We start from the raw sequence: 121,896 nt of genomic DNA, 5'->3' as shown, positions 1-121,896 counted from the left end.
CATCCTTATACTCTCAAAAGATGGGACATTGATATTCCCAGAAAACTGAGATTTGGGGAGGCTAAGTAAATTTGCCTAAGGTTATGGAACAAATACATTGTACAGCTGTTACTTGATCATAGATCTGACTGGCTCCAACCATTGGACACTTACTGTTGTCACATAAGGGGATTCAGACAGATATCTAGCTTATTTTATAACTGTTCTCATTTGGCGAGAGATTGTCTACAAAGATATTTGGTTTTTGTGAGCCTTAATGGCTGATGTAAAACAATTTGGTAATTATTTTTAATTTAAAAAAACCTTATAATCAATCTAAACATACTCCTATGTCATATACTGAGACTCTTAGAAAATATTTTAGAGTAGAGGTGAGCAGTCTTCAGATACTGAATTATAATGCCATCCACTTTTAAAGAATGATATGACACTTTCAAGAATCTAGACTTCAGATGGCTTGCAAAAGTACACCTATATCTAGAGCAATACTTGGATATAATATTTCCTGAAATACAGTCTTTCTCTTAAAGAAAAAAAATAATAATATTAGTTCAGGTCCTTGAGATATGAGGCAAGGATTAGAGATTTGTTAAGTAAATGTTGACCCAGACTATATAAATCTAATGATCAAAATCCCTTTAAAATTTTTTAGGAGATTGGAGAACAGTAAATAATATTTATTGAAAGCCTGTTTTATGTTATGTGCTACTAGGAGCTTAGACAACATAACCTCACGTGGACCTTACAACTGCTCTGGAGGTCAGTCATTGTTCTTGAGTCAGGCTTTTTTTTTCTGGTATAAGAAACAGAGTTGCCCCCTCATGCTGTCTCAAAAGGCATGAATTATTTTAAGGGAGAGTGGGTGGAGGGTTTGTATAGTAAGGGAACCAGGAAGCTCATGGAATTGTCATATAATCTGGCCTTACAAGCACTTCAGTTACAACTCTGTCAAAATGGGAAGTGGCTCAAGAAACTTGCTCTTCCCATCTAAGGAAAGGATGGTATTTTTCAGCTTTTGGTGAGACCATTTATCTTCAGAATGGGTCTAATCTGAAAACAGACCCCACTGGGCAGAAACATGAAATCCATGTTCATAATTCTGTAAATGATATGAAAATTACTTGCATTCTTGTAACACCTATATAAAAATTATAATTTTCTGTTTATTTTCCCACAATTGTTGCTGTAGTTACATTTTTTTGGTTACATTACTTTTTTTTTTTTTTTTTTGAGACGGAGTCTCGCTCTGCCGCCCAGGCTGGAGTGCAGTGGCCGGATCTCAGCTCACTGCAAGCTCCGCCTCCCGGGTTCACGCCATTCTCCTGCCTCAGCCTCCCGAGTAGTTGGGACTACAGGCGCCTGCCACCGCGCCCGGCTAGTTTTTTGTATTTTTTAGTAGAGACGGGGTTTCACCGTGTTAGCCAGGATGGTCTCGATCTCCTGGCCTCGTGATCCGCCCGTCTCGGCCTCCCAAAGTGCTGGGATTACAGGCTTGAGCCACCGCACCCGGCCGGTTACATTACTTTTTATAATAAAATAGTGACAGGTTTTATATAATAATCTGTAATTGGCTTTTTAATGAAATATGCTTTCCATGGAAATACTCCAAACTTGACACTGGTGTCAATTCCATTGTACTTGTTCACAAATATAACACACACTACACATTTTTACATATACACATACATATATAAAGGCACACATACCTATGTGCATAATTCATTTAAGCATGTTTATTATTGGACACTTGAGTTGTTTTCAGTATTTTGCTAATTTAAACAATACCATGTTGAACAACTTTGCATACATACAGTTTCACACATATGTGCATATATTCTAAGGAGTGGAATTGCTGGATGCAAATTTACATACCTTTTAAAGATTTGTTACTCCAAATCCTGTATTTGTCCTCCAAATCCTCTCTCAAAGGAATGTGCCAATTTATACTTCCACCAGCATTGTATGAGACTCACTATTTCTGTGTACCTTCCTCAAACCTTCACATTTTTCTAATTTGAACACTTTAGGTATGACCAGACTGTAGAGCCTCAGGTTACTACTTATTTACCAACTGTTTTTCAGCTGATACTTTTAAGCCTTCTGCTCCAGTTAGGCCACAGACTCCTATTTCCTTTCCTTTTAGGATAATGCTGGCTAGGGCTCATTTAGCCTAATTTCTGTTTTCTGCCCTAGTACAGTAGCCTCCTTGGTCCATGCTTAAACGATTTCAGAAATCTAAAAGGGAATTTTCCAATACATATACCCGCTTCTTTCATGTCAGTAAAATAAAAGCATTATAGGACTCCTCAATTTGATATGTGATCTCAACTAGTCTGTTAATACTAAATTGCAGACACTCAAAGGTGAGAATCAGTCCTAGGAAGATTATGCGCAACCAGTCTACAATGCAAATATTAAGCAGGCTCAAAAGTAGATCTGTAACTACAGCTGCAGCTCCATCAAGGCAACAAGTGGACATATCCTGGCAAAGTGCAATCTGACCTCCTTTGTTTTACATTAGCTCATTGTTCTTTAATACATTTTAACTTGAAAAAGTTAAATAGCCTTCAATAACAAGACAATTATGGTGTCATAGAATTAGTGTTGAAATCTTCCAACTCACATACTAGACAAAACATAGTTCTCCCAATAACTATCTGGAGGATCCCTGAAGAGGATGCTAACCACATGACTATTGCTTCCCTGATTCAACCCACCCCTGAATGGCATGAAGGCTGTTAGCTCAGCAAAGAGGCTTTGAAACGCTGTCCTGTAGACTGGTATGGACAGGCTGCACTTCAGATTTGTCTGGAGAGATATAAGACATGATCCATGGCCAAGGAATCGGGGGGGGGGGCTCAGACATTTTTAAGATCCTCTAGTAATTTTGGTGAATAGTTCTAGTCTTTGGAACTATGGCTCAGAGCATCAAAGAGAAATGTATCCTGTGAACTTTACACAACTGGCTAGAGCTATGTTATCTAATATGGTAGACAGAGCCACTAGGCACATGTGTCTATTGGCCACTTGAAGTATGCATAGCTAGTCAAGATTTCAAAGACTTACATTAAAATGATAATGTTTTGGACATAGGGTGTTACATAAAAGTATTGTAAGACCTAATTTCACCTTTTTAAAAACATATTTTAATGTGGCAATAAAGCATTTAAAGTTACAAAAATGGCTTACATTATATTTCTACTAGACAATTTTGATCTAGAAGGCATAGTTCCATAGCTCAGGAACTTTGAGTCATAGAATTTTAAAGTTAAAGGAATCTTGTAGATGAAACAATTCTCTCACTTTGAGAATGACTAAACAGGTACCCCATTGGTAAAGTGACTTATTCTGGTAACCTGAGTTGTTGGTAGAGCCAGGATGTTCCCGAATCCCACAACTCTGGATTTCCATCCAATGCTAGCTTCTCCCTCCCATGCTGCTCATCTTGAGCGATAGTAGCCACACCGAGTGTTTTACGATTCCTACAATTCTGAGGCATAGAAAGCCTCACCACTCATAGCCCCTGCTGTAGTCTCTGCTCACCAGATTCTGTCTGAATAACTAAGGCGTCCAAATTCATTACTACAGATCCATAGTCACACCCTTAAGCAGATGCCTCCTCTTTTCACCATCTCACATTATTAGTTTTGCCTAAACCACATGGAGCTATGGTTTTAGTGAGGCCTTAGTATCTTTCTAACATGTTTCCAAAAAATAAATTCTACTCATTTGAGTGGTGTGACATTCACTAATAATATTTCTCCCACCTTCACGTTTACTAACATTCTGGTTTTCTCTGCATCCAGGGAACAATGTTTCTTCTTCTCCAGTACTAGTTAGAAGGATCAAGTGTTGATGAGTGATGAGCCCCTCCCTGGCTCCTGCCCTTTAGCCATAAAAACAAGTTATCTTTTTGCATGCCGTCAACAGAGCCTTGCTTATATAACAGTTTTTTTAAGCCAAAAAATAGTTTTTCTTCTCTCTCATCTTTTAATAAAATATGTGAGAACTTTAATAGTGTTATTGGTAAGCATCCAAAATATTTAGAAACTACTTCCCCTGCCACAGAAATATTTGCTGCTCTGAAGGGTGCATTCAAAGGATCTACTTTCCCCAATGATTCCCAGCCTGTTGAGATTCATGCACGTATGTCCCAAAATGTGTTAAAATCCACGTGCACATGTGTGTGTTTTTCAAAGTCAGTGCAGATGCATAGAAATGCCCCCCACCCATGTCTGTTGCATTTTGATGTATTTCCTTCTGAATGCCTCAGGTTTAAGCTGAGCTGTCAAGTGTAGAATTTAGAGGGAATAATTAACCCAAGTCACTGATCAATTAAAATGTCCCCAGGCAAATAAGAGTATGTGAATAAATCTGATTTTTTAATGATTTCTTAGAACAGGTCACAAAAATACTTTCCAATTTCAGTCCTTTACTGTCTAGTTGAATCCTTGCTGCTGGAAGAAGGCAGGCAAGTCTTTGCCTTTCTTCAAAGCCCGATATCCAATGCAGCAAAAATTCCTGATCATGACTCTGTTTCCTACATCACTTGTAGGTGATTTTTTGTTTGTTTGTTTGTTTTTTGTTTCTTTCTGCTATTGACTGTTTCTGATCATAGAGATCTAGGGCAATGACATTCACTTTGTGAATAGTAATAAATGAAAATGTCATGTTTGGAGATGTAATATCAGTACCATCTGTAATAGCAGACTGCAGCCTACATTGGCATAAATACTAGTGCCATACAATTATTTATAAATGGAGCCTTGTTGAGGGGAAGAGTTATTCTTTAATTAATAAAAATCTAAGACAAGGTGGTGACAGAATATGCCAGGTGTAGGGTAGAAAATGCAGTTCTTGGAAGTATCCTTCCCAGTGGCAGGAACTGAAGACTCTAGATCAACCAGGTGGACCTTTTCATTGATGAGCTGATAGCTTCTAGGCTGTGGGGAACCTCTGGTGCCTTACAACTCTAACTACTGCAAAATTTCTTGTTGTACCTCATAAACATGTGATCTTCCTATTGGAAGAGCTACGTGGTCCTTGGACAAACAGAGATAGTGTCTTGCTTTAAACCTTATCTACTTGCTACAGTTTCCTTCTGCCAATATGAGCATGCCTCTAAATGCCACAAAGTGTTTCAATTTAATCAAAGTTGGCTCTACTTTTGCCTTTTGTTTGGCTAAAGCATCAAGCCATCTTCTTGATGCTTTATTGTGTTTATCAGTCAGATTTATGTAGGTTAGAAAGCATTCAGAAGTCATTATTTCAGTTTCATAGTTCTTAGAGGTCTATACCCTTAAACTTTGAAAGTAAACATGAACAGTATCTCTCTACACATACACAGTAACCTCACTGCAATGTTTTTAAGTTTCAAGTCGCAATCTATTAGTGGGGTCTTGAAATCTATTTAGTTGATCAAATTCTTTCTTTTTTAATGAAATAGACTAAAATAAAAAATAGAAACATTGATTTGTGAAACTTTTATATTTCTATATCTTTATCATCTAGCTTTCTATTTGTCATCTGCCTATCCATATTAGTTTTAGTTTAAAGAAAAGGTTTGAAGAACATTTGCCTTAAGGGAACTATCAGAAATAGATTATTAGAGTACATGACAATTCTTATGATTTCATGCTAGACTAAATAGGGAACACTTACTATACAAGCATTTGTAGGTTTGCATATATGATATCTTTCACAACTTCCTCCTTCTAAATCTCCATATTATTATATTTTAACTTTGGAGAGATTAGAAAAGGGAGTCATCATAAGTCTTAAGGATTTGAGTAACTGTCAACCATCTATGATCAAATTTAAATATACTTTTCTTCCTATTTATAATTTTAGTTCAGTTACTGTAGTTATATAGCTTTTGTTTCCTATATATGGCAAATACTGTTTTAATATTAGTAAAATTTAGAAGCTTCTTGTCCAGGTTTAAATTTCAGAGAACAACAGCTGATAGATCAGGGACAAAGAAAATTTAGTATTATTCTTTCACACTCAGAATAAAAACTGTAATAGAGATCATTAATTTCAGTACAGTGTATAGGACAGGTGATGTGGTTAAGTGGAAACAGATAGGCTTCGCATTATTATTACAAACTGGGAATCTATAATACTTCCTTTACTTTTCAAGCACATGTTAGCTCATCTGTCATTCTAAGTGTTGATATAGCTCATTTTACTCACAAAATGGCATCTGTTGACTTGTGAGGCAAGATCTCTTAGGTTAGCTTCATCCATAGTCATTCTTAGTAGCATCTAAAGAAAGCACAGTTCATATGGCAACATTCTTTTCAAATGATTCCCCACAAAATTATGTTTGACTTAAAAACTTGCTTAAAGAGAAGGAATATTACACCATGGAATACTATGCAGCCATAAAAAGGAACGAGATCATGTCCTTTGCAGAGACATGGGTGGAGTCATTATCCTCAGCAAACTGACGCAGGAACAGAAAACCAAACACCGCATGTTCTCACTTATAAGTGGGAGCTGAATGATAAGAACACAGGGAGGAGAACAACACAAACTGGGGCCTGTGGGTGACAGGGAAGGGAGAACATCAGGAAAAATAGCTAATGCATGCTGGGCTTAATACCTAGGTGATGGGTTGATAGGTGCAGCAAACCACCATGGTACATGTTTACCTATGTCACAAAACACATACTGCATGTGTACCCTGGAACTTAAAATTTAAAAAAAATTTTAAAGGGAAGGAATATTTCTCTGCATCTGCATCTGGAAAAAAAAAGTCATATCTTGACATATATTTTAATATTTCGTTTGTAATTTCCTGGTAATTTTACTTATTGAAACATGGGGAAAATATTCAAAAGCTAGTTTTTGAAAGATTTGAAAATAAAGGTGACACCATTATCCCTCTTTAAATAGAGCATGAATATTTGGGTGAATGTAACAATTTAGTGTTAACTCTCTCAGTCCCTTTGTGACATTAGTATGGACACTTAATATGTACATAAATTTGGAAAAGGTTGCCACCTTGGCTGCATCATAAAAGAATTCTAAGGAAGTCGAATGCTCAAATACCACTTTTAATAACTTTCCTATTAAGCCCCAGCACTTCAAATACCACTTTTAATAACTTTCCTATTAAGCCCCAGCACTTTAAAGATGATAGTTAATTTTGATTCTTCAGTTACTTATTCCTGTGATGAATTTGACATTAAAAAAAATTTTTTTTAATGGCTTGTGTGCTTTCGGGAGAAAAGAAAAACTATGAGTTGAGTTTTCTGCTTTTATGTACTAATATTTTTGCTGATTGCATCACAAGTAAATTCACTGGTCAGAGTTCTGATGATTTGGGATACATTTTTTAAGATGCCATTTTTTACAACTATTATTGTAAAATTTGAGGAAAACGACATCTATAATTTTTATCATAGAGCCATTTATATTCTAATATCAAAATAGATTTTAAAATTATATAACTGATTTTTTATTGTTTTGTTTTTGTTTTCTTTGAGATGGAGTCTCATTCTGTTGCCCAGACTGGAGTGCAGTGGCGTGATCTCGACTTACCACAACCTCTGCTTCCTGGGTTCAAGTGATTCTCCTGCCTTGGCCTCCCCAGTAGCTGGGATTACAAGGTGTGCACCACCACACCTGGCTAATTTTTCTACTTTTAGTAGAGGTGGGCTTTCACCATGTTGGGCAGGCTGGTGTCAAACTCCTGACCTCATGATCTGCCTGCCTCGGCCTCCCAAAGTGCTGGGATTACAGGTTTGGGTCACTGCACCCGGCTGAATATAAGTTTTAACATCAAGAAATACCCATAACTTCTTAGTTTATATGGCTTAATGAACTTGAGATTTACAAAATAATTAGATTGTTTTTCAGAATTATTCCTGGACTCACAATTTGTAAGATTCTTTTAAAATATCTCAAGAGAGCTGGGTGTGATGGTGCACATCTACAGTCCCAGCTACTCAGGAGGCTGAGGTGGGAGGATCACTTGAGCCCAGGAGTTTGAGGTTGTAGTGAGCTATGATCCTGCCACTGTACTCCAGCCTGGGCAACAGAGCAAGACCCCATCTCTGGAAAAAAAGAAATGTGTGTGTGTGTGTGTTATGTGTGTGTATGTCTCATAAGCCTCTGGCTGCTCTCCAAACCCTTATTTAGTCTTATCCAGTAGAAACACATTAATCATCAAATAAATCCTTGATTTTTACTGAAAAATAAAGAAGCTTATATTTAGCAAATATACTATCACAATAGTACTTCTCAAAAAGTTCCTGCTTAATGCATTATGTCATCAAGTGATTAATGAAAAGGGACTGACAACAAATGTGAGTCATAGCTGAAGCTACAAAACAGAAAGAGCTACTCTATCATCCTCCTTCTGATGAAAATTATCTAGACTATGTATTGTATATATACATATTTTGTATATATTATTATATTAAAATATATACCATTTTAGACTGCAAAGACCCTCAGAGATATTCTACACCAGTGGTTCTCAGATGAGATTCACTTTCAGGAGCTGTAAAACTTGTTTAGACTATGCATCCTGCAACAGGTAAATTGGAATCTCTGTGATAGGGCCCCAGGTATCAAAGTTTTATAAATTCCCTAAGTGATTCCAATATACAGTCTAAGTGTTAAGAACTATTGGCTTAGGCCAGTGGTCTTCAAACTCAAATGTACATAAGAATCACCTGCAGTTTGTTAAAACATGGATTTCTGGCCCTCACCCCTAGAGAATCTAATTAAGTAGATCTGGGATTGGTCTGAAAATTTTCAAGATCTCAAGTGCTATGGACTGAATTTTGTTCCCCAAAATTCATACGTAAGTCCCAACCCCCAATGTGACCATACTTGGAAATAGAGCTTTTAGGATTAAAGAAAGGTAAAATGAGGTCATAAGGATGATGTCTTATAAGAAGAGGGAGAAAGAGAGATCACTCTGTTTCCATGTGCAGGCCACGTGAGAACACAGGCTACTGTCTGCAAGCAAGCAAGAGAACCCTCATCAGAAACAGAATTGGCTAGCACCTTGATCTTGAACTTCCTAGCCTCCAGAACTGTGAGAAATAAATTTCTATACTTTTAGCCATCCAGTCTATGGTATTTTGTCATGGCATCCCAGGCTGACTAATGAATCAGTGATGCTAATAGCAGTGGTCCATGGACCATATTTTTGAGCACCTCTAGCCTAGACCACATACCCCAGAAATTTCATTTTAATTTGTCTGGAGGTAGTACAGAGCATCATTTTTTCCCCAAAGTTTCCTGGGTGGTCCTAAAGTATAACCATACTTGAGAACAAATGAAGTAGGATGGTTTCTTCTATTTATAGCTAAGGACACTAAGACTCAAAAGAAGTTGTGATTTGCCTAAGTTATCATGTTTATGCTACTGCTGATTTTTCCAAATTTATAGGGGAAGTAAAAACAGAAAGAATTTCTTCTAGGGTCAATTTAGTCCCAGAACCTGTAACTTTCAGTTTCCAGAATTAACCCATTAATTTTCCCATAGACAACATTAAAATTTGTCAATTTCAGGCAGATTCATTTAAAGTAACTTTTCCATTATACTACAATCCAAGATTGTTGTAGCCTATGTCTATTTTTACTTTGTAACAGTTGCTTTTTTTTGCCACATTTAATGACTGATCAGAAGTGAGATTTTTAAATATATATATATGCACACATATATATATACACATATATGTGTGTGCTTCTGTGTGTGTGTATATGTGATAGATACTTGCCACATGTTTAATGACTGATCAGAAAGTGAGATTTTAAAATATACATATATATACACACACATATATGTATGTGCTTGTGTGTGTATACATACATGATATTTAGCTGAGCTGCACACCACAACATTAATCTGCCCACCATGAACAGAAGCACTGCTATCTTGTATAATAACAGGAAATTCAGAAAATTGATTCATGCAATAAAAAGATGCAATTTATTAGAATTTTTAAATACCTTAATTCCCAGGTATAATGAGAGGAAAAATAACTCAAGATGGGTGAAAGTTTATTAAAGATTTCACCTCAAGGACAGGCATTTAGTTAGTGATTTCACATATGTAGTGATGTGAACTTACATTGTTCATATATTGGAGAAATTACATCGTAAGTAAAACATAACACATTAAGCTTAACGCTGCTAAATGAAAGGTGCCATCCCCTGCACATTCTGAGTAGGCACTTGATTTCCTCCAAAAATAAACCTTATTTCTTCTTAGGCACTGACATTTTGTTAATGGAGGAAGTGAATCTACATTTTTTCATAAATTGCCAGAGTTAATATGAAATATGCGCTTCCCAAAAGGAGAAATTAGTTGTACATTTTTGGCCAATGATTCAGCAAAGAGAAGTGAGAAAAAGAAAATCTGGCTAGTAATCAGGAGGCTCGACTTCTCCTTCCACTTCTAACTAATTAGCAGCAAAAACTGGTAACAGTTCCACATCTATGTTAACCTTAGTTTCTTAGCCATAAGTAGAAAGCTGAAACTGGATCCTTTCCTTACTCCTTATATGAAAATTAATTCAAGATGGATTAGAGACTTAAATGATAGACCTAAAACCATAAAAACCCTAGAAGAAAACCTAGGCAATACCATTCAGGACATAGGCATGGGCAAGGACTTCATGTCTAAAACACAAAAAGCAATGGCAACAAAAGCCAAAATTGACAAATGGGATCTAATGAAACTAAAGAGCTTCTGCACAGCAAAATAAACTACCATCAGAGTGAACAGGCAACCTACAGAATGCGAGAAAATTTTTGCAATCTACTCATCTGACAAAGGGCTAATATCCAGAACCTACAAAGAACTCAAACAAATTTACAAGAAAAAAACAAACAACCCCATCAAAAAAGTGGGCAAAGGATATGAACAGACACTTCTCAAAAGAAGACATTCATACAGCCAACAGACACATGAAAAAATGCTCATCATCACTCGCCATCAGAGAAATGCAAATCAAAACCACTATGAGATACCATCTCACACCAGTTAGAATGACAATCATTAAAAAATCAGGAAACAACAGTTGCTGGAGAGGATGTGGAGAAATAGGAACACTTTTACACTGTTGGTGGGATGGTAAACTAGTTCAACCATTGTGGAAGACAGTGTGGCGATTCCTCAAAGATCTAGAACTAGAAATACCATTTGACCCAGCCATCCCATTACTGGGTATATACCCAAAGGATTATAAGACATGCTGCTATAAAGACACATGCACACGTATGTTTATTGCGGCACTATTCACAATAGCAAAGACTTGGAATCAACCCAAATGTCCATCAGTGACAGACTGGATTAAGAAAATGTGGCACATATACACCATGGAATACTATGCAGCCATAAAAAAGAATGAGTTCATGTCCTTTGTAGGACATGGATGCAGCTGGAAACCATCATTCTCAGCAAACTATCGCAAGAACAGAAAACCAAATACCACATGTTCTCACTCATAGGTGGGAACTGAACAATGAGATCACTTGGACATAGGAAGGGGAACATCATACACCGGGGCCTATTGTGGGGAGGGGGGAGTGGAGAGGGATAGCATTAGGAGATATACCTAATGTAAATGATGAGTTAATGGGTGCAGCACACCAACATGGCACATGTATACATATATAACAAACCTGCACATGTACCCTAGAACTTAAAGTATAATAAAATAAAAAAAGAATAGATATTAAAAAAAAACCTTAGTTTCTTCATAAAATGAAATGGTTAGAATGTAATTATTCCAAGTTTCCTTCTACTTTTCTCACTTAGATGACAAATACTTCTAAGGAATGCTGTGTTTTTTGTTTATTTGTTTAATTGTTGTTGGGTTTTAAAATTGTGTTATGTTAGCATTTTTAAAAAATGGAAGTGTTTTCCATTTAGCCAAGATGAGTAAAAATGGCAAACTCAAAATGGCACTTTTAAAAAATCAAAAAAATGAAAGAAAACAGCGCAAAAGAACCACAGTGTATGGAGTTTGGTGAGAAAGGATATAGAAACATGCCACTGGACTACATACTTTAGTTTAACATCAGCAAACTGTTGAACATTTCCCATCTAAAAGATACTATAAATGCACAATAGCCCAGATTTTCTTTGCCTGACACAGGTGATCTCATCAGCAGAAGAAAACGCCTGAGCAGAAGAAGTCTGAATGGCCTGGCTGTTAAAATGTTTTCTTGGAATTCATTATGTGTAACACTCAGGCAGCAGAAACTTGAAGTGAAACATTAACTGCAATATGAAGTCCACTTCAATAGTTCAGCCAGTATTGACATCAAATATTTTTCCCAAACTGCATACCCAACAAAAGTATTTAGAAAGAAATACATTAGTGAGCTTGGGTTAATAAAAACGAATCTTCACAATATTTTATATAATAATAAACCAGAACAAATGTGACAAATATATTCTCTAAGTCTACTTCATTTGGTTCAAGTACCTGCTTAGTAACATGCTTTTTTTTTCTTTTTTTTTTTTTGACACCAAGTTTCACTCTTGTTGCCCAGGCTGGAGTGCAGTGGTGTGATCTTGGTCACTGCAACCTCTGCCTCTTGGGTTCAAGCGATTCTCGTGTCTTAGCCTCCTGAGTAGCTGAGATTACAGGTATGCGCCACCACGCCCGGCTAATTTTTTTGTGTGTGTTTTTAGTAGAGATGGAGTTTTGCCATGTTGCCCAGGCTGATCTCGAACTCTTGGGGTCAAGCACTTTGCCTGCCTCGGTCTCCGAAAGTGCTAGGATTACAGGTATAAGCCACCTCACCCAGCCTATTTAGTAACACTCTAATAGTGAGTGGTTCCCAAACTTTTGGTACATTGGAATCACAGAGTTTCAAACACCTCAAACTTTCTAATTTGATTGGTACAGACTATAACTGGGGAATCAGAAGTTCTTAAATCTCTCCAAATGGTTCTAATGTGCAGCAAAGTTTGGGAAGCACCACTATGTAGCACTGGTTCTGACTCTGGCTACACATTAGAACTATCTGGTACCTTTAAAAGCATATAGGACATCTGGACTTCATCCTAGAAGGAATTAAATCAGAATTTCTAAGAGTACGACTAGGCGTTGGTGTGTTTTTGGTTCTCCCAAGTGATGCTAATATGCACCCAGGGGTTAGAATTACTATTATAGAATATTGCCAGGACAATCCTTATCTCCTCCTGAAGAGCACAGAAGGCTTGATTTCCAAACCATTGCAAAAATTGGCATGACCTCAACTACTTTTAGCAGGGTTGTGAGAGGCAGGGTATCACTCACCTTAATTGGTTCAGATCCTGCCTGAAAAATGCCCAGGCATGTTACAGTCCACCCAAGACTGATTGCAAAGGGTGTATCTCTCATTGATAGCCCCTAGAACCATTCTAAGTTATGACAATAAACACCTGTTTATTGAGTTCTCATTCCTTGGCAGGTATTATATACAATGTTTGGTTTGCTCCTTCCAGAAACTGCATGAGAAAAGTATGCATATCAAAATGCTACTGATGAGAAAGTGGAACTTAATGATGTTAAATGACTCGCCTGCCTAAGGTCACACAGTTAGTGACAGACAGTCTAGATTTCAGCCTAGTTTTGTTCAACTTTAAAGTCCATGCTCTCATTTGATGGACACATTAAATTATCCACCACTGTATCTAGCCTGGGACACAGCCACAATCTGAAAATTGAATTCTAATTCTAATTTAATAAACGTGCCCTCTGCCAGGAAATATGAGGAATGGCTATAGAAATGAAGAATAGAGTCTCTACCGTGAAGGAAACTTATAATATTAAATGTTACACTCCTTTTGGTCTATTCAGTAAGTCTGAGGAAAAGAATAAACATCTAATTTCATTCACTCATATAGCAAATATCAAAAATTTTTGTAATTTCAGAGAACAATATTATAATTTGGAAGGTGTTTGGGACACCTTAGGTAGTTTATAATAAGAGGTGATATAAAATCATCCATTTCAAGTCAATTGTCAATGAATGAAGAATAGCCTTCAACGGAGGCCAGGATACTCAAACTGTAAATGAGGCTTTAGACATACAAAGTTAGTCTAGGCCAAGTGGTTTAGTGGAAGGATTCTAGATTTTATATCAGAAAACATAATCATATGTGATGTGAACCATTTATGGCTTGGGAAATTCACTTTAAATTTCAGAGCCTCTGTTTCCTCATCAGTCAGTGCCTGTGAGGATAAAAGGAGACACATATGGACGTGCCTGGTACACTTCATGACCTATTAGAAGATTGTGAGGCCAGGAAGTATGTACCTGCAGAAATCTCAAATTGTTACTTGCAGTAGAGGTAGTTCTCAATTCTGATTGAGAATGTAGGTAAATGTTTCATTTTGCTTTAAAGATGAAAACTAAGCCCAGGAAGCTAGAGTCATGTGGAGATGAAGCAGTCGCAGCAGAGCATTCTTGGTAATGGAGAAGAGCATGTCAGCGCGAGAAAGGCAGGGAGGGAGGCCTGAGCAAGGAAGGTTGGAGAAGCCTCTGGAGGATGCCTGGCCAGGGCTGAATGCTCAGAAATGGAAGGGAAAGCTCAGGAGATTACCACTGAATCAGTAAGTACAAGTAGAGGGCAGTATGGCTTGAGCAAACCAAAATGATCTTCTGTGATCTGAAGATGAGGGAATCTATAGCTGCAGGTTAAGGCAGTTTTACAAATGGAATAATTTTGACCTGAGGAAGGAAAAGGAAAAGCATTTCAAGAATGGAAGCAGATGTATAGTCAAGGACCAGACTGGTTAGTAAAACATAAAAGGCAGATTAAAATTTAGTTTAATGAATTAAACTCAACAGGAGAACAGCAGCTGCATACCTGTAACAGCCCTGTAATATTGTTATTCTGTTATTTTAGGCTAAAGCCAGGAATAAACTAAGGACGACAACAACAAAAAATACATTTTGTTTTGTTCAGACAAGAACATGGAAGGGATGTCTCTGCTTGAGATAAAATGGATGACTAAACAAAACTAATTCCCTTTTTTTGTCTTCTCTATTATGTAAAAATAAACCATTAAATGTAAGGGATAAAATAAACTTTCAAAGAGTTAACTGAAAAGATAGGTGGAGAAGCTTGTAGGAAAATATGTCCTAGCTGTCTAAAGCTTAACTTCTTGCTTAGTAAATTTCCATCTCAGCAAGGAGAGTTTACCAACAAGGACTCTCAGCTAGCATCAGCACAGAGGGAGATGAACACTAAAAAACTGGAGGTGGACAAATGGAGTTCCAGTTTTTGCCTTAGTCTGAAACCAAGGCAAGAAACTTTTCACGATAGGGAACAAAATGAATAAACCTATTATTAGAATGACATCTGGGTACTTAGAAAAGGAAGACACAATTTTGTAGACATGAACCAGAATTCAGTAAGTAGTCATTTCCTTTGTTTTTTGACAATATTACAGTAGAGCAAAGACATCCAATAGACAAAGCTCATCTGCTGTTTGGGGCTGCATCTAGGAGTAAGGGGTCACTTTTTCCTAATCCTTCAGCTAAGGTGAGAGTGGGGGTACCTTTTTCTAAATCCTGCAAAAGTGCCATATACCCATATACACAGGGTGCTACCCTGGGACAACAGACAAAAACAGGACAAGGTAATATCTGGGTCCTCAACTGATAAGAATGTTCATCAGTAGCATTCAAATCCAGTGTCAGCTGGCAGAGGAGGGTACCTGAGAATGAGAACTTAAATGATGGTATGGCACAGACCGGATTTACAGAGGTCATGAAATTGAGAGGTAGAATTACTCAGTTATATCAGTGATACCCAACATGTCAACAAGCTCAACAAGCTAAGAGGCCTAATTTAACACAATAAAATTCAGTAAAATCACAGGTTAAGTGCTGAACACTGCATTAAGTGTAGTTGTCTAGTTCAGTGAGTCTCCAACTAAACTTTTAACACTTTAAGGTTTTATTTCGTAGATTGTAATATGGAGTCAGCTGGGTAATATTGCTGCCATAGAAGCTCCAAGGATATACTTAGGGAAAAACAGTAATTACAACAAAGCCATTAAACATCTTTCTACTTTGTCACTTGGGTGAAACCTTGAATTCAATTATTGGCATCAAGGTTTGAGAGAGATGTTGGCAAAGTAAATCTCCTCCTGAGAGCTTTCTTAATGGATGAAGAAAAGCTGATGGAGTGAATATGTACCCAGGTAAATTGAAGTATTCTCCCGTGGAATCAAGGCTAGATTCCAGAAAGCAGAACAGATCTGTTGAGACTTACTGTAATGGAGTGAGCGGGGCGGGGGAGGGGTGTGCTTTGCACAAAATGAATGTCATCCAGAGGCCAATTCACAGGTCACTCAAAAGCAAAATTGTGGGGGTGTGAGGGTAAAGGGGAGCAAATGACAGTGAGTACTGCCTCCTTTGAAGAATTCTCAATCCTGGTTGTACACTGTCATCATCTGGGAAGAGATTTTAAAATGCGGATGCTGATGCTCAGACCCTAACCTCAGAGATTCTGATTTGTTGTTCTTGGGTGGGGGTTCCCATTAGAAAGAATTTATTATAGCTCCCCTGCTGATTCTAAAGTTCCAGGTTGGAGAATCACTGAACTAGACTACTACTTGCTGAGAGGTTAAGTAAATTAAACCAGATGTTTTTTCTAAAGTCTCTTTCAAATTTGAGAAGATAAATGGAAATTAACACGGATTACATAGTATAGTTAGACACTTTCACAATTTGTTCTAATAATTGCATTAGTATATGTAAATCTCTTAGCACAGTGACCGTCTGATATGGTGTAGTAAACTCTCAATAAACATTAGCTATTTTTATTGTATCCTCTCCATAACTGTTCAAACGAGTATTATATCGTTACACTATAGATGAGGAAACTGAGGCTCTGATGTTAGTTTTCCAAGGCCCACAGTAGTAAAAGCAAAGTTTGGATTTGAACCAAAAATTAATTCCAGTTTCCAGAGTCCTCTTCTCTCCTCCACAGACCTTCCCTAAAGCATCTAGTTTATGCAAATTAGTGATTTACCTGAGCGAACATTTAAAAAATTTAATAGTATCACTTCCTCTTGGCCTGTTTGTAAGGAGTTCCTCTTAAATGCAATTTCTGAAAAAGAGAAGCATAAACTGAGACATCCACATTTTTTCTGTATTTGGCCAAATAGAAGTGAGAACCTCTGAGGTCAGGGGAATTGGATGGAGGTACCCTTCAGAATTCATGGAGGAAAGCACTGCTCCCAGTAAAATATCTCCCATTCTAATGAATGGGTAAGTAGCCTACAAATCTTTCACTTCGGTACAATCTAGGTCTGGTAGGTTACATGAACACACTGGGTGGAGGTGGAGGGTGGGGGAAGTATTCCTGAGGTAATGGCCCTGATCATACCTGTCATCTCCTTGGGGCCTGATTGGACCTGGCTGAGTGTGTTTGAGCCCAGTGGCTGATTTTTGGAAAACAGGAGGACTCTTCTCCAAGAGGCTGTGACTACCAAGGTTGCAAATGCTCCACCTGAACTTGGTGCATGAGCGATCTCTCTCTCTCTCTCTCTCACACCCCCCACTGCGTAAGATAAATTTCCGTTTGTGAGCTGCCTACATTAAGTGCTTTGCTCCTGACCTTCTATGATTAAAATCTGTTCCGTTTGCAGGGTTCGGTGCGCTTGGATTTAGTGTATTTTGTTGGTAAAGTAAAAAAGAGAACTGCTTCTCTATAGGCGATCCCCCTCCAAACCCTGCTCCCCCCCCCCCCCCAACTAACTTCTCTTTGGGAAGAGAGTAAACTCAAATTCGAGAGAAAAGAGGCAGTAACTAACTATTCGGGAGGAGCAGACTGCAGTGGGCACCAGCCCGGGTAGTAAGATTCTTAACGTCTTCCTCGCTTTCCTCTCCCAGAGTTGTGTGTAAGCATCAGCTCCTCCCCCTGGGCCTCCAAAAGTTACCTTTCCTTTGGGTGTGATTCTCAAACCTGAAGCGTTTGAGTCCTAAGAAACTAGAACAAGTTAGAGCCAAAGAGGCCTGGCGGGCAGGGGTGCGGGTGGAGTCCGGGCCGGGTGGCGTGGAAGGCCGAGCACAGCTGCGAGCCGTGAGTCCCGGGAGAGGAGGAGCGGGAGAAAGCGGGGCGGGCCTGCGGTCGGGGTTCGGCCGGGAGAGGGGGTCCCCGTTTCCCCCTCCTCATCCTCGCCTCCTCGGGCTCTGGTGACGTTGCGGTTTCCTCCCCCCTCCAGCGGAGCCTCAGCGCCCGCCGCGTCCCTCCCTCCGCCCCTTTCGCCCACACCTACCCGCCCGCGCCGGCCCGGCTCTCAGTAGCGCCGCCCGAGGCTACAGCAGCGCATCCCGGGGCGCGGCGCCCACCAGCACCCATGGCGCGGCGGTGGCGCGGAAGGCTCGGTTCGGAAAGGGCCGGGAGCCCGGGCGCCCTGGTGTGAGGAGGGCCAGGAGCTGCCTCTGGAGGCTGCGGAGGCGACGCCGGAAAGAACGAAGCCTCGGCGGGGAGCGGTAAGCGGAGGGGCGCGCAAGGGGCGAGCTGGGGCGCGCGGCGCAACTTTCTTCTGGAGTTTCGGGCGGGTACCTGTGGGGCTGGCCCGGCACGGGCAGGAGACGGAGAGCCACGTCCCCGGCTGAGAGCGGAGCGCCGCGGGCTGCGCGCCCGGGCCCGGCTCGGCTGGGCTCCGAGAGAGCGCCTGACGCGTGAAGACTGAGCCACGGACTTCCCCAGCGGCTGAGCAGCCTCGAGGGGCAGCTTTTCGCCCCTCCCCACCCCCTTGAACGCCGAGCACTGAGCCGGGAACACGATGAGAACCTGGAGATCGCATTCCGTGTGTCGGATCAGGGCGGCCCAGCCGCGATTTCCTCGACGGTCCACGGGGCCTCGACTTCACTCTGCGGGGTTGGGTGGCACACCCTCGCGTCCTCCTTTCCCTCCGTACCCCAGCCATTTGGAGGTTGGGGGAGGTGGCGGTGGCGTGTGTGCCGATCCTGGCGCTGGCAGCCCTACTTTGCGGCCGCGGAAGCCGAGGAAGAGCTTCCCAAGCCTCTCCAGACGCTGGATTCCAGCGCTCCTTGGCTTCGCCGGTTCTCGGAGAAATTGTTAGTAAACCTCAGCCCCCGAGGCAGTCCCGGGGAGAGGAGGGGGCGGGGGCTTGACTCACGGACTGGGAAGCTCTGAAAGTGATACCACATGGGCTCAAGATCTGTCGGGGCTGGAATCTGAGCTAAGTTTGTGACCTGAGAACTTCTTCGTTTTCATCGCTCCTTTAAGGCAGCAGCCTCCTCTTAAGCTGGCTGGCATTCAGATGGAAACCGAAGCCTTTGGTTAAAATCAGGATGGTGAACCTCACTTACCTGAAATTCTTTAGGTCAGGCAATGACGCGTTTAGTTCTAGGAATCTTCGTGTAATAAAGTTTTTTTTTTTTTTTTAAGTTTTCACTGGTCATGGTTTAGAAAGTCATGGTTTAGCCTTGTTAAATGTGTGAAAGATCTTCTCACTTATACATATTTTTCAGTATTTTTCACATTATGGAATTTAAACTTTCAGTAATTCTCTCAAGTTTTAAAAAAAATTCTCAATGATAATCTCTATGTGAAAGTGATATACAATATTGTATAGTGTATTCTAACTATATTGCTAAATGGGATCACAAAAACCCTAATGTGCATGGAAGAAAATATAGGATTATCTGAGTATTTGTTTCATGCAAATACTTAGATTTCCGTATCGTGACCTCTTCCTTTGACGGTCAGGATACAGATACAAGTTCTTTTTTGAAGTATGTTGGTAAGGACTGTTCTAGTAAAAATGGAGAAGATAACAGATTGAATTTGATGTCTCCATCACCTAGTGACCCCTCTGGGTTCAGCAAAATGTGCAAGATAGTGCTTACATACAGAGGTATATGAGATCAGCCTTAGCTCTCTTGGAGCTACTAATACAGAACCTGAGAAACATCAATAAGCAGCACTTCCCAAGTTTGAACTTGGGAAGAGTTATTTTTCATTGACATGTATATGATGTCAGTATCAGTTTTTATGAAGTTTTTGTTAAATAAAAACACTGGCCTACAAAGTACATTTTGACAAATTAAAAAATACTGAAAGTACAGTCACCAAGTAAAGGGGAATTCTAAAAAAAAAAAAAAAAAAAAGGCCGGGCGCGGTGGCTCACGCCTGTAATCCCAGCACTTTGGGAGGCCCAGGGCAGATCACGAGGTCAGGAGTTAGAGACCAGCCTGGCCCATATGGGGAAACCTGTCTCTACTAAAAATACAAAAAAAAAAAAAAAAAAAAAAAAAAAAAACTTAGCTGGGCATCGTGGCACGCGCCTGTAGTACCAGTTACTTGGGAGGCTGAGGCAGAAGAATCTTTTGAACCCGGGAGGCAGAGGTTGCAGTGAGTCGAGATTGTGCCACTTCTCTCCAGCCTGAGTGACAGAACGAGACTCCGTCTCAAAAAAAAGAATGAATGAATGAAAACAAAAGAAAAGAAACTTTGACCAAGAGATACTTTGATAACAGTATAGGCAGTTGCCATGATGGGTTTATTAGGTTCCATTCTCGATCCTGCTAGATAGAGGCTGTCCCTCCTTCTGATCTTGGGGACCTATTGAAAAAGCACTGGGTAAGACATCAGCTAGGTTTGCTATATGAGATCAGGACCATCTTAGTGACTAATGTTTGTGTGTACATCTGTAAATTAGTACAACTAATTTACGAAATTAGTTCAGAAACAAGCTAATACAGTTCCTTTCAATGAGATTTTATGGGCTCTCCAGTTCAATATCTGGCAGAATTGCCCTGAGAGGACCCGGTGGTCATCCATGAAATGAAGCTCTTAACTTCACAGATGCTTCCCAGTGCCTCGTTGTAAAGAGTCTCTTTAATTTCTGAAAAAGTGCTTTAAGATTATTGATGAAAGTACATTTTGAAGTTAATAAAATATTTATATATTTCTTAATGTTATTTGTGATAGAATATTTTGGTATTTATTTATACTTGGATCACACTGTGTTGCATGAAAGAAATTGCATAATTTTCACTCAATAGTATGATTTCAATAAATAATTGTAGAGAAAAAAAGAAAAAATATTTTAATTTGGGTGTTAGTATATTGGTAGTCTTTGTTTTCAAAAAGGAACTCCCAAAAGACTAGCATTTTGTGGGTTGTAGCGTATATTAAATATTATATAACCTGAAACTTTTAAAGGATTTTTACGTTTACCGATTGTGTTGCTTACTTCTGCCATGTGTAGGCAAGCTCCAGCCTGTTGAGGGTGTGGATTCCAGATCCTCTTTCAGAAGAAATTCCCAAAAGACTAGCATTTTGTGGTTGTAGCATATAGTAAATATTACGCAACCATTAGCATACTGGAATCCTAAATATAGTAAATATTATTCTTTTTCACCACCCACTGCCCCTTCCCCAAATAAAAAAAGAGAAATACTGTTATTGACTTGGGATGTGTTTGTGGCAGGCCTTTGAGGAGAGCCAGAATCTATGGTAGAGGGAACTTCATTATAGTGGATATTATTATTCTGTTTTCTGAGTGGGGCTGGATCTTTACTATTCTGAAGGAGTGGGTAGGGTACCTGAAGAGATTCAGTGACATAACCCTACTAAAAGAATGTGTCTAAGAAAAGATAAGACAGTTCTTAAATGCTTACTCCATATTCTATTGTTTATAACAGAATACTTGAATCTGGATAGCTTATAAAGAAAAGGAATTTATTTCTTACAGTTATGGAGCCTAAGTCCAAGGTTGAGGGGCTGCATCTGGGGAGGGCTTTCTTGCTGGTGGGGACTCTATAGAGTTCCGAGGTGATGCAAGGCATCACATGGTGGGAAGGTTGTTCATGCTATTTCAGGTTTCTCTTCCTATGAAACTATCAGTCTCATTCCCGTGATTACCTATGAATCCATTAACCTATTAATCCATGAATGGATTAATCATTCATGAGGGCAGAGGCTCATGACCCAATTGCCTCTAGCTCCTACCTTTCAATACTGCCGCATCCACATTGGAGGTGAAGTTTCAACATGAGTTTTAGAGGTGGCAATTATCCAAACCACAGCAAATATGTTAAGGTTTTCTCATGGGATTATGTTATCTTCCCCTATAGTGATTGCTAGAATAAAACTCTCTGGGAGCACCAAATTACCAGCAAATGTTTGGGTGACACAGCAAAATTCTTTATACCTCAAGTTGGTGCCCACATGGCAATGAGGCAAGTTATATATAAGCCCAGGTACTGAAAAGAAAAATTATTTTCCTATGAAATTCATATGGCGAATTAGAATGGGAAGTAGAGATTAAAATCCCAAACTCTTGAGATGTACTGATTGATGCTACCATTTGATGATAACAATAATTAAGGATGTATGTTTCACAAAGTCTTCTCAACTCTAATGCCCCATTCTAATAGGAAATGTGCTTTTAAAAATTAAACTGTTCATTAAGTGGATAGTATTTTTAATTGAAATAATTTCTCTTCAAAGAGAAATCTTTCTTTCTATCTACTTGGGAGTCTGAGATGGGAGGATCACTTGAGCCCAGGAGTTTGAGGCTGCAGTGAGCTATGGTCACACCACTGCACTCCAGCCTGGGCGGCGAGCAAGATTCTGCCTAAGGTCTTTTTTATGTGTATGGTAAATAAATGTATCCCAAATTCTTATCATCTCATTTTAGTGTTTCACAACTTCTAGTTATGCATAGAAGAGTGGCTTGATTAGTTGGTGGTGAAGTCTTGCAGAAAAGAATCAAATTAGAAAGAGAAATAGAAGGTATTGTGCATAGGATAGAGTGACCATTACTATTATAAACTCTTGCTTATAAATTCATATGCATTTAGATAATTGCAGTAAAGGAAAATCCCGCAACATACAGCTACATAAATACTTGCATTTTGAAATTGCCTAGTACTTTTAACTTTTTTTTTCAAAGAATTCAAATATTTTAATATTTTAGCCTGGTAGAAATGGACAGGGATATAGAGCTACTGTCTTACCCTCATTTTAGGGGTGTGGAAATGGAGATACTAAAGGTAAAAGACTTGTCATTCATTTTCAGATCATTAGTGGTATACCTTAAATAGAAGATTAACTTAAATTACACATTTAATTCTACTTTTATCCTTTGTGACTTCAAATTCATATTATTAAAGACTCTAACATTTTATTTTCCTATTGTCTACTTTATTATCCCTTTTACTACTCACTACTCCCCATGAACCATTAGCTCCCTAAAATGCTTGTGTGCTTCCTAGACTAATGTAACTGGCTATTTACAGAGCCCCTTTCCGCAGCCCCCTTCTCTTCCACTTCTCTCTATCTCTTCTCATGCCTGCTAAGGATTCCACTGTGGGGCCACTTCTAATTCCTGCAGAGCCCTGGGCTGATTGCTCAGTTCTCATTAGCTAGCTTCAGGATTTTTACCTTTACCGATTGTGTTGCTTACTTCTGCCATGTGTAGGCAAGCTCCAGCCTGTTGAGGGTGTGGATTCCAGATCCTCTTTCAGATGCCCAGAAGAGTGTAAACCTGCTGGAGGAAAAGTGTTCAGAGAGCCTGTTAGAGATTACAAAGAAGGGAATTATTTTAATTTGGAAAGAAAAGAAAAGATTATTGAGGCGATCTGTTTATTTCTTGAATGGAGTAGTTCAGTCTTTAATTCGGAATAACATATGAATTTTAATGTGTATTGATTACCACTGGATTTCCTTCTGTTTGCTTCAACTCCCTTGGAATATTTTGTAAAGATGATTTTGGTAGTGTTGTCATCAAATGTTAGTAAACAAGTCCTGAAGGAACAGAATTTGCCTTTCAGTAATATGTAGAAGCTATGAACAATACTGACAAATAAGCATAATTTGCTTTGGCATTTTATATTTGGGAATAGTTATACCTATTAGGTAAGTGTAGTTTTGTTAGAGAAAATATAACAAAAGACATATAGGCAGTTGGTTTTCAATTACATATATGTAACATATCCATTGTAGATTATTTATGCTCATCTGCTTTGTCCAAGACAGAGTCAGAAAGAGTTTGCAACTGAATATATGTGTCTGCATGCCAACCCCCACCTTTTGAGTTTTATTTCTAGACTTAATAGTTTCTCTTGTCTCTTGTTAGTGTGAACGATAGCAGAATAATCATATCGAAATCCCCAGTGTGTGTTTAAATTAGCATTCGTGCTCTTTTAGTAGAAATTGAAAAGGTATACAGTCAGTTTAAGAAGCTGTCCTTTAAATCTTTCCATTTGAAATATTAATAGAGTTGTAAAGTTGTGTTTGTTGCTTAAATCAGGGCTTTTGCATTTTTTCTCATATGTAACAATAACAAACTTAGCTACTAAATAATAGGCATTTAATGCATGCAAACATTATACGGCAACAAAGTTGAATCAGCATTTCCTAACTCTTAAAAAGGAATTTGTAAAGGAAATAGGCTCACCAAGCTTGTGGGTCTGTAATGTTTTTATTGATGAAGTACGAAGGCAGTATATCAGCCTTATTGTTGTTGTCAAATGGCTGTTGCAAGAAAAATGTTTGTTAGCAATTCCTGAAGCAGGTAGCAACATTCGTGTTGTGTAAGTTTTTTTTGGTAAAATGTGGTAATCTGCAGATGAAGTCATGAATCCATATATGTTGCTCATTTAAAGCAATAACTGACTAGAAATGGACACTTGTTTACAGATTAGTCCTTTAGACTGGGGTACTGAAAGGGATTTCTAGAATTTTTCAGTTTTAGAAATGAGAAATGACAGTTTCTGTCACTGAGAAAATTGCCCCAGTGACAAATGCTCAGGAATTTCATGATAGAAATCAGTAAGTCATTTAAAAATACATTATGCCAAGGTACACTCAATATCCGATATGGTGTAGAGCAGTAGTGAAGACCAAGGTACCCAGCTGCAATACAACCTTGTTTACCTTCTAGACAATCTGACTAAACTTTTATTCTTGAAGCTGTGCTATTTTTGTCATTTTAATACATTTGAGGACAGACTATATCCAATGGATTTGTAGAATTTCACAAATTTTGGGGAAAAATCTTCTCTTGGGGCCTTTGCAGTTTGATGATATCATTCCAGGTGGTATGAACGGGGGCAGGCTCACCAACCCCATGGATAATCAGGCTTGGGCCAGCTGGATTTTGGAATCACCTGCAGTGGTTACATTTCTCCCAAGGAGGGTAGGGACCTGTCAGGAAGGAAAAAAGTAGCCTGAAAGGGAATGTTGAACAGCTGTTTTCCATCTTCCCTGAAGAAAAGAAGGGGGAAATTAACTTAAGGCAAGCATCAAGAAGGATTTATGGTAAATACAGAGAAGTTTTTCTGAATGCTTTTATCCTTTAGGATGGATTTCTGAAGAAGACCTTTGAATTCTTCTCTGTTTAGAAAGGTTTAAATGGGGTTGTCTTGAAGGGATGTTAAATTTATTTCTGGGGTTCTGATTTATGACTTCTACTCATTTGAAGTTGAAAATCTTCGCAATTAGAAATGATTTAAATATGTGAATATAGAAGAAAACATTTTCATGTTTTACATAAAAGATGCCTTTACATTTTCTACTTGGTATTTTTATAGGAACAAAGTATTTATTGACTGGTTAAATATTGATCATATATAAGATCAATCTTTCATTCAGGTAAACATTGCAAAACTCCTCCATTCCCTGCTTAATCTGTTTTCTCCCAAACAGGTCATTTTTCCTCTATATTTCTCTTTTTTATTTTTAAAATTTTTAAAGAAACAATGAACAGTAAACATTATCTACATTCCAGGTATACAACCTGATTATTTGATATTCATATGCATAATGTAATGATTGTCACAATCAAATTAATTAACACATCCATCACCACCTTACTGTACCTTAAGTCCCCATCCACATTTCTTTTTTATTCTAGATAACCTTATTTTTTTTAAGTCTTGTCTTTTACCTTTCTCTACAGCATTTTCTGTGGTTGAAACCAGACTGGTAGTGAGAGGGAAAGGATCTCAGTGGCTGCATGAATGTAGGGGGCATCCATCAGTCATGTGATTAAAATATGGATGTTGCCCATGTCAGAAAGAACCTGGAAACTTCTGTCATACCATGCTTCTTATTGCAGTGTTTATGGTTAAAAACAATAATGGTGTTTTTATAAATAGAATGCTAACTTTATTTTATTTTGTTAGGAAGATACAATCTCCAGCAGAATTGATCCCATGGTTTTAGGCCTGTGGTTCTGTTTTTTTCTCAATATTAAAATTAGGCTTATTGAAATTAAGATAGAAGTATCTTAACAACAAGTTCATGTTGATACAGCATAAGGTGTTGGAAAATGCACTCTAAGCTGATAATGGGTCAGTGGCTTGAAGAATGCCAAGAAATGGAGCTCAGCAAAGTTAATGTCTTAGGCATTTGGAGTTCTGTTTCAGGTTAGTCTTATATACTGTAGTTTTAAAGTAATTTCAAAATACTTTTCAAAATTACCTTTCTCAAAAGAAACTGATTCTTGGGAGCACTGAAAACCTCCAAAGTTACCTTAGGTAAGAATGTCTTTGCTGGCCCATTCAGTTTCCAGATTACTTCTTGTTCTCTTCCTCCTCTATCTGTACCTTAATTCTTCCATAAGTTAGAGCTTTTGGTTTTAATGAGAACCCAGGAGAAATAGGGAGCAAAATAGGAATTGATCTATTGCTTTTGTGTAAGTTCAGTTTATTCCTTTAAACTATTGCGTGAAAATTTAAGATCCACCTTTTTTTCTAAGGAAACAAGGATTGTTCAGGGTGGATTCATCCCATTATCTATGTGCTTTGTTACAGTCCCAAGATATTCACCATTAAAATTTCTAGACTTCATGTGGCTTGCATAGAATTATTCTGTATAAAATTTAAATTAAGAAATGTCATTTGAGTGTCTGCTATGGTAACTTTAAAAGGTGAATTTCACCTCAACTTGTTAAATTTCATCTTGCAAATTTCAGATTGTTGGACCACTTCCAATATCTCTTTCTTAAGAAAGGTTATGTATGGCAGTGTTTAGACTACAAGTTGCCATAAAATGATAAACCCTGCACATAAGGAAGTGGAGTTAGTGGTGTTAGGGTGGTTATATTACAGATCCTTCTTTGTGTGCTTACACCTTTTTTTCTTGTTGGTGAAGCCACTGATGTTTGGTTTAGTGATTGAAAGTTTTAGAAAAGATAAATCTGTGTTACTTGAGAATGAATGCTTTGATATATAACTTTTCCCAATGTACTTTTGAACTTGGAGAGTCAGATGAAAGGACATTTTACTTTAGTGATAGAAATACCGAAAGGATTTAGTCATTGAGTAATTCTGTGCCAGGTACTTCTGTGTTTGAGGGGATGTCTAGGTGGAGGGAAGAGGGGAAGGCATGCAAAATAAATATAACATAGTTTCCAGCCTTGAGGAGCTATAGAATCTGGTTGGAGAAGAATAACTGAATATGAAACTTTGTGAAATTAGGTGCCGAATGGACATAAATGCAGTAGGATTGCAGGAAGGAAGAGGTTCCAAGGGCAAAAGAAGGGGAATGAATTGGGTCTCCGAGGATTTTATACAAAAAAGAGGAAAGGAGAAAGCGCTACAAGCAGATCAGTCAGCAGAGCAAAGGCACAAGAAGAGGAGCAAGCAGATATGGAGCGGCTGCCAGGTCAAGGAGAACTTCAGGGAAAAGTCATGGGAATTCACTTATCTCCGTCGATGACATTCTCTTTTTCTCCTTCCTTTCTTTGTATATTCTTTATTATTTTCCACAAGGGTGTTTGACACTACAAGAAAGACAAAGAAGTCTCAGACCCTGCCTCCCAGCAGCTTGTATCTGAGTTGGTAATCAAATCCCTCTTGGATCCAGAGAGGACTGAAACAATAGATGTGAGACAGGAAGAAAACGTGTATATTCACATAACTCAGTATGCACATAGTTAGTACTAAGTGTATAGTAGAGACAGTGAAATCTGTACACATTCTTACCGACCCCTTTTTAATGCCCAATTCAGATACTACCTCCTCAGTGCATCCTTCCTTCTTCACCTCTGCCAGGAGTGTCAGCTCTTCTGTAAATTTCAAGTGTACTTTGTCATTCTTATGCAAATTTCATTTTATTTTCGTGTTTGTATAAATATTTCTTCTATCACTTTATAAGATGATATAAGCACCTTCATGGCTGGCACCGTCCCTGAATTCTCAAAAGAATATTGAACAATGCATACATGGGTTCCCAGGGGAGCTTGCTTATGGATGGAGTTGCCAAGAAGGCTTCATTAAAGAGTATTGTGTTCTTTGAATGAGAAAAGTACCACATTGGGTGTGAAGCAGATAAGAGAAAGTAACATAGGGAATAAAGGAACGAAATCTGAGTGATGCTCAAGCAAAGATGTGCAGGTAAGTCTGAAGGGGGAGTTTATGTAGAGAGAAAATGAGGGATGAGATTGAGAAGATAGGCCAGAGCTAGATTATGAAAGCTCTTGAACAAGAGTGTTGCTCATTTTGCTGAGGGAAATACAGGCTCTTGAGTAGGGAAATGATATGACAGTGGTGACTTTATGATTTGTAAAGATAGTTATTTCCTGGGTAATTTGATCAGACTGCCTGCATTTATGTCTTGGCTTCTTCACATTCTATGGGACCTTGGGTAGTTTAATTATTCTGTGCCTCAGGTTCCATCACCTCAAAAGGTGAAGATACAAATTATACAAGTAACTGCATTATGGGGCTGTGGTAAGGATTAAATTAGTCAATCTACGTGAAATATGTAGCATAGTTCTTGGCACTTGGCAAGCACAATAAAGGCACTGTAATGTTCATTGGTATAGATACTATAAGAATTACAGTGCTTACTTTAGAAATGAGAAAATTCTAGAGCTAGTACTCTATTAGTTATCTGCTGTAACAAAGTACTGCAAACAAGGTGGCTTAAACAATAAGAGTTTATTGTCTCACAGTGGTGGAGGCTAGACATCTAAAATCTAAAATCTGTCAGCAGACTGTTTCCTTCTGAGGCTATGAAGGAGAACCTGTACTAAGCCTTGTACCAAGTTTCTGGTGACTTCTCACAATCTTTGGCATGCCCATCTTGTAGATGCTTCACTCCAGTCTCTATTTTCATCTTCACATGGCTTTCTGTGTGTGTGTGTGTGTGTGTGTGTGTGTGTGTGTGTGTGTGTGTGTGTGTCCAAATTTCCACTCTTTTTAAAGACACTGGTCATATTGGAGTAGGGGTCTGCCCTATTCCAATATGACCTCATCTTAACTAATTAAATCTGCATGACCCTCTTTCCAAATAAGGTCCCATTTAGAGGTTTGGGGGTTAGGACTTCAACATACGAATTTTTTTGGAACGAAATTTAACCTATAACAGAATGTAAGTCAGATCTTTCAAGCCTACCATAACATGGCCATGGTATGCCAAAAGGATTGTAGAAAAGAGGAAGAATCTGTAGGTTTATATGATAATCAGTTAATGAGCTTGTTTTCTCTTCTGTCTCCTTTCTGCCTGGGCTTACACATTCCCTACGTAGCCACATTAATGGACATGCCATAAAGGACTTTGGGATTTGTGTGCCCCTGTTTCCTGAAAGGATATTTTGTTTTCTTCCTTCTTTCCAGCAAGACATTCGCTGTGACTTATTTCTGTCTAGGAATAGAGATAAGGGTATTAAGATAAATGAGACATTATACTTACAACACATACTTTCTGTCTTCTCTCTAAATTTGGATATGTCACTGTCCAAATGTATAGGTGACAAAGGAAGAACTGAATGCTTGTGGAAAGGGGCAAAACTCTTGAAGTATCAATGGTAAGGATTTTACTGAGGAATCAGTTGCAGATGATAAGTGAGTAGGTATGCAGCTGTGTGGCAAGAGATAAATTGATGCCCCCGCTACCCCCAGGCTTATGGTAGGAATTAAGGTAAGTGAACAAATAGGATCAAGGTTCCTTAAGTCACTGAGAAAGTTAGAAATACCCCAGAGCAATAGAAATTACTGGTGAAGGTTTAAAAGAGTACATGGACAAATGGTGATTTCAAATGATAAAAGTGCCGGGAGGGTCACACCTAGAGTCATTTAGAGAACTAGGCTGTCTCAGGAATTGAAGAGACTGTCTACGTGTTGCTTGTGAATTGGTAGGATGTGAGATTTGGCCTGCATGGGAGAGCACAACTGGAGACAAGTTGTTGTTGAAAGACTCAGTTATTTCATAAAATCTGTAATTTGGAAGGATCTTAAGTGTTCCCCAACCCCACCCTATTTAAATTCTGAATCACCTGACACCCTATTTAAATTCTGAACCACCTGACACCCTATTTAAATTCTGAATCACCTGACAGGTGATCATCTAGTTTTCACATCCATTTAGGGCTAGGCAGAAGAAGAGAGTTTGAAAAATAAGCTTAGTACAAAAGGGAGATTTTTTTTCCAGCATGGACAAAGAGGAATTCCATTAGGTTTGATCAGAAGAGAAGTAGCTAGGGGGAATCTGGCTGTGAATAGATATGGGGTAAAAATGGGTAGGGTGGGTATGAAAGTTTGGGTAGAGAAGTATGCAAGCAAGAGAGAAGTATATGCCTAGATTAGGAGATGCCAAGAATGAGGCTAACACTCTCAGAGCAGGATGCTAAGACAGAATGAAATAAGGACAACTTATTCACCCAGATGAGGATATAGATGCCACACTAAATGTTCATGAACTTGTACGTGCACACAGACATGGACATTAAATACCTGGCCATATTTCAGGCCCTCAGTTGGAGTTTTTAATTTTTTTAAATAATCATACCTATTAAGCACCGTTCATATGACAGTCATTGCTCTGGGCACCTTGCTTATATTATCATTCATCTTTCTTACAGTCCTGGGACATAGATATTTCTATCCCCAATTTACAGATGTGGAACTGAGTTGGAATATTTCTGCAGGAGCATGTTATTTGTCCTGTGTATCCATGGCCATCAATTCAGAAATTATTATCTTGCTCTACATAGTATATGTAGTCTCCAGCAGTCTACTAGAGCTTTGCTTTTCCTCAAAAATTATTTCCTGACTAGTAACATTTCATAAACTTAAATATACGCCATAGTAAGTTTTTTTTAGCAGAAAATAATAGCAATGGTATAGATGTAGAAGAAATAATAATTTGAGAGTATTCTTTTGAATTCTCTAGAGAAAAGTTAATAGTACAGAAAGATTTTTTAAATTTGCAGACAGTAACACTAATCAAGTCCTTATACCAAACCATTAAATAATAATTACAATCCTTGGGAATGTGATTAGACATGGGGACATGAGGGAATCACTTTAAATTTCAAAACAGAGCAACCTAAATGAAAGTCAGCACAGAAACCGTCATTCAGCAGAAAGGAAGGTTTGGCTGGTCTGGACATGGATAGACTAGGGAGAGTGTAAGGTGCCTAAACCCATGCAAGATGGGCCGAAAATTTTGAGGTGGCATTTAGAAAAAGACCCAGAGAGGACTCATGAAAACTATCCTTGGAATGTCAGGAAATAACAAGAGACATTCAGGCAGTGGACTGCGATTAGAGGCATATTAGTTAGGCATGCTAATAATGGGATGGCAAGAAAGTTGGGGGTAAAGCAAGCCACCTAGCAGCCTGAGGTGGACTTAATGGGAGCTTTGCACCTTGGGGGAGGCTGGGAAGGCACTGGCCATGATCACAGCTCTCAGTAAACTCTGTGATAATCACTCAGAGTAACCTTCAGAGTTTAAACATTGTAATATATTTATCTCCGTATGATTTGTCTTCCTACACAAATTTTTATTGTTTCTTTTCATGTAATTATATTTATGTAGCTGTATAACTATATGTTTAGTTATCTCTGAGGATTTGAAAGTTTACATCTTGACACAGTTAAATTTATCCAATTAATATATATTTTTTAAGTGTTTACTAAATGCTAGGTACACTTTTAGGTGCTGGAGATGTAGCAGAAAGCAAAGTGCCTTCCTGAAGCTCACATTCTAGATAGGAGAGCCAAGCACACAAAATAAATAAGTAAATTATATAGTAGATTAGAAGGTCATAAGTGCCATGAAGAAAAATAAAACCCAGGAGGGAATTAGAGAATGGTGATGGTTGGACGTGGTAATGATGTCATTTAAATAAGGTAGTCATTGCAGACCTCACTGAGAAAGTGATATTTGAGCAAAAACTTAAGGGAGGTGAGGGAGCAAGCCACATGGATATCCTAGGGTAAGCATTCGAGGCAGAGGGAACAGATGTACAGGCGCTGGGGAGGGAGCACACCTCGTGTGTGCAGGAATAATAAAGAGGCCAGTGTGACTGGAGCAGAGAGAGAGACTGGACAGTCAGACGTGAAAGCAGAGAGGCAGTATGGCCAGACTGCTTAGTGCCTTGAGAGCAATGCTTAGGACTTTGATGCTTATCTGAATGAGGTGGGAAGCCATTAGAGTGTTTTAAACAGAGCAGTGACATACTCTGAATTAGGATTGAACAGGATCACTCTGGCTCCTATGTGGAGAATGACTTTAGGGAGGTAAGAGTGAAGGCAGGCAGACAAATTTGGAGACTGTTGCAGGCAAGACATGGTGTGGCTGTATGGTGGTGGTGAAAGTGTCTGGATTCTGGACGGATTTGGAGTAGAGCCAACATAATATGCTGATAGTTTGGATATGGAGAGTGAAATAGGGAAGGGAGAAAAGGAGGGGGTGGGGTTGAGTCCCAATTACTGGCAGGATTGGTTGCCAGTAACTGAGATGGGGAAGTCTAAGAAGGCAGTGCCTACGTCTTTGGGTTCACTACATTTATGTATCATTGTTTTACAAACCAAGTCTGTGGTATTCTGAGTTATGATTCATGGGAGGACGTTTGAAAAGTATGCCGGAATTTTAATGGCAAAGAACTCACAGGTTTTCATCTGTGAGACCAAAGTGAGAATCAAAATAAGTACATACAAAAATGTTTAGAAATGTTAAAGACAGCAAAAAAAAAAAAAAAAAAAGTAAATTTTATCACTGATGAGTAGTTGAAGTCTGGAAAAATGAGGAATGCTTGTATATAAGTAAAGAATGTAAAAGAACTTCATGTGTAGTAATAAAAGCACCACTCCATATATACTCATCCAGTGTATACAATTTTTATTTTAATCAGATATACTGCAGTTACAGGTTTAATGCCCATAAATTACTTTCCCATGGACTTCCTTTTAGCCCTTTGCTTACCATCCATATATTTCATTTTTGGAATATTCCCAAAGCCTTTTAAAAAAAGTGTCAGTCCAGTATATGCTGCTTTGTCCTTTATTTCAACAGCAATATTCTTAGTCATTTTTCTGGGTGTAAGTCAGAGAAAAATAGCAAAAGTTGACTAAAGAGAAAGATGTGGTGAAAGTATCACATTTTCTTTTATAATGGGACAAAGTATTATGGCAAGCCACTCATAATTCTAACAGGAACTTAGATGATTTAACTAAAAAGAAGAAAAAGGGCATATGGATGGGGAAGCAGTCCCCAAGACCACTGTCAGCCTTGGCAATTCACTAGAAGGACTTACAACATTTGTTATCATCTGGTTATGTTTTAACACAGCCAAAGGATACAGATTAAACTTACCAAAGGGCAAAGGTACATGGGACAAAGCTCAGGAGAAAACGGGCATAAGCTTCCAGGTGTCCACTCCTACTGGAGTTGTACTCACAGCAACAATGTGTGCCAACACATGCAAAGCATTGCTAGCCAGGGAAGTTCACCTGAACCTTGGTGTCCTGGGCTTTTATTGTAGTTCAACTGTGTGACTGACTTCAGCTACTCAAGACTCCAGCCTCTCCAGAGCAAAGATAGGAGTTTATCATAAATCACCTAGGTAACTAAACTGTTAGTGCCATGTAACCCAAGGCCTCGAGTGTATAAAAAACTCTATCAGGCAGAATATTCCAAGGGCTCGTCTCTCATGAGCTGGTAAAGGGCCAGTCCTGAAGACTTCTCTTGGGAATGTGTATGGTTTGAGCAACTCAGGTCTGCTAATATAACCCTTTCCCGTATAACATAGTAGATCCTTGAACATTGTATTAGTGCTTCTTAGAAGCATTATTATTATTAGAGAGTAAACTTACAGTACCTTATGCTAGAAGATATGATATAAGGACATACCAAAAATACACATAATGTCAAGAAGGGTTTAGCTAAATTCATAAATGAGTGAACCAGATTAGATTACATAAGTGAGGTTAGTAGTACTTTTTTTGTGGGGCATTTCCCCTGAAAATCTGTAATCGATGTCATGACTTATCCATAGGAGTTTGCAGACAAAGGGCTAGAGGAATGGAGAAACTAACCCACAAGTGTATGTGATATTTATTGGATTCAGGAAAGAAGTCAAAGGGAGGAAAGTTACCCTGGAGGTTGATGTTGAATTCTGGGACAGTCTCAGGAATCTGTTGAAAAACTGCAGAGTAATGAAACAGTACTTAGGAAAAAAAGCATGACTTTGGTGAGAAAATTGGAAGTGGAAGGAAAAGGACAAGGAAGAAATGAAGATGATTTCCAAATAATTGGTTTGACAAAATGTAGTGAAGAAGTTAAGAAAGTTCTGATTGGAAGAATTTAGTTTTAGATGTATAAATGAGCACCTTAGCAGGTTACGAGGAAGGAGGGGGGAGTGAGCAAACGACCACGTGTGGCCATGCGGCCATATTCTTGCGGGAAGTCCCAGGATTGAGACACTGCAGGCAGCCCCCAGGGAGAAAGGAAGTGAGGCATAATGGCTAAAATCTTGACTGTGATTCAGACACACCTGAAGTCAAAAAGAAACCTGACCACTCATTGAACAACACTGGGTAAGTTATTTCACTATTCTAAATCTCAGTTTCCCCATCTATTTCCAACAAAATTACCCATAAAATAATTTTGAGGATTAAATATGATAGTGAAATACACATTCTTTGTACAGTAAAAGCAGTAAAAATTTTCTTTTTTTTTTTTTTAAGCAGTAAAAATTTTCTGGGAAAAAAGCATAAGAAGGATTTCCCACAGAGGTATTAAGAGAAGCAGGAGAATGAATATGGTATCCCAGAAACTAACTTCCCAAAGTGTCAGGGAAGAGGAAGAGTGTGGTGTATTATCCTAGGTGGTGAGATTCTGGAGAGTGAGCACTAGGAAAGGGATACTTGGTTTTTCTAACGGGAATTTGAAAAAGGGCTTGGCCTAAGCAGCTTTAATTAGTGTATTAGGGTTCTCCAGAGAAACAGAACCAGTAGATTCATGTCTACACCTACATCTGTTTATCTATATCTAGAATTGGCTAGATTATGGGAACTGACTCATGCAATTATGGAGGCTGAGAGGTCCCACAATCTGCCATCTGCAGTCTGGAGATCCAAGAAAGCACATGGAATAGGTCCAGCCCGAATGTAAAGGCCTGAGAACTAGGAACACTGTTGGTGTAAATCCCAGCCGAAGGACAGGAGAAGACCAATGTTCCAGCCCCAGCAATTAGGCAGACAGAAATTTTTCCCTCTCTTTTTGTTCTATTTCGGCCCACCCACATTGGGAGGGTAGTCTGCTTTACTCAGTTTAGTCTCCTCTGGAAATACCCTCATAGACACATCCAGAAATGATGTTTGACCAAATATTTGTGTACCCTATGATTCTGTCAAGTTGATACATAAAATTAACCATCACAACTGGTAAGAAAAAAAGTCACATATGTACAAATCAAAGGGGGATAATTGGTGGTACAGAATTAAAGATATTTAATCTACAGATTCAAGGAGTTACATTGCCAGTTGAAAGATAATACACATTAGGATTTGTGGAAAGTGGAAAATGTATTTTGATTAAATATCAAAATTTTAAAAAATTATATTTAAGTTTTATAAGTAATTTTTTTCATCTGTTACATTTCATCAGTACTTATATTTCTGCATTTAGAATTTTTCATGACTGTATAAACATGTTTTTATCAGCATGGTGAATCAGTTAGCTTTATCTATACATAGACTTTGCTTGATGAAGAAGTAGATTGGTAATTGTTTTTTTCCTCAGATCTGTTTGGTTACTTGGGATATTTAGCCTGAGTGTTACAAATGTGCAGTTGAGCAGGAAGAAGAAGAAACCTTTTGGCATCAAATACTCTATATTTCTCAAAGTATTTGATATTTTTAGTCTCCTGAAGAGACTGCAAGGTTGAGAATAAACAATGCATCGTACATATTTTTAAAATAGCATTCTCTGAATGATAGTTTTGTGAGTGTTTCCTCCTGGGGTCATGGTGCACTTCCTTTCAGTTGGACTGACCTCGATGTTCTCATTGAGAAGATGATGATGGCTGCTACTATTTATTGAGCACTTTCTAAATCCTAGGCACCATTTTAATGCTTTAAGTATATCAGCTAATTTAAGCTTCACAGAAACCCTATGAGGGGGGTACTATTATTTTATCCATTTTACAGAGGAGGAAACAGGAACGTAGGTAAGGATGTGATGATGCTAGGATTCAAACCCAGGAAGTCTGGCTTCAGCTTGCACTCTCAACCACTGATAGTGTTTTGAGATGAATGATAACTAGCGTTTTTTTTTGTTTTTGTTTTTGTTTTTTTTAACACTCACTATGAAGTGGTGAGGGCTTTATAGGTACTACCTCATTTAATATCTCCCAACCAGTCAGTGAGACAAATAGCATTTTATTGTAAATGAAGAAATAGGTTTAGATAGCTTGTCCAAAGTCATACAGTGACAAACAACTGTGACCTCATGCCAGCCCTCTTAACCATCTCGCCAGTCTGCCTTCAGGAATCTACTGCAGGAAGAAAAATTTTACTTTGGTTTTCAGGAGCATTTTGTGGTTTAGTTTAACTGTTATTTGAAACTGTATAGGGTTGGGATTTAGCTGTTGGCTTCATTATTTTTATTCATCCTCTTTTCTATACTTTATTTTTTAGTTAGTAATGCCACAAAAGTGTTTTCATGGTTAAAGCTATTGCCGAGAGAGCCATAGATTGTCCTTCAGACTCTTACAGAAAATCTTTTACTCTTCAGAGAAACTTTTTAAAAAAAACATTGCAAATTTTCTTCAGTGGCCAAGTTCAGTAGGTTAAATAAATTGCTTTGGACTAAGGGAGACTGACTATTCATGTTTATTTTCAGGCAGAGTAATACAGTACTACAGTTTTAAAAAAAAAAAAACCTCAGAGACATAATTTTCTTATATTTTTATTCTATAGTTATTTAGGGAAGGCATAGATTTTCTTGCCCACTTTGTATGTTCAATGCCTAACATAGTTCTGGGATTTAATTTTTTTTTTTTTTTTTTGAGACAGGGTCTAACCCTGTCACCCAGACTGGAGTGCAGTGGGGCGATCTCGGCTCACTGCAACTTCTGCCTCCCAGCCTCGAGCTATCCTCCCACCTCAGCCTCCCAAGTAGCTGGGACCCCAGGTACACGCCAAAATGCCCAAATAATTTTTGTATTTTTTTGTAGAGACAGGGTTTCACCATGTTGCCCAGGCTGGTCTCTAACTCCTGGGCTCAAACACTCCAGTTGCCCCAGCCTCCCAACTGCTGGGATAACAGGCATGAGTCACTGTGCCTGGCCCATAATTCCTGGATTTAATAGCTTTTCAATACATAGTAGAATTGATTGGTATTTATAAGAAATTCTTATCCCCAACTTGGGTAAGGAGTTGATATTCTAATACTGGATCACAATGCACTGCAAAGCATAACAGGCAAAAATTACAATTTTTTAAGTGATTCAGCTTAAAAATATATACTTAATTATGCTCAATATTAACTTTTTCTGAAAATAATATCAAAATAAAAAATTCTGAAAATACTTTGATAGCGTATTCTAAAACCATCATTAAAAGCAACTAAAATTGTAATAAAGGAATATTAATCAGAAGATTTTTAATTGTTAGACTGCTAGATAAACTAGAATTTATTTATAGCTTATCTTAGAAAGTATAACCATTTCATTGTTTCTTTTGGCCTTTCTGTAAGCAAAATTGGATGCCCCAGTAGTCTCATAAGTGACTTTTGCACACTCATATCTCTACCCTAGTTTCCCTTTTCTCCATGAAAATAATACAGATTTTACTTTTTTTCTACATATAAAATGATAGCCACGCTCTGAAATGCTAGATACTAATGGTTTGCAGTTTAGTAGTAACATGCACCAGGCTAACCTCTACCACTAAATTATGAATTTAGTTTGATAGCCACTACATTTCTCACTCAGGTGGTCTCTGGTGGATGGAGGAGAAGCCTTCAGACTTGACATCAGAAAATGTTTGTGAGCCTTTTAAACATATTTTACATGAATTATTCTAATATAAGGAAGTTATACAATTCTCATCCACTGGTATAACAAATAAAGTGGGCTTCACATTAATGAAAAAATGTAGTATCTTCATGAAAACCTTTCAGGGGACAATGATAGAAATATTCCTTGACTGTACAGAGCTGAAGTTAATAAAAGCCTGACCTAAAGTTTTTTTTAATGTTGTATTTGAAGGCAGTGAACACCGTTATTATACATGGTGTGGTTTTGCTGTGTGGCCTCAGGTTTCTAATTACTCCTTCAGCAGCGTGTGCAAATTCTTGGAGGGTCCATATACTATCATTTCATATTATGGATTTTTGTTTGGACATTACCTTTTAGGGAGCAAAAGTATTCTTGATTTTGATTAAGAGCTTTCACTTTTGGCCGGGCACGGTGGCTCACGCCTGTAATCCCAGTATTTTGGGAGGCTGAGGCGGGTGGATCACAAGGTCAGGAGATCAAGACCATCCTGGCTAACACAGTGAAACCCCATCTCTACTAAAAATATAAAATATTAGCTGGGCGTGGTGGCGGGCACCTGTAGTCCCAGCTACTCAGGAGGCTGAGGCAGGAGAATGGCCTGAACCCGGGAGGCGGAGCTTGCCGTGAGCTGGGATTGCTCCACTGCACTCCAGCCTAGGCAACAGAGCAAGACTCCGTATCAAAAAAAAACAGGGCTCTCGGTTTTAAGATTTTTTCCTTTTTGTCTGAGTCCACAGGCTTTACACATCAGGGAGTATAATTTTAGGGAATGATTGTGCAGTACCAAAGCCATAGATTTCTTAGGATTTGACATATTTAAGAATAAGGTTAGATTTATTTCACTACAGAAATTTACCAAGAAAATGTAAGATTTTATTTTGGTATTGAGGAAACATTCTTCAAAAAATTATTTTAATTATGCATTTAATAAAACTGAAATAGAAAAGTAAGGAGACCTTTTAAAATATATGCATTTTATTACTATAGTTAAAATATGTGGCAACAGTGAAGTAGTATGTGAGACCACCGCAAGATGTTTCCCAAGGCACTTGGAAATAAGTTTCTCTGAGAGTTAAATCCTAAAATGGATCAGAGAAGGCAATGCAGTCCTGTCTAGTATATCCTAATGTTCTCAGGCAATCAGGTTTTCCTAAAACTTCACTGGAGGCCTGAAGGAGGGGGGAACTTGGACTTAAACGGAAGCATGAGCAAGCGAGTCACAGTGCCTAACCTCGGCAACGTCTGCCTGTTTTCCACAGGAGAGGGTGCAACATCAGGAACATTCATTTGTCGGGTCTGCCTCTTCAAATATATGGGCACACTGGTTCTAGTGTGGGGGTTATTCCTAATCATGTAACTAACTATGAGGCCCATCCATTAAGTTGAGCAAACTGGAGCAGCTGCTCTTTGGCTGAGCTTGGCAGGTGTGGTGGCAGGAGTTATAGGGGATGTACATTTCACTCTTGTTTTCTAAATATGATTACAATTCAGTTTTTAAAATTTTGTCTTTAATGATATCCCAAGGGCATCTGTGACGGCTGCTGGCAATTTCAGCAGCCTCCTTCAAATGAAGTTATGGTAGCGATCTTAACTGGTCGACTTGCCCCCAAGCTCAGGGCCTTTCCCATCGCCTTTGTTCTGATTCTTTGCTTGTTCACCAGGCAATTATCTAATAATTCACTTCCTGTGTTGGTTTCCTGTGAAGCCAGAAAATATTTCCCAATCTGCTTGATGGTAAACGAATATGCTGACATTCTGGTTTTACATACGTGAGAGTAGCATCTCATCTCCAGGATGATCAGCTGAGATACTGATGGCAGTGATGGAGCCAGGAACAGATCCTGGACTGAGGTTAACCCATCCGCCTTGCAGTGGCAGCAAGTGTCCCCTAAATTTTCATGTACTCCTTCCATAATATAAGTGTGTTACTAAGAAACAGCTTTCCAGTCAGAGACTGTGTTTCCCAGCCACTGTTAGATCGGCAGGCCTTTCTCCCGACAGAATATAGTAAGAAGTGGTCGCCTTTAGTGTATGAAGAATTAAATTACTGACCTTGGGAAGAAAATTTAGATAATAGCTCATTTAATCTATTATTATTTTCTTTGGGGCAAAACCTCTAACAAATACTTGAAAAATTTAAAGGGTCATATGCTTTCCTTTCCTGTGAGTGATGAGCTTACTATGAGTGATGTGTTGAAGAGTCAGAAGCATTGTGTTCCAATTTCAGCTAAGTCTCTAATAAGCAGTATGATCTGGCCCTAGTCAGTTAACATCTGTGGTTCTTATATTTTGCCTGTAAAGTGTGAAGATTTAGTTTCTTTCAAATAAAATATTTTATCAATAGGTTAATATAATCTTGCAGGTCTGAAACATCTTCCTTTTTATAAATATTATTGAGCTCTTCATGTCAGGTTCTAGGCTAAGTGCATCACACATATCTGATCACCCCATGAAGCATATTTCATTTTATGGATGACAGAAGGGAGGTTTTGAGAGGGGATGTCAGTTGATCAAAGCTAGGAGGCCGCAGAGTTGAGATTTATGCTCTTGTCTGCCCAACTCCATGCCCCATACTGTTAATCATTATGTTGTGTTCCTCAGATTTGGCACATATTATAAAAGGGTTTTTTAATCCCTCTTGATTTGGAGCATGTTTTACTTTCTACAGGGTGATTTCTTTCTTCCATCCTTGTAATTTCTCTGTTTTCTAAAACCTGTGGAATTGAAAGAACTTTTGTACTACCATTTGTTTCATTCTATAAACAGTCCCAGATCATTTGAAACCCACATCTTTTTGAAACTCGATGTACTAGTTTAATGTTCAGTTTTTTCTTCTCGGCGTACTCGTCTGTGCTTTCTTTGTGTAAAGATGGCAAAAAAAATGGAACTTTTAATGTTATTGAACATTCTCACAAATTAGTTTGGTTAAAGGAAAGAATCTTGGCTTAGGATTTAGGAGGTGCAAGTTCTAGTTCTTTCTCTGAAATTTATTGTGGAACAAATAATACTATTTTGCTATATTAAGTTATTGAAGAGTAAAAGATCAAATATGTGAAAAGCATTTAGGATCACAGAAACAAAGTTTTTCTGTGTGACTGCTGAATCATAATAGCTGCAGTGGATTATTGGAACCAGAATTAAAGCAAAATAATTTGGGGCCTATTGTTGCTTTACGAAGATCTGCTTAAGGTAATTATAATTCATAATTCATGTGGCTTGGCCTACACGTAATGCTAAACTTGGACTGCTGAATATATATAGGCAGAGAGATGATCAAATTGCTAACTGAATTATAGCAGTAACAGCGTGATTTTTTTTTTTTTAAAGACAAGGTCTCACTGTGTCACCCAGGCTGAAGTGCAGTGGCACAATTATAGCTCACTGCAGCCTTGAACTTCTGGGCTCAAGCAATCCTCCTGCTTCAGCCTCCCGAGTAGCTGGAACTACAGGCACATGCCACCACATCTGGCTAATTTTTTTATTATTTTATTTTATTTTATTTTTGTGGGTATGGAGTCTCACTATGTTGACCAGGCTGGTCTCAAACTCCTGACCTCAACTGATCCTCCTACCTCATAGATTTAGGACTGTTTTACTATCCAAGTTGTGTGGCATAAGACAAATGAATGGGAAGAAAAGGTGGATCATGAAAGTTGTAGAGTTAGAAGAGGAAAAAGAGAATTTCAGAGGACATGATGCTCAATAGAATTATTCAGAAATAGCCTGAGAATTGAATTGTAGATAAGCTACTTATTAGTAGCATCAGCTGCTGAGAGTCACTGGTAATTTTTCCATGTTGAAAATGCTATGCCCTTGAACTGGGCCAAGTGAAACTTAAAGATTTAAAGGGGCTAGAAGTGCTCTGCTGTCTCTGAAACATAATGAAATAGAGGGTGAATAGCTTGAGAGATCATCCACAAACATCTCAAAGTTCAGACTTATTTCTCCAGGACAGAAGGCACGTTTCAAGATAGTGTGTGTGTTTGTGTTTGTGTTTGTGTTTGTTTCATAGTGTTGAAAGTGGGAGAGTTGAGGCTGATCATCTCTGTAAACTCATTAGCCTTTAATGCCCTTTGTTTCAGTAAGCATTTTTGGCATTTCTCAAACTATAGTTATTTGGGTAGTACTTTCAACAATTTTTGCCATATTCATTTGCTTTTTTTTAACTTTTAAATTTAAATATATTTTAAACAGGAGTTTTGCGTATCTGTTGAAATCTCAGGTTTGATGTGGTATAGTTTTTCATAATGTACATGAAAATAAGTACATAAAATTAACATAAAGCCTGTCCATTTTTGGTCCACCTAAAATTATCTTGAAATATTCCTTTCCTTTAATTTTGGCACTTTGTACAGTGAGCACACACAATGTCTAGAGTGGAAGGTCAAAGAGAAAACTCAATGACTGGAAATAGAGATTTTTCAGTGAAATTTTCTAGACAGATTTAAAATGATGGATGGGTATTACTTCCTCTTTTAGGTTACCAGCCTAAAACAAGTTTGGGTTAGAGTTTAGTTAGGTTTAATTTCTTTTCTTTTTAAACTAGTGGATAGTTTTTAGGCTACATAAGTTTCTAGACTTCATACGTGTTTTCTCCCATTAGTTTCCTAGAGGGACTTTTTTCTGGAAAGTTCTAAACTTGCCTTGGCTTTAAATAAGGGGGAACAAAGTTTCTCCATGCTTATTTAATGATGAGGTCTGCTCTACCAACTCCTAAGTCCAGGGGTTTAGTTCAGCGCAGCCAGCATGCTGCCTTTTAAATGCCAGATTCAGTGCTAAGCTCCATGATACATAGAGGAAGAAGGTTCCCACCTTCTGTGAGGCATTGCATGTAAACAACCGAAATAGTCCAGTGTGATATAGGTATGTGTCAGATACAGGAGAGATCAACTCTTTGGGTGAATCAACAAAAGCCTTAATAGCTGGGAGAGCATTGGGGGCTGGGCACACTGAGTGGGGCATGGGGAAGGTAGTACACCATTTGTGGTATTGAGAATGCCACGGTTCTTTCTCCTCAGTCTTCACAGATGATTGTTCTGCAGAATCTCTGTGGGTTCTGCATTGGCTAACGTGGTATTCTGACCGAAATTAATATTTTAAATGTACAGTAATGCACAACTTTGCTGCTCTGACTCCCTTGCACGAGTTCGAAGTAATAGCTACAGAACCTTCAATAACAGTTGGCATGTTGAGATGGCATCCTTCCCAAAACAACATCTTAATGAGGTTCTATGCTTCAGGATCAGCTTTTCTGGTTTAAATATATTCAGGCATATCCTACGTAACTGGAAGCACTGTGGCAGAAGTGGCAGGGGTCATATTGTGAGTTTTGCTGAGTTAGGCATGTAGGCCCCGCAGTGTGAGGGACTCTTTGGAGCAGTCCTGAATATACAGTGATTCTGTGCCTGGGTGGGAGTGTGGTTGCACAGGGGAGGAGAAAGAACATGATGAATTAACCTTACCCACGTTTGAGGAAGTTTGTACAGAATGTGAGATGGAAAATTTCTAGTTTCCATATATTAATACCTACTTACCCATATGCTCATAGCCGGAGCCACTCCGCTATCCACCTGAGCTCCCACACATTCAAAAGCCAGTAGTTGAGGGATCTTTCATTGCATGTATGTTGGGTGTGTGGGGGGGTTCAATTAAAGGAGAAAGTGTCTAAAACCCCCACAGTGCTGATTGCATTGATGAAAGCATTCAGACTTAGAATTTTAGGGACTTAATATATACAGGATTTTTTTTTTTTTTAATTGTTAGCAGTATATTATTCTCTTTCTTTTTTTTTTGAGATAGAGTTTTGCTCTGTCACCCAGCCTGGAGTGCAGTGGCGGATCTCGGCTCACTGCAACCTCCGCCTCCCGGGTTCAAGTGATTCCTGCATCAACCTCCAGTGTAGCTGGGATTACAGGTACCCCCCACTCACGCCCGGCTAATTTTTGTATTTTCAGTAGAGACGGGGTTTCGCCATGTTGGCCAGGATGGTCTTCAACTCCTGACCTCAAGTGATCTGCCCGCCTCCGCCTCCCAAAGTCCTGGGATTACAGACATGAGCCACCGTGCCTGTCCAGTATATTGTTCTCTAAATGGAGCAAGGAATAAGCCCCTGGGGGGAACTGAGCATTACCTCAGACCCAGCCATTTCTCTGTGCTGCCAGAGACCACACCCCTCCTCAGGCATAACCACAGAGGACTATTTCTTTTGGCTGGATCTCTGACCTTGAAGGATCCAGCCTGCCAGCCGCCTTGAGACTTTGGGTGCTAGACATAATACTGGCAGAGTCCAAGAGTTATTTCTATTTCATATGTTTTATTTAGTATGGCTATATTAATTTTTTACTCATCAGAAGTTCTGCTCTTGAAATAAATGTAAAACGTTTTACAAAACCACTGCCATTGAGTTTCACATATATGTAGAAATATGAAAAACTCCAGAATAAGGTAGCACCCTCAAATGATGCCTCATTGCCTTTTTCATGGAAACACACACAGCAAGTTGAAAATGTAGATTGATCTTCCGTATCTGTTAAATTACTAGTTTTTCTCCTTCTGAATATGATGAGGCAGTTTTTCCTTGGAAAAACAGTTTGTGTTCAGCTTGGGAGGTTGATTTTCCACCATCAGTTTCTCCCTTTAATAATTGAAAACCACTGTTCATTATTTACATAAAACTGTCTTTTTCTGGTCTGCTTTCTATAACCTTTCCCCTCTTAAGAATTTTAGGAATTCCCTGACTCTCCTCTGGGGGATTTTCTGCCTGCTTTATCCCAGATGTGGGACATTGACTAGGCTGAGGTTTTGGGGATTTTTTTTTTTTTTTTTTTTTTTTTTTTTTAGTGTTTCTACATTTGAAAGACGTTCTTTTAACCAGTGCACAAATCTGCCACTGAAAAAAGGGCTTTGAAGAAAAATCAAGTAGTTAAGAAAATATGTGAACTTTGTTTACATTTCTCACTTATTGAATGACACCAAAATCCCATATGCCAAATGAAAAAGTAGACAGTAGTTTCAGATAATAAGGGGAAAATGCACCCATGTTATTTCAGCCTTTTAATTCTGGGATTTTATTCTCTGAATGAAGGCATGTCAGTTGCTGGTCCCAGTGGCGCTGTGTTTGGTCTTTAATACGTGCTTGCTGATGTCAGCTGAGGAAATACAGGGGCTTGGTAGATGGTTACATGGCCTTTGTCTTCTCTCTTTCTACCTTCTGCTCACATAAAGAGGATATTTAACCTTATTCATAGTATTTTGTCTGCTTACAGTTTTACAGATGTATTGATCCTAATCCCTGGTTCAGAAATGTTAGGAAAAGGAGATAAGTTACAGTGAAAGAGGCTGTAGTAAGAAATACAGGATTTTCTGGTTTTTTGTAATGTCTACTCAGATTCCCAGATGATTGTTCATTACCAGCTTTTGGTTATTGTGGTTTATGGATTAATGTCTAAAAAAAAATACAGTCTAATTTGTTTTCATGATACTATGTGAGAAGAATACCAAGAATAATTTTTTCCTTACTTGAACAAATATTATACATTTTCCCTAAGTCCAAAATTCTGTTTTCCATAATGAACACAATTCTGAGGTAGTATGTTTAACTCTATAAAATCAGAACTTGTTTTAGTTATTTTCTTCCTAATTACATTTTTTTGCTGTATTTTTAAAAATCTGAATTCATAAGCTTTATTTTCAAATATGGTTTCTACCTCTCATATGTTTCCACACCTGTGCCATGTTCCCTTGGCTGACAGACGCTTTTTTCCTTTTTATCTCGTGTAGGATCTTTCGAAGATGGTTTGGCTGCCTTGGAGATTTGGAGATCTGATGCCACGATGAGGACTCACACACGGGGGGCTCCCAGTGTGTTTTTCATATATTTGCTTCGCTTTGTGTCAGCCTACATCACCGACGAGAACCCAGAAGTCATGATTCCCTTCACCAATGCCAACTATGACAGCCATCCCATGCTGTACTTCTCCAGGGCAGAAGTGGCGGAGCTGCAGCGCAGGGCTGCCAGCTCGCACGAGCACATTGCAGCCCGCCTCACGGAGGCTGTGCACACAATGCTGTCCAGCCCCTTGGAATACCTCCCTCCCTGGGATCCAAAGGACTACAGTGCCCGCTGGAATGAAATTTATGGAAACAACTTAGGTGCCTTGGCAATGTTTTGTGTGCTGTATCCTGAGAACATTGAAGCCCGAGACATGGCCAAAGACTACATGGAGAGGATGGCAGCGCAGCCTAGTTGGTAGATTTTTGTCTTTTTCTTCTTACTGTAGTAACTCTGCATTAGAAAGAAACAAATCCATATGAAATCTCAGAGGCCAGATCTTCATATACCTCTTTGTGTATGTGTGTGGAGGAAGGTGTTATTTGTGTTGCCAGTCTTATGAATGGCCCTTAGTTTCAAAAGATGTAGTAACTTCCATGTTTAAAGTTAGAGGGAAAATATTTAGATGCAGCCTAATCTAAAGAAAAACTAATTTGCGGAATTGATTAAAGAGTATCATTTTGATTGTTGAGAGTTCTTTCCTCCATATTCAACATGCATATATTACTATCATCTGGTGTTAGGTTTGATTGACCCCAAGTGGTTAAAACTTTTTTCAGCAAGACATTTCTAGTAATTAAGACTTACTTGCATTTTATGATCGTAAGGAACTAAAGGTGAATGGGGTGGGACTGACTGGCAATTTATAAACACATCCCCTCCAATAACCAGCAGATTTCTGAGACCTGTAGGAAAACCAACATTATTGTGTAATTGTGTGAGGAATTCTAATTACATAATAATTTAGTTTCAGAAGTTTTAAGATTTGAGAACAAATTCCTGTCTTTTTGATAAGCTTAATTTTATTTTATTAATTTATAGTTAATGCTTCATATGCTTCCAAACAGATATGTGATGAGTTGATTAAACAAGGGATTCTACAGATGTTTTTACTCATGCAGTTTTTAATTATATATTTATGGTTCAGTTGCAATAAAAGAATTTATAGATTGTATGAAATATGCTTTTAAAAATTATGTAAGCTGCCTCTTGTCATAGGACTAGAGAGAGCTCATTTTAAATGCTTAGAAAAATCTGTGAATGCACCTAATACTTTGATGAATTACATCTTAACATATCACAAGGGTGAAGGATGGTGGTTTGCAAGCTTTCCGATAAATTTCTGGAATTTTGTAATGAAAAGTATTAGGCAAGAGTTGGCATTAGATCCATATCGGAGCTGATATTTTAGGCCTGTTGCTAAGTATATGTAGTTATTTTGAAGTTTACAATATTGTAGGTTGAAAAGAATTTTTTATTTGATTTATTTCAAAGCTTAGCCACGTATGTAGTTGTTTCTGACTTTGACTGATATTAACTGATCTTATTCTATTCTTGACGGCAAGAAAGAAAAGATGTATGAAAACTTTTCTGATATTTGAATTACCAGATTACATTATCAAATGCTACAGTAACCCACTAATTGATTTGTTCAATTACTTAGTTTAAAATGGCAACCATATTGACATTATTTAGAAAGAAACCTTTGTCATCTAGAAGGGTACTTTCTCTTTAAAGTCCTTCTTGTTTTAGATAAGTGGATTTTGGCAAATTAAGAAATCGATGTAAATATTCCAGAGATAGTACCTATAGAGAACCATGTATTTAATCTCACAAGAAAGTAATGGATGGTGAAATACCATTTTTGATGGAGATTGTTTAGCACAATATAGTAACATTATGAGAATTGTACAAGACTAGTATAATTTCCTCATTATAATGTAAAATATTCAGGTATATAAATACCAATGAATGAATGCTGCCATTAGGATGAGACTCCTTCTATGATAAGAGAAATAAATAACTTAAAAGAAATATAATTTTTACATAATTTCCACAAGTGCAGATTTATTGATCCCTGGAGGTGTATAGAAATTTACTAGGAGTCTAGCACTTTATTCATGGCAATATTGATAGAAATAGGTATAACTCTAGGCCATTATCTAGTAAACTAAAAGCCAATTTTTGACTTAATAGAGCTGAACAGTTGACTTCTTTCTCTTGACCTTCAAGGTAAAATCTTGAGAATTTACGCTTACATCTGGTTTCTAGTTCCAAAAGTGATCTTGAATTAGAAAGTTGAGCTACTTGAGCATTTTGTTTTGGCAGGTACTATTATTAAGTTGTGTTGTGTAATGACTTCACAGAAATTTTAACTTCTTAAAAACTACCACACCCAACCCTTAGACTTTTAAACTTTAATTTAGATTTGTGATTGAGCACAATTACAACACAATTATGTGTTGTAATAATTTAAAACAATGTTCAGTGATTTTATAGTTCAGCTACCTCTGTTTTAATTGCTCCATTAAATCATGTCCTCACTACGTACCAAGAAGTATACAATGAGTGTTATCATTATCTTAGGATGTAGTTCACCTATATTTGATTTCAGAAAAAAACCCAAAAAACTAGCTGTTATTTACAGAAGAGATCAATAATTAATATTATGAAAGTAAAAAAAAAAAAAAAAAAAAAAAAACAACAACTTTCTACAATAGTTTCATCAGGCTGCATGCATTTGCCATTTTCTTTGAAGAGCATTTCTACTCTTTTGAAAGCCGGTTACTAAATTATGTTCATTCACTGATTCATTTGATCAACAAACATTTATTGAGCATCTACTGTGTATCATGCGCTGTGCTAAGGTGCTGGGGATTCAAAGATGAAGAAATAGCCCAGTAATTTTATAATGTTTACCTAGGGCAAAGGTTGCAAACATTGGGTTCTTAAAGCCTCAGCTAGGAGTATTTTCTCTGCTTAGAATTGAGTGTGTGGATCATTTCCACACACTAAGGAGTTTTCATTCATGACTTAGTTTTCATTCATGACTTAAACATTTGTATCATGCTGCACTCTAGTGTGGTAGAAAAGCACCAACTCTGGAGTCACACTGCCTTTGAATCCCAGCTCCCTCACTCTTCAGCTGTGTTAATTCTCTTAGTTAATTAACTTTTCAGATTAATTTTCTTAATTTGTGTGAGCATTAGTGTCCTGATGTATAATGTGGCAGTAACAACTCTATCTACCTTATAGGGTTGCTAGGAGGATTAAGTGCAATAATCAATGTAAAGTACTTAGCACAGTTCTTGTCACATAGTAAGCCCTCGGTAAATGAGAATAATGACAATAATGGTAATTATTGATGCTGTTATTTTATCTACCTAGTACTTAGACCCTATTTGGTTGTAATTTGGTATATGTAGGCTCCAAGGAAATAGTATCCTTTGGGATTTTACTAATCTTAATTGCTCTCAAAACTAGAACATCTGTTTAACTCATAAAATTTTCCCCTTGGGTTTGTTCCATTAAAACTTTCATTGATGCTCCCCTGGGCCCTTTTTAAAATGTATACAAGAATCTAATGTTAACACCAATGAGGAAGGTTTAGGGGAAAGTAACAATGATATGTCATTTGTCTGGTATTAAAAAGAAGTACCTATGAGATATACATGCATACAGATTTATTAATGGGGTTCATATTATTTGACTATCTAGTAAATAAAGAGGTTAAAGTTCACATCTATAGATTCACTTAAGCATCCTGAAGAAGAAAGGTTAAATGGAAAATATTCAATTGTACTCTGTCCGTCTAATATCCTACAAAGTAAAACAGGAATCTCATAGATTTATAATGATACTGGTGGTTGAAAAATAACAGCATGCATTTTTATTGTGTGTGTCTCTGAGTATCCAGACGATTGGGCACCGCAGAATGATGAGACTAATCTATGTGCTATATCTGCTTTTTCAGAGGTGCTTGCATCCTCTCTCAGAAGCCCTCCCCCGTTTCTCTCCCTTTTGCTAGGGAACATACATTCTTCATTACAGTAAAAGTAACAGAGTAATTTAAGCTTGTGCTGAACTTAGTTTTAAAAATAAAATATAGGCCGGGCGCGGTGGCTCAAGCCTGTAATCCCAGCACTTTGGGAGGCCGAGACGGGCGGATCACGAGGTCAGGAGATCGAGACCATGCTGGCTAACACGGTGAAACCCCGTCTCTACTAAAAAATACAAAAAATTAGCCGGGCGAGGTGGCGGGCGCCTGTAGTCCCAGCTACTCGGGAGGCTGAGGCAGGAGAATGGCGTGAACCCAGGAGGCGGAGCTCGCAGTGAGCTGAGATCTGGCCACTGCACTCCAGCCTGGGCGACAGAGCGAGACTCCGTCTCAAAAAAATAAAAAATAAAATAAAATATAAAAATACATTATTTTAATCCAATATATAATGGCAAAATATCATTAATTTAAAAATTACAATGCCAAAGATATCACCAATAATGTCTTTGTTTTTACCCTTTTAATTAAGTCTTTTTCCCTCTATAAATCTTGCCTTCCAAATGAAAGCTAGAATTTAAGTTGCAGTTGGCTCTGTGTTATATAAAAGCTTTATTAGAACTTAACATGCACTACTTTTAGAAAGCTTTAATGAACTAAGATCATAAATCTAGGGCTGGAAACAATGGAAATATTTTCTCATACTTAAAGTGAGTTCACTATTTTTGAAATAGTATCACCTCGATATAAAACATACAAGTTCTGTATATGCCAATTGGCATAGGGGGCTATCCTCATTATTAATGGTTGCTTTCTGCATTCAATCCTTAGATAGTTGAAAAAAAAAAAAACAGCAGAATTTTAAATAACTGAAAATCATCCATCAGTTTTTCTTTTCTCAAGAGCCTAAATGATAAGGTAGGAAAATAATGAAAACAGTGCTTAGTAGAGATTTAAAATGGATTTTTTAAAAATCAGTTTTCAGGATTTTGGGGGGTCAGCACATATTATTCTACTTTTCTAAAATTCTCATAACTTATTTCTACTATAACTTTTCCCCTAGAAGGTTAAGGAAGCATAAAATACTATGCTTCAAATTAGAAGTAGCTGAGAGAGAAAAGAGGGGGGAAAGACTGGAGACATTGACTAGACAAGGAATGCGACAATTGCTAAAAGGCATCTGAAACGCACCATGAGTGGGCCACAAGTGGACACTGAGAGGTTTTATTTGTTTGTTGGTTGGTTGGTTTTAGCAGCACAGAAAGTAGGCTTAGTCAGTTTTGAAGTTTACAGTGACCATGGGATCAGTTACTCTGTAGAACTAACTACTCTTGGCCCAAGGATCAGAAGGAAGTTTCCCATAGGGCTTTTATGAAGAACCCTCGCAGCCTTCTCATCCTTGCAGTGCATGTATGATGAATTGCACAGTGTTATTTCTTTACACCAGACTGACCTGAGAGTGGGACCATGCCTCTTTTGCTCATGTGTGTATCCCTCGATAGAGGATCTCCAAAGCAAAGTTTACTAAAACCTTGATCAGGGAGGGAGTGGGGGTGATGAAAAGGATGGATATATGGGTTAGCCCAGGCCACTTTTTTCCTAATCTAGCTTAATCCTTTGGTAGATTTTGCATGTGTAGAAAAATGAAATGGCTGCATGTCCACCAGGCAGCATCCGTATACATTGTCTTAGCCAAGCTCTTGGTAGATGGGTTGCTATGAGCTTAAGATTACACTCCTCAGCAAATTCTTAGTGATTTTCCAGAGCTAAAAACAAAACAAAATGTACTCAAATAATTATTGGAAAACACTACAGATCCTGAATCACTTAAGAAAGGTGCAGTTAAGTTTACCATATTTCACTTAATAATATGGGAAGATGAATGAATGCATTTAAAAGAGATTTAGGATAGGATTGTAACTGAGAGCACTTACTGTTCAAGCCCTGGTTGATAACATAGAATTATCCAGCATCCATTTCCAAGCAGCAGGCTTTTTGCGGCTCCTTGTCTTAATTTGTAAACCCTGAGGAACAGATCTGCCCCAGTGGCCTTTGGATCTGTCCTTGCATCTTGGCTCTGCCATTGTGTTAGCCACATGTCCTTTGACAGGTTCCTTACACTCTGTAAACTTGTTTCTTCGTCTGTAAAATATGGATTATTCCTCCCACACAAGGTCATCCCAAGGATTGAATGAAGTAATGCATATAAAGCTCGTAGCATTATGTGCCTGCCACATAGTTTTACTAAAAAGTTTGTTATTATTACACAGAAATAGGTACGAATATATAACTTTATTCTTGCTAAGTTTCTTGGCACACAGTACTCCATTTTACCTATGTTGTCACTCTGGAGTTGTGTTTTTGAAAAGTATTTGTTGTGACTCATTAGTTCTCTCTTTCTTTATAGTATTTTTCCTTGCTTATCGTCAGACAGAAAATAAATCACAGAGGGAAGAAATTACTTCACTCTTGCATTGGAGCCAGTTAGCTACAGGAAATCAGGAGAACTGGTGAGGGAAACAAAGAAAGTTGAACTTTTGGACAGAGAAGTAATTGTGTTTTTACTGAGTATTAAATTCTTGCCTGTGATTGCAAACTTCTGGATGGTGTCATCTGAGGGTGCATTTGCAAAAATAAAATATAATTATAAAATATAAAGAGAGAAAAAAGAAAAATCTCCAGCATATTGAAATTAACCAGTTTCATTGCTGTACGTATGAAAATGAGGAGTGTGCCTGCCTTGCTCAGCGTTGCCTGCTGGGCTTCAAATGCAGTCCTCTGCAGCTGTTTCTCGGGTTTTTTACTTCTCAAAATTGCAATTTAAGACTGAGAATCAAAAGCCGGGAGGATGTAGCTGGGCCTCAACATGTGGAGCCACAGCCCTGTGAGTAAAAAGATCAGGTTTTCTTCTCATGACCTTACAGTGAGGAAGGCTGGCCGGCTTAGCCCAGAACGCACCTGGAACCCATTAAAGTGGACTCATGGAGACAAATGCTGGGCTGTCAGAAAACCCAGCCCCTAATTCCCCTGGCTTTTTCTCATTCATGTTTTTTCCTTTCTCTTACCCTTCCCCCTCACTCTTTCTGCCTGTCTTTTTCTCTGTTCTTTTCATTCTGTGACGTAAGGGAAGCTATTCCCTTTTATCCTGCTGCAGAGACTTAAAAATATTATAGAAGGGTAAAATAACTTATGAGGCTTTTTACAACGATCAGATTCTTTAAAATTTACAGAAACACACAGCCATTGGGAATTCACTTCTTGAATGCCATTTATTAAACAGGTTGTTGCCATCATTGTTACAGATGGATTCTTGGGCAGGAATCAAGGTCAGGTGCTCTGTGGTGGGAGGAAGCAGATGAAGAGGAGCCGAGGGAGAGGCATAGGCAGGTGTGCAGATTAGCTGAGCAGCCCGGTTAGAGTGCCATTGGACAGTGGTGTGGTGCACAATCACACCCTAAATAGGATGTTCTGCTCACCTAAACTGTTAGCGCTTAACTAATTTCGACTCTTCCCCATCTATTTCAAATGCAGGTGAAGATAAAGTTATTCTAATAATGCTTCTCTCTAACAATAACTTTAAAAATGTTATGACAGTTATAAATCATACATGATTGAAAGGAAATCTGCAGTTAATTTTCTTTATAGGATTTGTTTATTGACTCTAAGATTCAGTATTGGTATGACCCTCAAGTCATCTCTGTGATGAGTGATTCACTTGCTCGCCTCCCTCCCACCCTTTCAGTGTCATTTGATACCTTTTTAAATGGAACATGGGCAGGCTTTCAGAGTTGTCAGAGGGAACGGTGCTCAAGGCCAGAGGAGTTCTCATCCCTCTTTAATTGGGGCGTAAATCAGTGTCCCTCACCCCATATGAACAAAGGCGACATGAATATATTAAGTTCCATGTAGTCTTTACAATCTGGTCTTAAATTTTTCTAATATAAAAATCTGGCAAGCATGATGTTTGAATTTTGTGCGTGTCTTGCCTCATATCATAAGGAAAAATGTTAGTTGGCAAGCGCCGCATATATGTCTATATTCTTCATTGATACTTCATAATCACTTTTTAAAAAGTTGGCTTTATCTTTTGGATAAAATATTCATGCCTAACACCACTTAAGATGTAGGGTCTTGCTGACATTAACTTCTTGCTAATGCTCTATAGGTATATAGTAACTTGAGAGTAATAATGACACATATATGCTCATGCAGCCCTTTATAAAGCCGGGTAGTTCCTTTTACCTTAGGTATCTTAAGAATGGCTTTTTTACTGCTTCGTCTCCTTCTGCCATGTCCATTAAGGGAACACATTTCAGCCACGCTTACCACAGTGTCTCTCATCCATCTTTCCTTTTCCTTTCCAGTGTTAACATGCTAGTTCTGGAGGAGATACCATAGTCGGGGCCAGATCATTGCTTATCCCACATAAGCCTGTGGTTTAGAAAGCTTTGTGTTTAGGATGGCTTGGAAGGGATGACTCAGGAAAAAAGAAACTGGTTAGAAGCTTATAATATTAGTGTAGGAGAGAAATGAAGACCACAGTTAAAACAGTGAGAGTGGGGAGAAGAAAGCATAAATTTAAGAGACATGTAAGACTGAAAAATCTACACAGAGATTGATTAGATATAGGACACTCTTTCTCAAAGTGTGAGTCTTTCAGCATATTGAGTATCCTTAAAAAGACAGATTCCTGGGTTTCACCCAGACTCACTGAATCGTGTCTTCTTGGAGTAGGCCACAGAACCTGTATTTTTAACAAGTCCCCCAAATGATTCTTAGATGTACTAAAACTTAAATTGTAAGAGAGAGGGAGGCATAATGAGTGCCCTGGGTGACGGGTTGCATCTTGATACCCAAATGAGATGGAGAATATGGGGAGGAGAGAGTGGTTTGTGGGAGGGAAAAGATGGTTCACTTTTTTACATATCCTTTTGTGTCACTCTATTTCTTCTGTCTACTTTATTTGTCTCACTTTGTTGATATTGCCAACTATGTGGACAGATGACTTTCAAAGTTCTCTGTCCCTGTTACATTGCAAGGGCTCATAGATACCCTTAGCAGGTATCTTGGTGTATAGTTATTACTGTAACTTTTAGGACCTCCTGGCCATGTCTGCTCATTCTTACAAATTCACCATCTCCCACTTCTGCTTGTTCTGTGGCTTCTGCACTGCTGCTCCTATGCTCGTTATTTACCCATAGTCATTTTTCTCTTCCCTCCCCTTGCTCCGTTCTTCACTCTTGCTACTCTATGAATGCATTTTGCTGTTGGTGATTCTGTCATTTTTGAATGTAAGTGAGCTCTTCAGGAAAAAGTACCTTTGATAATCAAAAAAGATCAGTCTATTGTCACCCATCCAGAGCTTAGAGATTTTTTACTTTTTTTTCTAGAATTTTGTGATTTTTATTGTTTTAAAGCTTTTAACTGATAGGTATTTATGTGTGGTCTTCCCAGTGGTCCAGTGGACCATGTGGCACTGGTATTTTCAACTCTGCCTTGAGTTTAGGCAGTAATGAGTTTACAGACCAGCCCTGAGCTGGCCTTTCTGCCTACAAGTATGCCAGACTCATTTATACCTTGTCTTCCACCTTTCTCTCTAACCCCATCCAGACAGTATGATCCACCTTAACTTCTTCCACCATTACATGTTCTCTAGCCCCTCATCCATCTCAATTCCTATAGTTACTTTTTATTTAATTCATTGGTTTGCAGTCATAACTGGGTTGCCTGGTTTTCTGACCAGCAGTGTACATCTTCTAGATTCAGCTCCAAAGAAACTTCTTTCTAGAAACCTTCCAGACTCCATGTTCTATACCTGCCCTCCAGTGTGATTCATATGTTCCAAGGAACCCATGCAAAACTGTTATAGGTTGTTTTGCCTGCACTGCAATTCTTGGTTTGTTAGTCTTCCTTACTGGCACGTGAGCTTAGTGAGGGTAGCCCCAGCATTTTTGGTGGTTCTAGGAGCCACATATAGTATACCTGCCACAAAGACACTAATTAATTATCTTGAATGAATGGATGGATGAATGAATGAATGATCTGTCTTATTTTTATTGAGAGTCTAAGCTTACTGAGAGCAGAAATCCTGGATCTGTATACAACTTTGAAATTGATTTGGTGCCCTGTGTACTGTGGCTGATCATATTTATCTGATCTCACTTTCACTCTGAAGACCCACCTGTCATCAGTCGTTTGTCTGTCAGCCTGTAATCACAGAGACACTTTACCTTTGACCTACTTGCAGGCCAGTAGGAAGAATGTCAGGATTTGACATCTTGGTGCATAGCTCAGCAGAGAATCTCAGATTACCTGGTCTTTGAAGTATTCCTCCTGCACCTGGCCTTCTCTCCTCCCTGATCCCTTGAATTTTGATGTTCATCTTCTTACACGCATGTAATGTCCATGTGTGCTCCTTCTCAGGTAACTACAACAGAGTTTTGTTTTTATTCACTTTAAAGCTACGTGCTTCAGTCTTTGAAATGAATGGTGGTGCTGTTAAGCAAGGGGAGGCGATAGTTTGTAGAGCAAGGACTGTGGAGCCAGTCTGCCAGTGTTCCAGTCACATTTAAGACCTGTGTGACCTTGAGAATGTTACTTAGCTTCTCTGTGGTTCAGTTTCCTCATCTGTAACTTGGGGATATATATGATACATACTTCATACTATAGAGGATTGGTTAATGAAACAGTACATAGCATAATGTGTTAACTATTATTGTTATCTTTATTACTTCGCTTATATTTTGTGTTCTTATAAATTGATGCCAAAGGCAATTTTCACTTATCGATAAATGTATGCACATATTCACTTTATATAAGTTTATTGTATACTTACTCTGTTCTTGGTATTTTATTAGGCATTGGAGATACAAGGATTTCAAGACATGTTATGTATCTGTTTTGCCTAGAGTTGTTGGTCTATGGAAGATATAAATACTAGTACTGTTAGCATATTAATACTAGTAGTGGGATAAATGCTATGACTAGGAAAGTACAGTGTGTAGTGGGAAGATATAGTAGTACTTTGCCCAACATTGGAGCATCAGGGAAGGCTTTCCTGCTGAGGCCTGAAGGACGGATAGGAACCAGCCACGTCAAGGGGAAAAAGGAGCTGTGCTTGACTGTTCAAGCACAAGTAGCTGCGCAAAGGCCTGGAGATAAAAGAAAGCAGAGTGCTTTTGAGGAACTGAAAATTCAGTGTAGGGAGGAAACTAGCAAGTGTTGAGGCTTCGGGTAGAGAGCCAGATGCTGCCGGGCCTTGTCTACCATTTAAAGGAAATTGGACCTTTTTTTAACAACTACTGTGAAACCACTGAAAGGTGTAACAGGGCAGTGATGTGATCAGATTTATGTATGTATGTTAATCTTTTCATTGAAAAAGTAGAATATTATATGACTAAAATGTGTAGCTTAATAAAGTATTTTAAAGCAAACACCCTGGTAAGTACAACACAGTTCAAGAAATAAAATTTTGCCAGTCACTCCCCGAAGCCCCTTCACGGGCCCCATCCCAGTCCCAGTTCCCTCCCTTCCCACAAAGACTACCCTGATGCCATGATACCTACAGTAGTTGTGTCCTTGTGTTCCCTTATAGTTCATCCAAGTGTGCATCTCTCGGCATCATCATTTAATCTTGCTCATTTTTTAAAAGTCTTTTAAGGTTTTTTAAAAAGTCTGCAGGCCGGCGCGGTGACTTACGCCTGTAATCCCAGCACTTTGGGAGGCAGAGGCAGGCTGATCACAAGGTCAGGAGATCGAGACCATCCTGGCTAATACGGTGAAACCCTGTCTCTACTAAAAATACAAAAAAATTAGCCAGGCGTGGTGGCATGCACCTGTAGTCCCAGCTACTGGGGAGGCTGAGGCAGGAGAATGGCGTGAACCCAGAAAGCAGAGCTTGCAGTGAGCCGAGATCGCTCTACTGTACTCCAGCCTGGGCGACAGAGCAAGACTCCATCTCAAAAAAAAAAAAAAGGAAGAAGAATCTCGTTGTGGGAGTAGATTGCTGATGTGAAACCAGGAAGTCAAGTAGGCCTTTTGTGTTTATCTAAATGAAAGCCTAGAATTGGAAATAATTGCTAGGTTCCAGTGATAAATAATTAGCATTCATAAGACTTGACAATTGTATTTGAGGGCCAAAGGAGACAAAGAATTTTCTTTATGGGATGGTGGGATCTCTCAGTGGGCTTCTAACACTTGGAGCTATTGAGGAATGCTAATGAAGGTTTGGATTTGGAGATACAGAATTGAAGTGCCTTTGGGCCCAAGAGGAGATGTCCAATTTATCTCTCTCAAGCTTTATTTTTAGCTGCTTCCTGTTTGCCAGTGGTACATTGTAACTTAAGACTGTGTGTGTGTGTGTGTGTGTTGTGTGTGTGTCTCAGTCTTAAGGAAAAAAAATGTATCCAATATGAAATATGCTTTCAGGTACAATATATATCCTTTCTGTTGATGATAGAAAAATGTAGAAAGAAAATCCAAAGAAGATCATATTTAGTTCAAGTTGTCCTACTACAATAAATAAATGAAGAATAGCTGGAAGAATGAGAAGTTGAGGTGCTGATACAGCACTAAAGCCACGTGAGTGTCCTCAAATCACTTTCTGGAGCTGAATCCAAAGAAACATTGTGCAGGCTGCACTCTGGGAGAAGGGCATCAGCTTGAGTGAGTCGTGCTGCTGCTTCTCAAGCTGAAAAAGAAAAAAGGTTCCTGAAGAAGTGTAGATAGCTATTAGGGCTTGTAACAACTTAGTGAGCAATTTTTAGTTCATATCTGTGATTCATTTACAGTGAATTTACTATTACAAGAAAATAATTGGAAATGAGATAAGAATAAATCAAATATGTATGTACTGCTAATATTTTATATTAACTTCAGCATCTTCCCATTCTAAATCCTAATTTCTAGAAACCACATGAAGTTTACTGTTTTACTTTCTTCCAAGAGTCTGTTGATGTGAGAAATATTTTAAAGTATTACTGAATCCAGTTTGAGTCTTTTGCCCTCTGCTTTTCTACTATAACCTGTCACTTGGTCAGAGAAGTTGGGACAATATGATTACATTCAGCATCTGGGGTTAACTTTTATTTTCAGTATGGCAGTAACTCTAGATCTAAAACTGGGGAATGTGTTTAATGTCTGGGGCATATCGAAGACAGCTCACAAGTTTGGCTCATAATTTAAATTTATTTATTCTGTTTTTTGGCAACGTAGGAGATAACTATACCCCAGAACAATTTTTATGATTCACAAAGAAAAGTTCTAAATTGACTTTTGTCCACTCTACTGCCCAATTACTTTTTAAAGACATATTCTTTGAAACTGTATTCCCAGGACAAAAAAAATAAATATTATGGGTTCAGAGTGTTGTCACAGGCATTATTTCATTATTTCTCTTGAATGTAAATGGCTTCAAAGCCAAACAAAATTGTTTTGGAGGGCAAGGGATGTTTTTCTTGTTTTTTTTTTTTTTTTTTCCACACCATGACAAATTATGTTTTCCTTCCTGAATTGAGTGAGCCGGTTTAGTGTCTCCATGCCTGCTCCCTTCGTAGAGCACCATTTGCCCTCTACTTTGAACATTCCGAACTTCTCTGGTCTCCTGGGTTCCTTCCTGATGATCTCACGGTGAGAATTTTGTCTTAGTCCTGGCTCCCTACCCTCTGCTGGGAAGTGCCTGGGCAGCCTGGATTTCAACACAGTTCCTCCCACTGAAGCAGCCCTCCATGCCAGCAGTATGCCTCTGATGGGTGGCTTATTTTGGATCACATTTACCCTCTAAGACAGTGGCTTTGAAACTTTTTCACTGTGACCTACAGTAAGAAACAACCCAATACAGACATAACTTTTTTAGTTTATTTGTTTCTAGTTTTCAATTTTATTTTTCTTTCTAATTTTATTATTTATTTTTATTTCATCTTTTAGATTTAGTGGGTACATGTGCAGTTACATAGTATGTATGCTGCGTGATGCTGCGATTTGGGGCTCAGTTGATCCTGACACTCAGGTAGTAAGCATAGTACTCAATTGGAAGTTTCTTAACCCTTGTTCCCCTCCCTCCCTCCCCCATGTAGTAGTCCCCACTCTCTTGTTCCTGTATGTCCATGTGTACCCAATGTTTAGCTCCCACTTACTAGTGAGAACATGCGGTATTGTGGTATTTGGTTTTCTGTTTCTGCATTACTTTGCTTAGGATAATGGCCTCTAGCTCCATGTTGCTGCAAAGGATGTGATTTCATTCTTTTCTATGCCTGCCTAGTATTTCATAATGTATATGTACCACATGTTCTTTTCTTTTTTTTTTTTTTTTTTTTTGAGACGGAGTCTCACTCTGTCGCCCAAGCTGGAGTGCAGTGGCGCCATATACACTCACTGCAAGCTCCGCCTCCCGGATTTCCGCCATTCTCCTGCCTCAGCCTCCCGAGTAGCTGGGACTACAGGCGCCCGCCACCGCGGCCGGCTAATTTTTGTATTTTTAGTAGAGACGGGGTTTCACCGTGTTAACCGGGGTGGTCTCGATCTCCTGACCTCGTGATACGCCCGTCTCAGCCTCCCAAAGTGCTGGGATTACAGGCGTGAGCCACCGCTCCCGGCCTCACATTTTCTTTATCACCGTTGATGGGCACCTAGGTTGATTCTGTGTTTCTGCTGTTGTAAATAGTAGTGCAGTGGACACACAAGCTGATGCACACATAACTTCAACTTTACATATATAAGTATATAAATAAATGTTTCATGAAATAGCCCTTGCATTTAAATTATGCCTTGTCCTCTATTTTCTATTTCATTCCATTAAAAATACACTGATTACAACCCATTTTATTCATTTCACAGTATATTTGTAGTTTGAAAGCCCTGCTTAACATTGTGATAAATACAAATTTTTTTCCAGAGAATCCCTTCTCAATATCCTTTCTTGGATATCTCCACTGAGGAGACCATTCCACTCTTTGAGATGGCCTCTTTATTCTATAATTCTAGTGTTTAGAATGCTTATTCTCAAAATATATTGGGAAGCATCTTTATTTCATTAAGAAACAGTACAGGCCTGTGATTAATGATTACATGTTGGGTTTCCAGGGCTGAATGGAATAAACTGTGCAGAGCATTATTGCCTACTGCACCCAGAGTAAAATCAGCCACAGTTCATTCACTGTTTTAAAAAGGCCTCTAGATTTTATGAAGCTCTGCATAATTTCAGCAAAACCTTTAAAAAGCAAATTATCAAAGAAAAATTTTGATAAAACATTAAAAGCAGGAGCAGTGGGTAAATATATTAACCTTACTCTAAGAGATGGCAAAATATCATTTCACGTATGCTAGTCCTCCAGGCCTACCTCACTTTGGATTTGACATTTTCCCATGAGGGCAGCAAAAATTGGCAATTTGACTACAGTTTTTGCCATTGTGAAAAAGTGTCCCTCATATTTTGAAACTTCATTCCTCAAGTAATTCTTTGCCCTTTTGCGTGTCATGTTCTCAGAATGTGAGGCAAGTGCTCTTTCAAGTAAACAGGAGTAACTGAGCGTTCGAGCGGCAGCAGGAAGATGATGGGGAGGGTACGAGATGGCAGCAATGGCCAATCAGATTTTTTAGTGTCGGTGTATTTGTTGCCAGGGCTGCTGTAACAAAATACCATAGACTAGTAGCTTAAACCAACAGAAATTTATTCTCTCTCAGTTCTGGAGGCTGGAAGTCTGAAATCAAGATATCAATAGGCTTCATTCCTTCTGGAGGCTCTCTGAAGGAGAGACTTTCCCAAGCTGCTCTCCTAGCTTCTGGTGGTTGTAGGCAATCTTTGGTGTTCTTGGCTTGTAGTTGCATCATCTCTCCCTCTCACTCTGACACAGATAAGTTATTTGCATTATAATATAGATCTGTCATATTTTATAAATATGCCATAATTTTAATGAGAGGAATATCGTGTTTGCATATATATGTATATATGTGTGTATATGTGTGTGTGTGTGTATGTATATGTGTATATATGTGTATATATGTGTGTGTGTGTGTGTGTATATATTTTTTTTTTAGACAGAGTTTAGGCACGATCTCAGCTCACCACAACCTCTACCTCCTGGGTTCAAGCGATTTTCCGGCTTCAGCCTCCCAAGTAGCTGGGATTACAGGCATGTGGCACCACACCCAGCTAATGTTGTATTTTTAGTAGAGATGGGGTTTCTACATGTTGGTCAGGCTGGTCTTGAGCTCCTGACCTCGGGTGATCTGCCCACCTTGGCCTCCCAAAGTGCTGGGATTATAGGCGTGAGCCACTGCGCCCGGCCTGTTTGCATATTTTAACAAGGCAAAAGTTATTGACAACTGAACTATATTGTATACTGTAATGACCTTTCAATGTGTGTACAACTCTGTTTTCTCTTGGATTCATAATAGCTTTTTGTTTTATTTATCTCTAATGACTAGCCAGACTCTCAGCCAGTTGTGTAAGTTTTCTATCTATTCAAACAAGACATTCTTAATAAGACATTTTTAAAAAATAATTCATCTTTTTGAAGAAGTAATGCTACAGCTTTTTGACTTGCTAGGATGCAGATTGCTTGCGGCCAGGTCCGCTCTACAGCCATCTTTGTTCTTTTTTCTCTTGTATTGGATTCCTTGTGCCATGTCTTCTTTTTGATATACATCCTAATTTAGGTGGAGATATTTTCCACTGGCTTCCAGAGAAAGCATTTATGAGAGGTAAATTTTGAGACCTTGGATGTCTGTGTGTGTTTTTTCTTCCCTCATGTTTAAAGGGTAGCTTGGCTAGATATGAAATTATAGTCTGGAAATTGTCTCTCCGAGTTTTCGAGTCATCGTTTTATTGTATACTGGTGTCTAGTGTTGCTGTTGAGATGTCTGACCCCAACTCTTCCTGATGCTTTGAATGAAACCTGATATTCCACTCTGAAGCATTTAGGATCTTTTTATGTTACCAGTGTTTTGAAATTACGAGATGATGTATCTTGTTTTGAGATGAGTCTGTGTTCATCCACGTACTGTGTACTTCATGGATTCTTTCAATATGGAAACCCATGCCCTTTAGTTCTAATGACTTTCCTTGATATATTTGGATCTCTTTTTCTTTCCTTTTTTTCTTTTTTCTTTTTTTTCCCCTCTTTTTCACATGTTTAACCTCTTGGGCCAGTCTTCTTTTTTTTCCCCTCTCCTGTTTTCTATTTCATTTTCTTACTTTTTTTTTTTTTTGCATTTTCAAGGTTTCTTCAACTTTCGCCCCAGCCCTTTTATTGCACTTACCTTCCTGCTATTTTGTTTTCCATTTCAAGAACTTCTTTTGTCTTGAAATTTCTTTCTACCTGCATGATTTAATTTCTCCCAAGCTGTATTAATCACTTTGTTCGTTTGGGTCTCTTTTGTCCTATTATGGGATTTCCTCAAGTCTCTGGTAGTCCTTGACTGCCTAAAAATGCATACAAAGGTTGTAACAAATTACCATGTACTCTGTGGCTTAAAACAGCACAGATTGATCTTACAGTGTTGTAAAAGTATAACACAAGGCTAAAATCAAGCTGTTAGCAGGGCTACATTTTATTCTGGAAGCTCTAGGGCAGAATACTTTTCTTTGCCTTTTTCTAGCTTTTGGAGTTAACATATATTCCTTTGCTTGTGGCTCCCTGCCTTCACCTTCAAAGCTAGCAACCTTGCATCTCTTTGATTCTTCCTCCATGGTCACATCTCTCTCCGACCACGGCCAAGAAAGGTTCTTTGCTTTTAAGGACCCATATGACTACATTGGGACCACCTGGGTAATCTAGAATAATCTCCCACCCCAAGGTTTTTAATCATATCTACAAAAGTCCCTTTGCCCCAATGGAAGGTAATGTATGCATAGATTCTTGGGGGACTGATATTTTGCCTGTCACAGGTTCTAAACAGCTAATTGGCCTCTGTGTGTGTGTGTGTGTGTGTGTGTGTGTGTGTAGCTTTTTGACTGCACTGTAAGGTTGATAGTTTGATTAAATCTTTTTCATTGGGAAGGACTTAGTGTTCAGAACCTTTAGATTTTTATTCTTCATTATAGACTTCTTGCCCTTCGGAGTCATGTTATATTTAAAATAGATGGTATATTTTTGATGTGTCTTATAAAATTTATATTAAACTTTTATAAGGTAAATAAATGTGTCAACTACATACAGTTATTATAACTGCTCAGTTCTTGCCCAAGCCAACATTTATATATTATGTTTTCTTCTCTGACAGGGCTGGCCACTGTCCATCATCCTGGCTGTTCTTGCATGTTTATTTTTTTTTCTTAAAATCATACTGACTACTGTCAGTTGTTAACTGGCAATTGTCTGTATGGCTTCTCACATGATCACTGGATGCTTGCATAGACATTGACCGAGTGATAACATCAATAAGTTGTCCAACTGAACTTTTTGAAACATATTTTACACATATAGTTGTAAAACACGTTAGATATTTAAAATATGAAGCTCCTTTTTAAAATGGGTAAATATCATTAAATCATGCTTTTTGTGAACAATATAGGCAGACCTGACCTGGTTATTCCCTCCTATTGCCTTTCCAGGTTTTAAAATTTCTCCATTATAATAGATTCTTTCAGAATTTGTCATTAGAATTTGATATGTAAGTGTATTTTTAACTGTAGTCCTTTGAGCTCTGCCATTCTACCAAAATAGAGGTCTTGTTCCTAAATTTGAATAATTTTTACTTATATGTTTCTTCCTCTCACCTCTTGTAGGTTGAATATTAGGGCAAAGCATACTTATTCAGTTAAAAGGGGTTACAATTATAAATGTTGTTTGATTCCATTTAAATATATTATGTTTGGGTGGCATGCTTGGATATTTGGGTAATAATACTTCATGTCATTGAAGTAAACATTGAGATAATGACATGGAAATGCCTTTTCCCATTTAACAGCACTACTCTACATTTTATTTTCATTAACTTGGTATATTCCGACACTTCAATTCTTTTTATTTACAAATCATCTAGAATACTTTTCATTTGAGTAAAATATGTTTCTTTTAGTTTCTGCTCTGGCATAATTGACTCCTCAGTATTCTGGTTGAGTGGGGCCAAGTTGACTTAAATTTTATATTTTAGAATTTAATATTTGGAATATCGAATTCATAGCATTAAAATGAAATTAAGTGGTAATATGCTGCTATATTAAATCCAGTGATTTAATTAATATAGAAATACAGACTGTGAGAGGAAATGGTTTTTTACATTTCAGGGCGCATAAGTTATTTTCCCTGAAAATGTCTTAACATACAATGAGTTCCCATTCTGTCATACTGTTCACCCTTCTAGCAATTGTTTCCAGAAACGGAAAGTAGTTTTGTTCCCAAAGTAGATATTGAAAAAGGAAAGCTCATTGTCCATTTCTGTGTACTCTAGCCCTGGCCAGTGTCAAAGGTAAACAATACCAGACACTAAAGTGGCAAGGATAAGTTTTAATCAGTAGTAACTATTTCAATAAGGGAAAGAGTTCAGCATAAACTGAACTGAACTTCAATTTGTACAGAGGTGAATAGGTATTTTAAAGGGAGGAGGGCAAGCAGGGGCTTAGTAGAGCCAGGAAAGAGAAAAATGACAAAGGGTAGTCAATGTACATGTGATTAGGCTAACTAATCACATGTCTGCTAAGTGGCAGTTATCGAAGGTAGAATTCTATCCTCCCACAGAGACTGGGAGACAGAGACCCTATCCTCAAATGTTGACTGGAACAAACACATTTTTTGGAAGCCCTGAGTTTCTTAGGCAGACACTTTCAACAGGGAGAGGGTCATCTCAGGGATATAACCTTGAGCTATTAGAAACATGTTGGTGTTTACTCTTCATAGAATGAGGTTGAGGCCTAGCCAAGAAGAAGGCACAGAGGAGCCTGGCTAGGGTTTGATCAAGAAGATAGTGTTTGTTACTACCTTAAGGGGCCCAAGGTTCTGAATTGCAAACCAGAACCACCATCCCCTGGACCAACTCTACCTTAGAGTAGTACATTAGGTGCACAGGCTCATGAGGGAGGGAAAGAGTTGCTCAGGAATTCTAGATGATTGGTGTCTCATGTTCCTTGGGTGGGCCCTGAGCAAACACATGAGCACAGCATTGTAGTATCTTTTCTTCTACTGTGTGCCCCTTTTCTCAGATCTCATGCCTTGTTCTCTGTCTTGGTGTCATGAAAATGGCAACGCTTAGAACCCTGTGTTGTGTTTCAGCATATAGACCCTTCTGCCTAGCTGTTGGTAGAGCCACTGACTCTGGCATGTTCTGACTCAGTTCTTATTGCAAACTTGGTGACTTTCTTTGAAAGCACTGTTCTTCCCCCTCACTAAGAAGTAAAACCTATTCTAGATTCAGATAATTCTGGTTTCCATTCTCAGCTTCACCATTTTAACTATGTGGCCTTGAACAAGTAATCTCCTATCCAAATTGCCTTTTCACAATCTATAAAATGGGGATGGAATACCTAATGTTGACTTGAGAAGATGAAATGACATAATGTATGTAGAGGCTTGGGCACATAATATGTGCTTAATTAATATGAAGTGCACCCTCCTCTCCTTTCCCTCCCTGTGCATTTTGTTTCACAATGCCAGGGCTAACCTTTAGCCACCTGATCAAACACTTAGAATATGGATGCCAAGCCAGGCCAGAGATTAGCTGAACATTCCCCTTGGATTGCTGACTACCCACTCAGAGCCTCCTAGATCAAGTCTCTATCTTCTAGGCTTACTCTGATCCTCTTGGCAAATGTCTGCCAAGGCCCAATGTGCTTTACAGATGAGGCCACAGAGGTGAGAAATCCACTTCCCTTTAGCTACACTTTATAGGAATTCCATACCAAATTTAACAAGTTACTAACATTTAACATTCGTGGTTAGTTTTTGCATTTAAAATGGAGGGAAAAAAAAGATGAATCATTGCTGCATTAGTCATGTTTTTAAAAGGAGTGGTAATACATGACTGTCTTAACTTACTGGAGGTTGTTTCCAAACACACAAAGGCGTTTGGTTGAATATTAAATGGTTTTCTATCAAGTTACTGTGTTCAGGAGACTTTTAGAATGAATAGACTAATTTACATTTTTAAAATAGAGTTGACCTAATTCTGGCCTATTTTGATGGTGTGGCCAAGTGCACGTGGACAGAGGTGTGGCATATGTACAGCAGACACAGCTGCAGCAAAGCTGGCAAATGGGAAGCTGATGGTGCACTACCCTGGTAATTTTAGAGTTTGCAATTTCTAAGGAGTTCACCGTTGTGTTCTGAATGTAAATTTATAATTTTTGTAAAGCTTGTTTCATTTTAACTTAAATTTGTAGTTCCATAACTATCTACTGTATAAAATCAGATTTTAAACGTGAATCTTCTACTTTATGGATTTACTAAGTAAATATTTTATAGGTTGGTAAAACTATAGTTATTCTGAAAATGAGAAAAAGAACATGGATCATTTTAATGGAGTTCTCCTCCTTTGTTGGAAAGGTCTGACAAATCATAAAGTCTCATTTAAATACACTTTCAAAAAATATGTAGATTTGCCTATACTGTGGATCAAATCGTGACCTTTGGAACATAGCTACATATGGAACAGCCCGCTATAAAATTGTTAGATTCTGAAAAGTACTAGGAAATAGGATTAATTATAAGGGGAATTATGAGTTCTGCTATTGTTCCTAGTTATTTGTTTCTTGTATACTGTTGATTAATTTAAATAAGTATGAGTGATCTCTTGGCACATCTTTGGTTTCAAAGACCTAATTTATTTTTATTCCAAGTGTTTATTTTAGCAATATTTGTGTAAATGAAATAGACAGTTGCTGTGGACTGAATGGGACCCTCCTCAAAATTCATATTGAAGCCCTAACCCCTTGTGTGGAAGTATTTAGAGAATAAGGCCTAAAGGAGAGAATTAGATTTAGATGAAGGTCCTAAATGCAGGGCTCTCATGACAGGATAAGTGCCCTGATAAGAGGAGGTGCCGGAGAGCTTGTACTCCTGTGCAGTCTCTCTCACACTTGCCCTATCCCCACACCATACACCTAGGAAAGGCCAGGTGAGCACACAGAAATATGGTGGCCTTCTAAAAGCCAGGAACAGAGCTCTCACCAAAATCTGACCATGCTGGCACCCTGATATCAGATATCCAGCTTCCAGAACTTGTAAAAAATAAATTTCTGTTGTTTAAGCTACCCAGCCTATGGCATTTTGTTATGGTAGCCTGGGCTAAGACAACAGTATACAAATTTAAATAATATTCTGTGAACCTTGTAATATTAAATTTTAATCTTTTCACAGGTAATTATTTTCTATAGACTGTCTATATCAAAACTATATGAAAATTTTAAAAATGGAAGCATTTAATCACTTGTAGTTCAAATCTATACCAATAAAAATAGATACCAACATTGTTTTTAGAGTTCCTTTTAATGGTTATTTAATCAAATAAAGAGTCACATTTTTAGTGATACAGACTTCTTAGATTTCCTACTATTATATTCCTTACATAATCGTTTAAAAAGCATTTATGATAATAGAAGCAGACTATCCATTTAAAATTGGTACAAAAATTTGGATTAATGAGACTGCTCAACTTTGGAAAAACAGTTATGGCTCATTCCTCCTTTCAGAGTCACAGCTTCATTCATAGACACAGCACATCATGACCAACTCTATGCCTTTCCACACCAACGTTCCACCCTTACCCTCAGAAAATCAATAGCTCTCTCCTGTATTCAGATTAATTTATTTCACATAAATTCACCTTTGCAAATATTCAAAGCATCATTTTTTAAACTTTTTGGACTTGGAAGTACTTTGTACTCTTAAAAATTAACAAGGCCTTCAAACAGCTTTGTTTATTCGGGCTGTGTCTATCAAAGTTTACCATATTAGAAATTAAAACTGAGAAGTTTGAAACATTTGTTTGTTCAGCTCATTTCATATTAAAATAACCATTTTTAGGAAAAAATAACTATATATAGACACACACACACATACATATATATATATATATATATATATTTTTTTTTTTTTTTTTTTTTTTTTTTTTTTGGTACAGAGTCTCACTGTGTCACCCAGGCTGGAGTGCAGTGGTGCAATCATAGCTCACTGCAGCTTTGAACTTGTGGGCTCCAGCAATCCTCCTGCCTCAGCCTCCTAAGTTGGGACTTCAGGTGCATGCCATCATGCCCAGCTAGTTTTTAAAAAGTTATTTTGTGTAGAGACAGTTTTGCTATGTGGAACTCCTGGGCTCAAGCAATCCTCCTGCCTTGGCTTCTTAAAGCACTAGGATTACAGGCATAAGCCACTGTACCCAGCCAAACTATGTTTTTTAAAACAAAAAATAGAAGGAAGGTGTTGTTTTACGTTTTTGCAAATCTTATGTGTCTGCTTCTGCATTTGGTTTGTTGCTATGTGTTTTTTTGGTTGAAGTATATGAAGAAAATCCAGCTTCACAGGAATATGTGATTGACGAGGGAGGAGTATTTTAATAATCTTTTCAAATAATTGTGAATATTCTTCTTTGACACTACACTAAAACTTGACTGGTAGTGGTTCCATAAAAATTAATTGCAGTATAGAATCTGAAGCCATGTGAATGAACTCTTCATACTCTTTTACATTAAAATCCATTGGCGTATTTTACACTTAGGAGTGGCTGTCTTACCCGTGCATGGTTTTATAACATCATGCCTTTGTTATTTTGCATGTTTGTTCACTGAGTTATTTCAGTCTACCGAATGTTAACACATTTATTTATACAATATAAAAATCATTTTTGTTGATGTTCTCAGTGATTTCATCAGAAAAATCTTATGAGTATTGGTAAGCTCTTAAGCTCTTGGTAATGGATACAAATTTTCCAAAATTCTTATTTCCGGTTGAAAGCTCCAAGTTTGTCACTGGCAACAAAGGCTTTCAGCTTTCCTTGAACTGGCAGGCCTTCCTTGTTTATTTTCAAGAAAATTTCTATTCTAACACCCAAATCAAAATAATTATAATTTGTCAGTTGATCATTCTGTCACGTAAAAATGATGTTTCATGACAAAACCCAGCTAGCTCAGCTCTCAACTCAGTGCATGACTTCTTTTATTTGTGACAGTCTTGTAATTTGGTACTCCATTTAATCACATAGGATATTAGAAAGATGTATACTCAAAGAGTTGAGATTTTATAAAAATTTATCATTTTTACTACTTCATCAAAGACATTTTTAAATAAAATTGGTTTTAAAAATTAAACAACAACAACAACAAAAACGTGAGTGCATGGCAGTGCAAAATCATACAAGGACTACTAGGGCAGTTTAGTGCCCCTGCTTGGATTCCTGCTAAGGTTACAGCAGTTTTACTTAATACTGCTTTTGTACCATCAGTGCAAATATCAACATATAACATCTTTATGTTATTATGAAAATAATTCTTATTTGTGATTTCTCCAAAATATAGTAGTCTCGGAAGCCCCTCCCTGGGCCTTACTTTGAGAACAGCTGCTCTAAGGGGTGAAAGTGTAGTTTACAAAAGAGGAATGGCGTAAATATTTCCTTAATTAACCTCCCTTAACTAACTTGCCAGTGAACCTAGCTTCCATTCCTTGTGTAACACGGTAGCTGAATGTCAGGACTTGTAGGTTGCCCTTTACATTTATTTCTGTTCCCCCTAGTACAGTTACCTGCTGAGCAAGTGTCAGCTGTATTTGTTCTCAAACCAGGTAACACAGTTTCCCTAATACCTGTAATGAGACAGTTTTAATAATATAAAGAGATAAAGTGTGAGTTCAAAAAGAAAAAGCTAATATTTCTAGAACCAACTTAAAAGCTTTGGAATAACTTACTGTAAAAAATTGCTGTCGTGATATAGTGTGAATGAGATTTGTAGAAGATTAGGGAAAAACTCATAAAAATCTAGAAGGCTTCTGTGTTCCCTCACAGGTATCTTTAATTTCTTCCTATATTATAAAGAAACCAAAGCTGGAAATTGTGATGATGTGTCATGTGTGTTCTTTGCAGGAAAGAACAATGAAACTCCATCTGTAGACCCATATTCAGAGAATAGGTTTTGGCTCACCTTCAAAAGATTGGTGAATGTGTGTACACATGGATATATTTTAAGTTGAAATACAATTCATAAATTAATGTCTGTCTGGTTTTTTAAAAAAATAATTTCCCACTTAACCACCTTTTACAGTGAACTGATTTATTACTGGTCAGGATCACATTGGATAAGATAGTTTCTCAGCTGCCATCTATGAACTAAGAGCAAATTTCCGTTGTTTTTTGTGACTGTAAAATATAGTCTCTTCCATTATTTCACTTTGTATCTAGGCTGGGTAAGACCATGTTGGTAAAAGATTTAGATAACTTTTTAGAAATACAACTATTACAGGTCAGCTTTTCTAATGATAGAGGGACAGACCTGAAGGTGCCATAAACTTTTTTCTTTTGGGATGCCAATGTTTCATTGAATTTGAAACTGTTTGAAATCAACAAACTGCACGTTGGGGCTTAGACATTTTCACAGAAATTAGCATGACATTTCCTGAAGGATGAGAATTATATCAAATGTTCTGCTTATCTATAAAAATAAACTTATTGGTTAATCACACATGTGAGGGTTTGATGGCTGGTAGCGATTCATTGACATCAGCTTTATCATGAGTCGGTGTATATACTGCCATTTATAGATGCATCATGACATGGTACAGTGACACAAGTTGGGAAACAAATGACCTGACTTCCCTGCCTGGCCCACCAGTCACCATGAGTCAGTGAAGATGATATTGCCAACTCCCTGGCAATGTGTGTGCAGTATGAATTGTTTTTTCCTAGAAGTAGGGAATTCATTCACACACTCATCGTCTGTTTACAAATAGTACACACACCGGCAAGCTGACTGGCTAGAGCAAGGCAGCTTTGTCTGTTACTAGATTACTAAGAAACTGCTCAATCTTTTTAGTACCAAACACTGAATGGTAACCAAACGCTGAAATTATTACTAAATATAAAGGGATCTCTCCAAATTCCTGATTTCATAATGATCACATAATCACTGTCAGCAGTGTGGCTGACAGTGAGTTATAGGTTTGTTCCTCCACTTTTTCCTTCTTTCTGAAAATATTTATGGAGCATCTGCCATGTGCCACACTGTTCTATGATTGGGGATCCAATTGCGAATACAATAGTGAAGAAAAAAGTCCTGCCCTTGTAGAACTTAAGTTCTAAGAGGGGATACATATACATAGACATATTCATACATATATTTGCTAAAGGGAAAAAAAGGGGGAATTAAATATTATTTTGGGAGGATGATGAAATTCTGATAGGGTGACCAGGGAAGCTCTCACCTAGGCCATTTCTTTAGCATAAACTTCTAAAGGAGAAACATAATCTGGAAGAGGTAGTCTCTCAGAACATTTTAAAGTATTTTTAAGCTGAGGTCTGTAAGGTTTGTTTGAGAGAACTAATACATCTTAATTTTTACTAACTTTAACTGAAATCCAACATTTCTTCCAGTCATGAGTAGAGATAACTAATTGTGATGGTATTGGGAGAATCTGGAACAAAGTTACAGACAGGTTATCACAGATATTTTCATACTACATTACAGTTGTTATAGATATTTCAAAATTTATGTTTATTACCACTTATAAATTATGGTAGTTATTATCCCTGCTATTAAATGTTAGTATTTCATGTCTTAATAAAAAAGCTAGCTGTATTACTATTTTTTAAATATGTGTATTGATAATTATATTTCAAAATAATAGATTTCCATGTATCCTTAATTATGTCTTATGAATTTTAAAACATTTTGAGAAACAGGTCAAGGCTTCGCTAGATTGCCAAAAGAGGTTCGTGGCATAAAAAATGTTAAGCTTTAGCTTCATCCCTAATTAAGTGCTGCTTCTGCCTCCCACAGGTACAGCACACTTTTGATTTGTTTCCCTCACTTGGAGATTACTCAAATACATCCTGAACAGATGGGAAGGGTTTTCTGGATAATTCCTTAGAATTCTGATTGTGAAAGATCCTTTTTTTTGCTTCCTGCTTAATGCAAGCCACACACTAATTTGCAGAATAATATAACTAGTCAAACAGAAATTTGGCTTCCTGGAAAATGACAATGTAATTCTTAACAGAAGATCAACTTTTAGATTTCTTACAAAGATATTTGAAAGACCTTTAAGGCAGTGCAGTTCAGTTTATGGGAAAGAGGGATATAAAAATTCTGAGTTAGAATCAGCTCCCACTCACGTTAGTCACGCTTCGCACCATGGTGATGACCAAGTGGGTCTGTGCAGATTGAGAGGTCATGGATTATGGACCACGATACCTTCGCATTGACCAGCTATGGCAAATAAGAGGAAATACATATGTTCAACTGTCTTAGCAAGGTGGCCATAAGCATAGAACTGAGAGTGTCTTATTTAAGCAAAAAGGAGGAATGGGGTGAGCACTGGTTAAATTCGTACTCCAGAGAATTTTGCCCTGCCAACACATGTTCTATGCTTTAGATCTCTTTGAATATATTCTACTACTTCTTGTCATGAATAAAAAATCAAAAGTAAAAGTTCTCAACATCTTGATGTTGCCAGAATCCTGAGAGAGAAAACTGTTAACTGTATAATTTTCACATTTTAGACTATGCTATATGTTTCATTATAATGTGGAGGGAAGTCAGTTGTGTGTCATTAAGCCCTTGGATTGTATCTTCAGTTGTGCCCTTTAGTTCTGAGAAATAGACACTTTAGAAGTGTAATGAAAGCTGTGAGTCTGATGAACTCATTTCCATGATTTATTTTCCTTTACAGGTTGGTGAAAGATGCTCCTTGGGATGAGGTCCCGCTTGCTCACTCCCTGGTTGGTTTTGCCACTGCTTATGACTTCTTGTACAACTACCTGAGCAAGACACAACAGGAGAAGTTTCTTGAAGTGATTGCCAATGCCTCAGGGTATATGTATGAAACTTCATACAGGAGAGGATGGGGATTTCAATACCTGCACAATCATCAGCCCACCAACTGCATGGCTTTGCTCACAGGAAGCCTAGTCCTGATGAATCAAGGTGTGTGTGGACACAGCCGAGGTGATGCCTGAGCTGACAGAAGTCGTAGTTGCCATGTTGTGAGCAAAGCATTTTTATAACCATTCTTAGTACGTGTTCATACTTGGATCCTAACTAAACCCATAAGATGAAGTAGTCCCTACAGTGTCTCTTAGTTAATTGAGGGACATCTCCTCCTTATTTTCCGCTAGTATATTAGCCGGCGTGTTATCTAATTATGGCTTATGATTATCCCAGAACAAATCTTCACAACTCAGGGTCAGTGATGAATATTCATTTTTCCAGAGAATTTTGACAGTGAAGACAGCCCTCCTGGAATAAACGAAATTTTAAAAAGCTAAACAGATGGTTTGTTATTTGAAATGAAGATTTCCAGCACACAGATGGGAATCATAACACCACTACTATTTTTCCCTCTTAATATTTAAAACAACCAATCTGGATTATTTACATCCAAATTGGAAGCAACTTTTGTGGATTGTGTAGCTACTTTGCCTTAACATATTGCATAATTGCCAATAATACATTTTCTTTGTTCTTTTAACTCTAAATTACAACTTCTGTAGAAATCTATAAATGATTAAGATTGTGTTTAAGAAAAGCAGCTCTAAGATCACAGGGAATTATCAGAATATTAAATATATAATTGGGGCTTGGAAATCTAACAGAATTTAACTCGATTATATTCCCCATAAGAATTATTAAGCATTTTGTTGATTATCCAACATCAGATTTTACCCAAATCTAGCTTTCTCCCTTGTCATTTCAACCAACCTTCACTTTTAATTGGGTCTTAGAGGAAAAGAAACTAACATTTACTGAGCATATGACACGTGCTAGTCTTTTTCCATATTTTATTCAATCTTCACATCAACCATATAAGGCAGCTGGGATTTGGACCCACTTCTGGCCATCCATAAAGTTCAATCTCTTTCAACTGTATTTTGTTATCTCTCTCAGAAGGGAAATTTCATTTATAATAACTTAAGCAAAATTTAATTATGAAAGTGAATTTTCATGCTAGCTCCCCTTTTCCCCTACTCTCACAAAAACATAAAGAAAATTAAAACATCAGGTCAGGCGCGGTGGCTCACGCCCATAATCCCAACACTTTGGAAGGCCAAGGCAGGCAGATCACTTGAGGACAGGAGTTCGAGACCAGCCTGGCCAACATGGGGAAATCCCGTCTCTACTGAAAAATGGGCGTGGTGGCGCATGCCTATAATCCCAGCTACTCAGGAGGCTGAGGCAGGAGAATCACTTGAACCCGGGAGGCAGAGGTTGCAGTGAGCCGAGATCCCACCACTGCACTCCAGCCTCGGCAACAAAGTGAGACTCAGTCTTAAATAAATAAATAAATAAATAAACAAACAAATAGAAAGGAAAAGAAAAGTAAAACGTCAAAATGCAAACAATGTGTTAATCTACTAACAAAGCATTTATAAACCCCCAGGCCTGTGAAACAACACCATCATGAAATGGTGAAAGGATCTCTTGGGTGAGCCAAATTTCTGCCTCAGGGCTTAAATTTAATCTACTATAGTTTTATTTCCTTAAATAAATTTTTATTTATTTAACAAGAGGAGTAGTTTCTTTCTTCAGTCTTTCTAAATAACATTATTCCAAATAATAAGCAGTGACCCAAAATAATACTGGTTTAGATTGAATCAAAATATGTCATTTTGCCCTGGCAGGAATTTTCCTATGCATTTATTTTCTGACTAAAGTTATGGTGGCCCTGGCAGACACTCTTCCAGAGCCCCCACATAAGTACACACATTTATGACAAGACTGGACAGAAGGAGGTAGAAATCAGTTGGAAAGAAGACAGATGTGAAATGTTTAAATGATTACACCGTAGTTACAATAACCACAGAGAGTAAAATAAAAGATACCATGAAAAGCCTTATGGTTAAATATAAAATGAGTATATTAACTTGGAATTCAAGAGAGCAGTGTTCTTTAGGTAATTTTCTTCCTGTAACTTTGAAGATAGATAGGAGAACTTAAGGGGAAGTTAAAGAACGTTCCAGGCAAGGTATACGGGTGGCAGAAAAAAAATACAGGGCATAGCTTCAGTTAACAACAATATCAGTACCTTGTATTGACAGAGATTTGCAATTTACAAAATATTTTGGTAGACATGGCCTCATATCTTCTGAAGAGGGTTGTTGTAAGGAACAAATAAGGAAAATTAGGTAATGTTGGTATCCTGGGGACAGTGGCCTGATTTTAGGCATCAGTCACATTGGTATCTGGTGGGAGATGGAAGACACAGAGGAAAAGAATGAACATAATTAGAATTTTAAACTGGAATGGTAGAGAATGGAAATCGAAAACTATCCAGAATATTGACATGTCAGCTATAGGTGGCAGAAGAGGCCAGGCCTGAGAGCTGAGTTGCCCGCGTTAGTCAGGAGCCAAGTCTTAGCCTGTGACCTATATTTAGGCCCAGAGCTGGTTGGACCAAATTGCAGTAAAGCAGTGTGGCTACATCCACACCAGGAAGCATTGGGCTTAATTTTATTCTCAAGGGTGGCGTGTTTTTAAGCGAACCCTTAAATCTAAAGACCTAGGTTGAGATTAAAGTTGTATTCATTTTTAGTCATGTGCCAGAGGTCTTGAACAAGTGAGCCTTTCTGTTTTGGGGCAATAATACATAATTGGGTTGTTAAAAGGATTAACTAAGATTCTGCTCAGTGCTATATAAATTATAAATGTTACAGAAATGTGAGGAGTTGTTATTGTCAACTAAGTGCAACAATTCTAGAAAGCGAGCATTTCTGAGTTAAAAGGTTTTATAAATTTTTATAGACTTGATTTTCAGTGGGGAGATTAAAATGTGACAGATGGAAGAATTGCTTGGACAAAATCATGTAGCTCATTTTCTGGTGGTTTCAGGATTCTTAGTTGATTTTTTCATTATTAATTTGCCTTTCCATTGGTTTCTCAGCCCCACTTTGCTGCCTTTTCAGATCCTGTGGGATCTAAAGCACATAAAGGATGAGAGGTTGCTGTCTAATGACAATATGAATTGAAGACTGTCTGTTTAGCATTTATAGTATGTGCAACCTATTACAAATTCTATAAAATAATGATGCAAGTTTTGTGAAGAGATAAACTTTTAAAAATATTTTCAAGTATTGTTTTTTAGGAACACTGATTAAAATCTTAATATACAAATCCTCTCTTGCCAACATAAAGTTATATGCATTTGTGATCTTACATGTGATAGAGTTTATTAAAGATCAGAAAGTGACTGATACTCATTTAAGGGTTTATCTTCATTTATAGAGTCAAGAACTTCTTTTTTTTTTTTTTTTTGAGACGGAGTCTCGCTCTGTCACCCAGGCTGGAGTGCAGTGGCGCAATCTCCACTCACTGCAAGCTCCGCCTCCTGGGTTCACACCATTCTCCTGCCTCAGCCTCCCAAGTAGCTGGGACTACAGGCACCTGCCAACACGCCCAGATAATTTTTTGTAATTTTAGTGGAGACAGTGTTTCACCATATTAGCCAGGAAGAACTTCTTAACTTATACCAGGGACCATCACAAACCTAGATTACAGGATGTTATTTATACACTGACAAGTTGGAGTTTTACGAAATGCAATTTGTAATATAAACGAGTTAGATAACTCAGAGGGTTTTATTTGGCCATATTTTTGTTTATGCTTTGTCACAGCCTTTAGTCATTGCTTCCATGTGTTTTCATCCTTCAGGATATCTTCAAGAAGCCTACTTATGGACCAAACAAGTTCTGACCATCATGGAGAAATCTCTGATCTTGCTCAGGGAGGTGACGGATGGCTCCCTCTATGAAGGAGTTGCATATGGCAGCTACACCACTAGATCACTCTTCCAATACATGTTTCTCGTCCAGAGGCACTTCAACATCAACCACTTTGGCCATCCGTGGCTTAAACAACACTTCGCATTTATGTATAGAACCATCCTGCCAGGTACAGTGAGGAGTCAGAAGTGTGAAAACATTAAACTATTGTAATTTTTTCTGATTATGAAAATGAGCTAGACTAAGCAGAGAAATTAGGTCCTTAGAGTTTGTCATATTGAAATTAAATAGTTTTTTTTAATCAAAGAAAAATTGAATTCAAGAGTTGCCTATAGCCAGAACATTTTGGAGGCTAATGTATTTATGATTTAGGTATTACAAAGCTTGGAGGGTTATGGATTAAATACAATTTCTAGGCCCCTCAATACTTTTTTTTATATATAGATCCAAACTTGAGTACATATACAGACTCATCTTCATCATTGAAAGCAAAATATAAACATTTGTGATTACCTGTCAGTTTTCCTTTATATGTGATCCCTGATCAATCCTATTTTTAATTTTTGGTTTTCAGTTTTTTCTTTCAAACTACACAGACACGATTCAAAATGAAGGATTACACCTACACATTTAAGTTGGAGCTTTAGTATTTTAATATTTTATTGAAGTAAATAGTATAGAAAAGTAAAAAAAAATTGCTGTAAAACTTGTAATTTCTTATTGCTGTGACATTTAGCCTTCTAAGAAAACTAGCTCTAAAAAAAAAAGATATACATGATTTAATAATGTATTCATTTCTAGAGAACTTTGTAACCTTTTTTTATTTCTAAAACAGGACCAAGATGTTAGAACAAGTTATAAAGGAAAATTTTATCAGGATACATATCCCCTACTTCCTCCTCCTTCCCCAAGGAAATGCAATTTTTAAATGGTGATTCTAGACCTACAACAAAGAATTCAGTATTTAAATCTTTTGGCTCTGGTAGTATACATACAGATTAATAGAATCTCCATTATTGGACTAGTGCAAAAAATACTGCAGAGCATAAGAACCATTTTAAGATTTAGTTTAGACTTACGTTCAAAAAAAATTTGCTTTGTTGCTTTTTCTTAGACATATAGGAGAGGACTGTTTTGCAATTCATCTTAGTAAACAAAGGCTACCTAAAGCAAGGGGCCTTTCAGAGGTTTCAGTGCTTTGTAATTTAAGCTGAGATCTAAAGGCTAACAACATCAGAAATTGTATTTGCTGTGAGCTGTGTCTGTGGCTACTTCCTAAAGTGGAAAAGACAGTATGAACATGTCTAAAAGCAGCATTTATATGTTTGTGTTAATTAAACAAACTTTTATTGAACATCTGTATGCCAGGCACTGTACTAGGCAGAGGATTCAAAGAGGAATAAAACACATCTCCTGCTTTCAAGGAATTCACAGACTAGTAGAAGATTCAGAAAATATCATTTTAAAATAGGGTATACTTACAAGATCACTTACTAAATTATTAGGAACAAAAACATTAGCTGTAAATTATAAATATAATCATGGTAACATTTTAGAAGAGGTTCTATGTTAAAGCAATCTGTTTTCAACTACATTTCTCCTTTTTTTTTTTTTTTTCTACAGTTGATACTCTAGTAGCATTTTTTTTTTGTCTGGCTGAGTTTTCTCCCATGCTGCTTCTTTTTTCATGAACACATGGAGCGTATCCTGTCTTACCTGCTTTTATTTTTCTTCCCTATTCCAAAAATGATATATGGCTTTAAGATCCTTGCATTTTCTTTCCTTTAACTTCCAGCAGTACATACTGGCAGAGCTACTCTGGGAATTAAATTTTCTTCCTGTAGAAACTCAGTCTCTCCCCTGAACTTTATATGTAGTATAACTTAGACTTTATTGAAGCCAAATTAAAGCATGTTATTTTATTATCTTGGCCTAGAATGCACGTTGAGTTGTGGGAGAGCTAGTGTTCATTCCAGGTTCAGGAACCCAAACTGCGCAAGAGGATATCCCATGTATATATGCAAATATAATCATGTATAGCATGAACACTGGAAAATGAGAAAGGCAGACAATAGGTGTAGCACATCTGTTACCAATGACAGGTACCACATAACAAATACAAGCTTACACACAACATATCATGAAGACCTTTTGAGGGATTCTAATTAACTGGTCTGGAATAAAATCAGAGGATTGTGATTTTTCTTTTATTTTATCCCCTCAATTACGCAATTCTAATTTGCAACTAGATTTGAAAAATCATTGTTTAGACCTATATAGGAGTATGAAGTTTTTAATGTATCTTAATTCTTTCCAACTTGTTTCCCTAGGGTTTCAAAGGACTGTGGCTATTGCGGACTCAAATTACAACTGGTTTTATGGTCCAGAAAGCCAGTTAGTGTTCCTTGATAAATTTGTCATGCGTAATGGCAGTGGTAACTGGCTAGCTGACCAAATCAGAAGGAACCGTGCGGTGGAAGGTCCAGGAACACCGTCCAAAGGGCAGCGCTGGTGCACTCTGCACACGGAATTTCTCTGGTATGACACACTGGGCTAGCTTTAAAGAGAAATGGTACCCAAGGGTACTATTCGTGCTATGCACTTGTTTTTTTGCATTTAAAAAGAAAAACTAAAGCACTTTTTAAATATTTTCTCCATGCCACCTGAGTATATGAAGTTTCAATTCAACTCATACCACAGTTTTTGAAACTCTTAGAAACTTTTATTTTTTTAAAAAAAATTTCAACTTTTATTTTAGATGCAGTGGTACGTGTGCACTATACTCCGGTAGTGAGCATAGTACCTAATAGGTAGTGTTAGAAACATTTCTTTATGTTTAACATCTAATTACTGTTTTCAGTTTTTGGTTCTCATATTAGAAATGTCCTACACTTGCATTATTTCATAAATAAACATGTTTTGATTTTACATCATTTTTTGAAATCATATAAAACGAAACACAAAATTTAGGTTATTCTGATAATCACACCAAAAAAAAGGTAGTAAAATATTTTGTTTTGGTAAATGGAGCATTATAATCTTCTAATAGCAAAGCTGTTGCTAAATTTTCAAAAGTGTTTAAAAGTGTTTGACAGTATTTGACAGCTTCACTTTGATAATAAAAGGACCGTGTAAATTTTTTTGCCTTAATCTTTTAAGCCCAGAAAGAGAAGCTTGGGTCTCCTTTTTAAAGTATTGCCAAATATGTTGTTGGCATCCAATAAGTTAAAATCAAAATTAGAGGGAACTGATTAGTCATTAATCCCTGATGTCTTTTCAAGCTGTTGAAATTTGCATTCAACTCCAAAACAAGCTTTCTTGTGGTTTGCTTCTCTTTATTCTTTCTTTTCAAAATATAAAAAATTGAGGAAAAAATATTAGTAAAATGGTAACTGGCTATAGTTTAACCAACAATTTAAGATTATTTTCATAGATAAACTAAATATATTAAGATGCAACCATCCTTGAGTTCTCTCAGGAGTATGACGTAATTACTTAATAGTGTGACTCGTAAATAAGTTACCCGTAAATATCCAACCAAGAGAGTTCTATAAAGCTAACTACAGGATTAATATAATAGGTCAGTTTAATGCTAAGTCTAACTTAAAAATCTGCCTTTATGGCAATATGCAAACTGACCAAAAACTGAGAGTAAGATGGCCCATTCAGCTTACATCTACACCTGTGAAATCACATTTATTAAGCCAACATTATACTAGACCTAAGTAGAGATATAATTTCTGATGTCTTGAAACTGAGACTGTAGAACAACAGATGAAGCAGTCAAAATCAAACACTAATAAGATTAACTCTACTACAGGTGATTGATTCACTTTAGGGAAAAAGTACATAGTACTAAGAATAAACATTTATCATAAATAAAAATAAGAAGTGATTTATTGTCCAAGAAGCATGGCATCATCTGCAGATTAAAACAAAACCAAACCTTTGGTCCTGGCTAGTCAGTGGTAGGCACAATTATAAATCCCCCAGTATAAGACAGTTGGCTGAAACTTCATTCGTTTATATTCTGAGATGTGGTGTTGGTGATACATTTTATCTAATATGTGAAGTCCTTCTCTATTTCAGTTTATTTTTTCAAGGAAAAAAATCTTGAGGGAGAACTGCTTTCAGTGCCAAACATTCAGTAATATCAGTTACTGCAGAACTATACTTCATTACAGCTCAAGGCTTGTTAGAGTCCAGATTCTAACATGGCATTTCTAGAAGCGGAGCCCCTCAGCCAGAAATTTGGATGAGATGCCTAAATCCACGAGGCCCAGTAGATTGGATGGTTACTCTGACATCATCAAATGAAGATGGTCCATGTAGAGATGAGAGCAGAAATCATTTTGGTCCCAAACCCAAGGATCACAAATGATAAAGAAATATTCCTCTTCCAGTCACCAAGGGTTTCCCTTTGTGTATACTGATTGTCCTTGGATATTTTCAGAACTGTCCCTAATCCACTCCATGCTGCCAGTGCTCTGGGTAGCATTTGTGTGTCGCATCTTCCACATTACCATGTTATGTGTTATTTTCACTTCCATCAGAAAACCATTTAATTTTTTAAAATTAATTTCAGGTATGATGCCAGCTTGAAATCGGTTCCTCCTCCAGACTTTGGCACCCCTACACTGCATTATTTTGAAGACTGGGGTGTCGTGACTTATGGAAGTGCACTACCTGCAGAAATCAATAGATCTTTCCTTTCCTTCAAGTCTGGAAAACTGGGAGGACGTGCAATATATGACATTGTCCACAGAAACAAATACAAAGATTGGATCAAAGGATGGAGAAATTTTAATGCAGGGCATGAACATCCTGATCAAAACTCATTTACTTTTGCTCCCAATGGTGTGCCTTTCATTACTGAGGCTCTGTACGGGCCAAAGTACACCTTCTTCAACAATGTTTTGATGTTTTCCCCAGCTGTGTCAAAGAGCTGCTTTTCTCCCTGGGAGGGTCAGGTCACAGAAGACTGCTCATCAAAATGGTCTAAATACAAGCATGACCTGGCAGCTAGTTGTCAGGGGAGAGTGGTTGCAGCAGAGGAGAAAAATGGGGTGGTTTTCATCCGAGGAGAAGGTGTGGGAGCTTACAACCCCCAGCTCAACCTGAAGAATGTTCAGAGGAATCTCATCCTCCTACATCCACAGCTGCTTCTCCTTGTAGACCAAATACACCTGGGAGAGGAGAGTCCCCTGGAGACAGCAGCAAGCTTCTTCCACAATGTGGATGTTCCTTTTGAGGAGACTGTGGTAGATGGTGTCCATGGGGCTTTCATCAGGCAGAGAGATGGTCTCTATAAAATGTACTGGATGGACGATACTGGCTACAGCGAGAAAGCAACCTTTGCCTCAGTGACATATCCTCGGGGCTATCCCTACAATGGGACAAACTATGTGAATGTCACCATGCACCTCCGAAGTCCCATCACCAGGGCAGCTTACCTCTTCATAGGGCCATCTATAGATGTTCAGAGCTTCACTATCCACGGAGACTCTCAGCAACTGGATGTGTTCGTAGCCACCAGCAAACATGCCTACGCAACGTACCTGTGGACAGGTGAGGCCACAGGACAGTCTGCCTTTGCACAGGTCATTGCTGATCGTCACAAAATTCTGTTTGACCGGAATTCAGCCATCAAGAGCAGCATTGTCCCTGAGGTGAAGGACTATGCTGCTATTGTGGAACAGAACCTGCAGCATTTTAAGCCAGTGTTTCAGCTGCTGGAGAAGCAGATACTGTCCCGAGTCCGGAACACAGCTAGCTTTAGGAAGACTGCTGAGCGCCTGCTGAGATTTTCAGATAAGAGACAGACTGAGGAGGCCATTGACAGGATTTTTGCCATATCACAGCAACAGCAGCAGCAAAGCAAGTCAAAGAAAAACCGAAGGGCAGGCAAGCGCTATAAATTTGTGGATGCTGTCCCTGATATTTTTGCACAGATTGAAGTCAATGAGAAAAAGATTAGACAGAAAGCTCAGATTTTGGCACAGAAAGAACTACCCATAGATGAAGATGAAGAAATGAAAGACCTTTTAGATTTTGCAGATGTAACATATGAAAAACATAAAAATGGGGGCTTGATGAAAGGCCGGTTTGGACAGGCACGGATGATGACAACTACTCACAGCAGGGCCCCATCACTGTCTGCTTCCTATACCAGATTGTTCTTGATCCTGAACATTGCTATTTTCTTTGTCATGTTGGCAATGCAACTGACTTACTTCCAGAGGGCCCAGAGCCTACATGGCCAAAGATGTCTGTATGCAGTTCTTCTAATAGATAGCTGTATTTTATTGTGGTTGTACTCTTCTTGTTCCCAATCACAGTGTTAGCACTGAAGATATAAATTACCTGGTCATTTTGTGATCACAAGAAGCTATACAAAATAAAATGTCTTTACCCCAGATTATCAGATTTTTTCCCCCTTAGATTCATTTTAACAAATTAAGGGAAGATATTTTGACACAAAAAAGCAGGAACATGGAGAAATTGGAGCAGGCAAAGAATTTATCAAAGCAGTAGAAATAGCTTGGTGGTCCTATGGTGTTTCTGGAAGTGTTTGTCATTGCTAATTGAGCAATCCATGTAGGACTACTTTTAGAAGAAACAAAAAGTCTGTTTTTTAAAGTAATGTTTTTTCTTATGAGAAAAAGGTTTAGATAGAATTGGGTTTTATTAATATTAATTTAATGCTATTAGCAATTTCCTTATACTATATTATGGAAAAGACTGAAGAATACAATTCTGAGAAATATAAAAAAATTTTAATGGTACAGTCATGTTGAAAGATAAATGTTGCTAAGTCCTGGTATGATGGTGTCAGCTTCCTTGGGGAAGTACTTCTTGAGTTACGTAACTAATAGGATCTTTTACTACAGGTCTGGATGGCTATTCAGATAATATAGCAAAAAATGATAGCAGAAGATCATTAAAAACTTAAAATATATTTTATTAGAAAACATTTATCTGAATGAATATTTCCTTGATGCTGGTCTCTGCACACATATAATTGGTTACTTGTATGCATTCATTGGTGGTTCAATAAGTAAAATGATTACAGATAATACTGTATTTTCCTTATATGGAAAACTGTTGTACACCCAATGACTAAACCTTTCAAAATAAAATATTTTCTATTATGAATGTTGATTTTCATACCAAAGAAGATGGAGAATCTAAAACTTGGATATGATTCTTATGTTTTTTTAATAGGAAAACTTTTTCAAGTTTATTTTGCTAAATAAACATCGTAATTGTGAATTTTCTCTAGTGTTTTTCTTCTCTGTTCCATTATATTCAAAATGCATTAACATTTTCCAAAATTTTTGAAGAGAGATCTTTATTTGGATGTATATTCATTAAATGTATAAAATAGTATTTGAATCAAAAGAAGTATTTTCTCTGCTTATTAACCTTAATTGTTGTTTAAACACATTTTAAATATTTAAAACAATAGCCAACTTCTGATATTTAAGTAGCACCCAACTTTCAAAAGCATAAAATTTTCAATCAGCTCCTCAGAAGGTAACAGCAGCATACAATACTAGAAAAATAATCCATAGTTTCCATTTGAGCATAAGAAAATGATATACTTAAAAGGAACTTAATAAATTATCATACATTCAGCATATATGAGTCATATATTTCTCCTTTGAAACAGAAAATATGTTCAGCTCAAATTTTACAGTAAGGACACACTCACTGATTTATAGGTGTAAAGTAACAACAGTAACCTTTCCTCTTATTTGCTCTTTTAGTTCACAGCCATACCAGTATGTAACCAAAAGACAAGTTGGAGAAACTTATAAGTACCTTTCTGCAGTTCTAATTTTGAACCTTCTTGCATAAAGAAAACACAAGTTTGACTTTTAACTGTGCTTCACTTATTATGCTTGGAATCCAGAAAACGACTTCTGAGGAAGTAATTTTTTTCCCCTCTCATGGAAAGTCTCTAGGGAGGATGTCATTACACACTGTTTAAAAGAATAATGTTTTCAAAAGAATAATGCTTCCGTTTGTCCTGCATGGATGCTCTTACTAGGATTTAAACTTGCTTTATGTGACAGATTCTCCGTTTACTTAACCTCACTCAACATTCCTCTCTTTTACTCTTTCTCACTCAAAAGGATGAACTGTCTGAAATGATCAAAAGGAAATTTTGAAAGAAACAAAAAAAGGAAAATTACTCTTTGAGGTTACCAAGCAAACCTGATCTCAGATCCAAACTGAGACATACTTTCTAACAGAGATGAAAAGTGCAAGTGAGTGCCAAATTCGCTTTTCTTTTGTTTTCATTAGGTTAAGGCTAGACAATACATTAGTCACCACAGCATGATCCAGTCTAACATATTAGTTCATTTTAAAGTAGTTTTTTAAAGATATGCATCTTTAAAACAAAATGAATTAAAATTATGTGGTTTTTTTTCTTCTAATGAACCTGGTATTTATTTCCTTAAAGAGAAATTTCCTCAGGCAGTGACTTAAGTGGTTAAGTGGGGAAAAAATGCTGAAATAAATCACAGCTCTTCATAATGAAACATGTTTTTTATCAGGGATAGTGCATATTTGAGTAAAACTAGGCAACTTTTTGTAACTTGAAAACCAAGCAATGTTGAATCTGCCTTGAAACTGAGTAATCAATTATGGAATCTGTTTCAGTGCTGCTCACTATGACAGGAGTGTTTCAAGTTCATTGGATAATGTGTGAGCTGTTGTTCAGGGGATTGGCAGGACTCTTGGTCCTAGCCTTAAAGAAAATTTGAGAATCACTAGCATACAGAGCTTGTCAGTGCAGTAAAAGTGGTATATTCCTGGGAAGCTGAGGTGGGAATATTGCCTGAGCCTAGGAGTTCTATGCTGCAGTGAGCCATGACTGTGCCACTGCACTCCAGCCTTAGAGACAGAGTGAGAACCTGTCTTTTCTTTTTTTAAGTATATTTCCTTGTTTGTAACTGATTAGCTTATTTCAGTTGATGGTAGATGAGACCTATGATGGTAGATGAGACCCAGAATCTTCAGAGAGAACATTCTTTTGAGAACATTGTTTTTATTGTCAAAGTCAGGTAGAAGGCCGTGTTCTGGAACTATTTTAATTATTAAAATATATCACCTAAGATAATGAATTCTTCCGCAAATATTTTAGTCATAGTTTTTAGTACCACATATTCTAAGGTTATCAGAAAATATGTCTTAACAGAATGTTTTGCATACTGAATAATTTGTTTTTGAGAAGGAAAATTTACATTTGACTTACTCAGTTCTTAAAAAATTATTTTTATTTCTAGAGACAGGGTCTGTCTCCATCACCCAGGCTGAAGTGTAGTGGCGCGATCATAGCGCACTGCAGCCACAAACTTCCTATCTCAAGCGATTCTGCCTCAGCCTTCCAAAGTGCTCGGATTAGAGGCATAAGTCATAACACCCAGCCAAGTTAAAAAAAAACTTTTGGTAGTTCACAAACCACTCACAAAAGAATCTGAAGTTTCTCCAAGTATTAAGAGAAAGCAAGCTGTGAAGTGCTATATGTGTAAGCTTAAAAGTAAATTCGTGTGATTTCTTACAAATATAAAACAAGATTAAAATGAATACAGTCATGGGTATGAGGAGCATGTAATTTATCTTCTAAGTGGAGGCACATTTGAGAGTTAAAGGAAGAGCAATTAATTGTTATTCGAGGACAACAGATATAAACCGAGATTATACTAGGTGAACTGGGACATACGGTCATCTTTGTCATAGCTTAATTTGGGGAAAAAGGAGTTAGGGAAGTCTGTCAAGGTCTAACTCAAAGTTTGGTGCTTTTTGAGCAAGTTTAAGGAACTTGAGATGACCTGATTGAGACCCCTAAATCTACAGATGAGGAAAGCAAGGCTCAAGCAGGGGAGCCTGATCCTTTGCCTGTTCCCTGTGTATTCCCTGTCTGTGGCAAAGCCCATTGGCTTGATTCTCTTCTCTTTAGCTTCATGTTAAATAGTTTCTTTCTGCAGTTTATTTAATTTACTGACCAAATGACGTATTTTTTTTCAGCAATGTTTCAGCTAGATATTTGCTTTATGCATGTAATGTCAATGAAGTACTCATAAGTTTTCAAGAAATGACTGTGATAAATCATACGTTCCACTACATAGTCTAAATATTTAGTTTTTGTCATCTATTTTAATATGTTCAAATTCTGTTCAACAAGACATGTAGTCACTATGTAAAGAATAAAAATAGACAAAGTTGTATTATGACTTTTCTTCGTGGATATACAGTTTCCCTCTTGGTTTTGGGATTTTGTTAATTGAATTTTTATTTGGCATAAATTATAAACATACATGATTGAAAAAGTAAAATGGTACTAGACAGCTTATTTAAAAAACAGAACAATAAATTCTCTGTCCCTTCCCTTCTCATTCTTAGTTTGTACTTCCCAGAAATAACCAATTTCTAAATCTTTTGGCTGTTACATCTATTGTGTACTTGTTTACAGTAAGGTCTAAAACTACCTACTAATGAAGATTTAGCTCTCTTATCCATTCCCCTCTTTCTTTTTACTTATTGGAAGATAATAGGTGCTATAGAGGGAAAAGGCAGGGTAAGGAGACTGGGAAGAGGGGGCCGTAATTTTAAATGTGATCAGGCTAGCCTTTATTGATGTCTCCACTTCCCTTCTATGTGTCATTTTGAAAATCTATTTGCTGTTAATTTAATGGGGTTTTGGAAAAGAAGTGAAGAAAATTTATATATTGAGTGCAGTATGTTTAAATGGAAGTCCCACATCACTTTTCAGTTGAGTTAACAAATAACAAGAATGACAGTAACATGTTTACAGAGCATCTACTATATGCCAAGTATTGTTTTAGGAACTGAAGATATGGTAGAGAATAGGAATAATAAAAGCTGGCCCTCATATAGTTTATGTTTTAGTGGGAGCAAATAATAACAGTAATAGTGCAGGATGTCAAGTAGTGGTAAGTACCGTGGAGAATAAAGCAAGGGGAGGGGATGTAAGGTGATGGTGAATTGATACTGTCCCATAAACAGTGGTTTCTGATGTGATTACTTATGATCAGACACTTGAAAGAAATAAGGGAATGAATCACAGAGACATCTAAGAGAGAGGAGCATTCCAGATAGAACAGCAATTCGAAGGCCCTGAGCTCAGTATGTGTTTGGTGTGTTCAGGACTAGGAGACCAGTGTGGCTAGAGCAGAGTGGGTGAGGGGAGGGTGATAGGAATAGGATCAGATCATACATACCCTCACAGACTGCAACAAAGACTTGGATTATGAGTTGGGGATGTGGCTGACTGCAGGAGCAATAAGTAGTGGGAAGTGGGTCCAGGAGGCCGTTTTAGCCATGTTAAGTTTAAGATATTTTCTAAAAATCCAAGTGGAGATGTACAAGCCTGGAATCCAGGGGCAGACTTTGGCTGAAGATACAATTGTTGATGCCTTCTTAAAGGTTAAACAGAAATTTACTAGCTGTGAGAGGAAAAGTGCATTCTGGGTAAATAGAATAGAATAAAGAAACAAATACGGAAAAGCAAACCTGGCTCAGGAATTCTCCAGACTGGTGATGTTGGCCCACAGGGTGTGTGATGGCGAATGGGTGAAGATGAAACTGAAGAGGCAAGCAGGGAGGCTATTGTGCAGGACTTTGTAGGACATGCTAAGGAATCTGGACTTTATTCTGCCATGACGGCTGCTCAACCATTTTTATGCCTCAGCGTAACTGAGGGCTACAACATAACACCCATCACTCAGCAAGCATGGCAGCAATTTTCATGGGATGGGAAATGTGTATGGGAGCAAAAGGGACATGGGTGAGGGGTGGTGATGATGCCACACATACCTGTGTGTGTGAAGCTTTGAAAAATCCCTGAGATGGTTCTGATATGCCCCCATATTCCATATGTTTACTCCCTGGGGTGAGGTGGGGCGGGGAAGGGGTACCCTCTACTTAGAAATTGCTGCAAGCAATGGCAAGCCATTAAAGAATTTTCTTTTTAAATAATCAGATTTGCATTTTAGAAAGGCAATTTTAGCTTCAGTGTAGAGGGTGAGCCCAATGGGGAAGAGGTTAGGAGGCCATTTTCATAGTCTGGGTAGAAGACAATTAGCTCCTTGAATAAGTCTGGAGAGGGAATGTTTAACTCCTAGCCCACAGGCAAAATGTGTGGCCAAAGGAATGCATATTTTGTGAAAGTATTGCTCAGAAAGATAATGAGTCAAGGATCCCTAATGGTATAGGTGTCTGAGTCTTATTTCTTATAAAAAGAGCATGTTTGCCTGCCATGGCTCTGCTCCAGTCATCCTGGCTATCCCTTAATAAGCCCAGGAAATTGTTCAAATATTTCTGCCATTTGTATTTTCAGCTTGCCTTGTTTAGGGACTTCACCTGGAATGGTATAGCTGGAGTACAGGGTGTATATGTAGTGGCGGGTGATAGAAAATGAGACTGGAGAAGTAGACCAGGCTCCAGGGCAGGAGGGTCTCTTTTCCTCGCTCCATTTAATTTAAAAAAGAAATAGTTCCAATTATATAAGCATTGTGGTTAATGCAGACAGTTGGAGTACTTTCTAAATCAGAAAAGTAAAAGTGCTGCTCCTTCAACATATCTCTAGAAATTTGTTATGGGGAAGTCTTTATCAAAGAATGTTCACATGATTTCAGTAAAATTTCTGAAGAAAGGGGCTTCTAAAAACAGTCAGCCAGCCCAGCACATTCCAAATTAAATAATGAGATGTGTTTTTAGTATTTATTTAGGAATTCTTTTCTGAACAAAAAACGTTTTCAATGGTCTAGGCACTCCTTTCTTCTTCCAAAGAAATGGTAGTAACAGGACACTAGAAGCACTAGAAGTACCTTTCTGTGTAAAGCGAAATCTTGTCGGTTTTCCTCACTTTGTACTTTTCAGTGTCTATTGTTTACCACTCTTCTCCAGGATCAGAGACCTCCAGTGAAATAAAAGGAATTTCTATTTATTGTCTCCTTAATAATCTTGATTTCTAAACTCCTTTACTCCTCTCTTGAAGGAATTTGTTTTACTGACAAAGGAATGAATCCAGGCCATTTAATGGAGTTCTGAGGAGAATTCTTAGAGCACTCTATATATTGAAACCTCCATATTTTTTGATACAAAAAGGACTAAGGAAGTCGTGATTCTTTTGAAAGATTAATTCACAGAATATTTTTTTATCACAATTGAAATATCAATTGCAGTAACAACTGAAAACTGATTGCTATTACTGAACACTGCCCTTAGGTGGCTCACTCTTAGAAGACACAAAGTCACTGGACTACAGTCCTTTAGGGCGGGGATTGTGTCTCTTGCTCGTTGTATATACATGGTTCTTACACAATGCCTGACATTCAAAAAATGCATTCAAAAAAATTTGGTAATCAAAAAATGCTTGATGAATTGACTGACTGCCTGAATGAATAAATAAATTGGTGGATTAATGACTGAATGGAGTACAGAAGACTCTGGTCCCAGAAGACCTTAACATTGAGTTTACTGCAGACTGAATGTTTGCCTCCTCTCAAAATTAATATGTTGAAACCTAATCGTTAATGTGATGGTATTAGGATGTGGGGTCTTTGGAAGGTGATTAGGTTATGAAGGTAGAGCCCTCGGGAATGGGAGTAGTACCCTTATAAAAGATACCCCAGAGAGGTCCCTTGTCCCTTCCAACATGTGAGGCTACAGTGAAAAGATGGCCATCTGTGAACCAGGAAGTGAGTCCTCACCAGGTACCACATCTGCTGTGCTTTGATCTTAGATTTCCCTGTCCCCAGAACTGTGGTAAATAAATTTCTGTTTGTAAGCCACCTAGTCTATGGTGTTTTTGTTATAGCAGCCTGAATGAGATAAGAAAGAACATAGTTCTTATAATGAGCTAACATCACTAACCTCTCAGCTGTGAACTGTGGCCCTGAGAGATGCTCCAACTAGATCCTGGAGCTGTTTCAACACTGTCACCTCTGAGCTATGGGGAGGCCCTAAAATTCAATCTCCAGGACAGGGTACATGTGAAAGACAGATGTTAACAAGGTAAGCAAGCAGCTGCTTATATGACTGCTAAACACAGGGTGGTCCCAAGTGGGATAGAGAGCCCAGTTTCCAAAGCACAACTTAAAATAACACACCACTTGTGTGGGATGTTGTAAACCACCAGTAATCAACAGACTGTTGCTAAACTTCAGCCATTGCCCATAAGAATGCCTTCTGAGTTCATGACACTGTGCAATCCAGAAAGCATGGCCATGCCAGCAAAGCAGACTTCCTAGAGAACATGGGACAATGTGGTGTGGGTGTAAAGGGTGTGGGCAAGCAGTGTGGTTGGGAGGGTTGGTTATTCAGCTGGCTTTTCTGCCACACCTGCACACGTGGAGAGTCAACCATGGCACCTCAGAGTACACTGGATCTCCTGAAAAAGACCCTGGCAGGGAGAATATCTTATATAACTTACTGCATGTTTTCTCTACTTCTAAATAGGGTTTCTGTGTTGCCTAGTGCATGTTTTAAGAGTCTTATGGATGATGAGAGGACCTTTGTGAATTCACTACTGAAGAGAGGTCATTTTTAATTAAAAAAAAATTTGGATGTCAGAGGAAGAAGTAGGGAATGAAAGAATATTTTATAATTCTGTAAAAGAAGTTTTGTTTCTTAAATGGTATGTAATGAGCCCACATGAAGGCTTATTTTGTAAAATGTGCTAAAATTCATAAAAACATTGCCTAGTCCAAGTTTACACCATTATTATGCTAAAGCTTACTGGAGAGCAATGATAATAGCAGTCTTACTGAAGCCTAGCAAAGTTTGAAGAAATTTGTACACATCTGCATACTGTAAGGAAGATAATAGCTACAGCCGCATCTTATAAGTTAGGAAGCTAGGTTCAGATAGGCTAAGAACTGTAAGAGACATACAGCCAACAGTAATTACGGATTAGAGCATAAAGCTCAAAATAAAACAATGTTCTAAACTTGAATTTTAATTATTTAAAGTACTCAAAATGCTACATTATAATCATTAGAAATATTGAGTTATAAGCATAGCTACATCAAAACTATTAAACTTTCACCATAATTGTTTACCTTTAATCTCATGAAACCTAAATGAACAAGCAAAAAAATTGTCAAAGTAGATCATCTTTGTTAAAGATAGACTGCTGGACCAGGAGAGGTACCTCTCGCCTGTAATCCCATACTTTGTGCGGCTGAGGTGGCAGATAGCTCAAGCCGAGGAGTTCGAGACCAGCCTGGGCAACACGATGAAACCCTGTCTCTTCCAAAAACACAAAAATTAGCTGGGTGTGATGGTGCACGCCTGAGGTAGGAAGATTGCTCGAGCCCCAGGAGGCAGAGGTTGCAGTCAGCCAAGATCAGGCCTCTGCACTCCAGCCTGAGCAACAGAGTCAGATCTTGTATCAAAAAAACAAAAAATAGACTACTGAGCATCCTCACATTTTAGAAAATACTACAACTATTTGTCATAGTTTAGGATCCTGCGGCACAGCCTACAGACATCATAAGATAATCAGTTGCAAAACCAGACTTCCGCTTTTTGTGTCTACTCTCATCTTGCACCCAAACTGTGAGTCACTTCGATTGAGCTTCATAAACATAAAAACAAATCATTTACTAATAAATGTATCTACAGTCTCCATCTCTTAATTTGGTATTGTTTCCTGGACTTTTAAGACTTTTTGTCATAAATGTTTGTGGTTTTTCAGGTGGTTGAAGTGAATGGAGTCATTGTAAAACGCTTTCAATCAGCTGATGAATGCTTTATATAACATAAACCTACTTTATCATCCTCTCCTAAAGAAGAGAAGATTTAGCTAGAATAATTATTAACAGAAGATGTGGAGATATAGAAGAAACTAGAAAATATTTCACAATCAACACATCTTTCAGGCAGCCAATCATTTGTCACTCATATTGCTTTTTCAAACCCAGCATTACATGGAAGGAATAAATGGAACTCCAGTTTGGTTTTGCTTCTTCTTTTTTTTTTTTTTTTTTTTTCTGTTAAGGCAGATTTTAATTTTTTGTTGTTTACTTTTCATTGAATTTTGTCAGTTCTTGGTCAAATATATGTATGTGTGTGTTTTTTAAAGAGGTCATGCCTGTTTCTTTAATGAACTAGAAGTATATATTATAGAATGTTAGAATTGAAAGGGACCCCGAAGATTATCTAGTTCACCCTTCCCATTTGACAGTTGAGGAAACACCTTGTTTGGCATTTATTTACTTTAGGGAAAGTTGGGGCACTGCCAAAATTAACACTGCCTGCTTTGACTTTTCACTGCTTGACAGACAAACACTAGGTTGGGGGATATAGACAAACAGGGACTAAAACAAGCAACATTATGCCATCGGCCATCAATCTGGTTGTTGTGTTATTCTTCCCCAAAATAATTTCAAGTCAACTATAGACATAGACACTTGAATTGTATTAATTAATTTATTAAATAAAAATGGCTGATATTTTGCTTATTAAAAATCTGATTCTTTCTTTGGCACCTGGTTGGATAAGCAAGTCAAATGTTAACAACCTGAGTACAATAGTCTATTACAAAACAGTGAATCAGCGCCCTCTAGCACATTTCTGAGTCACTACTTTTTAAAAAAACCTTTACAACAATGTAACTGAAACTAAAACATTCTAAACACTGTGCTGGGCTTTTCATACTATCTCATTTTTAATTCTCATAAAGTTGTACAACATAACTTGAGACAGCTCTGTAAGTAGATAAAGATAATATGCAGTGTAGTGAGGGCTGCTTCGTGTGTGGGAAGAGAGCTGTGGGCAGAGAGCAGCTGACTCTACCCAGGGAAGCAATGATGAATGAGAAAAGGCCCTGAATCCCTGGGAGCTCCCAGCATAGTAGGAGAGACAGATCCCTGGAAAGGAACGTTGCAATAGGCATGTCAAGAACTATTGCACAGTTATTTCTTTTTAAATGGTATGAGAGAAAAAGAAAAAAAAGAAAGAAAGAAATGCTAATTCTGGGGGTTTTGAAGATAACTTCAATGAAGAAGTTACGTCAGACTGAGTATTGAAAGAACAGAGTAGTTTGCCAGGTGAAAAACAGAAATGCCATTCAAGAAAGTCAGAAAAAGAAGTGAGAAGGCATGGTATTGAGGAAGACTGTGATGTGTATGCACAGGAAATGTAAGGGGGTCAGTGGTGCTGGAAACCGGGGTGCATGGGATGAAGTGGGATGGAGATGTGTGGAACAAGTCTGGGACAAGCTTCTTTGCCAATGTAGGGATACGGAAGTTGTCCTCTGGACAACTGAAGTATTGGAGGTTTTCAACTGGAAAATAATGTCATTGGATTGCTTTCTTTCTCCTGCCATAAAAATTAAGAAGTATAATCCTTAGTGAGGAAAAAATACTAAAACATTAAAACAGATATAGTGTATAAAGCATAATTATAAACACCTCTGTAACATATAACATTGTGAAAACCCTTCATCTCCTCCCCGGTCATACATCATGAAAGCCCCAAAAATGATAACCACTGTCCTGATTCTTAATCACTTATTTTTTGTTCCTTAGTTTTTTCACTCATGTATACATACTCAGAAAAGATAGTCTATTTAGACTATTTCGGAACTTTTTATAAATGAAATCATACCGAACATCTTCTTTGTGTTTCAGTTTTATTCCTCAATGTTTTGTTTTAAAGATGCACCTTCGTTGATTGTTCCTGTAGCAATATTTATTTACATTGCTATGTGGTATTTTCTTGTTTGACTATTTCACAGTTTATCTTGTCTGCTGTTGTATAATTTTTCTTTGGTTTTTAAAATTAGTTCTTATGTTTATTTGATCAGTTTTTATGTTTACTAACAGTTCTTTTATACCAGCTTTTTAAAAATAGCAATTATGAACAATACGAGCTTTTGTACTCTGCATCCCGTTCACATGGTGCATAACAGTCTCTAGGGTATACTCAAATTCACTTTTAAAAATATTTTATTTTTCTATGAGCACTTTTAGGTTTATAGCAAAATTCAGAGAAGGGTATAGCGATTTCCCACATACCTCCTGCTCCCACACATGCATATCCTCCCCCATTATCAACACACTCCACCAGAGTGATATGTTTGTTGCAACTGATAAACCTACATTGACACGTGATAATCACCCAAAGTCCACAGTTTATATTAGGGTTCAGTCTTATATACATTCTACATGTTTGGACAGATGTGTAATGACCTTTGTCCACCATTAGAGTATCCAGATTAGTTTCATTGCCCTGAAAATCTTCTATGTTCTGCCAGCTGATTCCTCTTGCCCCACAACTCCTGGCAACCACTGATTATTTCACTGTCTTTAGAGTTTTGCCTTTTCCAGAATAGTTGTAATTATACAGTATGTAGCCTTTTCAGATTGGCTTCTTTCACTTAGTAATATGCATTTGTTTCTTTCATGTCTTTTTATGGCTTGATAGCTCATTTCTCTTTAGCATTGAATAATATTCCATTGTCTGGATATGTGATAGTTTATTTATCATTTATCCATTCACTTACTGATGGACATCTTGGTTGTTTCTAACTTTTGGCAATTACGAGTAAAGCTGCTATAAACATCCATTTGCAAGTTTTTGGGTTGGCATAAGTTTTCAATTCCTTTGGATAGATACCAAGGAGCATGATGGCTGGATCGTATCCTAAGAGTATTTTAGTGTTGTAAGAAACTACCAAACTGCCTTCCAAAGTGGCTGCACCATTTTGCATCCCCACCAATAACAAACGACAAATTCATTTTTCAGGAAGTTAATTCTGACAGGACTGAGTTGCATATACTGCAGTGAGGTGATGTAATGAGAATGTGGACCACATTCAGTGAGGTTGGAGAGGAGAGGTCCACACTGAGGGGTGGACCTGAAGCACACTTAAGCTGCACAAGAAATGGAGTGGCATCACCAGTGACCCTGAGTTTCCTAGCTTGAAAGATTGGTATCCTTATCTGACATCAAAACTCAGGAAAAATAAGTTGTAACATAAGCTAAGTTCTATTTTAGTTGAAGAGATTGCTAGACAAATAAGTGAAGATATCTTCTAGGCAGTTAGAAATGCCCATGTAGAACTTAGGAAAGGGAGATGAATATTTGGAAATGTTAACATAGAGGTTGGCTGTTGAAGCCGTAGGAAAAGAGAATAATGATCATTACCAACACTTTTGAGTGTTTACTATGTGCCAGGCACTATTAGAAGAATGTTGTATGCTTCAACTCTTAATTTTCACAACAACCCAATGAAGCAGGTAATATTATTTTCATTTTACAGATAACTGAGGCACAGAGAGATCTATTAGCTTGCTCAAGGTCACATGTCTAATCGGTGGTGGTGCCAAGAGGAGATTATTTCAGAGTGTGTATGTGGAAAGTACTGAATTTTAGTGAGTACCAATATTAATGGTTGGGAGAAGGAGGGAGAGCCTATGAAGGAGACTTGGATGAATAGTCATGGAGTCTGGAGGAGAGCCAGAGAGTGTTATTAGCAGTCAAACTTAAATTACCTTAATAAGGTAAGTACTGCAGGTGCCTGGCACTACCAGAGGAGGTCAGGTATCATGCCAAAGTACAGTCACAGATAGTCAAGCTCTGAATCTACCTGTGAATGAAACTTATTCAAGATTGGTTCATTGCTTCCAAGAAAGGAGGTGAACTTTTTTTTTTTTTTTTAACTTTTTAAAGAAATCTAAAAGTAAAATACAGAAAAATATTTCTTGCCCTTGGGTTGCTCTCTCAGCTAAAGTTAAAAGAAAAATCCCTCCCATAAATAATTCAGTTATGTGTGGGTATGGAAAGATGGTGGACAATGGGGAGTCGAATTAGTGGGGAAGAGAACTGTACTGAGTAAACAAGACAAAAGCAGTTGAGCTGAATAGGAAGGAGAACAGGAAGAAGTCTGGGACAGTCCCTGCTCTGCCCAGGCCTGCACCTCCACCATCCCACAATGTGGCTTGGTAACTCTGATTACAAAGTGGGTGGGAGTAGGTGTCCAGGTGGCCCTTCAGCTGCACTTGGAACTTAACCCATGACCCTGTTTCTTCCTGGTGTTGCCTTGTTCCTCCATGGATAGGCTACCTACTGTTTTTCACAGGGTTGGCAATTCAAGATTCCTAATGTTATTGTGAGCTATGTGATGTGCTCAGACCGGCGTGGCCTGTGCAGAAGGGCTCACATTCTGAGCTGAATAAAATAGGCATGGTGCTGGCTCTGCAGTAAGAGAAGAGAAAATCTAAGCCCGCTTCTCATTCATTTATTCATTGTTTCACTCACTATTCCCACAAATATGTACTGAACATCTACAATGTCCTGGGCACTATGCCAAGACCTGTGTAACTAAAAGAGGATTAAGTCAGGTGTTACCCATGCCCTCTTGGAATGTATAATCTAGTGGAGGAGATGAACAAAAATTAACAAGCAACAAATGAAAGATCAAACTGCTACATGTAATAAGGAAAAAATGCAGCTAAAAAAAGTGAAGGGGTGGATGGGGAACTATTTAGAAAGACTGGTCATAGATGTGGTGGAGACTTCCTGTACTTGTCCATGTCAGGTTCTCTGCCTTTAAGGCATGGGAAAGAACCATACTTCCTCTTTCCATTGCAGTTAGGTGAAACCTTGTGGATAGTTCTGAACAGATATTGGTATTTGAAGCAGGGTGCTTTCTTAATTAAAAAACCCTAAAATATGTGGCATGGCCTTGGCAGTTCAGTGGTGGACAGCATATAAATTGATAATGGAGGCTAGATAGATGACAATTCTTGTTATGTGGTGGTTGGCAAAGCCAACTTCTGTATCAACTTGGAGGAAGATTATGTAGCTAAAGGAAATACGACTCTAGGAGAAAGGATTGGAAAATAATGTGTCTACTATGTGTTGGCAACTACTAGCTATTTTTTTGGCAAGGCTTTATAACCTCAAAAAAAAAGAAAAAGAATTGGTTGATTGGTTAATAAATATGAGAAAGAATGGAGATATTTCAGAAAATTGGGGCCTTGCAAAATTGGAAATCCGAACAGGCTTTAAACTCCAAATACCAAGTCAGAAATTGAGAAAGCCTTGAAAGATGAAGCCCATTAAAATAACCTGTGGAAAGGTAAAATTAAAAGTATGGTGTCTCCACCTATCGATAATGCCTTTCAATAGATTAAGGAATTTCAGGGCAGATAAAATTAAGGTATTCAATTGGATAAATACACAGGGCAATGATCAAATTAAAGTTGTGGCTTTTCCACAGGAAATCATAGACTCATGTATATTCAGGGTATCAGTAATGGCAAGAGAGAGATAAAGATAGAGAGACATGGAGATCTAGATAGAGAGGGAGGAAGAGACAGAGGAAGGTGGGGTGGATGGGAGGACCAGGGAAAGAGGGACAGAGTGAGACAGAGAGAGAGAGAGAGACACGGAGGATGGGGCAAGAAAGCAAAATGACAGAGTATATCTGAGAACCATGTCTTGGAAAGAATGGTGGATATTGGCAAATACGGTTTACTGGAATCAAAGAAATAAGAAGCTTACTAAATTACCACTTGGCAAAAGCCATAAAAGTCCCTACCTTGAGTATACAGAAATGTTCCTTGATTTTCAGGACTCCACCCTCTGGAGGGTTTTCTGTTATCTTCCTTTGTCATGTACTAATGGGCATATATTTGTCTTGGGAACTGTGTAATTCTCTTAGTGCGTGTCCTACTTATGTAATGTCAGAAGACCATAGGTCTACTTGGGCTTGTGATTTCTTTGACTGTAAATTTCTCCCAAATTTTAGTAAGCTCCTTATCTTTTTGATTGCTGCAAGCTGTATTTGTCAATAGCCACAGTTCCAAGCTATATTTGTCAATAGCCACAGTACTTTCCAAGACATGATTCCATTCTTCTGCTTTCTTGCAAAGTAAATTTCCTTTCGTATACAAATGAATTGCTTGAAATGTTCTTGCTTATCTTTTCCAATTAGTATGTCTTCCATGTCTTTTCATCCATACCAGCACATACAGATCTACCTCAATGGTATGGATCTACTTTGTACTCTGTGCATAAATACTACATAATTTATTTAAATAGTACCCTACAACTTGACGATTTAGCAAGTTTCAAGTGATGCATTCTTTTTGGGAAGCTCTTCCATGAGAGTTTATGCTCTCCATAGAGTTCATTTAAGTTTCTGAGATTTTATAATAGTGTCATCTATAATTTGAAGAACTAAAAATTTTGTTTTATTAAATTATTTCAATTTTCTTCATTCTTATTATTTAATCTTGTTTGTTATTTATGATTGTTGTCTTTGGAAATTCATATCTCTGATCACATATCATAAATTAGTAAAGGAAATTTGAGTTCAAGAGAGCTGGGCTTGTGATGATAAATGCTGTATCACACATTATCACACATTGTGCTCTGCAGCTGTCATAATAATGCAGACTAATGGCATGACTCTGCTTGAAATATGACTGCTAGATTGTAATACAGCATTAATCTTGGCCCCAAGACCCTCCAAAGAGAGTCAAATCAAGTTAAGATTCAAATATCTTAGGTATCATGGGCAAGATGCAATGCTAGATGCCAAAATTAACAAGTTAATTTACAAAATCTGACACTCCTAATCCCAAAAGGAATATATTTCTGAATGTTAAAATTTGTGGATATATTCTGGATATATATTGTGGGTGTATAAATTTGTGGATATATATTGTGGCTATCTCTATGTCTCTGTGTCTCTCTCTCTCACCTTTGAAATAACAATTTGATTTGATGGGTGCTATGGTCTGAATGTTGGTGTCCCCCCAAAAGTCTTATGTTGGAACTTAATATCCAATATGATAGTATTAAGAGGTGAGGCCTGCTGAGAAGTGATTAAATCATGAGGGCTTCACTCTCATGAATGGGATTAGTGCCCTTACAAAAGAGGTTGAAGGGAGGTGCCTTGTCTCTTCCACCATGTGAAGACACAGGAAAGTTGCCATTTATGAGGAATAGGCTTTTACCAGACACCAAATCCGCTAGCATCTTGATCATGGACTTCTCAGCCTTCGGTACTGTGAGAAATAATTCTTTGTTTATAAATTACCCAGTCTAAAGTATTTTGTTATAGCAGACTGAAAGACTAAGACAATGAGCAAACATTATTTCGCCAAAATTGCTAATAGACATAGGTCGTAAAAAGCACAGAGGGAAAACTAACTAGGACCTTTAATAGCCTCTGAGTATCAGATGATGTTGATGATGGCAGTGACAACAACAATAGTAGCAATGATGATGTCAGCAGAGACTTGGCCAGATCTAGGTTCTCTAAGTTGTTAAATCAAGTTTAGCCTAAAGCTGCCTCCTTACGTATTTCATGTTCAGCCTAAAGGTTTCTCTGCAATGTAAGCAGACTGTAACCTACTGTTGTGCCAGTCAGCAAGTTTTGGCCAATCAAAGGGGGTCAACTGTTCAAACTGTATTCAAACAAGGTAAACGCTAAGCTGTAACCAACCAGGCTGTTTCCATACCTCACTTCCGTTTTTCATACGTCACTTTCCTTTTTCTGTCTGTAAGTTTTCCACGGGATTCTCTCTGAGCCTACTCTGGCTCAAGAGGCTGCCAGATTCATGAATCATTCTTTGCTCAATTAAACTCTGTTAAATTTAATGTGGCTATGGTTTTTCTTTTAACAGAGTTAAAATAACCATCTGCTGCAAGAAAAAAAATTAGTGTGTTAATCACTAAATACTAAAACTTTTGTGATAGGCGTAGGAAATTCATGCTAAGAGAGGAATAAAAATCTTTAAAGAGATTTTTTTGGAAATGTCATGGGATTGCCATTTAACAAATGACGGCTCTGTGCCAAGGAAAGAGTCTGATCTTTCCCTCCTTCTGCTTTACACTTCCGTTGGAAAAACTTTTATAAACATTTGAAATACGTCAAGATAATAGCATGTTCCAGATTTTCAAATATGTTATCTAATATGAGCAATACATCCACAAATTTTAACATTCAGAAAGATATTCCCTTTAAGAGTAGGAGTGTCAGATTTTGTAAACTAACTTGTTAATTTGGCATCTGGCATTTCTTCTTGCACATGTTACCTATGATATTTGAATCCTAATTTGATTTTACTCCTTTTGGAAGGTCTTGGGGCCAAGACTAATGTTGTATTAGAATCTAGCAGTCATATTCCAAGCAGGGTCATGCCGTTAGTCTGCATTCTTATGAAAGCTGCAGAGAACAATGTTTGAGAACTAGCACACATGAAGACAAATGCAAGACACTTTCAGATTCACAGTGGGTATGTGCATTTCCTTTCAAGAAGTTTCTTTTCCAAGAAATGCTCTGTGGTTTCTGAAACCCATTGCTGACATTGAAAATGATAGTGCTGAAAAACAAAGTACTATACAGTTAAAGGAAACCAAAGAGAACCCATAACCATTGGCTTTACACTGTGCTTAATGTGAGACTCAACTACTCATTTATTTATTTATTTATTTATTTCCACCTCTGAACTTTTTATTGGCCTCCTGCTCCCCAAAGGGTCCCCTACTTCTGCTGGCTTAATACCTCAGAACTTTGGTATCATTGGTCTCAGACACCACTTTGCCAACCACTATCTGGCAGATGGTCGTCTTTTGGATGGTTTGCATGGAGTTGCTGCTGTCCAGGGCATCACCAAGACTGAAGTCCTCACCATCTTCCAGCAGGCATTGGCAGGTGGTGATCTCAGCCTCCAGCTTGACCTTGATGTCCAGCAGGGCCTCGTACTCCTGGGCCTAGCACTGTCCCTCTGCCTGGGTCTGTGCCAGCTCTGACTCCAGGTGCATCAGGTCCCATGGGGCTGCTCCATCTGCAGGGCATAGCGGCATCCACCTCCCTCAGGCTGCTCTCCAAGCTGGCCTTCAGATTTCTCATGGAGTCTAGGTCGATCTCCAAGGACTGGACTATATGTCTCAGCTCTGTGAGTGTCATCTCAGCAGCTCCAATCTCGGTGGACTGCATGGTGACCACTGTGGTGCTCTCCTCAATCTGCTGAGACCAGTACTTGTCCAGCTTCTCTCAGTTCTTCCCAGACAACTTGTCATATTGGGCCCGGATGTCTGCCATGATCTTGGCAAGATCCTGAGATTTGGGGGCTTCTACCTCCACAGTCAGCCCAGAGCTGGCAGTCTCGGCTTGTAGGCCTTTTACTTCCTTTTTGCGGTTGGTTCTTCATGAAGAACAGCTCCTTTCTGAGAGCTTCAATCTCTGTCTCCAGCTGCAGTTGAGTGACATTGGTGTCATCAGTGACTTTGTGGACCCCATGGATGTCACTCACCACAGACTGGCACATGGCCAGCTCTGTCTCATACTTGACACTGAAGTCATCAGCAGCAAGACAGGCACTGCTGATCTGCAGAACGATGCGGGCATTGTCCACAGTATTTGCGCAGATTTGAGCCCTCAGGTCCTGATGGTCGTGAAGTAATGGCTCCAGTCTCTGGTCTGGGGTCCCTTCTTCTCCAGGTGCTCCTGGATTTTACTCTCCAGCTTCCAGTTCTCAGTCTCCAGGCTCCTCACTCTGTCCAGGTAGGAGACCAGACAGTCATTCAGGCTTTGCATGGTCTCCTTCTCATTCTGGATGCCTCCTATTCCTGCCACACCCCTGGCCATCCCCACGGCCAGGCCCCCAGATCCCATGCCGCCCCAGAAGCTGGTGGAACGGGACACAGAGATCCAGGAACCAGAGCCCCTGGTGCCTGCATAGACACTGGCCACACTGCTCACCAGCCGGACGATGAAGCTGGGTGCCTGGACAGAGCCCAGGGAATGGTAGTTGGTGGAGAAGGCGGAGCAAGTGGTGAAGCTCATGCTGTCCAGGGAGGAGAGCAAGAGGACAGGATTCAGGCTTTGTTGACGACATTCTACTACTCATTTCTTAACAGCTAAAGCAAATCACAGCCTTTCAAAAGTGTAAAGACGTTTAAAATATTATTTAGTCAACCTCTCCACACCATTAGGGTGTCAGTCAATTTCCACTAAGGGCTGAACTTCTGAGCAATATCCTCTCAGAACAGAGCTGGGTATGGAGGACTGGGAATCTTCAATAGACCAAGAGCTAGAACCAGTCAATCCAGTGGAGGTGGGAGTGGATGGCAAGGTACTAGACTCAAAGCCAGATGCTGGGGAAACATTCAGGCTGGCAGGCAAATCCTGGACTCTCAATTATAGAAACCTGTGCTAAGTTCTGAATGATCATTGCATCTGGGAGATTTGTGTTTAGGAGAGTACAAAAACAGCAAACCCAGGAAGGGGTGTTTAGAGACAGAAGCTCACAATGTCAGGATGCAGCTCAGTCTGTGATAAGTTTCAGAGGCAGAATTTCAGACTACATATTCTGGTCTATGAAGCACCTAAACCTGACCTTCCAACCTGCAGCTTTGGCCTCATGATGTGCCAACTTGCCTGTCATTCTCAATGCTCCCATCACTCTGGCCTTCTTTCCAACCAAGCTCCTTTGTACCCCAGACTCATTCAGATTAAATGTCATTTTCTCATAGAGGCTCTTTCAGGACACTCTCTAACTCCAATTTATCCTGTGCATAATCTTCAGAACCCTTTCTCTCCATTTACTATATCATCTCTACTATAAGTTCAAAGATGGCTGGATACCTGTGTCTTCTTCCTTGTTGTATCCAGCAATTCCAAGTACTTTTGATAGATACCTGACATGTTCTGAGTGTTTATTAAACATCTAAATGAATGACTGAATGAACAAATGAACTAATTAATAACTGGTTAACAAACGAATTAATCTATTTGGGGGAGGGGGCTGATAGATTAAAGTTTCTGTAAGTAAACATATTTCAAACAAATCATTGACTAAATAACAGAAGCCAGAGAAGAGAAGGTGATGGACTTCATTAGAGTCTTAATAAATGAAGGGAACAAAACCAGACCATAGGAATGAGGTGAAGGAGGAGATGGTGCTGATTAGATTGAGCCTTAGTGGATGATAAACTATTACAGCACAGTGGTAAAACCCTGGGATGGCTATCAGTAGGTAACCAGGAAAATGCCAGCCATCCCTCTTGGTTTGAGAGATGTGGGAGAATAAATTAATCTCACTCAAGAAGACAGAAGGGTGCATTTTTATTAGGTTTCAGTTAGAGGAGATTTGGATAAAGCCATCTGCACAAAGGTTGTGGATATACTGATGTTCGTGCATGATGGAATATGGGAAGGGTGGAGGAGAGAGGACACAATAGAGTATTATGGTAGAGGTGAAGAAGAGTGCAGCAGTAGGAGGAGAGTTACTCAAGGCACAAGGGAAGAAGTTTATATTGGGAGATGAAAAATTACAAAGATAATGGTCATAGCAGAAGTGATTTGCTTCAAACATGCAACTTTGCTGCAAGTTGACAGGAAGCCTGGTAGTATCTGGTCTAAACTCAGAGAAGAGGGCTCCAACTTTCCTGCATGACCATGAAGACCCTCATCTGGGGTTAGCCTCTAAACACACAGAAAAAGATATCTATTTACCACACCACTATGGAATGACAGCTTTTGGCACTATGCTAGGCACCCTGCTGGTGGTGTTGGAGGGAGAGTAGTTAAGAAGGCAAGTTAGACTAAGAAAATAATAATAAATTTCTTGTCCCTTCTCTAACAATTCATTTGGTTCCACGGGCTACCTATTCTTCCCAGATAAAATAAGGCAAGCCTAGTGGATGGGCACCAATAAGAACCATTTCATTGTGAACTGCCCGCCCAAGCTCCATATCCAGATACCCTGCTTGTGGTGAAGCAGACAGCTAAGGTGTACACCAATTCTCTTAAGGTAGCAGAGTCATATTGAGTCACTTAATACTACCCACTGAATTGATCCACGGTTTAAAATTCAAAATTCAGTATTCATCAAGATTGTTAAGTTATGTACAATGTAATTATTTGTTGTCTATTCCTCAAATTGCATTGTAAGGGGTAAACTCTCACACTGAGCATTCATTTAACAGACATACCCTATAGGTAAAGACACTTTACATATGCTGCTCAATCTACTCATATCAATAATCTTGAAAAGTGGGCACTGTTATCCTTCTTTTACAAATAAGGATGCTGTGTCTCAGAGGGGCATACTTGTTAAATACACCACAGACACGATGTGCTTGACTTCAAACTCCATGTTCTTTCAAGCAGACCTCAGCTCACTGTAACCTACTCTGGAGTCACACAGAGTAAGACTCAATATCACAAAAGTGGTTACAGTGTTTGTGTCAGAACAATGCTGCCTTCAGAAAACTGAAGGTGGAGGAAACAACAACATTAGATAGATGTAGCTGCAGTTTGCAATTTTGGGTTCAACTAGTATTCTTTGAACAATCATGTATCCCCTTCTGTGCTGATCAGCTTGGTGGTCAGAGTCAGAATTTTACCCTCCTATAACACTGACCATGTTATGACATACCTGAAAGAAAATGACATTGTATTGATGAGTAAATCAATACAGTATATTTGCTCTAATGCCCTGAAGGAGATCAGGTAGAGGAGAGAAGAGTCAGTGTGAACTAGGCTGGTGGTTCTGTCCAGGAGGGAGACAGAAAGCGTGCCGCACGTTATAGAAGTACCAGAACTTGAGCTGGACTTTGCTATGATTTAGCTTATGAAGGAGGAACCAGAAATTTGTCCTTGAATAATGTTTCCCGTAAGTAGTCAGTTTTTCGATAATTATTTGGTTTTACTGTGATCTGGCTTAGTGACTAGGGTGGCTGCAATAGAGGAAAATCTGGTATTTCCCAGTTTTCCCAACTGGTGGCTGTGGGTCAAGAAGGTAGTTTCCTGGTTCGTTGTCAGATTGGTGGTAACAAAGGAACAAGGTCAATCTTCTGTCAGAGTTCTTGAATTGGGGGAGGAAGATAACTGGTGCCTCTGCCTTTGGAACGGGGTGGGCGCCAGAGAGGTCAAGGGTCCAGGGGGTGTCTGTTTGCCTGGTTCTCTTCGTTAACCAGAACTGGTGTGGCTGAAATGAGAAAGTGAAACTTTAGGAAGGTCTGAGAAGCCCTCTTCCCTTTTAAAAGAGTTGCTTCTCGCAGAGTGGAAAGCCCCGGTCCCCAGTCCACCAAAACCATTTGACAAGCAGGACAGCGAAGAGGCAGAAGGATCAGGGCCTGTCCGCGACGTCCCGGGGGACGAGGCTCATGGAGAAGTTTCGGGCAGTGCTGGACCTGCACCTCAAGCACCACAGCGCCCTGGGCTACGGCCTGGTGACCCTGCTGACGGCAGGCGGGGAGCGCATTTTCTCCACCGTGGTGTTCCAGTGCCCGTGCAGCGCCGCCTGGAACCTGCCCTACGGCCTGGTCTTCTTGCTGGTGCCGGCGCTCGCGCTCTTCCTCTTGGGCTATGTGCTGAGCGCACGCACGTGGCGCTTGATCACCGGCTGCGGCTGCAGAGCCCGCGCGAGTTGCGGATCTGGGCTGCGCGGCTCCCTGGTGTGCGCGCAGCTCAGCGCGGCCGCCGCGCTCGCGCCCCTCACTTGGGTGGCCGTGGCGCTGCTCGGGGGCGCCTTTTACGAGTGCGCGGCCAGCGGGAGTGCGGTCTTAGCGCAGCGCCTGTGCCTCGACCGCGACCACAACTGCGCCGCGGAGCTGCCGCTGGTGCCCTGCCACGAGGCCAAGGCGTCGGACGTGCAGGACCTCCTGAAGGATCTGAAGGCTCAGTCGCAGGTCTGCCGCTGGCACTGGGGGCGTTTGGGGAGAGCCGAGGGGCCGAGATTTCGCTGGGCGTCTGGGGTGAGGGAAAAGTCGGTGACTTTTCTCCAGATATTCAATGCCTAAGAAAATCTAGAATGGCTCCTTGCATCTAATTTGCCGTCAAACGAATATCTAAATAAAACGCATGAAAAGGAGAAAAAAGCATTCCTGTAGTATGTGCCACTGTACATGAATCGTGGAAAGTGGGAGTGAGAGTGGGCACACCTACTCTGTGCCAGATATTGCGCTAGGCCCTTGACCGCCTGCATTATTTTTACGCCTCACAACAGCGGTTTTGCCATTACAAGTGTAGTTTCATATCTCCACTATATAGCGACTTCACTGAGTCTAAGTAGTTTGCCCAGTCAGTGGAAAGCAGAAGAATTGTTACAATTAAAGGCGTCTATACAATAAAATGGGTCTGTCTGGCTGTAAAGCCAGCACCCCACATTGCATCTGGACTTAGAAAGCTCAGAAGTTCTTTAAAATGAACACTTCTTTCCCAGGATTTGCAGAAGTTCCACGTTTTGAGTTCTAAGGGAGTGGTATGGGCTCCTCCCTGGGCAGAATCACAGTGCATAACTTGGACTAGAGTTGACCTTTCAAGCAAGCAGTTGTACTGGGGGTCGAGGGAGGTTACTGCGACACCTTACTCTTAAGGAATTAAGACCTAAAACTGTTGCTTGTTCATCGTCGTAACTGGAGAGTAGTTGAAGCTTTATTTGAGCATTTTTAAATTTCTTGTAAAAAAAAAAAAAGTAACTAAATTACTATTTTGTGTTTTCTTAAGGTGTTGGGCTGGATCTTGATAGCAGCTGTTATTATCGTCCTTCTGATTTTTACATGTGTCAGCCGATGCCTGTCTCCAGTTAGTTTTCTGCAGCTGAAATTCTGGAAAATCTATTTGGAACAGGAGCAGCAGATCCTTAAAAGTAAAGCCACAGAGCATGCAACTGAATTGGCAAAAGAGAATGTTAAATGTTTCTTTGAGGGCTCCCATCCGAAAGAATGTAACACTCCGAGCGTTAAAGAGTGGCAGCAAATTTCATCACTGTATACTTTCAATCAGAAGGACCCGTACTACAGCATGTTGCACAAATATGTTAACAGAAAAGAGAAGACTCACAGTATCAGGTCTACTGAAGGAGATACAGTGATTCCTGTTCTTGGCTTTGTAGATTCATCTAGTATAAACAGCACTCCTGAGTTATGACCTTCTGAATGAATAGAAAAAAAAGTCATTTTGAATTATTGCTTTATGAAAAAATAAACATTGATATTTTTAGGACTGCTTTTTTTCTTCCAAATTGTGGAATTTTATATATGAAATTAAAATATAGAGCTTAACCTCTTTATAATATTATTTAAAACAAACAAACAAAAAAAGAAAATGATTCATCCAAAGTAAGTCTTATATTTATTCATCTAAAATAAGTCTTATATCCTTGTTCTAGAGTCCTTTTCAAATAAAAGACTTTTGGAGCAAAAACAGTGACAGAACAATTGAACTTCAGACATTTCCTTTAGGTTATCTGATGTTAATTTCAAGTTCATTTTCTTGCCTACAACATCTTGTTAGGAACTTTAAGATTATGGCATTCTAACTGGTTCTATAGCACTATGGATGGCACATTGGGCTTCTAGCCGAACCTGCTGTGGGCATTCAAAAATTAGAGCATTTTGTGACTCTAATGGGGTTACAATAATAAATTAATCATGAAAAGGAAAATAAACTTTTTAAAATATGGAATTAGAAAAAGTAGTTAAGAATTGCAGGCAACAACTGTTGTTTTTAGTTTATAGGATCAGAGGGAAAGTGTTAAAACTTATATGTTATGGTAAATTTAAAATAAACACAAAAGTAGAGAGGATGGTTTTATGAGCCTCCAAGTGTTGTTACGGAGCTTCAACAGAGTTGGGAAGTCAGATAAAACCAATACTATACAAATAATTGCAAATTGTGACCTGATTTAGATTAGGGGAGAAGAGATTTGGGGAAGCTTTTTAAAAACTGAATCCTGCAGGGTAGCAAGAACGAGCATTTCAGTCATTCTGAAAGTACCCTGAGCATTTCAGTCATACAGATAAAACCAATACCATACAAACAAATGCAAATTGCGACCTGATTTAGATTAGGGGAGAAGGGATTTGGGGAAGCTTTTTAAAAACTGAATCCTGTAGGGTAGCAAGAAGGAGCATTTCAGTCATACTGAAGGAACAGTATGTGCAAAGACTAGGGTGAAAAAGATGTTAGCAGAGTTGGAAACCTGAAAGGCGACTGAAAAAATGAGCAAGGGACTGAGTGTGCAATGCCTGGAAACCAAGAGAAGGATTTTGGTTTTCATCATATGAGCATTTTAGGAAGACAGTTTGCTTTTCTTGAGAGAAAAGGAATGACATGGGAAGCAGGAGAGCCAGTGTAGAAGTAGAGAGACTAATTGGGAGGCCACTGCAGTGGAAATAGGTGGGAGTGAACTTGAACTGAGTGGATGGGGACCAAAATGGAAAAAGTAGATAGATTCAGGGTAGACTTTGTACATAGACGTGGCAGGATTTATTGATAGAAAGGCTCTAAAGATTTGGTGAGAGCAATTCTATCTACAGATAAAATTCTGTAACTTTATAATGCCAGGACTTTTCAGCGATCCTTGTCTTCCATTAGCTTGTCACTCCTGTCCATTCCCCAAATTTATGGCTGTTTTCTGAATTTTAAAAAATGATATACAAAAACTTTATAAAATAATTGAGCACTGGTCTTATTTAGCCCTTTTTCCTCTTTTGGCAAACGCTTATGCTGGTTTCTGTTTACCTTGCCTGCATAAGGCCGTTAAAGAGAACTAAGCTTCAGGGCGGAATATCCTGTTGTTGAGAGTCATGTGTAACAAGAAAGTTGGCAGCAGAAACAGCATGATCAGTTTTTTTTTTTCATTCCCTAAAAGAATGCTTTTGAAAATATCCTGCCTACTTTCATTTTTACTTCCTTTATTTCATTTTCCAATTTCTTCTTCCTTTTTCTTCTGAGACAGGATCTCACTCTTACCCAGGCTGGAGTGTAGTGGCAAGATCTTGGCTCACTGCAAACCCTGCCTCCCTGGCTCAAGTGATCCTCCCACCTCAGCCTCCTGAGTAGCTGGGACCACAGGCATGTGCCACCTTGCCCAGCTAATTTTTGTATTTTTCGTAGAAATAGGGTTTCTCCATGTTGCCCAGGCTGGTCTCGAACTCCTGGGCTCAAGTAATCTCCTCACCTCAGCCTCTCAAACTGCTGGGATAACAGATGTGAGCCACTGCGCCCAGCCTCCAATATCTTTTTGTACATTCTTCCCTTTCAAAACATTTTTTAATGTTGCATAACTTATACTTGCATCTTCAGTAGTAACATATTGTCTCTATTTTGTTGATTCATGTTCCACCTCCTCTTGCACAGTCTTTAATAATTATTGTGAAAATATATGTGCTTAAGAAAAAAATCGTAATGGTGGAGAATGGTGAGAAATAAAATAAAATTACCTCATTCCTTTGCAATATATTCTTCTCAGAAGTAGCCATGTATGAACTCTGTGTCTGCATAAACACTATGATAAATGTTGTTCTGTAACTTTTACACATAAAATATCATTATTCCATGTCATCATGTGACAATTTACTTCATTAAAAAAAATTGCCACGCCTGTAATCCCAGCACTTTGGGAGGCCGAGGCGGGTGGATCACGAGGTCAGGAGATCGAGACCATCCTGGCTAACACGGAGAAACCCCGTCTCTGCTAAAAATACAAAAAATTAGCCAGGCGTGGTGGCGGGTGCCTGTAGTCCCAGCTACTCAGGAGGCTGAGGCAGGAGAATGGCGTGAACCCGGGAGGCGGAGCTTGCAGTGAGCCGAGATCGCGCCACTGTACTCCAGCCTGGGCGACAGAGCGAGACTCCTTCTCAAAAAAAGAAAAATTGCTACATAGTATTTTACTGGTTAGTAGGATATTATCCCTTTTTTGTTAACCCCACCCACCAGCCCCCACACACATGCACACACATTCATAAAGTGTAGAAAGGTAAGCACGAAATTGTCAAATGTGGTCCCTTCTGAAGACGAAGATTGGTGCAGGAATTTTTTTAATTTCATGCACTTTTGATCTTTGGGGTTGTTGTAATGAATAATAAATATTAAATGTATAATTAGAAAAATTCTATAAGTAACGTTACTCTGGTGTAGAGTTTTACAGTCAACAAAGCAGTTTTGCATCTTTCATTTCATTTTCACAAGTTTCCAGGATACCCATGAAACACCTCACTCACATTTACAAACAATGAATCGAAAGTTAAAGAGGTTACATTATTAATCCAAAGTTACATGTCAATAAAGGCAAAACCAAAGGTAGGGTACGGATGCTCCCCAGATGATGTAGTTTAATGTGGCTACTGGCTGTTTTTGTTACTGGCTCAGATTTTTCCCTTCCTAGCCCATGTGCGTTGTGGGCAGAAGAGATACGGATATCCTTAGTGACATTCAATATTTGACATTTTATCTTGAAACTCAACAACTACTAATAGCAAAGACCACTTTGAATAAACATGGTGAGACTGAGACGCAGTAAGTTATTTCTTGGTGGGAACAAGGTCACTGCTATTTGGCAGAAATCACCACTCGTCTGGGCCTGGCCCAAACAGGCTGCATCGTGGGCTAAAGAAACATTTCTATACTCAGTATGTATTTATGTGCTTGTTTACCAAATGATTCTTCATCATCACCCCCAGCTTTATGCTGTCCTGAACCCTTAACCTTTAAAGAGATTCAGATGCAGAATCTGCTGTTAATATCTGCTGGAAAACAACCACATTGTTATAAGAGATGATTCTACATTTTATTGAATACTGGCAAGATAATAAACTTGCAAGGCATAAGATTAAGAATGGCCTCCTTGCTTTATCCAAAGCCGTGGCTAGAAATATCAATGCTCAATGAACTAAAGAAGCAAGTCCTGAGGGGAGTATCTGAAAATAGAATTTGCCAAATACTCAAATGTCTCTGGCTGAAAAACATCTTGGAACTCTAAATTTCACAGCATCCTGCATCTTATCTACCAGGTGGCCTACAATAAATTATTCTTCCCAAGACAGAAGATGGAGAAACCCTCCCTCTCTGAGTCAGCCCCAGCAGCAGTAGCCAGGGCCTGTTTTGACAGCAGTGCACTCCCACTGAGTGCCTAGCACACTTCACACACTGAGCCTATCCCAAAAGCAAAGCCTTTAGTTGACTTAATTTTGTCCCTTTCTCTTCATTACCTACTTATGAAATGTCTCTTGTAAATTGCAATGTAAGGACTGTGGAATTGATCGTATTATATTCTTATCCAGTGAAAAAGACCGAAATCCAGGCTGGTACAGTGTCTCATGCCTATAATCCCAGCACTCTGGGAAGCTAAGGCAGGAGAATTGCTTAAGACCGGGAATTCTGAGACCAGCCTGAGAAACATAGCAGGATCTTATCTCTACCAAAAAAAAAAAAAAAAAAAATTATCTGGGTGTGGTGCTGTGCACCTGTAGTACCAGCTACCCTGGAGGCTGTGGTGGGTGGATCACTTGATCCCAGGAGTTCGAGGTAGCAGTGAGCTATTATTGCGCCACTGTACTCCAGCCTGGGTGGCAGAACAAGACATGTCTCTAAATAAATAGATACATACATAAAATAATTTTTAAAAAGATCCAAATCAAAAAAGGGAATATTCTTTCAAGACTGTTTGCCACAAGGACTAGAATATTAAGAAGTTCCAAATGAAAGGAATATCCTACAAGATCAGGCAATTTATTGTCATTTTAAAAATTATGAGATATGAACCACAGAGAAGAGTATGTGAAACATTTAGGTACAATTTAATAATGATTACAAAGCAAACATCTCTGTAACCACCAAAGAGTGGAAGGAAATGTACATTTCCAGCACCCCAGCAACCCCTGCCTCATACATCCCTTCACAATTCCAACTCTTTCCACCTGGAAGTGAGAAGTGATCATTTATTTCTTTTTTCATAGTTTTACCACATAAGAGTACATTCCTAAACTATCTATGCTTAGTTTTGCTGGTTTTTGAACTTTAAATGAATACAATCATGCTCTGATAATTTTTTTGTGATATTCTTTTTGTTTTTAAAAGAGTAATCCATGTTTTGTCTAGGACAATTTGTTTATTTTGATTGCTGTGTGGTGTTTTATTGTTCAAATATATCATAATGTAGTCCATTTAACTGCTGATGGACACTTGGGTTCCCAGTTCTGGCTCTTATCAGCACTGCTGGTATGAACATTCATGGACTTCTACTCTGAGAAACACGAGCAAGTGTTTCTTCAGAGTGTGTTTCTGGGAATCAGTGGTAGCATGAGAGTATGCACATATTCCAGTTTGCTGTATCATATCAAATATAAAGGATTATATCGATTTATACCACTATAAGAGTTCTCATTGCTTCTCACTTCTGCAACAGCTGGTATTTCCAGTCATTTACTTTTTGTCAGGGGAATATGTAATGGTATCTCTCATTGTGGTTTCAATTGACATTTCCCCAATCATTACAGGCTTTAGGCATCTATAAATCTCTTTTCTAGTCATTTGGATATCCTCTTTTATGAAACGCCTATTCAAGCCTTTTGCCGATTTTTTATATTTAGTCTTCTTCCTGTTAATTCGTAGGATTTCATTATTATTTCATTCACTTAAACCAACAAATATTTATTGAGTGCCTGATACATTTGGGCATGTTCTAGCATACGTCAATGAAGCAAAACCAAAACTCTGTCCTTGTGGAGCTTACATTCTAGGGGGAAGAGGAGGAAAAAAGAGCAGGCATAAATAATAAATAAATAAATAAATAAATAAATAAATAATTGGGTATGTAAGGAGAAGATTAATACTATGAAAAAAAGAAAAAGGAGAGCACCCCAAGAAGCATTAGAAAGGCTGGAGAATGGAGAGCTGTTGCCTTCATGAAACGCAAACTTTGAGCAAAGATTGAAGGCGTGAAGGGTTAATCAGGGTGGTCTGAGAATGGCGAATTAGGAGACAGAAGTAGGCCATGAAGTCAGAGAGATAAAGGGGTTGGGGACTGATTATGTGATTATGTAAGCCTTTGGACCACTATAAGCACTCTGGCTTTTATTCTGAATGAGCTGAACAACTACCTCACACATTCCCTACAACAGGAGTCCCCAACCTTTTTAGCACCAGAGACTGGTTTCTTGGAAGAAAATTTTTCCACGGACAGGCGTCAGGGTGGGTGGCTTCAGGATGATTCAAGTGCATGACATTTATTGTGCACTTTATTTATATTATTATTACATTGTAATAATGAAATAATTATACAACTTACCATAATGCACAATCAGTGGGAACGCTGAGATTGTTTTCCTGCAACTAGATGGTCCCATCTAGGGGTAACGGGAGACAATGACAGATCATCAGGCATTAGATTCTCATAAGGAGCATGCAACTTAGATTCCTCAACTTAGATGCTGACGATTTAACAGGAGGTGGAGCTCAGGCAGTAATCCAAGTAATGGGGAGCAGCTGTAAATACAGATGAAGCTTCACTTGCTCTCCCATTGCTCACCTCCTGCTGTGTGACCCAGTTCCTAACAGGACATGGACTGATACCAGTCCATGGTCCAGGGATTAGGGACCCCTGCCCTACAACACTGAAATGATCTGATGACTGAAGCTGACCATTAGACTTTCTGGGATAATCAACAGAAGATAAGAACATACTGACTTAAAAGACAGGAAGTGATGCTCTCTTTTAGAATGTAGGTAGCCCTAACCCTTGAGCTAAGGAAAGATACCTAAGACCAAATAGAATGTGTTACTGTGGAATTAAAGTCAGATGGTAAGTGTATGGGCATGCATGCGTGATGTGCATGAGTTTACTTATGGTACTTTGAGTACATTTTTTTTATAGTTTGTTTTGCTAGGAGAATATTATGTGAGAAACTTGGTGTGATAAAATTATTGATACTGGTGATAAGTGAACTTGTATATTCAGTGGTCACAGTTTGCTTTTAAAACTCTGCAACTCACTTTTCAGTGACCCTCCTTGTCAAGTTTTGGGCCCTATTTAACTAATACCCTCAGGGTCACCATCTACTCCTTAATATATTTACTTTCAACCATTCAAGAAATATCCCTCAGTATCTGTGGAGGATTGGTTCCAGGACCCTCTATGGATACAAAATCCATGGATACTCAAGTCCCTTGTACAAAATAGTGTAGCATTTGTATATAACCCATGCACATCCTCCTGTTTATTTTAAATCATCTTTAGATTATTTATAACACCTACTACAGTGAAAATGCTATGCAAATTGTTGTTACACTGTATTGTTTAGGGAATAATGACAAGAATAAAAGTTTGTACATGTTCAGTACAGATGTTCAGTGCGGTCACAACTATCGAAATTTTTTTCCAAATATTTTTGACCTATAGTTAGTTGGTTGAATACATGGATATGGAGAGCTGATTGTGTTGAGAGGGGATACCGTATGTGGGAGTCTTTATAATCCCATGATTCAGAGCTCAGACATTAGAGGCAGATAACTCTGGGTTTATGGCTTGGCCTCTACTAAGGATGTGACTTCAAATGCCTCTCCAAATCTCAGTTTCAGCATTTGTAAAATGTGGAATAATCGTATTATTTACCCAGATGATTTTGTGAGGATTAAATGAGATAATGCCTAGAAAATGCTCAGTAAACAAAATGTATTGTTATTATTATAAGGCAGTAGGCTAAAGGGATGAGAAAAGGAGAGAAATAAGATGTCACTTTTGCTCTCAAAGAATCAGTAGGCAAATATGTAAATAATTAGCCATAATGGGAATTAAAAAAAAAACTATAATAAAAGAATAAGCAAAGTGTTTTGAGAATACAGATCTGCCTAGGAACATTCACATAAATTTTATTAAAGAAGAAATATTTTAGCTAAGGCTTGAGAATGAGTTAGATTCCAATAACCAGGGCTGAAAAGAAAAGGCTACTGAAAATCTAATCTAATAAACTTGCTGGCTACCCAGAGCCCCAAATGAAGGTCCCTTCCATTACATTCCTACTGAACAGTGCTTTCTAAAACATACTAATCAGTATCAAGTCCTAAAGGATTCCCCACCAACATGACATTTCAGGGTTTCTCCACAATGGCCCATCCCTTTGGCATGTTCTTTTCTTCAGTTCATTCTCTTTTGGTGGTGGTACAGGAGGGGGTTGTTATATTTCTCAATGTAATATTTCATTCAGTATGATTCAGTATGGATAGAATCTTTTTGTTTTTGTTTTGTTTTGTTTTTTGTTGCCCAGGCTGGAGTGCAATGGCGCAATCTTGGCTCACTGCAACCTCCACCTCCCAGGTTCAAACAAGCCTCCCGAGTAGCTAGGATTACAGGCGCCCGCCATCACACCTAGCTAATTTTTGTATTTTTAGTATAGACAGGGTTTCACCATGTTGGCCAGGCTAGTCTCAAACTCCTGACTTCAGGAGATCTACCCACCTCGGCCTCCCAAAGTGCTGGGATTATAGGCGTCAGCCACCGTTCCCAGCCTTGGATAGATTTTTTTTTTTTTTTTTTTTTTTTTAATAGTGGCAGCTTAAGAATCTAACTCAAACCAATGTTGCTATGGAAAACTAACTTTCTCAGACCTCTTCTCGGCATGCTCATGGTGTTCTGGTGATCTTTCCTTATGTATTAAACTGTGCCAGTCACCAAGAACCCAAAATCCACAAATAATTTTAGTTTAACACTCTTTGTGGATCAAAACAAACCAAATCCTTGCTATATATGAAGCTCTCAGGTGGTTCCTTATTTTTTCTTTCTGTCAGAAATTTTCCGCCTCTTAAAGTCACTTATTTGTTTTTTCAGTAATATTTGATGCCATAGCTGAATGCACTGTACTACTTTGTTTAAAAGGTCAGATGTAAGGTGCTGAGATGAATTCCAAATTTCACAGACTCTATCTCCTCTGATCCTGGGTTACTCTAATAGTCTCCTACCTGGTTTATATATCTGCAATGTCTCTCTCTTTTTTAAAAAACATTTATTTATTATTATTTTATTATTTCAGTAGCTTTTGTGGGACAAGTGGGTTTGGGTTTCATGGATGAATTCTATAGTGGTGAATTCTGAGATTTTAGTGTACTCATCACCTGAGTAGTGTACATTGTACCCAATATTTAATCTTTTATCCCTCACTCCCCTTCCATCCTCCCCACTACCGAGTCCCCAAAGTCTGTTATATCACGCTGTATTGTCTCTGCATCCTCATAGCTTAGCTCCCACTTCAAGTGAGAACGTACTGTATTTGACTTTCCATTCCTGAGTTATTTCACTTAGAATAAGGGCCTCCAGCTCTATCCAAGTTGCTGCAAAAGACATTATTTCGTTCCTTATTATGGCTGAGTAGGATTCCTTGGTGTATATATACCACCATTTCTTTATCCACTCATTGGTCAATGGGTATTTAGGTTTGTTCCATATCTTTGTAATTGTGAATTTTGCTGCTATAAACATGCATTGTGCATGTGTCTTCTTCATATAATGACTTTCTTTCCTTTGTGTATATACCCAGTAGTGGGACTGCTGGATCAAATGGTAGACCTACTTTTAGTTCGTTAAGGAATCTCCATACTGTCTTCCATATAGGTTGCATTAATTTACATTCCCACTAGCAGTGTAAAAATGTTCCCTTTTTACTACATCTATGCCAATATCTATTGTTTTTTGACTTTCTAATTATGGCCATTCTTGCAGGAGTAAGGTGGTGTCTCATTGTGCTTTTACTTTGCATTTTCCTGAGGGTTAGTGATGCTGAGCATTTTTTCATATGTTTGTTGGCCCATTGTATATCTTCTTTTGAGACATGTCTATTCATGAAAATGCAGGATCAATTTTCCTAAAACACATCCTATCACCCAGACTGAGAGATCCGCATTATCTGTTTTATCAAATCTAGACTCTAAGCTCCATGTATTAAAGGAGACTACTACTCAATTTCTGACACAAGCTGCATTTATTGCTGGATAAGCCAAAGAGAGCTGTGCTTCTAGGTCACAGTCTCTTTAGACAAATCTGCTAATTTTATATAGAGTTTTGGGAAGTGCCCCAAGCAGCCCCTTCACTTCATCTCACCTATGTTTATTTTTTCAATATTATGTAATAATATCTAATCTCTGACTCAGTCAGGCCTTCTGATCATTCAACCAGCTGAAACATACCTGGCTCAGTCGCATTTCTCCATTCAACTGACTTCTTTTTTCTCTCATTACCCCAATGTCAGGTCTGGAATTTTATTTTACCCTATTTACAAGCTAATAGTCTATTACTATATCATGAAACTTGGCAGAAGAGGTGAAATGTCTAGTCCAGTGACAAAAATTGTATTAATCACAACTGCACAAACAGCATGAGCATCATGTTTGCATTGATTCCCCTTGTCCCTAAGCCCTACAGGGGCAACAGAGATAACTAAGATGGATATTTGCACACACAGCAGGTTGTATTACTGGAGAGAACAATGAGCTTGGGGGAACTGCCATTTCATAGGAACTAATAACCAAACCTGCTCTTTGTCCAAAAAGGAGACTTTACTTCAACTCTTAAATTTGCTTGCTGCAAACACAACTCTAAGAAATGGCCTGGGTACAAAGCAGTTAGAGCTTTGCAATCTTGGCATATGGCAAGACATGTGAAAGTGTGAGAGACTGAGAAGGACAATCTTCCAGCTGTCAGTATTTTCAAGTCCTATTTCAAATCATACTTCCTCATCAGTGTGTGCCCCAACTGTATCAGTCCACTGTAACTTTCTCCTCTGAATCCTATGACTTTACCTCTCAAACTTACTGTAACACTTGACCATAAACCTTGTTGTATTATAATAAAACTGTATGTTTCCTCTTTCCAGCATGATTTTATAACTTCTGAAGACTTTTTAAAATCTATATTTGTAATTCCCACAAAATAGCGACAAAACTGATAAAAACACATGAGAAAAATTAAATATGTTTTCATTTTAAGACGAAAAAAATTTTTAAGAATCACAAATATTTCTTGAAATGTTGAGACACAAGATATATAACCATAGACAATAAATTTGAAATCAGATGTGGCATTTTGGTAAATACATTATCATTCCTAGACCTCAAAACAGTGTGAGAGTGTTCATAAATCCATGTGTTCATAAATCAGGTGATTGCTAATGTTATTTGTTGGTCTTTTCTGTATGGCATTTCATTTCATAATGGCAGATTATATACAGCACTATAAAATTATATAAATATATTTCATATTTTTCTTATATATAGTAAAGCAAGAAAATTTAAAAAACAAAAACAGGTTTTTTTTCCATATAGTATTCACCAACTTAGGGGTTATTGATATTTCCCAGAACACACAGTTTGGAAAATGGTACCTCAGATAATCAGAGGCAGATGGCCACCAACAGTTGTTTAATTTACTTGACGATATTCTTAAATCACATCGTCTAATTCAAAAAAGGCAACTTAAATAAACTCATATCTGAGATATGGTCAAGTTGTAGGGCAACTTATTTCAATGGCCAAGCAAGTAGATGGATGCATAGGGGATTCCTTAAGACACGGTTTATTTCCTGGAGACTAGATCATCTTGCATCTAGGCGTCTTTAAAGATACTTAAAAGCACTTGGAGAGAGGGCAGTGCATAAAATCAAAAACAGATGTTTTTCCTCTTAAAAATCAAAACAATCCTAACTTCTTTCTCTACTTCCAGTTCTGCTCAATATTTCTTGATGAAACAAATGTTCCTATTCAATTCGTATATAATCTACGAGGACTAACTTTAACAAGTCCACATTCTTTAACTTTTAAGTCTGCTTGCCCCTGTTCATACCAACAGAATTCCACAATCTTTCCTGGCTGCCAAGCACATTTATCCCAGCTAGAAGCTGCCTAACTTTCCCAGCAGATGTATGATAAAGCTCACTCTTTAAAATTGTCAGTTTTATTTTCTTAAAATCTACACCAGGCCGGGCGCCGTGACTCACGCCTGTAATCCCAGCACTTTGGGAGGCCACGGTGGGCGGATCATAAGGTCAGGAGTTCAAGACCAGCCTGGCCAACATGGTGAAAACCCGTCTCTACTAAAAATACAAAAATTAGCCGGGCATGGTGGTGGGAGGCTGTAGTCCTAGCTACTCTGGAGGCTGAGGCAGGAGAATCACTTGAATCCGGGAGGCAGAGGTTGCAGTGAGCCAAGATCAGGCCACTGCACTCTAGCCTGGGCAACAGAGCGAGACTGTCTCAAAAAAAAAAAAAAAAGAAAAGAAAAAAATCTACACCTTTATTCCATATCCTTCATATTCCCCCTCTGATTTGAGATTCAACAATTTAGACTTATTAAAAGTAGTGCTTGGTAAATACGATTGTTGGCAATGACTAATATTTGGAAAAGGTACTTCTGTTCAAAATTGTTGATTTGAAAGTTCACATTTTACCACAATAAAAAAAAGGGATATTTTTTAATGGCATAAAGCAAGCAGAGAACAAGAAGGAGAACAAAAACAAGCACAATTTTGGAGAGCTAGAAAGTAGATGGTGGCCAGGCCCCACGGCTCACACAAATCCCAGCACTTTGGGAAGCCAAGGTGGGTGGATCGCTTGAACCCAGAAGTTCAAGATTAGTCCAGCCAACATGGTGAAATCCTGTCTCTACTAAAAATACAAAAATTAACCAGGCATGATGGGTCGCACCTCTAGTCCCAGCTACTGGGGAGGCTGGGTTGGGAGAATCACCTGAGCCCGAGAAGTTGAGACTGCAGTGGGTTGTGATCTCCCCACTGCACTCCAGCCTGGGCGACGGGAGTGAGACCCTGTCTCAAAACAAAAACAAAACCAAAAAACAAACAAACAAAAAAACATAGATGGTAACTGATAATTGGTCTAATAGACCTGAGGGAAAAAAAATCTGAAACCCAAGCCAGAAGTGGAAAACAATAAGCAATATGATTTACACCATGGAATCTGTAAAATTCTCAGGAATTAGCAGCACCATTCACCTCTAGATATGGGTCTGGAGGTGGAGTTAAAAGCAGAATTCGTTGAAAATCTTTTTAAGGAAAATTGTCCCTCAGATATTGGTCCCTGTTCCATGCAGCCAAGCAACTGCTTCTCCCTACCCTAGCAGAAGATGGGAGCTTCAAGCTCTAGATATAGGTTTTCAAAAATATTTCTGGACT

At 38.4% G+C, this 121,896-nt stretch overlaps 2 protein-coding genes, 1 long non-coding RNA gene and 2 pseudogenes across 5 annotated transcripts; 2 read left to right on the top strand and 3 right to left on the bottom strand.

The window, feature by feature from the left end:
• Positions 1 to 1,512: 1,512 nt before the first annotated feature.
• Positions 1,513 to 8,071, bottom strand: LOC126952213 (uncharacterized). Its single transcript, XR_007724822.1, has 2 exons — positions 7,091 to 8,071; positions 1,513 to 7,047 (listed from the first exon to the last, which is right to left on the bottom strand). It is a non-coding gene; the product is annotated as an uncharacterized LOC126952213 (long non-coding RNA).
• Positions 8,072 to 18,216: 10,145 nt separating this feature from the next.
• On the bottom strand, positions 18,217 to 19,067 carry LOC126952209 (uncharacterized; annotated as a pseudogene).
• DSE (dermatan sulfate epimerase) lies at positions 18,384 to 85,206 on the top strand. Of its 3 annotated transcripts, XM_050786604.1 has the most exons (6): positions 18,384 to 18,476; positions 46,040 to 46,508; positions 73,890 to 74,143; positions 77,864 to 78,103; positions 80,265 to 80,472; positions 82,520 to 85,206. In XM_050786604.1, the coding sequence occupies exons 2-6, from the start codon at positions 46,093 to 46,095 to the stop codon at positions 84,276 to 84,278; spliced, it is 2,877 nt and encodes a 958-aa protein (XP_050642561.1). In that variant the 5' UTR covers positions 18,384 to 18,476; positions 46,040 to 46,092; the 3' UTR covers positions 84,279 to 85,206. The 3 variants fall into 3 exon arrangements, with proteins under 3 accessions (XP_050642561.1, XP_050642562.1, XP_050642564.1); XM_050786605.1 differs by lacking the exon at positions 18,384 to 18,476 and having other exon boundaries at positions 46,413 to 46,504; XM_050786607.1 differs by lacking the exons at positions 18,384 to 18,476; positions 46,040 to 46,508; positions 77,864 to 78,103; positions 80,265 to 80,472 and having other exon boundaries at positions 74,061 to 74,143.
• A 17,283-nt stretch (positions 85,207 to 102,489) lies between these two features.
• On the bottom strand, positions 102,490 to 103,810 carry LOC126952208 (keratin, type I cytoskeletal 18-like; annotated as a pseudogene).
• Positions 103,811 to 106,855: 3,045 nt separating this feature from the next.
• Positions 106,856 to 108,934, top strand: CALHM6 (calcium homeostasis modulator family member 6). Its single transcript, XM_050786628.1, has 2 exons — positions 106,856 to 107,631; positions 108,449 to 108,934. The coding sequence occupies exons 1-2, from the start codon at positions 107,107 to 107,109 to the stop codon at positions 108,869 to 108,871; spliced, it is 948 nt and encodes a 315-aa protein (XP_050642585.1). The 5' UTR covers positions 106,856 to 107,106; the 3' UTR covers positions 108,872 to 108,934.
• Positions 108,935 to 121,896: the final 12,962 nt, after the last annotated feature.

This window comes from Macaca thibetana, chromosome 4 (genome assembly GCF_024542745.1).
Source record: "Macaca thibetana thibetana isolate TM-01 chromosome 4, ASM2454274v1, whole genome shotgun sequence".
Taxonomy (NCBI): domain Eukaryota; kingdom Metazoa; phylum Chordata; class Mammalia; order Primates; family Cercopithecidae; genus Macaca; species Macaca thibetana.
This window is presented reverse-complemented; position numbering and strand designations above follow the sequence as displayed.

Excerpts from the sequence above, each read along its gene's own strand:
- DSE (XM_050786604.1), top strand. The coding sequence starts at position 46,093 with ATGAGGACTCACACACGGGGGGCTCCCAGTGTGTTTTTCATATATTTG. Across the intron at positions 78,104-80,264 it reads GTATAGAACCATCCTGCCAG|GGTTTCAAAGGACTGTGGCT; the intron begins GTACAGTGAGGA and ends TTGTTTCCCTAG. Across the intron at positions 80,473-82,519 it reads CTGCACACGGAATTTCTCTG|GTATGATGCCAGCTTGAAAT; the intron begins GTATGACACACT and ends AATTAATTTCAG.
- CALHM6 (XM_050786628.1), top strand. The coding sequence starts at position 107,107 with ATGGAGAAGTTTCGGGCAGTGCTGGACCTGCACCTCAAGCACCACAGC. Across the intron at positions 107,632-108,448 it reads ATCTGAAGGCTCAGTCGCAG|GTGTTGGGCTGGATCTTGAT; the intron begins GTCTGCCGCTGG and ends TGTTTTCTTAAG.